A 144,179-nucleotide genomic window follows, 5' to 3' on the forward strand; every position below is an offset into this window, starting at 1 on the left:
ACTATAAAGTGGCAAGCAAATTATGTTGACTTATTAACATAAAGAGGAAACAGGAGTATCATTCTGTCTCTCACTAGGATGTAGTGTTCTGCAGGCCTCTGTCTGCCAACCAAGAGGCATGTTCTGAGTGCCTACAGATGAGGAGTCACTGCTACTAAAAGTCACGTGTACCTTTTCCACCAGGTCAATTGATTTACTTATTCAAGTGACTCAAGAGCAGCAGTAACTTCATCTAATGTGGCATTAGAGGTGTGAAAACTGAGGCTCACTACAAAATCCTTTTTCTCCCCAACTCTCTAAAATCTTTTTTCTTTGTGCATCTAAAATAATTAGTTACTTGTAAACAGAGTGCCCATAGCAACAATGCTCATTCACATATTTTTCCCAGATCTGATATCTTATTTAAGAGCAAGGGGTTTGGAATCAAGTTAAAATTGAGTTGACATTGTGACTATTACTGTAAGTAAATGTGATGTTGGGGAAGCCACATAAACTCTCTGGGTCTGTTTTCTCATCTCTAAAATGGGACTAAAAATAGACATTACCTCACTGGCTATTAAGAATTAAGTGAAATAATATTTGCAAATTTCTTAGACTGGGAGTATACATTCAATAAGGCTGGATTTAATTATTATTCTTTAATAACTGGCCCAGGTTTTGTAATTCTGCCAGGCAGTTTCCATGGATGAGTCAAGTGACTTATCCAGGGTTAAACAATTTGCTAGTGACAGCACAAGGTCTTCTGACTCCAGGCCCCAGGATCCCCGCCTCACCCCATTACCCCCAGTCAGCTTTATAGACTTTTACAGAATGAGATGCAGTGTCCAGCACAAGAAGAGAATTCTCCTTGGTGAAGGTCAGTGCCACAGGATGGGAAAGGCCCTGAGTGACCATGGGCTTCAATCCTGGGAACTCTTCAGGTTTCCCTAGGCACAGGATAGCTGGACCGGAGGTGTCTGTCACCACCACATTCCCCTGGTGATCAAAGGTCACAGCCGAAGCAGTAACTCTGGAGGGAAAGAAGAGGCTCAGCCCAAAGGTATCCACCTGGCCGATCAGTTGCATACTTGAGCTAAACACCTTCACTCTGGTACTGCAGGCCCCGGGTCCCAGGGCCGACGGATGCTCTAGGACCGCGACAGCCCCAGTGAGCCAAGACACTGCCACCCCTCGGGGACTGCTCAGATGAGCTTGCAACCTTTCTGTTCTCTGAAGGGCTCCTTCCAGGAAGTCGACTTCCAGCAGGTGCAGAGACCCTCCTTCCGCATCGGTTACCAGGACCCCATTCTGAGGGGTGGTCTCCACACCCCAAGGTAAGGAGAACTGGCCTCCGATGACGAGCTTGATCTGGCCAAAAAAATCAAACACTTTGATGGACCGGTCGCCAGCGTCGGTGACAACCACGTGGCAGTCATTGGTGACGGTGACGTCCAGTGGGTACCTAATGTCTCGGGCGGCGTCACCTTTCTCTCCAAATTGATGCACACATCCTCCCCCTGAGTCAAAGATCTTGACCCGCCTCTTGCCGTCGTGCACCACCACGACCCGTCCTGTCTTGGGACAAAGTGCCAGACCCGTGGGGTTGACCAGGGTCCCCCACCCGCCAAAGGCATGGTGGCAGCTAAGGGCCCCGGGGATGCAGGGGGCGGCGCAGGGGGCGGCTGGGGACCGGTGAAGGGTGGAGCCCAGGAGCTCCAGCAGGTGCAGCACGGGCAGGCAGTCGCTGGTGTCGCAGGCGCGGCAGGCTCGCCGGCAGAAGGGGCACTCGAGGGCCAGGGTCCGCGGGTGTGCCAGGGCGGCCACGCAGGCCAGGCAGACCACGTGGCCGCAGGCCAGGTTGCGCGGGCGCCGCTGCTGGCTGTGGCCGAACCTCTCAAAGCACACCTTGCACTCGAGCAAGCTGATCTCGGCCTCGCGCACCAGCCCCGGCGGCGTCTCCCCGCCGCCCGAGGCCTCCTCCCCCATGGCGCGCTGTCCCGGGCTGGACGCTGCCCCCGCGCAGCCCGCGGTCACGGTCACTGGGCGGGGCGTCCGCCCTGACGTCGAGCGCCGCGGGTGGCTGACCGCGACCTACCGCCCCCTGGTGGGCGCGCGGCGTTTCTGCCTGTGTGGACGTTTCCGGGACGAATTCACGTGGGCATTTTTTTGTGCAGACCGGTAACCCTCAGCCGTGGGTGGATCCCCTGCATTTAACAGGGGAGGAAGCACAGCCATGGAGGACAGGGTGTCCCTGTTCTTCAGCCCATAAAGGACAAAGCAGGAAGTAGAACCCAGTATTCCAGCGCTGGAGTCCCATGGTTCCTTCATATTAGGTGTGACCCGGCTGGGAGAACACAGACACGTCAAGGTTAAAACTCTAAGAAAGTGAGATGGTGTGCGCACTTCTTTGGTGTGTTTTAAGACGTTTGTAGTAAAGCAGATGTTTCCTGAATACTTATAAAATGAATTTGCATGCGGAAGAAGGAAGGTTATAGGACAATCAATACTCCAACACACTAGGCTTGTGGCTTTCAGGTGGAGAGCCACGGCTGAGAATGCCTTCCAGAGGAAGAAATATAAAATGATAAAGCTGTTAACAATTACTATAGAAATTTGCTCCATGCCTGCCTTTTTTATAAAAAGGGTTTACATAGGTTATCTCTTTTAAACCTCATGACAATCCTATATGGTATATTATTTTCATCACCCATTTTCTACAATAGCGTTCATAGAGGTTCAATATCATGTCTAGGGTCACATGGCTAGCAAGTGGCTGAGCTTCATCCCCAGAGATTTAGCTGCTCTGGGGTGTGGTCTGGGCTGCTGGGATTTGTAAAGGCCCCCCAGCTGATTATAACATACAGTCACGTCTGAGAACCAATGCACTATGGTGAGTCCATCAAATACCAACAGGTTCCAGTATTCCAATCTCAGGTAGGACTGAAAGCAAAAAGAATCGATTACAGTCTTCCATTTGCAGGATGTTTTTACCCAAATGTCTTACTCGAGTGAGGCCCTTGACATTCTGTTCAGTTAGAGATCCCAGTCATAACCAGTGACCCTTTTATTTCCTAGACTTCTGAGAACACAGGGTTCTATCACCTGTTAAAACCCCGGGAGAGAAATTTAATGTAAGACAAGAAAGAACATTTCCTTATTACTTGTTACATGATTCAAAGATTGTATATTAGAATACCACAACCAACTCAGTTCCGTAATTTCAGAATACATTTCCATTCCAACTAAATTATCCACTTAAAACACACCCAATAGAGAGTTCTTCTAGAAGTAATTTCTTAGTCAAGAAGTACCATTCAGAACATCAAAAAATGGAATATTTTTAGAACCAGTGTTGCCTCAAAGAAATATGAGCGCTACATTATATCATGCTAATTTTTTTGTCGCCACACTTTATAAAATAAAAGAAACTAGTGATATTAATTTAAGTGTATATTTTATTTAACCCCAAATATACAAATATTGTCACTTTGATTTTTTAATCATTACAAAAAATATCAACGAGATGTTATACTCTTTCTTTTGTGTGTCATAAGTAAAATCCAGTGTGTATTGTTCACTTACAGCACATTCCAGTTCAGATTAGCTCCCTTTCAAGTGCTCATTAGTCACATGTGGCCGGTGGCAGTCACATAAGGCTGGCTGCTACCCTCAGAGCAGCACAAATGCAGGCCAGGTATGTGCTGAGATGTTACCTTCTCAAGATGCTTCCCAGACTGACTCTGTGGATCCTTGACTTGCTCTAACATGTCTCTGCTCCAACATTCTTTTAAAAATATTCAAAGATCTCAATTCTTTGTTGACTATAGCTGAGCTTTGACCCTTCAGCCTTGTCCTGCCAGACTTCTAAGAGGGAGGAGCCGGAGGGCTCAACTCCTCTGCACACTACCTGCTAATCCTACCACCTTCTTGATCCTTTGTTGCCCCCGTGAGGCAACTAATAGTACTGCACCACCAGCTTTGTCAGCCCTTGGGGCTGCAGCCTAATCAAGGCCTCAGGGAAATACAAAGAGGCAGATGTTCAGAAGACAAATCACAGCAAGCTGCAATAATGTCCACAGAGCTGGGCTCCGGGGTGCATGCCTGTAACCCCAGCGACTGGGGAGGCTGAGGCAAGAGGATCCCAAGTTCAAAGCCAGCCTCAGCAACTTTTCAAGCCCCTAAGCAACTTAGTGAGACCCTGTTTCAAAATAAAAATTCACAAGGGCTGGGGATGTGGCTCAGTGTTTAAGTGCACCCTGGGGTTCAATCTCTGATTCCAAATAAATAAATATAATAAATAAATAAACAAATATGTCCATAGTAATTGCTCTACTGCATTAGTTGGACAGCATAGTCGTGATGGAAAGCTTTGTGACACCCAATTTACCCTCATAATTTACTGTCGAGGATCCAGTGGTAAATTTGACATGTAGGAATATAACTTGTGGCATTTGATTGGGGATTAAGGTTTTCTCAATTAAGTCCTTTGGTGATTTAGGGTCACCATATCCTGGCTGGCACTCTTGGCTACTGTTATCTTTGGCCTTTGCTGATGCCCCATGGAGTAGCTGCGGTTTCTAGACTGGGGTTCCTGTCAACAGAAGCCAGCATTCCCTCCTTTTACACTGTCTCTGTTCCTACTTAACTGAAGATATGGAGTCCAGAAGGCTTTTTTGTAATACACTCTTAAAACTGCACCTTATCTTCATTCCCGATTTCTTTCACGCCTATCTCTGAAGAGATGAGAGTCCCACACCTGGTTTTACTCAGCACTGTATCCAAGTGCCTGTATCTACATTTGCTGAATGAATGCTGACTACAGTGACAGGGGAAATACAGCTGTCAAAAAATGTTGGGCTGGGGCAGAACACATGCTCAGCACGCCTGAGGCCCCGGATTCAATCTCCAGCACCATCAAAACCAAATTTTGTTCTTGGTAAAATATTTAGTGACTGGGCTATTCAGTAGGCTGAGGCAGGAAGACCTCAAGTTGGAGTCTAGCCTGGGCAACTTAGTCTGTCTCAAAGAGGCTGGGGGTATTGTTAAGTGCCCCGGGGTTCAATTCCCAATATCCCAAAAACAAAACAACAAACCTGTATCCAGGTTGATTGAAACTTTTTGTCAAAGCACACATATGTAAGTGGACAAAAAAGTAAGAAAGCACATCTCCATCTTTTCAGTATCATCTCAAGCAATAAGATTTGGTTGTTTTTGTTTGTCCTTCTTAGACTTTCCTATACCTTCCAAATTTCCAGGGTATCATTTTTATTATTTATGTATAAATAATTGCTAGTATCTGATTTCTAAATACCACTTCCCTTGACCATTCTCCTCTACCTTCTGTTGACAGGTCTCACCACTAGTGAAACCAATTTCTATCAACATCCATTGGTTACTCACGCCTGTAATCCCAGCAGCTCGGAAGGCTGAGGCAAGAGGATCTCGAGTTCTAAGTCAGCCTCAGCAACTTAGTGAAGCCCTAAGCAACTCAGTGAGACCTGTCTCTAAATAAAATACAAATAGAACTGGTTATTGTGGCTTAGTTGAGCACCCCTGTGTTCAATACCCAGTGCCCAAAATAAAACAAACAAGAAAACACACTCCACTGGTTAACAGATTTTCAGGCATATTTTCAATTTGAACATTAAAGTTATATATAATTAAGAAATCTGGAACATGACTATTTGTCACACACAGCAGAGTGACTGTGCTTAAGGTACCTGTATGGAATCCTATCTTATCTACATTAACTCTGCCACTCTGGTGAATTTTTTTTAAATATTTTTTTAGTTGTAGATGGACATTTTATTTATTTATGTGGTGCTAAGGATCAAATTCATGTGCCTCACACTTGCTAGGCGAGTGCTCTACCCCTAAGGCACAACTTCAGCCCTACTCTGGTGAATCTGTAATACAATGTTTGGCAAAAAATAAAGCACATCAGATAAGAAGTGCTAAAAAGTCAGAGCTATAAGGATTAAAGACTATTATTATTATTTATTTTGCAGTATTTGGGGAATCAAACCCAGGGTCTAGCACATGCTAGGCAAATAAATACTCTACTATGAAGCAACATTGCCAATACTTTTTATTTTGAGACAGGGTCTCTCTAAATTGCCCAGGCTGGCCTTGAACTTGTGATCCTCGTGCCTCAGCCTTCCAAATAGCTGGGATTATAGCATGTGTCACCATGTTCAGCAAGACAATTTTGAGTTTTAAAAAGCATTTAGTAGAAATCTTTCTTTGAAAGATCTTTGAGTGTGTGCCATGCACTTATATATATATGTATATAAATGAGCATACATCTAGATTGTTCCTATTATGAGGATAAAATAGTGATAGGCGTAGCTACAGTTGTGAACAGGTAAATTACTTGGACTAACATCTCTGTGGGTTAGGTTTCTATTTGCACAGGAGTCCCTTTATTTGGGAACTCTCTCACAGGTACATCTTTCAGGCTACCTTCTGTGGTCCTCTGACCATTAACTGTTCATGATGCCAAATCCCTGGCTTGACCTAGGTCAGCATGAAAGCTTTGGTCCTATCTCTTTGTGCTTCTACTTCCCCACTCACCCACACAGACTATTACATTCTTTTCTTGTTTCCTCCAGACTGCTAATGATAACTTTGAATACCTACGTTGGACATCATAACCCTGTGTAGGCAAGGGCAAGGCAGTTAATGAATCATGGTTCAGATCCTCTGTTATTTAAAGTACAAAATGAAATAAAAGGCATTTTTAGAAAAGTCTGAGAATAATTCAATTGCTGTAAAACAATGTATACCTTCTATCTTTTTTTTTTTTTGAGAGAGAGAGAGAGAGAGAATTTTTTAATATTTATTTTTTAGTTTTCGGCGGACACAACATCTTGTTTGTATGTGGTGCTGAGGATCGAACCCAGCGCCCCACGCATGCCAGGCGAGCGCGCTACCGCTTGAGCCACATCCCCAGCCCTATATCTTCTATCTTGAGACTTTTAAAAAAGTTCTTCCAATGAGGACACACATTACATGAAAGATTGACTATATAAGATTATCTCATTTAAGATTCTTTGGGTACAAGTTACAGAAACCAACTCCAGCTCCTGCAGGAGAAGCGGGCGTTATCACATGGCAGGACACTCTTGCGCCTGGCTCTGGGAACGTGAAAACAGAGACAAGGACACCTGTGGTCTCTCTCCTATTTGCATCTCTGCTTTTTTTTTTTTTTTCCTTTCTGCGGATCAGTATTCTGTTTCTCAGATGTCTAGGTGAGATGTGGCTGCCCCAGAGCTCCTGGTCCATGTTACAGTTTCACCCTCTCTGCATTCAGCTTACTGTTTTACTGTTTCAGCCCCAAGTCCAAAAATCTCAAAAGAGAATCAGATTGGCCCAGCCTGGGTCAGTGGTCCACTCTTGTTTCACTCAACTGGCTGTGGTATGTGTGGGTATGTGTGGCTCTGAGCCCACACTGTGGCCTGGGGGCAGGGCTCGGGGAAATGAGAATTTTTTTTTTTTTTTGATACTGGGGATTGAATCCAGGGACACTTAACTTGTGATCCACATCCCCAGCCCTTTTTGTATTTTACTTAGAGACTGGGTCTCACTGAGTTGCTTAGGGCCTTGGTAAGTTGCTGAGGCTGGCTTTGAACTTGCAATCCTCCTATCTCAGCCTCTGGAGCCACTGGATTATAGGCATGTGTCACTGTGCCAGCTCTTCTTAGTTTGGGGAAAGAAAACATTTGTCCCATATAGGTTGGTTTAATTAAGTTTTAAAAAATCTGTTTCTTGATTTTGTTACGTGTAGAGAAAATGTTACAGTGAATTCTAGGATTTCAGGATAAGATGGTTGCTTATAGTAAAAGCTCATCTTTTGCATAAGCTTTGTACTACTTTGAACCCTATTAAATCGTTACATTTCTTCCATGATTCTAAATTTCATAAAAATGCGAATTTTTCCAGTCAGTAGGTTATATGCATTATTTATTTTATCTTTTAATTATACAAGGAATACATGCTGACTACAAAAAAATATTCTTAAAAATCTTTAAGACTCACAGGTTAACATTTTGCCCCCAGTTATATACTCCTCTGTAAAGGAGCTACCTTAACATTTAAGTACGAGTTTTCCCCTAAAAATTTATATGCACTTTTTGAGCAATGATCTATGATTTGACTTATGAGAAATTTAAAAAATTTTAAAACACCTATTTTTAAGGCTTAGCATGATTTTCAAAACCACATGACTTATTTTAGTTATATTTCATTTACTTTTCGGTAAGTAGATACAATTTTTCAAAGATGTAGTCAATTCCCCAAGTTTTATGTCTTTCTTCAAAAGTGTCGACCTTCTCAAGGCAAAGAATATTGCATTTTGTACCTAAAACGAGAAAGGGTCACACGTCAAAATTCTGTGAAGCAATAGTTAAACTATAGAACCAGCCCAGGTGTCCATCAATGGACAGATGAATAAAGAAACTGTGGTACATATACACATGGAGCTTATCCAGCCACAATGAAAAGAGAAATCATGTCATTTGCAGGGAAATGGATGGAACTTGAGAATATTATATTAAGTGATATCAACCAAACTCAGAAGGTCAAGGGTCGCATTTTTCTCTCATATGTGGAAGCTGGGGAGGAAAAAGGAGAAGAAAGGTGGTGGTGGTGGGGGGTCTCATGAAAATCAAAGGGAGATCAGTAGAGGAAAGGGACCGAGGGGAAGGAGGAGGAGAGGAAAGGGGGAGTGCCAGGGAGTGACGCTGGACAAATTATACTGACACATTGTGTGCACACGTGTGAATATGTTACAGCAGGCCCTGCTCTTACATACAACTATATAACGCACCAATAAAAAATGTGGGGAAAAACTGAAGAATGTCATGAGGGTGCTTCTAAAAACACTTCACATGATTTTAAAGGGAGTGTGCACTGAGGCTCTTTCTCTTCTGTTTAATGCAAAATAGGAAATGCTAAGGACAAACTCTGGGCTCTGAATTGTTATCAATTAAAACTCCCAAGAGCAACAGTTAACATACCACCTCTGTAGAAGAGTTCAAATGTTTTAACACCAAGCGTATAGCCAAAAAGCCATGTTATAGAGATTGGTTCCTTTTCTAGGAGACAACGGTTTTCAATAAAATGGTCTTTGTCTTTTAAATTTCATAGGCTTTAATCACATACTAATAGTTTACTAACAGCTCAAAACAGTTAACCGTGGACTTAAAAAGTTAGAGCCTAACTTACCAAACAACCTTTGAATTTCAGTATCTGGCACATAAAATGGTGGGCCTAGGAAAAAGAGAAACAGGATGAAGAATGATTCCTATAAACCCGACTCTGAAGAGCAATGAGCGCCCCAGGCCTACCTCCACCTGTTCCCCGTGGCCCAGTTGTACCTGCTCTATACACAACTCCGTCATCCAAATAGGTGAGGATGTGCATGTTCTGTTTTTTTTTTTGTTTTGTTTTTTGTATTTTTTTTTTTTTTTTTTGCATATCTCATACAAAGAAGAAAACTGGGATATTGAGGGAATGACCTTGTTACATATCCATTCGAGTGTAGATAAAATAGAGGCTGAGCCAGCATGGATCTTGAGAACATGGAAATCAGGGTGGAGTCCATTAGTAAATTCCTTTGGGGTTTCTTGTCTTCTGGGCACTGATTTTCTACCTCCTGCACCCACTCACTTTCTGTATGCTCCTCCTCCTCCGCTGTGGGGCACAGAGTTTACTAGGAACCTTCCCTTTGCCTTTTAAGAGAGACTCCACCCCTAGACAGAGCCCGCTGCGTCTCCTTCCCACGGGCCCTTCTGAGGCCTCTGTTCATGAATGGAATTCAGATCAGGTTAGCAGAACTAACTTCTGCCTGCAATAGCTTCTATTTCCATCCAACTGTCTCAGACTTAATTAGGGGCACTGGATCTCATCTCTTAATGAGTTTTTTTAGACCTAATTTATTCAGACAGAAAAAAAAGACTAACATATGCAAATATTTATATAACAAGGCTCTTTTTAAAAAACTCGACTAAAAATCCAAAAGGGGATTCTTAAAAATTAAAAGCCTATGTATTTGGTTTTCACTTCTCCCTGAAAATTAAAGTCCGGACATGACAAATGTTAAGTTTCAGTGTCCAGACAAAATGAGTCTAGGAGAAAACACCCCGTTCATAGATTCAAAACAAGGGAGCCATAATGGGATGCAATAGATAAATTGTAAAGTTTAGGTTTAGAGATTTTCTGCCCACCCTATCACTTCTTCCCCAGCTGGTCCTGTGAGGGGGCACCTGTGTGTGTGCATAAGCACCTGACTGGCGCACTGCCACACCACGATGGTATGGCTATGCAGTATCCATGGCAGGGTGACCAGATCTCCCCTTCCTTCCACTCCAGCACTTACGAGGTTTCTCTTGTATATTAGGATCGTCCATTTTCCTTTTCAGCTATAGTTTGAGTATAAATAATATATAAAATGTGAAAGGAATATATGAAAAACATGTATAATATGGGAATACAAAAAAAAATGATCATTCCCATTAGCCCAAAGTAGAATTATCTTCATGCATACAAGTAATATGTTTCTCTTGAAATAAATTAGACCCAAAAATTCTTATTCATGTCAGAGAATTAAACAGAATATTAGGGGGAAAAAATAAAACCAGCTTTACCTGCATGTTTTGTTGGATCATAAGAAAGAACAGCCAGGAGGTACTGAAACCTTTCTCTCAGTAGGGACAACATGATATCCACATAGCTAAAGAGGACACAGAAAGGTTTAGGATACATTCCTCTGGGGACCTGAGGCAGGGCAGGAAGCCCGCGCTCATTTTCATCAACACACCCAAGTTAGTTCTCATTCTAAATGCAGGAAATGGGTCCAGCAAATTATGGCCCTGTCTAAAGTGGGCGAGGAAAAAGAGCCAAGTTGCAGGCTGCTCCAAAGGACTGCGTTGCCACAGTGCTCAAGGAGGTGGCTCCCAGGCCAGGTCAGGGCTCAGTGTCACCCGGGCACACACTCACTGAAAGGACAGATGCTGAGCTCTGTCCACAGGTTGACTCAGCAGGTTTGCTGTGAGGCCGAGGATGCTGCAGTTTAACAAGTGTCCTAGGTGCCTGGCCCCTCCTCCAGGGCATGTGTAGGAGATTCAAACTCAACCCTTTTCCTCTAATCTGCTGGGAGAGACAAGACCTCCATGCAGGTAAAAACTCAAGGTGGGGCTGGGAAGAGCACATGCCTGAGGCCCTTGGTTTGATTCCCCAGCACTGCCAACACAAAAGAAAAAAGAAGAAAAAAAAACATTAAAGTGGGCACGGTGGCACACACCAGAAATCCCAGGGGCTTGGGAGGCTGCGGCAGGAGGATTGCAAGTGCAAAGCCAGCCTCAGCAATGGAGAGGCCCTGAGCAACTCAGTGAGACCCTATCTCTGAAACACAAAATAGGGCTGGGGATAGGGCTCAGTGGCTGAGTAGCCCCGAGTTCAGTCCCGAGTACCCGCCACTCCCGGCCCCCAAAAAGCATTCAAGGTGGCATGAGATTAAAGTCCTCCAACTGTGACCCAAGCCATGAGTGCTGCTGGAATGGTCCTTGCAGGGAGCAGGTGACACCACTTTCCAGCTATGTCTTGGTCCAGAGGGGGGACAGGACCCCAATTGGCCCATCAGTAGATGAACCAGGAGCCGGGGCTGGGCCTGGGGCAGGATGGTGAGGGGAACAACCAGGTGGCTCCACTTGGGAACGGAATTAGGAGAGGAGGAAAGCTAGGCGGTGGTGCTTGGCAAGCGTGCATTGTGCTGCTGTGCACAGTGTGCTGCTTTATCAGAGAATCTTACTCACGGTAAGAATCACACCATGCCACGCCCTGGGGAAAGAGCCGGACATGCCACACCTGGTCTGCCCTTGCCTGCCCTTGACATCCAGTTTGCTCCTCATTGCCTTGTGGGTTTCGCCAGGCAAACCAATGCCTCAAAGAAGAGGAGGCACATCCTGCCAGAATGGGAAGTTTTGACATTTATCAGAATTGAGTTTAGTACCTGAGAGTGGTGTTTTATGGAGAAAAAAGCGTCTCAGGTGATGCTCTGAGTTGATAAAGGACACTTGAGTCCCATGTGAAAGGCAAAGCAGACATTGGAACTGTGGTGTAGATATTTGGGGGAAAGAACAGGGCTGGAAATATAAAAATCATAAGGGCAAAGGCCAGGTACAATTTATTCAGTCATTTCCCCCAACACTGGACATAGTATAAATTTAGAACATAGTAGGAACTGAAGAATTAAATAAGGCACTTTCCACATATTTAATTTCCGTTAACACCCACGCTTTGAGGTGGTCAGATGTAGGGTGTGGATTTTAAAGCCACAACAATGAGGGTTAGAGCTCAGCTCCGTCTGTACTAACTGATGAGTAATTTAGTCTCCTTGAGCTTGGTCTCCTCATCACTGTAATGGAGTAAAGACAACGCATCCCTCCCAGACCTTCAGATGGACTTACGGTTTGATCTGGAGTGTCCCCCAAAGCTCACGTGCTGGAGTCTTGGTCTCGAATGTGGCAATGTTGGGAGGAGGGGCCTTTGGAGGTGACTGGATCACAAGGGCTCTGACCTCGGTGGGTTTATCATGTATGAATTCATTGCTTAATGGGCTACTGCTGGTGGAGGGAGCTTCAGGAAGCTGGGCCGGTGTGGAGGAAGTAGGTTGTTGTGGGTGTGCCCTTGAGCTGACCTCAGCCCCTTCTCTGTCCTCTGTGCTTCCTGACTAAGATGAGGTGAGCAGTTTTCCTCCGCCACATGCTTTGTCATGATGTTTGCCTTACCACAGGTGTGCGGGCAATCTGGCCAAGTGACCATGAACTGAGACCTTTGTGAGCCTCAGTAAATCCTTCTTCCTTTGAATTGATTTATCTCAGGCATTTTGTCCCAGCAAAAGAAACCTGGCTAATACAGGTGAATTAAATATGTCAAACAACACCTGACAGAGGGCAAGTATCCAAGAGGTGTTACTGGGCCATATTAGTGAGGCAATGAGGATGGTGTGCAGCGATATTCCATGTTTGCAGAGGAGTAAACACAGAGGCCAAGAGAAGTTGAGTACTTTGACCAGGGCAACACAGCATAAAAGTGACAGAGCCACAGCCTTATACCTAGGTTCCTAGAGTGAAATCCTACAGTTTCCTGAAACTCAGTGGGTTTGTAAAAAAAAAAAAAAGAAAGAAAGAAAGAAACAAAAAACAAAATCCAAATCACTTACCATTTGCGATCACCTGGATTAATGGCCACTAATGCTCCTCTATCCCAAATCCTGTCAAATTTGCCAATATTTGCTCTACCAGAAAGACAGAGGGAGAAATTGCAACATTTTATGTATGAAAAGTCAAATCCTGAACAAGATGTACCAGTTCCCCATGGCACACGCTGGTGCCTCACCCAGCATCAAGGGATTAGGATCTCAGGTCTGCTTTTCTTCACGGACTCCAGGGGTATGCTGATCCGGGTGTGGGGGGGCTGTCCATTTCCTTATAGTTTAAGAGCCTGTGGCAGCGGTTTCCCTATTATTTTATGACTCAGAAACACAAGGAGAAATGAAGGACAATGTCTGACAACTCTGCTCCCAGCCTCTGGCTCAGCTATCAGAAATTTCAGATGGGATCTTGTTTGCTGGTGAACCTAGCCGTTCACTTCTGCGCAGGCCAGGAGCAGGGTAGAAGACACTATCTCACTCCCCCTACCTTTTCCTATTTGCCTGGGTTTGGGAGCTATCTCCTAGTTTGGGAGCTCTCCGAGAATATTAATGGACAGATAAGGAGTCTATAAGAAAAATAACTGCAGAACAGAGATTCAAATCAGTGCCTCATGGAGTTTACACCAACAGGCAGAAGTGACGAGAAGACCCCCAGCCCCTGGCCAGCACCCACTGTTTTGAAAGCATAGATGTAGAATTCAGTCTTACCTGGGAAGGTCAAAAATGCTGCAACAGTACAATGAAATATTCCCGGAAGAACTCTGTAATGAAACAATGAAAAAATTTTTTCTACTTAGTTAAGGTGTATTTGAATGCCAAAGAAGAAAAAGAAGTTCCAAAAAAGCAAAGGTGGCAGAGAGAGAATGAAATACATAGTAAACACAGCAATTTTAATGTAGTTTAATTTACAATTAATTAATTTACAATTAATTAATTTAATGTACCTTATTTACTCTTTTAAAACCTGTGTTGGGTTCTTTAGGACCAACTCAAAGAGGAAAATCATAGAGTACAACCCTAAAGATCAGTGAGGTATTATATTTATATATATATTTAGTTGTAGATGGACACAATACCTTTATTTAATTTATTTATTTTTATGTTGTGCTGAGGATCAAACCCAGTGCCTCACACATGCCAGGCGAGCGCTCTACCACTGAGCCACAACCCCAGCCCTGACATATTATATGTTTTGAGGTAAAATTCTAGTAATGCTTACTTGAGTAGGGTCCTGACATTTTTGCCCTGCTATAGATAAATTTGCAGCTCAATCAGGCCTGCTGATATAGACAGATTTTTTTATTTATTTATTTTTTAAAATTTATTTTTCAGTTTTCGGCGGACACAACATCTTTGTTTGTATGTGGTGCTGAGGATCGAACCCGGGCCGCACACATGCCAGGCGAGTGCACTACCGCTTGAGCCACATCCCCAGCCCAAGACAGATTTTTTAATTGGTGCATTATGGTTGTACACAGTGATGGGATTTGACTTACCTGTTTGTACTTGCACCTAATATAACAGTACAATTTGGCCAATATCACTCCACAGCAGTTCCCCCTTCCCTTCCCTTCTCCCACCCCCTGCTCTGATCTCCCTCCATTTTTCATAAGATCCACCCCCCACCACAACCTTCTTTCTCTTTTTCCTCTCTAGCTTCCATATATGAAAGAAAACACAACCATTGACCTTCTGAGTTTGGCTTATTTCGCTTAACCTAATGGCCTCAAGTTCCATTCACTTTCCTGCTAGTGATGTACTCTCATTTTTCTTATGGCTGAATAAATACCACATTTTCTTTATCTATTCATCTATTGACAAATACGTAGGTTGGTTCTATAGTTTGGCTATTGTGAATTGTGCTGCTATAAACATGGTGTGCATATACCTCAATAGTATGATGATTTTGATTCTTCAGGATAAATACCAAAGAGGGGGATAGCTGGTCATATGGTAGTTCCATGCCTAACCTTTTGAGAAACCTCCATACTCTTCTCCACAGTGGTTATATTAATGTACAGTCCTACCAACAGTGTGAAAGTGCATTTATTATTGTTTGTTCTCTTGATGACTCCACTCATACATATTTAAAATGTTATTCAGGAAAAGTGTGTTTGTGCTGCCTCCCCCATTTCTCAATCACTCCACCATGAGCACTTGTTGACTGAGCACTTGGGTGATAGGAGGGGACCTATCCTGAACTCTAGGTAATGCATGTGAGTTTGACTCAGTCTCTGACTGCAGAGAAACAGGATGACAGAGAAACAGATGGCCAGTTTGGTCATGGTGTGTGCCCGAGGACATTGTGAACACAGAAGACAGAGCAAGGGGCTTTCCGGGATCCTTGGGGCAGGTTGAACAAGAGGGAGCCTCAGATGGCGTCTTGATGTATCTGCTGACATCAAAGTGGGGGGCTGGGGGTGCACTCCAGGGAGAGCAACACGATGCAGACCTGAGAAGTCTGGGAGCTGGGAGTGCGGGGGAGGGCCGTGTAAGAAAGGTGCATCAGGATGCACCAGATTCGACCGGAACCAAGGCACCAGTACAGGTTCCCAAGTAGAGGAGAGAAGGTCTTGAACACCAGCTTGGAAGCTCTGTGGGGGTCGTCCAGAGGGTAGGGGATGCTGGAGGCTGGAAAAACAGCCAGTGGATCTCTACTTTGGTTGCAGACTGGAATCCCTGGGCAGCTTTAACCAGTATTGACGCTCCTGCCCCAGAAGACTCCAATTTAATTGACTTGGGTGAGACTTGGGAATTTTTAAAAGACTCATGGATGATTTTAAATGTGCAGCCAGGGCTGGAAAGCACTGCCCTAAGAGGGAGTCTGGAAGCAGGCCTAGCTTCTTTGGACTAAGCAAACTCCCAGAATTCCTACATGATTGAGAACGGGTTGGAGGTGGGGTAACTTTAAAGCAAAGTGTTATCAAGTCTTGTACTGAACTGAGCAATAAATTTCAATATTTAGAAGAGAATTTGTGAGAGACTGGGTATACAAATGGACAACAGCCAGGCCATTTATGACAACATGACTCTGAACCACAACCTGGGTCTACCTGGTTAATGACTGCCAGCTTCCCTGACACCTACCACCAGCCCCTCCAACTCTGACCTACCACAGCAAATCAAATACACTCCCCAACCAGCCACACAGGATGGCCATCCTAGATGCCCACCTCGCACATCCCCAGGCCAACAGCCTCCGGTCAGTACACACCAGGAGGCCTTTCCCCCACTATCATGTTTTCCTGCTCTTCTGCAGCCTTTGAGTCTCTGCTAAACACAAGTGGCTGACTCCCTCTTAAAATCAGCCTCTGCTGTCATCTGGGTGGGTTTGTTTATTTCTCTATTATTACTGCAAACTAGAGGCATTGTTCCACTGGATCAGGGTGATGACAACCCCCAAAGCCATCGTCTCCAGCCCTAACACCACCCCTTTCGTATCCTTCAACTCATCATCCCCAGAATAGAACTCATTTTCTCTGCTCTTCAACTTGCTGCTTTATTCTCTACCACCTGACTAGTTAGTTACCCGAGCTAGAAATGGAACCCATCACCCCCTTTATCCCCGCTCAGTCTCCAAACCCTGCCAGTGACACTGCAAATGTTGCTTTAATTCATCCTGTATGCTCTCCATGCCTCATTCTCCTCCCCCAGGCCTTTGAGATCTCCTTCCTGGGCCACTGCCACACCCTCCTATTGAGAGGCTACCTCCCTTCAAGTAAATTCCCATGAAGGCGTAAAGGTGATCTATCTCTAATGGAAATCTGGCCCTGTCCTGATGCTACTTAAACCCCACTGTGCAGAAGCAGTGCTGACTTCCGGGGGCATCTGAGATCAGGGACTCAAGCCTTGCCTTTTCCCAGGCTTGTCACCATGAGTCAGTGTGTACCCCAAGCTGGGCTGGGTCACTCCCTGTCATTCCCTTAATCCCCTAGGTCTTTAAGTTTGTTCCATGCATTATGTAGTTTCGTTTCTGTTTCTTTTTTCTCTTAAGCTAAGAGATTTTTTAGGGCAGAGACTATATCATCTTTTATTTCTTCAATGTCTGATACACAGGTTTTGCCACCTAATAGATTCTCAGAAAAGGACTATTAATTTAAAAAGAAGGAGGAGAAGGAGAAATAGAAAAATAAAAGGTTAGGGGTATAGTTCAGTGGTAGAGCATTTGCCTAGCATACATGAGGCCCTGTGTTCCAGTCCAACACCTAGTGTGTATGCGTGCATGCGTACACGTACACACACACACACACACACACACACACACAGACCAAACCAAACTGTGCGGCTCAGTGCAGTGGAGTACAGAGAGACTTTGACCTCAGCTTTTGTATTTCTCTACGCCAATATATATATATATATATATATATATATATATATATTTATATTTATATATTTATATTTATATATATATATTTATATATATATATTTATAAATATATATATATATATATATTTATTTATTTATTTTGCTAGCTACCATCTATATTTTGAGGCCCTAGCTCCTTACTGTATATAATTACTTACCAAGATCAAAACAAACCTTAAATACTTTGGTGCCAGGAATTTCAGCAATTGGTTCTTCTGAGTAAGAGAGGTTTTGCTCCATAAAAAATTCCCGTATCCCAAGTTCACTGATTTCCACACCAACTACACTGTGTCCCCGGTCAGCAAACCTACAAAAAACAACATATTTATACTTACAATCCAAATAAAATACTAAATAAAGGCATATACCTCAATAAACATGTTTTCTTTACTTTTAAGGGATTCATATATATTTAGGTTCATGAGGTTCCACAAGACTTGAAAGGGGGATCTATGTACTTTCAAACCTCCTGTTAAGTAGATTTCTGCAAAGTTGATTTATATGACTTTAGTAAAAAATAAAATTTGGAATGTTGAGTATTGATTTAAACCTATGTATCTGACTTGAGGAAATGCTTTCAATGTCCCTAAATCCATGCTTTCCATTAAACCAATGCGTGTGGAGGACAGGTCTATATCTGTGCGGCTCAGTGCAGTGGCCATTAACTCGTTGGCTACCAAATAGCGGTCTCACAGAGGAACTGAAAATTTTTTTTTGGGGGAACTGATTTTTAAATTTTATTTAGTTTAAACATATAAAGCCACTGTGATGAGTAGCTACTATATTGGAGCACACAGCTCTAGAACATTAGCTTCCATTTCTATAATTATCTCATTTCCATTTATTTATAACAAATATCCTAAATTTTTTTATCAGCATATGCAACTAACATTTTCCTGGCAAGCTAATTATAGAAATCACAGTTTTGGGATCTTGGACACTGGAGAAAATAGTATCAACTGCTGGGTTTCTGATCTCGCGACTTAAAGGCTCAAGGGTCACTCCAGGTAAACTGGGCTGACTGGGCTGCGCAAAATAACCACACGAGAGACACAAATACTGTGACGGCTCCTTTGACCTTAAGGGTCCTCAGGAAGAGAGAGGGCGAGAGCATGCGCTGACCCCTTTTATTGAGGCAAAGTATTCAAATGAGGCAAGGAGTCAGGTTTCAGGGGGCTGAGTCTATATCTTCATGGTGTCCACTGTCAGCAGGTTGATTGACACCTGGGTAGGCCGCACCCAAGGGTACAGTAAGAGAAGGGGACACACACAAGGCACTTCCATGGAAGATTCTATCCTAAACAGGGCAAGGGATTATATTACAAAGGAACAGGTGAGCATAGCTTCACCCATGGGGCTGTAGCAAGATACACCCATGCACGAGACACCGACCCTCGGACCTAAGAAGGGTGGGAAAGCTCTGCCACATTTATGTGACTGAGCGCCTCAGCACCCAGCCAGGGAGTGTGACTCAGTCATGGGTGAGGTTGGTTTCCCACAATCAACAGCATAAATACCTTGGCACAGTAATAAGGTTAGGTCCAATTACATAAGAATAGTCAGTTCTGCTGCAGTGTGACACATGCTTTCCTAAAAATTGCTACAGTATGCAAAATTGTGCAGGCCATGTAGTCACATGGCTGATGGAAATGTGGGGGTTAGGGAACGACATTTAAAAACTGTATAGTGCCACAGTAAACAGAAACAAGGCAGGAACCTGACAATAATGGGTTCACACATGTGAAATGGTTAAGAATAGATAAATACTGCCACATGGCACTTCCCCTTGAAAAAGACCTAAAGTTTTCTTGTAGAGGTGGGCACTGGCAGGGCTGCGATTGGTGAATTATTGTGAAGTGATGGAGGAGTGTTACTGGAAACCAAATGGAAAGTTGCAGTACCTGGCGAGCACAACATAGGCTCATAGCACCTGGGGTAAACTGAGGCTGCAGGTGGTGCTGGGGTGTGTGCGCAGGCACGTGCTGTCTGCTCAGCACACATTGGAGCACTCTTCTGCTTTTGCCTAATGTTTCTTGCAGACGAAATCACCAGAAAGCAAATGGAAAAATCATACAGTCCTCTAATTGTTCCCCAGAATATCAGTTGAGTTAGAACAAAATTCACATTTTCAAAACAAGAACAAGACTGACTGTTACCTATTATCTACACAAGAGTACATCCTTTCAACCAGGGCAGAGCATGAACTGTTTGCAGTTCCAAAATGAAACATACTAACTGCTTCTCTTGTATTTCCTAGGAAATTTGTGAACTAATACACAGGGGATATTTTTTAATTTTCATTTTCAAAAAATGCATTTTTTGAAATTATACAATATAAACAAAGAAAGTATCCAAATTGACTACATTTTTCCCCTCATTCAACACGTGGAAAAATGAAGCATGTTCTACAACAGAGTGGCATTAAAACAAAACAAAATAAAAACAAAAGCCTAAATAGCTTAAACATTTCATTTTGATGCTTATGGTCAAGTTGATCTATTCACTCTGATGTCTATATAGATTTCGAACATGGACCTAGTTAAATAAATGAAAATTTCTCTAATATAATAACTTACATGCCACCACAGTAGCTCAGTTCTGATATGTCATTGTTATTATATTTTGCAGTGCTGGGGATTGGACCCAGGGTTCTGTGCATGCTAGCAAGTGCTCTACCACTGAGCTACAGTCCCAGCTCCAAATGGCTTTAGACCAAAAAATATTCAACAACCACACTTAACTGGTTTATTCCTCATATTGTTAATAGAGTTAATATAAACTATTTGCAAATAGTTTCCAAAGTAACTCTGTCTTCTGGTTCAGTGAGGTGGTCAACCCCTATGTCTAACGATAGAGAGAAATGTTCTCAAGTTCATGGCCACATTGGATCTTAAGCCACAGCACCCATTTAACATATTCTCTCTCTCTCTCTCCCCCTCCCTTTGTGGTGCTGGGAATTGAACCCAGGGCCTTGTGCATGTGAGGCAAGCACTCTACCAACTGAGGTATATCCTCAGCCCTTAACATACACTCTTATCTATAAGTTGAAAGAGCGAGAGCTGTCAAAATTTTGCCATCTTTATTGAAAAACCAACTATAAATACACCTTTCCTCCATGGATAGTCACTGATGATAGAGGGAACAGAACATTTTTACTCTATTTTGCCTTTACTATATTTTGCATTTAGTAGTCTTTTTTCTTTCCTACTTAATGATCAAATTTCTCAACATTTAAGCTTAAAAATGAAGATGTCTTGGCAGGTAAGCTTGTGTTGTGTGTGTGTGTGTGTGTGTGTGTGTGTGTGTGTGTGTGTGTATTATTAAAACAGAGTTCTGTATAGAAAACAAATTCCAGGTTCCTGACTTTAGGGTAACCCACAGTAACAGTGGCTTATTAATTAATGTGAATTATTTTTGTAGGAATTACTTGCAAGGAATATTTTATGCATCACTGATTTTATAACAATGATTCATGATTAAAAAAACTCTCTTGTTTTTGGACAGTGTGAGGATTGGACCCCAGGACTTCCTACATGGCTAAGCAAGTGCTCTACCCTTAAGCTACATCCCCAGTATCTTTTCCTTTTTTTTTTTTTTTTTCTTGGTGGTGGGGTGGTGCCAGGGATTGAACTCAGGGGCACTCGGCCACTAAGGCACATCCCCAGCCCTATTTTGTGTTTTATTTAGAGACAGTGTCTCACTGAGTTGCTTAGCGCCTCACTATTGCTGAGGCTGGCTTTGAACTTGCGATCCTCCTGTCTCAGCCTCTGGAGCCACTGAGATTACAGGCATGTAATCAGACACTCAGCCCCTCTCCCTTTTTATTCCTTAAAGACAGGGTCTCATTAAGCAGTTACCCTGGGTAGCCTTGAACTTTCAATCTTCTTGCCTCACCCTTCTGAGTAGCTGGATTGTAGGTGTATGCCACCACGCCTTGTCATTACAAAAATTTTTATTTGCTCATAGTGAGAGAGTGAGCTGAGCTGCACAGTGGACCATAAACACTGTCCTGCCAAAAACTTATAAGACATTTTAAAATTTTCTGTTTATCTCTATTTCAAATACCTAAAGTTAATTTAGGTTAATTCCTCAACTACCTACAATAATGAAACCATGCTCAAAGATACTGGGTTTTCTCCCCTGCTGGTTCCAAACTAATTTTTTTCCTTTGAAATGTAATGCAAAAAACCTGTGTCTGCTTCCTTTATTACTGTTTGAAGATTTTTTTTTTTTTTTTTTTTTTTTTTTTTGGTACTGGGGATTGAACCCATGGGTGCTCTCCCACTGAGCTACATCTCCAGCCCTTTTATTTTTTGAGACAGGGTTTCACTAAATTGCCCAGGCTGGCCTTGACCATCCTCCTGCCTCAGTCTCCCAAGTAGCTGGGATTACAGACATGTGCCACTTTTCAACCTATATCCTGTTAAATATTCACTCAAAGAATTTATCGTGAAAGACCAGTATGTTGATGGAAATCTCTTCCTACCATTTCATCTCAACAGCTTTTCCACAAAGAGGGAAAAATACTCTTAGTCCACTCTCCCTTTTAAGAAAAGTATCCAAATGTTTCTTTAACAGCCTGCGGAGAGAGAAAAAAATGTGATGTACACACAGATGACTTTTTATGCATCACCTCATTTAAAATTCTCTGAAATCTTAATGAGTAGGTAATGTTATTATAACATTCACTTTACATATGAATGAACAGGACAGTTAAGTAACTGGTTTAGTCATCCTTCTAGTAATAAATGACTTACACACTGGGTTTTCCTGATCCGTAATTAAAATTAAAAAAATTTTATTTTTCTTGGTCAATGTGTTTTGAAAATTCTGTATTAATTTTCACATGTATACTTAACAAAGAAAGTGTTGTGGAGAGGGAGCCTCTGAACCTGTGGAGTTTTCAACAACTGTTTTATGGAAATTTCTCTAAATAACTTTAACTCTTACAGTTTAATTTCCTCTACAGACACGTGGCTCTTCTAAGGCCACCCCTAAGGCAGAGGTGATCTATAACAATGTTCTGGGATGATGCCTCAATTTCTATTCACTGAAAAAGTGATAATAATAATGATAATGAAAACAACATCTTTTGGATAGTGGGGTGTTGGCCTAGAACAAAGATTGTCTATAATGATCACTTAACTCAAATGGGTTCCGTAATTTGTCATTGCTTCTACAAAGACAAATACTGCTGCTAAGAAGTTGCTTGATATTCTAGCTCCCATATTTTCTCTTCCTCTCTCTTCTTCACCATACAGAAGAACAATAGAATACATGTGATTGGAAATCTGTCAAAACACCCCCACTTTGGAGTATAGAGAGATGGTACTTCAGCATCTGCTTTATATAGGCCTGCATGACCATAGATAGAGGCTACCAGCAATTTGGTTTTATATGTAGTTTTTAATTGTAGGTGGATACAATACCTTAATTTTACTTTTATGTGATGCTGAGGATCAAACTCAGTGCCTCACACGGGCCAGGTGAGTGCTCTACCACTGAGCCACAGCCCCCCAGCCTTGCTACCAGCAATTTTATAAAGAAAGACATATCATAAATCTAAGATGCCTTCAGTTGTAAGTCGCATCATTGTTTGTACTCTATTGGAAGAAAACAGATTGCCAATTCAATTATGACATGCCACAGATGCATTCTGATTTCAGAATTGATACGTATGACAAACTAAAAATGTGCCTCTTAAAAATCAGTCTAACAACTGATATTATTATTTCTGTTTCAAAATCAGTGTGTGATACAGAATTTCTTTTTCATAGAACAAACATATCTTACTGATGTCCTTGTTCTTGATGAAATCCAATTTTGTGGGTCACCCACTTGTCCTGCCATTCTTCCAGGGTTAGTATTCGGTTTTTCTGTACCTCCCAATCGGGGTACTCTTCAATATCAAGTGAAGTTCTTGTATCACTCATTGTGTATAATAGACACCTTTGTCTACAGGCAGATATCTCCAATTCCTAAATGGAAAATATGTGCAATGTTGTTATTTAAGGACCCTGCAATTCTACTACTAAACTCAATGAAAACCTAGTATCCTTGGGAGTATGGCTTCTAACAAATATTTCACAATTCAACAGAAAGTCATGCAAAAAATTACTTTTCAGTGAGTCTGATGATAGAGGCATAACTCATGTTACACATTAGGAAAGATCTTTAAATAAATTGAATTATACCTTAACACTACAGTAAAAGAGAAGGATTTAAGCTTCAAAAAGGTAGAAAAAAAATCAGACATCACACAGTAACATTCATAAACTTAGAATTTTTTCTAGCATCTTAATTTTAAAAATTTTCATATTTATGTTTTAGTTTTCATCAATATTATAGTATACACAATTTGAAGAGTTTAACAGATTTGCTATGAAATAAGCAGTCCTTTTTCCCCATGAGAGGCAACCATCTTTAACTCTTTTAGCTGGGTCATGCTATCTTAAATTTGCATGTTTATTTTGTATCTTCTTAATTTGTTCATTTCTAGGTAGCATCTAGAGAAGATGAGCATTTACCTCTCTTACAAATTCCAGGCACACATTCATTCATTCACACACACACACACACACACACACACACACACACCATCCTTCTCATCTTTCCTATTTTTCAAATATACTCGCAACATACTTTTGTTGAAATATTTGGTGTGTACATTATAACTAGGTAGGTTCAAAGTTTAACAATATAGTATTCTATGATTACTTTTCCTTTTCTTCACAACTTTTGATTCTGTACCGGTTTCTCTCATTTATAAAATTTTCATGAACTCACTAATTCAACTCCAAGCTCTGCCAATTGTCCTGGTTTCCCATCAATATACTCTCAACTCTTAATCATCAGATATGAGGATTAAATTCTGTTATTGGTGGGGTTTCAAGAAGGAGGCAAAATACATGCAGGAGTTCAGTATCTCATTTGTTCATCATAATCTGTATTTTAAAATAATTTTCTCCTAGCTTATTTTTTGCATGGGAAAATGCACACAAAGGGAACTGAGAAAAAGAACATATAAACATACCTGTAGGTCTATCAGAATGTAGAGGAAAATGTCCTTTCAATTTTGCAATATTAAGGACAAACACCACAATTCCAAAATTCCCTTTAAATCATTAGCGAAGCTAATTTGGTTTGGATTGAACTAGCATGTTATTATTGGCAGCTCAAACTTAATGATTTATTCATGAATAGCAAATTTGCATAAAAGCAAGAATTTCAGGAAAAAGTTCCCCTTTTGTTGCACAATTTGGCATCAGTGTGCTTAGGATTAAAGGAAAAGGCATATTTCAGGATTCACTTTTCAACAAATACTTGTTAACAAGTGGCTTTTGCAAGGCCTTGAAGATATCAGAAGGGGACAGTTTTCTGAGAGGCCCTGGGAAGTGTTCGATTATATTGGGTACACAAAAGCAAGAGAGTTGCAGGAACTGGACCCCTGAGTCCAGAGATCCCTCCTACAGAAGTTCTTTACTGAAACTAAATGGGAAGCACAGTCTATATCATTCACTAGAGCAATCCGGAATTACAAGACTCCATTCCTTTTTCACAGACTTGATCTATATTAATATCATAAATATCATCACTTCTTAATTCTAACAGCTTCTTAACGTGTACTCCACTTGTCTAGGTCATTTCTTAAGAAATAATGTTTCTCAACACGATATAAACGCAAAGTACCAGAATCAGAAAAGGCAAATTTCACAATGATCCCTTCTCATAAAAGTTAATTTCAAATGTGCTCATCGGTCGCCCAGGTCCTCCTTCACCTTAAAAAAATAAACCCTATTTCTACTTTAGTTACATTTTAATATTTTGTTGGATTGAGTGACTTCCCTAAGTCACACAAATTTTGAGTAAGGGCTTGGTGAAGCTTTTTACAAATGCACACGCTAGTTAACACACCACTGAGCAGGCCTTAGAATATTCACGACTCCCAGCTTTCCCTGCCCCAAGGGCACAAGTCACTATTTTGGCAGTTTTCTCTTTTCTTAAAACTCACCAATATAAACAGTGCTTCGTGCGTTCTCTTGAAATCTTGGATTCAAGGACCGTGCGCTACCTGACCTCTTTAGTACTACTTCTCGCTTAGGTTCCTTGACCCCATTTCAGGGCGCGGATGGCATCCGCGCTCCCGGTTCGCGAATTCGGGAAGGCTTCCAGGGGCGCAGGCACTCCAGGCACCACTCTCCTCCCGGCTCACTCAGGGCGCCCCAGGACTCACCTCTCGGGTCCCCGGCTGCCTGTCTTTGCCCGCGTCCCTCCTCCCGCGGAGCTCCCGCCAAAGGGCCCCTCCTACTCCCCCGAGGCCCCGCCCCGCCGGATAGCCCCTCCTCCTTCCGCGCCTCCTGCCCCGCCCCTCCCCGGAGTGCCCCACCCTAGAGGCCACGCCCCCGGAGGGCCCCTGTCCTCCCTCGCCCCGCCCCCGAGCGCCCCTCCTGCCGGCGCCCCGCCCACTCCTCGCCCCTCAGGGGCGCTCCTCCTTCCCCCGAACCTCGCCCCGCCTGTCCCTGAGCCCGGGCCTGCGCAGCCGCGGAAATGGCGGGGGCGGGGCGCGCGGCTGCGGCGGCGGGGGCGGGGCCTCGTGCGTTGTTTCTCCGGCTCCTCCCACCCCGGGTCACGCCGCGGTAGGGGCGGAAGCGGCGCGGCCGCGCGGGTGCTGGGTCCTGCGCGCGGCTCAAAGGGGTGCCGGCAGCCGGGCAGCGCGCACCGCGGCTTCCGCTGCGAGGTGGGGCTCGCGGTAGGGGGCGGGCGCGGGGGCGGCGGGATGACAGCTCGGGTCGGCGGCCGGGCGGGTCGCGAGCCCTCCCTTCCCCTCCCCTCCGCGGCGCGGCGCCTGCCGCCCGGGAGCGAGGCGAGGGGGCGTCCCGGGAGCTGAATGCGACGCCGCCGAGGGCAAGGTTTGTGGGGCGGGGGTCTCCTCAGAGCGGGGGCATTTCCGGGCCGCGGTGTCGGGACCACGGGGTTCGCGGCGGGGCGCGGGGCGGCGAGCCTCCGGGCCTGACCGCGTCTCCTTTCCCCGGCGGTGCCCCTCCCCGCCTCGCCGCGCCTCCGTGCGCAGAGGTGAGCCCGGGGCGGCTTCTCTGACGAGGGAGGGGACGGGGCTCCCCTCCGGGGCGGCCGCGGGACCCGGTGTGGTGGGAGCGCCCTCGCTCGCCCAGGGCCGCGCAGGTGTAGCGGGGCCGCGGCGCGGCGCCGGCGGAGCCCCGAGGAGCCGCGGCGGCTGCGCTCGCGCCCGGGGCCCCGCCGCGGAGAGCCCGGGGCTCGGCGCGGCTGGCATGACTCCACCGGCTCCCCGCTACGCTCGCGGCGCACGGGTCGGCCAGTTTTATTTTTGTTTTTAAAAATATTTCAGTGGAAGAAAGGCGAGTGGGAGGGAGGTTTCTTCAGGAGGCGCGCACAGGAGAAAATGACCATCAATAATTAATTGTCTCCCCGGCGGAGAAAGTGGTCAACAAAAGACGTCCAGGCGGGTGGGGATTCCGTGTTGCATTACTGAGTCGTTCAATGTTGAATATAGTTCTGGGTCCGTATTCCTGAGAATTTGATTAGTGTAGGAGTAGTAAGGTCTTGCCTTATTTTAAGTGGCCCAAAGGGAAATTATTCTTTCTTTGGTCTATGAAGAAGTTTCTAGTATTAGTTTGTTCTAATTTTAGAAATTATGCTGACTCTACTGTAGATTTGGAATCCTCTTGATTCACATTTTTGTGAATTCTGTGAGTATGTTTTAAGAAACAGTTCCTGAATAAGGTGGTTCAGAAACACCTGGGAATTATTTAAGTAGAAGTCTGGGTATTGATATAGCCACTTGTATGTTTATAGAAAACACCTGCTTTTTTTCTTTTATCACATTAAAAGCAAACCAAAGCTGTGCATTTCAAATTAGGAAGAAATGTGCTCCTAAAGTATTGAATATGAAACATTATATTTACTTAGGTGTCTTTAAAGAATCAGATGTGAAAACTTTGAGTATCCCAGTTTATTTTAATGACACTTTGGTTAGTATTTCTAAGACGGTGTTTAAAAACTTCCTTACAACTTCGCTTATTTTTTCTCTTTTAAGACCCAGCAACAGTGAAAATAGGGATTATGTCAAGTGCTAAAAAAAGAATGGAGGTACATAATTGTGTAATTAAAGGTGAAATGTACTATTTTAAAAACCTTTGATCAAATTTAATAATGGCCTTTATAGTGTTTCCATTTCGTATTTAACTACTTCTTGAATTATATTTTTTTATTGCATTAAGAACATTTTCAGTGTACAATTTGATTAAAATGTTTGAAATTTCTGGAAACTATGCTTTTAGGAAACATTCCTAGGTGACAGAGTCAAATGTTGCACGAACCTTGGCTGATTTCATTTTTGTTCCTGAACCCCCCTTCAGATATTTTGCTACAATACCATATGTACTGCTGGAGATGTAGCTCAGTGGTAGGATTCAGGAGGCTCTAAGTTCAGTCCCTGTACAAAAAAAATTGTATTGTGCATAATACTATATATTTTCACATTCTTTTTTTTGTTTTTTATGAATAATGTATAGATTTTAAAAATAAATATGTGAAGATTTATGTGTAAGAATTCATATTTATATATTCATATTTTTATGTACAGAGAGTTTTGTCAGACTTTTTGAAAACGCAAATGAGACCCAGAAAGCCTTAGAGTATAACAACGATTAGGTAGGTACTATTATTAAATTACCAGCACCTTCTCTAGCAGTACAAGGATGTTATAGAACTAAATGTCAACTTATTTATTTTGGTGCTGGGGATTGAACCCAGCTTCTCATATCATGAAAAACATTCGTTTTACCACTGAGCTACACCCTCAGGCCCCTAAGCGATTATTTAATGCTTAAAGAAGTATAGTGCACTTCAGAATATGTATGGTTCATAGGTAAAATTATATTGTTTCTAAGAAAATGAAGACTAAGTCAAAGGAAAATTGTTGATAGGAAGGCTTCTCAGAATAAGGGTAGATGGCAAAGTTTTTCCACATGATGTTAATAATCCATGAAAAGTACTCTTAAAGATGTTATTATAATGCATAAATATGAAACAGTAGGATTACAAAATCTTCAAAGCTTTTCTCCAAGATTAAGTTTGTGTATATGGGATTTGTATTTTATGGTAATACTTTTCTACTTTGAAATTCCTATCCACAGGTATGTCCTATTTATTTTTCATTTTATTATTTCATATATGTGTGCACACATAGTAAAAAAAATGGATCAGGGAAGGGAATGAATGATAATTACAGAATCCATATATTATTAATTATGGTAAGTATTTTTCTATCCTTAATTGAAAAAATTCGAATAGCTTTCAGTTTTTCATGTTACTATTCATTATTTATCTTGTAGTCTTTAGTTCTTATTGTTTGTTTAATCATGTTGTTGTTATAATAGTTTGAGAATGCTTAAAATTGATCTAGTAGAAGATACCAGTGCTTCTATCTAATCCAGATTCCTGTGTTCAGTAGTGACCACACATTGTGCCTGATACTCATCTATTGAGTTTACTAAGAAGGAATGAGTAAGTTTTTAAAGTATACTAAGGCATCAGAATTCAGGAACTGCTAAGAAGACAGAGTGAGATGGAAAAAGGGGAACAACAAAAACTAGGTATATTTTCCTACTGAATGTTACAAACAGTTGTGTAATTTGAATATTGATCATTCATGTGATATGTTTCTCATTTTAAAAGTGTACATAGTACTAATGGGTAGTATTTATTGAGTACTTCTGCCAGTACTGGTGCTCTAAATTATCTTGTTTAATTTTCATGCCACTGATGTGGTACACCTTTACCATGCCCATTTTACCTGAGGACACTTGGGGAGATTAAGTAATTCCGAAGTGATGGCTTTACACCCAAGCAGTCTAGTATGCCTTCATACCTACTAAACTACATACTTTGCTCCACACAGTTGAAAATAATAGCAGATGCTAATATTGAGTGGCTTAATTTCTTTTTTTTTTTTGGCAGATTTTTTTAATATAATGGCAACCCCTCGGGGAAGGTCAAAGAAAAGAACAGCTTATGATGGTTCAGATAGCCTTCCTTTGAGGAGCTCCGGCAGGCAGGTATGTTCATTTGTTCACTCAATGAACCTCTTTTGAGCATACAGGAATATTATGGTTGGGACTGGAAAATTAGAGGTGGGAAGACACCTCTAGTCCTCTAGTCCTACTGTGGAGAAAATCACAGTAGTCGTGGTATAGCATGATAAAGGGAGAGGACGTAGAAATGCTGCATCTCTGGTTGGGGGAACTGCAAGGATAAAGGCATGGCGTGCAGATGGGCATCAGAGAATTGCACTAGGTGATGGGGCTCTGGCCCCATTATGCACGGCTTGGATATCATTCAGAGGAATTTGGACTTCTGCTTATAGTCAGTTAGGTATTGCTTTTTTTGGTAGTGTTTTTCTTTTTCATGAAAAAAATGATAGAATTATCTCTCTAGAATTTTCCTGACTTTTTTAAAAAAATAAAAGTCTGTAATACTGTAAGGGTTTAAGTCTTCTAAGAAAAAAAAGTCTTAATTTTGAGAATGATGTGTGTTTATTCTGAGCGGTGTCACTTTTTCCTGAGAAAGGCTCAGGTGAATTTGAGTTCCTAGGTGCCTGCTATTAAAGTGCTGGTTCTGTATCTCTAGCCAGCCAGTGAACTGTGTGTGCAGTGAGTCATGAGGCAGTGGTTCCTGTGGGTCAGCCTCTGGGCCACTGCCAGGATGTTGTTGACCTTCACACTTGGAACTCGTAATGCATGTGGTTTCGGTAGTAACACACCTTCCACCCCATCACCCTGGTCAGCCCAGTGATCCTCACCTCAGCTGACTCTCCCACAGGCAAAGAAGAAGGCAACAGAGACAGCAGATGAGGACGAGGATGGCGTGTCAGAGAAGAAGTACAGGAAGTGCGAAAAGGCGGGCTGTACGGCTACCTGTCCTGTGTGCTTTGCAAGTGCCTCTGAAAGGTCTGTTTGGAAGGCGCATCCGGCCTTGAGTTGCTGCCCATGAGAGCAGTGTGCTTTGTGGGGACATCTTCCTAGAAGGTAGTTTTCCCAAAGACAGATGCCAGTACTGAAAGTCACCTAAGAGAGAGAGACATTGCTTATTCTCTACATTCCACATCTCCACAGAGCTCCTTGGCACTCCTGGACTAATGGGAGAGAGCACACCCATGCCAACTCTGCAGTACAATGCCCTCATATGCCACCAATCATAGCGGCTGGCGACACAGTGGGGAAGATCCTTGACCTTCCAGAGGAGACCAGCGAGTGATCACTGGTCACTGATTTTTCTCCCTTGTGTAATATGCCACATCTTCCCACATATATGTAAAAGTCTCACAGAAACTATGTAGTTAACTGCAGTCGTGACATTTCCAGAGGAAAATCTTTAGTTAAGGCTTAAGATTCAATAAACTCTGGAAAACACATCCTGCTTATTTTGAAACATGCAGAGGTGGTGGGGGACGTGCTCCCAGTGGCAGGATTCCTCGTTCTGTTGCTGTATTATCTCTTCGGCAAGTTATGTGGCCAGATAGCCTGCTTGATATTCAGATTACAGCTGGCCAGATCCGTCCCTGTTCAGGATTGGGCCAAATGGGCTCCTGGAGTCCTCTGCACTAGCAACTCAAGTGCAGTGGCATGGATGCGTCATGGCATAAGCATCCATGCTCCGGGTTGGCCCTGGCTGCCAGCTAGGCAAGAGACCACTGGTCTAAGGCCTTGTGTCCCTACTGTGTACTGCAGATAGAGCATCTCTAATCTGAAAGCCAAAATGCTTTAAAATCTGAAACTTTCTGAGTGCCAACATGATTCTACACCTGACCTCATGTGATGGCCTCAGTCAAAATGCAAATGCTAATAAAATTTTGTATGAAATTACCTTCAAGATATGTGTATAAAGTACATATGAAACAAACAAATTTATACTTAAGTTTGAGTTCCATCCTCAAAATGTTTTATATGTATGCCAAGATTCTAAAATCAAAAAATTTCTGAAATTCTTCAACTTCTGGTCTGAAGCATTTCAGATAAGGAATACTTGACTTGGTTCACTTTATATACTCCTGCATTCCAGTTTCCCCAGTTGTTGGCTCATGGCCATTAGGAGTCTTATGTGGAAATAATGTCAATAGGATACCCTTGTTGAATGTTTTTTTTTAAAGGGAAAAGAAATGTTTATTTTTTACCAAAGTTACATGTTTTTGCTGTTTTCAGATGTGCCAAAAATGGCTACACATCCCGATGGTATCACCTTTCCTGTGGGGAGCATTTCTGTAATGAATGCTTTGACCATTATTACAGAAGGTTTGTTTGCTAATTGAACTGTCCATGGTGGGTGAGACGGTGGCAAGGGCAAGGGAGGGGATCAGGGTTAAGGCTTAGTCCCTGGGCTCACTGAATTGTTGGACTGTTTTGGTCACATCTGTGACCACTTTTACTTTGACCAGGACTTTGATGTGCCAGTTTGTATGTGTGTTTCTTATATGTGCACACACTTAGGGCTCAAAAAATATCTGCCACGGATTTACACATTCTGAAAGCTCTCAGAGCCGCTCTGCTATTCTGTCATAATATGCAGAGGGTGGGGTGCAGAAGTAGGGGAGAGGGCTGCTGATGGACAGAGTGCACTGGACAGCCAGCCATTCCTTTTACTAATTTTATTGTGGTTTTTTTTTTTTTTTTCCCCTCTTCTTCTCTGTTAATGTGGTTGGTGGCATAGGAGTTTTACTTAAAGAACTGATTCTTTGTTTATATTTTCAATTTTTTTGTGCTCTCATTTTTTTTATTCTAGTTGATTTAGGTTTAATTTTTTTCTTTATCTAGTTTCTTAAGTTGGAAGCTTTAAGGTTATTAATTTTAGATCTCTCTTCTAAGAAGTGCATTTAATGCCATAAATTTCCCTCCAAATGATTTTCTTCCACAAATCTCAATAATTTTCATTCATTTAGTTCAAAGTATTTTTAAATTTCCCTTGAGTATTTTTCTTTGATCCAAGATTATTTACGTACAAGGCTCCAGCACCAAAATAAGTAACTGATTTAATTTTCAACTGCCTTTAATTTATGTGTATGTATTATTCACATTTTAAGAAATTATTGACATAGTTGAATTGAAATATATTAATTGCTGGTTGTTTATCTTGGTTCTCTCTTTTGCCTTCTCTGATTTTAATTGCACATTTTTTGATTATGTTTCTTAATATAGTGATGTAATTTTTAAGTGGCCACCCTAAGATTTACTGTGTACATTTGAAAATATTCTTTTTTTTTTTTTGGTGGTTCTGGGTATAGAACTCGGGGTCTCGGCCATACAAGTACTCAACCACTGAGCTGTACCCCCAGTTCTTATATTTTAAAATATCCTAATTTCTCCTTTAGAAAATACTTTTCCCTTATTAGATTAACTTTTTTTTTTAATTGGTTCTTTTTGGTTACATACGTCCGCAGAATTTGTTATGCTATCGTCATGGTACAAACGTGGAATAGAGAACACCCCTTCTGACCACCTGCTGTATGGGTGCCATAGTAACTTCCCTCTGTGTGAAAGACTGGGTTAGTCCTTCATGTAAAATTTACTGAACTGACTTGTGTTTTGACATGTAGCTTGGTATATTTATTGTTTGCAGCCATAAAGATGGATATGATAAGTATACCTCCTGGAAAAAAATATGGACCAGCAATGGCAAAACTGAACCTAGCCCCAAAGCATTCATGGCAGACCAGCAGCTCCCCTACTGGGTAAGAAATAGCATTTATTGAGCTAAAAGGAAGAGCAATGGATGAAAAACCTGACTTTTAAAAAATCTTTCTTTTATTACTTCTGTTCTGATTTATTTTGGGGGGTGGGTACTGGGGAGCTTAACCACTGAGCCAAATCCCCAGCCCTTTTTAATTTTTGAGATGGGGTCTCGCTAAGTTGCTTAGGGACTTACTAGTTGCTCAGGCTGATTATAGAGAACTTAGTGATCCTCCTGCCTCAGCCTCCCAAGTGGTTGGGATTACAGATGCACACCACCATGACTCTCAGTTCTTTCTGATTATTATTATTTTTTATAGAAAGATAATATAGGAAGAAACTAACGCCTCACACCTGCTGGTGATAGTTATTGCTAAGTTTGGTATATATCCTTCTAGTCTTTAATTTATTCATATTTTTGAGTTTGTTTAAACATAATTTTGTGCTTTATATACAAATCTTAATTAGGTTAAAAAATTTGGATTTTTTTTTTTTTACAACTTGTTTTAAATTTTTGGTACGAGGGATTGAACTCATGGATGCTTAACCACTAAGCCACATTCCAGCCCCCTTCCCACCCCGGCTTTTGTTTGTTTTGAGACAGGGTCTCACTAAGATGCCTAGAGCCTCAGCCTCCTGAGTTGCTGGGATTATAGGTGTACACCACTGCACCTGGCTCTAACTGGTTTTTTTAAATCTTACTTTTTATGATCCTTTTTCCATTTAGCCGTTCTTTGAAAATATATTTTAGTGATTATATATATCATAAATCACCACTTAATAAATGATTTGCTTTTTTTTTAATACAAGTAATTCTGAGCTGCCTTGTACACACTTAAACTTTTTATTGAAGTAGAAAGTCAAACAACAGAATTAACTATTTTAATGTTGTCTAATGAGTTTTTTTTGGAGGGGGTGGTGGGGGATTCAATTTTTTAAAAAATATTTTTAGTTGTAGATGGAACAACACCTTTATTTTGTTTATTTAGTTTTATGTGACGCTGGGGATTGAACCCAACCAGGGTCTTACACATGCTAGGCAAGCGCTCTACCACTGAGCTACAACCCCATCCTGGGGATTCAGTCTTGATCTCAACATGCTAAATACATGTTCTTCCCCTAAGCCAAACCCTGAGACCTAACATTAACTATTTAAGGCATACAATTCAGTGGCATTTAGCATATTAACAGTGTTGTGCAACTGCCACCTCTGTATTATTCCAACTTGCTTTCATCACCCACAAAGGAAACCTTGTACATTAGGCAGTCACCATCTAGTTCTCCCACCTTTCAGTCCCTGGAAACTGCTAATCTGCTTTCCATCTTTATGGATTTATCCAGCTAGGGTGTTTCCTATAAATGGAATCCTACTGCATGGTAGCCTAATTATCCTTTCATCTTTTGATGGACACTTAGGTTGTTTTAAACCTTTAGCTATTGTGAATAGTGTGGCTATAAACATTCTTTTATAAATATTTGTTTGAATATCTGTTTATAGTTACTTTAGGGCTATTCCTAAGGAATGGAATTGGAGGGCCATATGGTAATTCTGTATTTGATTTTTTGAGAACCTTCACACTCTTTTCCATAGCTGCCCCACCATTTTTCATTTCTGTGTGTGTGGGCTCAGATTCTCAATGCCCTCCCCAACTTTCATTTTGTTTTATATTTTATATACTGGCAATTGTAAGTGGGTGTGAAGTGGTATCTCATTGTGGGTTTTTTTTTTTTTTTAATCACCTATAACAGTAGTTTGTAAGTGGACCTTTATTTATTTAAATGCAGTGCTGAGAATTGAACCCAGTATCTCATACATACTAGGCAAGTGCTCTACCACTGAGCCACAGCCCAGCCCCTCGCTGTGGTTTTGATTTTCGTTTCTTTAACTAATGGCAATTTGCATATCTTCTTTGGAGAAGTGTCTATTCAAATGGTTTACCTGTTTTTAAGTTGAGTTGTCTTTTTATTTTTGAGTTGTAGGAATTCTTTATACATTATGTAAACTAAGCCCTTATCAGATCTTGGATTTGCAGATATTTTTTCACTGTAGTTGTCTTTTCACTTTGCTAGTGTCCTTTGATGCATGAAAGTTTTCAGTTTTATAAAGTTTAGTTTGTCCACTTTTTTCTTGTTTGTGGTTTTGGTATCACACCTAAGAATTCACTGCCATATTTGAGGCCATAAAGATTAATCCCTGTTTTTTTTTTTCTTTTTGGCTTGTACTTTTTGTTTTTTGATAAACATGACCCTAGACTATATTTTGACATACATACATGGAGTAAAACCCCTTCCAGTTAGGATTCCATTCAGTGTGTATACATAATGCCCTGTTTTCTTCTAAGTATTTTATTGAATTAGCAATTACATTTAGTTGTTTAATCCATTTTGAGTTAATTTTTATGTGTGAAGTTGAATCTGACTTCATTCTTCTGCATGTGGATATCTCCACACTTTTTTTAAAAAAATATTTATTTTAGTTGTAGTTGGACACAATACCTTTATTTTTATGTGGTGCTGAGGATTGAACCCAGGGCCTCTCACGTGCTAGGCGAGCACTCTACCACTGAGCCACAAACCAGCCCTCTCCACACTTTTTAAAAATAACTTATTTTGGAATAATTTAAAATGTACAGAAGGTTGCAGAGATAGCATAGAGAGTTCTCATATATCCTTCACCCAGTTTGCTTAATGTAATCATCTTATGTACCATGATTGTTTGTCAGACTGAGAAATTAACATTGGCAAGTGTGAATAATGACATTACAGATTTTGTTTAGATTTTATCTGTTTTTTCATCGAGTCCTTTTACTGTTCTGGGATCCAGCCCAGGGTATCACATTATTTGCATTGAGTGTACTGACTTTTTTGACCTGTGATAACAAAATTCATCTCTGATTATTTCCTTAGTCTGAGCTGGAAAATCTTTCTGACAACAGTTCTTAGCTCCTCTGTGCTCTTTGTTGTTGCCTGAGCTAGTACTGAATCAGAAATTAGCCTAATGGGGTAGAAGTGGATTATGTGGGGAATGGTGACACAGGATAAGTGGTGGAGGGTGGAAAAGTAGCTCAAGATTAGCCAACCTGTTGATCTTGACCTCTCTTCTTTCCCTAGGTTCAGTGTACCAAACCAGAGTGTGGTAAGTGGCGGCAGCTTACCAAGGAAATCCAGCTCACTCCACAGGTAGCAAAGACGTATCGGTGTGGTATGAAACCAAATACTGCTGTTAAGGTATGATTTCTGTTGGTGTTCCTTTTGAAGTAATGGATAACATTAATTTAGTTGTCAGTAAATAGTAAGGGTATGTATTTTTCGTTTTATCTGGGTTGTGTGAATGCATGTGACAACCCCAGCTGCAGGTGGTGTACTAATTAAGAATTTCACTTTTCTCTTGTTACAAGTGGTTTGGAAATAGGCTGTCCAGAGTTGGTCGTCTTCTTTCCAGTGCGTCTAGTCTATCCTTAGTTTGTCCTCTATCCTCAAGTTCATCAGGTGGTTGCCGTACCGCCAGCCACTGTGTCTAAATTGTACCAGAGAAAGGGCAAAGGGTGTGAGAGGTACAACAGTTGACTCTATCCTGTTATTGGGAAATAGGGTAGATATCTGTTTGTATCTTATTGGCTGGAACAGAATCATGCAGCTACTCTGGATTGCACTGAAGACAAAGGAAGAAGATATTTTTACAACTGAGCATGTTGCAACACCAGACGAAAGCAGGATCTCACCAGTAAGGAGGGACAGATGTGTGGCTGTTAGGAATTAGCCATCATTGGTATAATGTGCCTTCTTTGAAATTTGGCAATTAAGGTTTAAAAATGTGTAATTCTTTAACGTGTTAAAGGAATTAATCCATACAAATGTCACTAATGCTTTAAATAAGTTAAATAATATTAAAAGTCATTCTGTCATGGTGGTTCACCCCTGTAACCCCAGTGACTCAGGAGGCTGAGGCAGAAGGATCACAAGCTCCAGGCACCTCAGTAACTCAGGCCCCGTCTCAAAATAGAGCTGGGATGTAGCTCAGTAATAAAGTCCCTCAGGGTTCAGTTCCTGTACTTAAAACAATGTTAGGAATCAAATTCCAGATTGAAAATACTTTTTCAAAAAATTCAGAAATGATTTGCATATTATTTAAAATTTACTTTTTAAATAATATAATACAGTAGTTTGTAGTATATTCACAAAAAATATGCAATTATTTCCAGCAAAACACTTAAATATTCTTCTTTTAAAGAATGGATGGAAAGTTTTTATAAAGTTTATAGTCAAGTTTTAAAAACCTTGGATTTAACATAAAAATATTGCTAAAGCAACACATAATTATTTCAAAATATCAATTTGGTGTCTGGAGCCATAGGTCAGTGGTAGAGGCCTTGCCTAACATGATTGAAGCCCTGATTTAGTCCTCCACACCACCAAAAAACATTGGAAGATTTTTGCAAGTGACAAAATGAGAAAAAGAGTATGAACATTTAGGAGTTAGAGTTTTTATTTTTTCATAAATAAGTTTTACGTAAGAATTTACTCTTGGGGCTGGGGCTCAGCAGTAGAGCACTCGCCTAGCATGTGCTAAGGTGCTGGGTTTTATCCTCAGCACCACATAAAAATAAATAAAGGTATTGTGCCCAACTACAACTAAAAAAAATTTAAAAAAAAAGAATTTACTCTTAGGATAAAGTTAATTGAAAATATGCATGTACATATATCGTATACAACTAAAAAATGAAAGTTTTTCTTATCTCTTTCCTGTTTTGATGAGTAAGCTGTTAGTTAAGCTGTTAATGATTCATTTATCCTACTAGACTTTTTTTTTTTTTTTTTTTTTGGTAATGCTGGGAATTAAAGTCTGGTTGGTATGTGCTTGGCAAGCACTCTAAGACTGAGTCACATTTTCAGTCCTGTGTGGTGTGTGTGTGTGAGTGTGCCGCCCCCCCCCCCCCCCCCTTTTTTAGAAATGCATTTGAATGTATTTATGAGGGGCACATTACTTAAGACTATTGATATGAATATGCAAATTGCATTTTAAAGATCCAAAGACCCCAACTCAGAGTCATCATTATATCAAAACCTTATCTGCATCAACTGGTGGTATTTTTAATTGATATAAAGTTGCATCTTATTTTTGTTTTTGAGCTGTGATTACATACTATAGTTATAGGAATAGCTCCTAAGTGAATTTCATTGAGTTTCAGAAGATGTCTACAGATTGAATTCATTATGCCAATGAAGATATACAATATTTCCATCACTCTAAAAAATTCTGGTTATTTCTTCTCTCCCCCAGAGGAATTTCTGGTGTCTATCATCATAGCTTAGTTTTCCTTGTTCTTGAACTTTGTAAAAAATGAAATCAGGGGCTGGGACTGTGTCTCAGTGAAACTATGAGAGGAGGGACAGATGTGTGGCTGTTAGGAATTAGCCATCATTGGTATAATGTGCGTTCTATGTGTGAGGCACTGGGTTCAATCATCAGCACCATGTAAAAATATAAAATAAAAAAAAAAATGAGGGCTGGGGATATAGCTCAGTTGGTACAGTGCTTGCCTCACATGCACAAGGCCCTGAGTTCAATCCCCAGTACCACCAAAAAAAAAAAAAAAGAAGAAAAGAAATCAGCCATATGTATTGTGTAGTGTAGTGTTCGCTTTTTTTTCACTAAGTAGGATTTGAGAGTCACCTCGTCACTGTCGTGATCAGTAGTTTCTTTTAATTGTCAAGTAAAATTGCATTGTAGGTATGCCCTGCAGTTTGTTTAACCATTGTCCCTGTGTTTTTGCTGTGTGAGAAAAGCTACAGTGAGCATTCTGTGCAAGTGTTCTGTGGGCCTTTTCATTTCTTACAGGCAAATACACAAGAGTGACACTACTGAGTCATGTAGTAGTTGTTTAATGTTAAGAAACTGCCAAATGGTTTTCCATGATTCTTGTGCTATGTTCCAACATTTGGTGGTGTTTTCTTTTGTGGTTTTGTTGGTATAGTGGGTATGTTTTGGCATCTCATGGGGGCATTGGTTTGCATTCCCCTGTTAACTGGTGATGCTGAGCATCTTTTTTTTTCCTAATTTTTAGTTGTACATGGATACAATATCTTTTATCAAGTTAAAGGCTTTTGATATGAGGAATAGGACAAAATTCAATTTTTTCCATATAGGTACTTAGTTTTTCAGTACTATTTGTTGAAAAGATTATTCTTTTTTTCATTGAACTAACTTGATATCATTTTTTAAAAATCAATTGACCATACATGCAGTGTGTACCACATTCCATAGTTCCCATTGTTTATCCTTGACCAAAATGGTCTTGTCTTGATTATTGTATCTTTTTTAAGTCTTAAAATTAGTTAGTGGTAAGTTCTTCCAACCTTTTTTTTTTTTTTAAGATTACGTATTCTAGGACCGTTATGTTTCCATGTATGTTTTCCATAAGCTTGTCCATATCTACCCTCCAGGATTTTGATTGGAATGTGTTGAATCTGTGTATCTTTTGGAGGATAATGGACATTTTTCAGTTTTCTAACCCAGTTACTGCAAGTAATGGCTTGTGAGTCAAATCTGGCCCTTTGCCTGTTTTCATAAATAATGTTTTTTTTGTTGTTGATGGTGGTTCGTTTTAGTTATATATAACATTAGGATTAATTTTGACATAGTTATAAAAGCATGGAATATGATTTGCTCTAATTCAGACCCCAGGAGGTCCTTTTCCTACCTTTCTCCCTCCCTCTGTTCCCTTCCCTCTCCTCTACTAATCTTTCAGCTATAAAGAAAGTTTTATTGGTGCACAGCGTGCTCTTTAATTATGTGGTGTCGACGGCTGCTTTCATGCTCCATGACAGGAGTCATGATGGAGACTGCATGGTCCACAGAGCCTAAAATATTTACTATCTAGTCTTTACAGAAATCATTTCCCAGGATTCCTTAATTTCTCCCAGCAGTGTTTTCTAGTTTACACTGAGGATGAATTTTTATTTTCAAGTTGTTTGTGGCATTTGTATAGGTATATAGTTGACTTACATGTGCTGACTTTATACCCAGAGACTTTTTTGGCTTTCCTTATTAACTTTTATAAATCCTTTTGTAGATTCCTTTAGGTTGTCTACAAACTAATATCAACTGATATTCTTTTCTCTTTTTTTAATATTTATTTTATTTTTTTTTTTTTTTTAGTTTTTGGCGGACACAACATCTTTGTATGTGGTGCTGGGGATTGAACCCAGGTTGCACGCACGCCAGGCGAGCGCGCTGCCGCTTGAGCCACATCCCCAGCCCCTGATATTCTTTCTTTTTCTCTTTTTCTTGCCTTATTGATTTCCTTATTGATTTGGGCAGGACCACCACTGACATACCATACAGAGGTGGTGAAAGCCAAGCCTCCTTGTCTTACTCCTGGCCTCAATCTGACTGGAGTACTCTGCTTATTGATATAGCTTCTTGTAGATGCTCCTTTGTTAGGTTGAGGGAGAAGGTCCTTTCTTCTCCTGCTTTGCTAAGAACTTTTATTCGAAATTTTGGTTGACTTTTGCCAAATATATTTTCTTCATCTATTACGGTGATCATGTGGGTTTTTGGTCCTTTAATCTGCTAATGGGGTGAATCACACTGATTTTGAAATGTTGAAACAATCTTATATTTCTGGAAAAATTTCTCCCTTTTTTTCTAGTGTACTATGCTTTTAATATATTGCTGGGTTTTATTATGTTTTGTTAAGGATTCTGGCATCTGTGTTCATAGTGATGCTGTCACAACTCTTACAGCATCGTCGTCAGGTTCTGTCAGAGCTATGCTAGCTCCCCAAGAAGCAAACGGAGAATATGCCATGCTTTGTATTTTGTTAAACAGGGTGCATAAAGTCAGTATTAGTCCTTTTTTTAGTGTTTGGTTGACTCTTCTAGTCCAGGAGTTTGGGCCAGTATGTTTTAATTCGATTTCTTTAACAGATGTGTTATGATTCGGGTGGTTTGTGACTTGGAGATGGTTTGGAGATGCTTCAGGGCCCAGGTGCTTTTCATCTACGCTGTCAAATTTGTTGAAGTTGTTAATATTGTTCACTCTTCTTCTGTTAATGTCGGTGGCCTCTGTGGTATTCTCTCTTCTGTTCTTGTTGGTAATTTGGGAGTGAGGAATGGAAAGATCAGATCTGAGCCTAGTACCAGGTTCCTGGAATCGATGACTTGTTCTAAAATCTTTTAATTTAGCCCTTAATTATTCTTTTCAAAAAGTCATTTAATTTTAATTGACAAATGAAAAATATATGTTTGTTGTATGTAAGATGTTATTTTGAAATGCATATGCATTGTGGAGTGGCTAAATCAAGCTAATTAATTTATATATTACCTTATATATTGATTTTTTTATGGGGAGAACATTTAGAATATACTGTCTTTCATCTTCAAGATCCTCAACCTCTGCTTTAGAATAGAAGAGAAAAAAGTGGGAGGGGGCTGAGGAATGCAGTGCTGAGATTGTGGGGCACGGGAAGCTCGTCTGGCCCAGGGGGACAGTGCCTTGGTTGCACTGAATTAACCAGCACCATGCCCCAGGTGACTTCTCAAGTGAACAAGAGGCAGGCATTTCATTGTAACATTGAGAGGGGACTGCAGCCGCAGACCAGCAGTCAACAATAGAAGACTGCTTCATTAGAGTCTGGTCTTTGAACCATTTTCGCATGATTTATGTAGGTAGTGTTTTAAGGTTGAACAGTTCATTTAAAAAGATTTTGGATGATTCATTTAATAGTAGGTTACTAAATACGAGGTGTAATTTTTACATTTCTTTCTATGCTTTGACTAAAGAATAATTTGGAGCCATCCATAATTGCTCCTCTATTGCTCTCTCATAATTGAATGTACGACTTCAAAATCATCTCTGCTAATTGTTCACAGTGTTTGGGTGCGTCAGTATTTTTTCCCCCTTGGGTGGCAGTTTTCATTTTCAGCTTCTCTAACATACTTAGTTTTTGAAAACTATAGGGTTTTCTTTGGAATGACTCTTTTGTAGACAAATGATATGTGTCCATCATTGAAAACTTCAAAAGAAATACAGAAAAGAACAGAGATGCTAGCCAAGAAAATGTATGCTGTTAGTCATCATGAAATAGCCACCACTTTTTGAGAGTTTTGAGTGTTCCTGTATGAATGAAGGAGGAGTGGTTGACGGACAACTTCCTGTTAAGGAATAGTGCCAACAAGATTTTTCTTTCTTTCTTTCTTTTTTTTTTGGCGGGGAGTGGGGAGTACTGGGGATTGAACCCAGAGGTGCTTGACCTCTGAACCACATCCCCAGCCCACCAACATGATTTTTGTAACATGCATTTGAAATAAGAAAAAGAAGCCAGGCTGAAATAAGAAATTGCTGAGTATGGAGTAATTATTTCCCCACCCAAAGAAATAGTGGTTTCTAAAAACTCCCTAAAAATTGAAAAATACATTATGTAACTATTGAGTTAAAATCACTCTAACCTTAAAAAAAAAAATCATAGTTCTATTAGAAGATACTAATCAACACTATGCTCTGAAATCAGTAAAAGTAATTCAGATCATATCACACTTCAGTCGACCTCCTTTTTCCCTTTCTTCCAAGTGTTTTAAATGTCATTCTCCCCCATAACCTCGTGCCCTCTGCCTTTTTCTCTCACTGCCGTAGTTCTGTGGATCCCCCGCTCCCTATGGTTTCTTCTACTGTAGTGCCTTCCCTTCCAGGTTCTGCACTGTGGTTTGTTACCTGGTTGGATGTATCTTAACATCGAGGACTTTTTTCCAGGAGGGTCTCAGAGGTGTTGGATCCCTTATGTTTTGGAAAACTTGCTTGCTTTTACTCTTAACCTTGCCCTACAATGGAAGCCTTTTTCGTCTCCTTAGGGTCCCTTACCTCCTCAGTCACTCTCCTTTGATACCTGCCATCCTGTTGTTCCTGTCTACTTGATTGCCATCCATAACCTGAACCATGGAAATATTTATTTAAACAGTGTTTACTGAGTCATCTTGGTGTTTAGCCTGGTAACACTGTCAGGGACCAAGTTGAGAGTTTATTTGTGGAACAGCAGTAAGAAGAAAGGCAGCAAATTCCACGTGTTTTTGTCATTTCTTTTTTCAGGAGGCTTCCATCTCGGTACATAAAGAACTTTCTTAGGTGACTCTTATGTTTAGTCCACAGAACAAATGTACCATGCTTAATTCTGCACTTAAGGGGCAGTTAGGTTATTTGTAGATGTTATTGTTTATGACAGTACTGTAGCAAATAGCCTTCTATTAATGCCATTTTTGAGTATTTTTGTAGCATCAGTTCTTTTAAATGAAATTTTGGTATCAAAGTGTATGTTCAGTTTCAATATGATATAATTTATAAGTGCAGAAGAGGATTTATAATTGTATGTAAAGCATTAAACGGTCCTCGCCCAGTTTACGAAGCAGAGCAATGGCTTCCCAGGTCCTGGGTGCTCCTGCAGCGCGTCTCCTTTTCCCTTCTCTGTAAGGGCAAATGCTCTTTTGAATTTCATTGCTTTTTGTTTTATTAACTAACCTGTTGCAGAACATTTCAGTAACAGTGTTTTGCATATTTTTATCTCATCTTGCTCGTGTTCTGCTGCAACTTGCTCTTTCCACTCGACATTGAGGTTTCTGATGTGCATCTATGTTGATACCTAAACTCTGGTGTACTCGTTTTGTCTCCTGGGCAGTATTACCTTATATGAGTCTGTCCCAGCATATCTGTGTTCCTGTTAGTGGATATGAGGGTTATTTCTATTTGGCTGGTACATGCAGTGCTTTGTGGCGCGTTCTTGCCTGGTCTTGCTAGGTGTATTTGAACACACACGTGCAAGTTTCTTTGGAATATATCCCAAAGACTAGGCTTGCCAGGCCATGTGATATGTTAGTCTTTAGTTAGGCAACTCTTTTTAAAAAATTGAAACATAATATGCACTAATCAAGATGCATAGCTCAATGAATTCTCAAAGTGCCCATTTATCTGGCTCTTAGTATAGAAATTGAATAGCCCCTCAGAAGCCATCTGGTACTCCCTGTCTGTCACGGCCTCCAACCTTTCTCCCCTGTGTACTTATTATTCTAATTTGCAATATTGTAGATTTTTTTCCTTGTTTGAGCTTTGTATAAGTGGAATCATATGGTCTGATGGGTGCGGCTCCTTCTGCTCAACATTATGTTGTGTGTACAACATGAATACATCTCACAGACGTGTAGTAGCCTGTGGTTGTAGTTCACGCCCATTGTTGTGTAGCTTGTCATTGTTTGAATATAATATGGTCTATTTGTCCATTCCACTATTGAGAAATTTTGGGTTGTCTTTATCATTTTTCCTATTACAAACCATGCTCCTTTTTACTTTTTTTTTTTTTTTGGTGGTGCTGGGGATTGAACCCAGGAACTTGTGCACGCCAGGGAAGCACTCCACTAACTGAACTATATCCCCAGCGCGCTCCTTTGTATATTTTTTAATCTATCTGTTAGTGCACATGTTACAAGATTCTCTCAAGAAAATTCATATAGGTTAGAATTGCTGGGTGTATCCTCTTTATGCTCTAATGAATTGCTGGTGGTGTCCTCAGTTATGAAGTCAAGTTACTATGCATTTAAAATCTCCATATTTTGTCAAATTGCTCTCCACAGTGGTATTCCTGCATGTTTTTACTAGGACATCCTCGCTCATGCAGGGTCTTAGCAAACTTTTTTGTCCGTTTAATAGGTGAAAAAGAGGTATTGAAGATAAATAGACAAGGCTATGTTTTATAAGTAAACTTAATTAAAACTTGGGTTTCTTTTGCAGCCTGAGACCTCAGATCATTGTTCCCTCCCTGAAGATCTAGTGAGTATTTCTGAGTATCCTGGATCAGAGTTAATGTGCTTTTGATGATAAGTAAATGACGGCAACGTTTCATGAGTTTCTCGTCTTCATTTGCTTGCTGATCAAAGCCTTTCTGATGTAGCTTGGTAACTGTGTTATGAAAATGTCATCAGTGGTGTTATATGTGACCCACTCCCAACTTAAAAATGTATACTGCTTTATATTAAAAGGAAGTAAAGGCTTCCTTGCCTTGCCTTAGGGCTCAGAATTACTGAACTTGTGTTTCAGGGATGACTTTATGACCCTTTCTCCACTTGAATCCTTCCCAGAAAAGAACAAGAGGGCCATAATTTGATTTTCTTGGCCTGGATTCAGCAGCAGGAGTGTCCCATGCATTCTGACCTCAATGTGACAGCTTTGTCCTTTTCATGACTAGATGTGGAAAGGGGAGTAGTATGTCTAGCTGGCAAGGACTGGCCACATTTCTGGTGTCTTCTTGAAGCTTAGCTCCCTGAGTTGGCAAGATCCGTGCAACCAGATCCAGTTTAAAATGATGTTTCAAAATTCTGGGCTTCTGAGTTCTCAAATTCTGAGAATTCTGAGTCATTCTGATTTTTAGTGATTCAGGATTAATTTGGGTTGTTCCAGGTATCTGAAATACAGGGACCAGAATGGAATTTTTAGCAAAGGGAGAAACTGACATCTAGCTAATCTACTTTAAATCCATTCTGTTACTTGAGGAGTGGGGTGTATATGTGTGTGTGTAGACATACACATATATACATACATATTTTTATATGCTGGACCCTCATATATTCCCTTGGTATGGCAGTGGACCATATGATTTCTGGATTTGAGGTATAGACAGTATGAGATGATAGAAAGAAAGGAAAAATAACTTTAAATATTATATAATTGTTTATCCATCTGTCCCATAACATTGAGACTATTTTGCAACCAGAAAAATCTGAACTCTTAAGATAGAAGTTGTTTATGAGATATAAGTATGTAAAAAAAGGAAGAGTTCTTGGAAATTGATCTGCTGGTTTTTGTGTTCAGCTGAGAGAGTCAGGTCCAGGTTGGTAGTGGTGGTCATCTGCCTTACATTTTTAATGTTCCTGGGATTCTAGGGTCACAGCAGTTTCTAAGTTTTCAGTAAGTATCTTAGGTACCTGGAGCTTCTGTAGCAAGTTACCAGGATTCGCTGGAAGGCTTAGACAGTCGAGTGTGTTCTTCCACAGTTCTAGAGCTAGAAGTCCGAATCTGGGTGTCGGCCAAGCCGTGCTCCCTTTGCAGGCTCAAGGGGGAGGGTCCTCTTGGAGGTTGCCAGAAGTTGTTAGCATTCCTTGGCATGTGGCACACTGCTTTCATCCCTGCTTGCATCATCACCACCCCTTCCCCCGGCTCTTTCTTCTCTCTCTGGCTTCCGCTAAGGACTCTAGTCATGGTGAATTTGGGGCTCCCACTATGCCAGTATGAACTCATCATAACTAAGTACATCTGTAAAGACCCTGTTTCCAAATAAGGTCACGTTGTAAGGTTCCGGGTGGACATAAAATTTTGGGGAACACTAACCTAGCACAGTGGGTATTTGATGATTGAATATGCTAATAGATTGTATATCAAGTACGGGTTCTTCAGTGGTATGTGTATTAAAGTGAGGGAGGGATGTTTGTTGGTCTGTTTACAAAATTATAGGGATCCAGGGTTGGCGACTAGCCGGAGCATGTACTAAGTACGAGTCCCATTGCTCCTACACCAGCAGAGTTCGGGTTGGTATGTCTTCAGATGGGTTTCTAGGGAAATAATAGCTGGGGGATTAGAGCAAGATGCCAAGGCCTCTAGTGGTCCTGACTTATTTTGCCCACTGAGCTGCATGACCCAGGGAACAGAAGAGAATTGGAGCAGCCTGGGTTCATTTTTTCCAAGGCACTGCATTCCACCCTCTGCATAGTCCAGCCTGAGTGCCAAGAGCTGAATCTCCATTTGCTCTTGCTTCGGGATCCGGCCAGGAAGGTGGCTGCTAGAGACAGGCTGGTGTGCTGGGAAAGGAGCTGGAGTGCCCCTGGTTTTGGTACAGTGTGGGCCTGTCAAGGATAGGTTTAACCTAAAGCAGGTGCTGAGAGCAGAGGTTGCAGGTGCATGTGGCTTTAGGGGCTGGGCATAGAAGGTGACTGAAGCAGTGGGGTATACTGTTGGGAATGTTGGGGCTCGTAGACAGTGAAAAATGTTCCAGATAGCCTCTTGTTCAGGTCTACGTTTGGCATCTTATTTGATGGTACTAGTGTACTTTTACCTTCCAAAAGTTTTTTTTTTTTTTTTTTTTAAGTAGTTTTTGGCTAAAAGCAGTAATGATAGACTAGTACTTGGAGAATTATGTTTTTATGTCCAATTTTAACTCTTTAAAAATCTTAAGTAAAAGGGAGCTGGATGATAGATAACTATGGAGCAGAAATAAATTTCCCTTTTGAAACTTAAAGCCAGGCTTGCAGGGTAGTAAGTGGGTGGAGCTCTAAAGATTTACCTGGCATTGGTGGGACTTTGGAGGGGGGAGACTGTCACTGTACATTAAGGCTATATTTTGCCTTAAGAAACATTGTGTGTATCATAATCCATTTGTTTTTAAATTTGTGTGTGCAGAACTCTGGTATAGAATTGTTAAGTCTGGTGGGGGTGTAGAATAAAGGGCTAAGGATGAATGAAATGAAGATGGCCCTCTGTCCTTGGCACTAGCCGCATGTCCGTTTCTCTCTGCTGTTTTCTCTTTCTCCTGCTGGTACATTTCAGAGAGTGTCAGAAGTTTCCAACCACTGGTGGTACTCCATGCTCATCCTACCTCCTTTGCTGAAAGACAGCGTGGCAGCACCCCTGCTGTCTGCCTACTACCCTGACTGCGTTGGCATGAGCCCTTCCTGTACCAGCACGAATCGTGCTGCCACTGCTGGGGATACCAGCCCTGGGAAGCTGGAGGCCTCCAAGGTGGCTCCCTCTGCGCTTGGTAAGAGCTGGTCCTGCTACTCCGTCGTTTCCAACCCTTACCCCTGCCCCCGAAGAAATGTAGGGGTGAGCAAAATGCAAAAGAATTCTTAGAAAACATAAGGAGGCATGATACAGGGCACATAATTATTCATGCATCTGGTTATATAGTCAGCTCTCCACATCCACAGTTCTGGATCCACAAATCCAACTAACCATGGTTAGAAAACATTTTGGGGAAAAAAAATTGTGTTGAGTATGTATAGACCTTTAATTCTTGTCATTATTCCCTAAATAATATAGAACAGCTATTTACATAGCATTTGCATTTTGCGGGGGGAGTGTAAGTCACCTAGAGGTGATTTAGAGCACACATGTATGTGGATTATATGTAAATATTACACCATCTTGGCGAAGGGACTTAAGTGTGCATAGATTTAGGTGTCCTGGGGTGGGGTGCGGCTTGGAACTAATTCCCTGAGGATGTTGAGGGATAACTGTACTGTGGACCTGTCACACCATTAGTTTACAGTGTACAGTTAACTTTTCCCTCAGTAATTTGGGAACCCTTCACATTAATCTGAACATTGGATAGTGTGTAGAGGATATGCACTCTGAACTACCAGAAGAAAGCTCTGAACTCTGTGAGCAGTACCTTTTTCTCATTTCCATCTTTCTCCTCTAATGATGCCATGGGTGATCCACTCTCAGAAAGGTGTAGAGCCTCAGGGTAGGCATGTTGCTGACTACCGACTGGAAAGAGAATCTTCAAGATTCTCCATCTTTTACTGTCTGTGCACAAAGACAAACTGCATATTTTATGGTGCAAATAGATGTTTACATTGTTTTTATTTTTCCATAAGTTTTTAATTAATAACACTGATCCCTCTTAAAATGTAGATATGACGGAGATCAAACCGAAAGTGGTAATTCCCAGTGTTAATGAAGGTGTCATGAAATAGGTGCTCAAATCCTGTTGGAGGGTACATTTGTGAAGGACATGTTGGCAGTGTGCATCAAAAATCTTAGACAGGTACCCTTAAACCCAGCAGTGCCATTTCTAGGACTTTTTTCTGAATACCTATTGTATGAGTAAGTCCAAAGATATATACAGAAAGGAATTTGTTTTGGAATTGTGTACAACAGTGAAAAATTGAATGAAATTTAAATGCCCAGAATAGGGGAATGGCTAAGTAATAGGAAAATATATAACCATTGAAGTCATGTGTAATGACATGAAAAAGTGTTCATAATATTCTAAATTCTAAAAAGCAAATTAGAAAATAGCACCTCTAGCATTTTCCCCAGCTTTATAAAAGAAGTATCTGTTATATTAATATTCCTCATTTGTCAAAGCAGAATAATAGAGCATGCCCCTCAATGTAACCCCACCACTAGGACACCAGCAAGGGTTAGTGATTATTCTATTTTTTTGTGTGCCAAAAAAGTTACTATTAAAACATATCTTGAGGCTGAGGCTGTGGCTCAGTGGTAGAGCGCTTGCCTAGCACGTGCGAGGCCCTGGGTTCAATCCTCAGCACCACATAAAAATAAATAAAATTAAGATATTGTGTCTAGTTACAACTAAAAAATATATATATATCTTTATGAGGAGTTGTTTTATGGGTATAGAGCTTCAGTCTTGCAAGATGAGAAAGTCTCGTAGCTCTGTTGCACAACAGTGTTTTTTAAAGAATCAAAATTTTCATGCCACAGACACTAGGGTTGTGAATAACTTGTGAAGTAAGAGTGGGAAACTGTTTAGTTCATGGACATTTTATCCACTAGGTGCAAGAAGCAGAAGTTGTGCTGGATATACTGTGGGGCTCGCCCAGGTTGTGCTTTTGGGTTTGTTTTTGCTCTTTAATTCTTCTGGATTTGGAAGTGACAGCCTGCAGGAGTTTCCTGTTTGTGTCACCTGTCAGTTCCAGGCATGAACCGGTACTTCCAGCCTTTCTACCAGCCCAATGAATGTGGCAAAGCCCTTTGTGTGAGGCCTGATGTGATGGAGCTGGACGAGCTTTATGAGTTTCCAGAGTACTCCCGGGACCCCACAATGTACCTGGCTTTGAGAAACCTCATCCTTGCCCTGTGGTATACGAATTGCAAAGTAAGTAAGCTTGGCCAGCTAGCAGCAAGGGGACAGAGGACCTCCTTGCGGGAGAGTGCTGCCCTCTGTGGGGATGGAAGCCTCAGACCAGGGCTTCTCAGCCTCAGCACTGTGGCATCTTGGGCATGCCGCCATTTGGGTGCCAGGGGGGCCATCCTATGTGCTGCAGGATGCTGAACAACAGCCCTGGCCTCTGCCCACTCTGTCAGCAACACTTCCCAGTCATGACAGCCAGATACACAATACACACTGAGGATCCCTTATCCAAAATGCTTGGGACCAGATATGTTTCCAGTTTGGGTTTTTTTCAGATATTAGAATATTTACTTGAAACTTTATCGGTCAAACTCTCTGATCCAAAAGTTAGGAATGCTCCAAAATTCTTTGAGCACTGTATTGGCACTCAGATTTTGAAGCATTTCAGATTCTTGAATTAGAGATGCTCAGCCTGTATGTTTCTGGACATTTCCAAAAGGGAATAGAACCACCACTCAGACCATATGTACATTAGAGTGCTCAGTCTAGGAATGGGAATGAGGTGCAAGACTTGGTCCAAAGAGTTCCGGCAGCACTGCCAGGAGGGAGATAAAAACAAATCAAAGATTGGATTTAAGAGAGCAGGTCTCCTTACCTCAGTGTTTTCAACCAACCAAGATGGTGATTTTCACTCTGTTGGAACTGAATAAACGTTGGGAGCACCAAACAGCACCACCTTGAAAGGCGTGAACATAAGCTGGGGGTGGGGGGAGTAAGAATGCCAGTAGTTTTGTTTTTGTTTTTAACAAAGACAAACTCTCTTGGCCCTAGTATTTTTCTGATTTATTATTTCTTCAGCAATTATTTGAGTCACTGTTAGATACAGAATGTTGTGGGAGACTGCCACAGTGGTCTTGATTAAAGAAAGATATTCTGACTTCACTCTGATCTTTCACTGGATTAGAATCCAGTGTGAAATGAGTTGACCCAGTTAAATTCTGGATTAATACAGTTTATATGAATTATACCCAGGTGAGTATGCTGGGCAAGGTAGACATATTCATTTTGTGCCCAGCTGGTTTGAGATAAGGGCTCACTAAACATTCACTAAATTATACAAAGTTGTGGTCAGAATTTTCTGTAAATAAGTAATATACATTTCAGAAACAACCTTGGATTTATTGTTTGTTATATTTCTTTTTGATTTTGAAATTTGATGGGGCTGGGCACGGTGGTGCACATCTGTAATCCCAGTGGATCCAGAGGCTGGGGCAGGAAGATCACAAGTTCAAGGCCAGCCTCAGCAACTTGGCAAAGCACTAAGCAACTTAGCGAGACATTTCTCAAAAAAAAAAAAAAAAGGGCTAGGAATGTATCTTAGTAGTTAAGTGCCCCTGGGTTCTATCCCTGGTAACAAAAAACCGGAAAATTTGGTAGAGGGGAAGAATTTAATAAAGTCCTTGGTATTTGTATGTAGTTTATGGGTTTTTATTAGGAAGGGATACTGGGGATTGAACCCAGGGGCATTTAACCACTGAGCTACATCTGAGCCATTTTTATATTTTATTTAGAGACAGGGTCTTGTTAGGTTGCTTAGGCCTTTGCTAAGTTGCTGAGGCTGGATTTGAACTCTAGATCCTCCTGCCTCTGCCTCCTGAACCACTGGGATTACAGGTGTGTGCTGCTGTATCTGGTTCTGTAGTTTAGGTTCTAATAAGAGTATTTATTATTTACATATGAAATAATTTGGTTAAAACAAATTTAAAAGAATTGAAGACTTTGCAGTGCTTTTTCTAAACTTTACGAGCACAAATGTCTCTCTTCAGCAGCCCCAGCAGCGTGCTGCATGTTGTTTGAGTCTGCCAGCCACATCGTCAACTCCCAGTCTGATTGATAGTGGAGCCAGATGTTGGTGACAAGTAAAGGATCCTGTCCTCAGCTTCCTGTCCTGGGCTCGGGAAGTGGACCAAGGAAAGCTAGTGTCTTTTTTTTTTTTTTTCCTTATAAGTTCATGACATCACTCACGAGCCAGCTTTTGCTGCTGGTACCAGCAGCAGCCCGGGTTTCTGTAAGGTCCTCTTGAGTCAGAAGGGTAATGTGTCATGCTGCCACATTCCCTCGTAGCAGTCCTTCTCAGTGAGAAGAAACGGGATGCTCAAGTATAAACTGCTGAGTCCTCTCTCCCTTCCTCCTCTTATTCCCTCCAGCACACCCCTTCTGTCCTTCCTGTCTTGCTGATAAATGGTGGATGCAAATTATCCCTAGAGGCTTTTCTTCATTATGATAAAATAAACATAATTTACCATGTTTACCATTTTAGTCATTGTGGAATGTATAGTTCATCACCACTGTCGAGTTCCAGAACTTTCTCAGTATCCCAAGAAGAAACCCCATACCTGGTCACTCTTTCCTGTCCTTCACCAGCCCTTAGTAATTGCTAATCTACTTTCTGTCTTTGTGGATTTGCCTGTTCTAGATGTTGCTTATAAATGGAATCATATAATATGTGGCCTTTTGTGACTGGCTCTTTCACTTAGCATGGTTATTTTCAAGGTTCACCAATATTGTTGCATGTATCAGAACTTCATTCCATTTTATAGTGGAAGAATAGTTCATTGTTTGGGGATATACATATGTGTGTATCTATAGATGTAGATATGTAGACAAATATGAATGGTTATGTTTATTTATCCATTGATGGACATTGGTTTTCACTGCTTGGCTGTTTGAATACTTCTATGAACATTGTATCTAAACATGTTTTTAATTCTAGGTCATGTAATGCTGGGTCATATGATGATTTTCTGCTTACCTCTTTGAGAAATCAAAAGATTTAAAACTTATTTTTAAATTGACAAAAATTGTATCTGCTTATGATATATAATACAATGTTTTGAAAAATGTGTACTTAAGGGGCTGGGGTGGTAGAGCACTTGCCTAGTATGTGTGAGACACTGGGTTTGATTCTCAGCACTGCATTTAAATAAATAAAAATCCATTAGCAACTAAAAAGTAGTTTAAAAAAAAGAAGTATGTGTACTTTTGGAATGGCTAAATCAAGCTAATTAATATATGCAAATTTTTTTGTGGTGAGAACACTTAAATCTACTCATTAATTTTTCAAGTGTACGGTTCCTGTTACTACCTGTAGTCCCAAGTCATGTAATAGATTTCTTGCACTCCTCTTGTCTAACAGAAACTTCGTACCTTTTGGCCAGTGTCTCCCCACCCCACCCCACCAGTCCCTGGTCCCTTCTACACACTCTCTTGAGTTCAGCTCTTTCAGATTTCACATTTATGTAGGTGAGATTGTGCCGCTTTGCTGTCTATTCATCTGTTGACACATTTCTCAGCTCTTGTGAAAGGTGCTACACTGAACGTGGGAGCATAGACCTTGACACTGATTTCATTCCTTTTGGAAACTGACCCAGTGGTGGGATTGCTAGATGGCATGGTAGTCTGTTTTTAATTCTTAAGGAAGCACTATATCATTTTGCAGGATGGCTGTGTTGATTTCCATTCCCACCCACAGTGTGCAGAGCTCCCTGTCCTCCGCCTCTCGCCCCTTTTACTTTTACCCATTGGTAAAGGCTGTTAGCTGGATGAGGTGATGTACAGCATTATAGTTTGAATTTGCGTCTCCCTGGTGATTAATGAGCTTGAGCATTTTATCATGTAGCCATTGGCCACTGGTACATCTTTTGAGAAATGTCCCGTTAGGTCATTTTCCCATTTTTCTGGTGCCGAGAAAGGAACAGGGCCGTGCACATATCAGCCAAAGTGCTCTACCACTGAGCCACATCCCCAGCTGCTATTTTGTCCATTTTTAAATTGGATTGTTTCTTGCTATTCATTCATTTTGAGTTCCTTGAGGTTTTTCTTAACACTTGGTCTCATTTCCAAACACAGGAAGCTCTTACTCCTCAGAAATGCATTCCTCACATCATCGTCCGGGGTCTCGTCCGCATCCGGTGCGTTCAGGAAGTGGAGAGGATACTTTATTTCATGACGAGGAAAGGTCTCATCAACACAGGCGTTCTCACCGTGGCAGCTGACCAGTACCTGCTTCCTAAAGACTACCACAACGTAGGTGCCGCTCTGCCCTGTGCTGTGGAGCCCGTGTGTCGCTGTGGGGGTACCCAGCAGACCATGGCATCACCATAGAACTCGCTTGAGGACTGTGTGGAGTGTTCCCCCCACGAGGAGGGTGCCCAGCTGTCTCCACACTGAGGAAGAGGGGAGGGATTGCTTCAGACAAGTAGCACCATGTGCTTGAGGAAAATAATTTTCTAAGAGAATTAAAAAACAGTAGGTGAACGTCAGAAAAGTGGAACAGTGCATTGTTGCCGTTGCTCTAATTTGAGTTTTGTTTCTTTTCTTTTTTTAAAGAAATCCGTCGCCATTGTTGGGGCTGGTCCAGCAGGATTAGCAGCTGCTAGGCAATTGCATAACTTTGGAATTAAGGTAAGATTTCTGGGATATGTAGGTGGAAACAGATGGTTATCTGCTTCTTTGGTCTTAATTTTCTAAGACATAGAAACCAGTTCTAATTTTAGTAGAGAATCTAAATGTGTTACCTCTTTACACTAGATCCTAGAATAGTCATAGCATTTGACATTGATTCAATAAAAGAAGGGTGGAGAAAGGTAGAAATCCTCCCAGCTTTGGAGGGAGTTTCAGACCCCATTGAGCAAATCAGGAGAAACTCTAACTTGGAGTTAAAATATAAGCTCTTGATAGATTTCCTTTGCACAGAGGCCAAGGGGAAGCCCTTGCTTCTGTTGATAGTTTGAAAAGACAAAGGACAGCCCTGCAATTCGTTTCTTGGAAATTCCTGAAATACTCATGTAGATTTTCTTAGGCAAATAAATCAAAGGCATTCTTTGGATCTTATTCAAAAACAAAAACCTTTGCTTTTGGAAGGAAGACTGAATTGATTGATTGCTTGAGGTAGAACTGTGTGATTTCCATAGTCCTGCAGGTATGTAAGGGGGCTTGCTCCCCTGAGGAGGGGTGGGCCACATGCTGTTGCCAGACTCTTGCCTTAAACCAGTTCATATTGAGCCATAATAGAGACTGACAAAAACATCTATGTGATTCCATTAAATTAATTCACATTAACCATCCCTCGAGTTCACTGATTGGCTAGGTCTGATACATCCCTTCTTTCTCAAATTTACTTTGGAAGAACATTGGTTTTAGTGAAAAATGAAGAATTTGTAGAATTAAATTAGCCTTTTTACTCTTCTCTACTTGGCTAAAAGAAGTGACCTTTTTTTTTTGGCAATATCTTCTCTGGGATGATTTTTAGAAGTTCCAGAGTTTCAGGGAAAATTTTTCAAAAGCTGTGCCTAAAAGATTTTCTTCCTGGTGGATGGAAGACCCATGTCATGGATCATTATATAGTTGGCAAAACAGAAGATTCTGAGATGGATTTATAGGACATGTGCTTGCATTTTGAAATATTTTCTGTGTGGTAGTAAACTAGAAAGTATTTTAATTGATTATTTCAGCATTGGATATTAGAGCCAGCTTTTTTGTTTGTGTTTTACTTGGGAAACCTACAGATTATATTTCAGAGAAGGTTATTAATATCCAAAGTCTAGGGAGGGGCTGTCTTTAATATTCAGCCTTCCTCTTACTCTAAAAAGAAACTAAAGTGTTAAAGTTGGAGAAAGATGGTGAGGAGCATGGAACCACACAGTGTAGCCTTCCTGGTTAGAGGAACTGAGGAATTTAGGTCTGGGGTCCCCTGCCACTTTCCTCTCATTCTTCCCAAGTGATGAAGGACAGCCAGGAGACCATCCATTCCCCTTGAGGTTAGGAAATTGATTCTTGTCTTGGGGAAAAGTTAAGGCCTATTTGTAGTGCTAAAGGGATTTTGCTACACATATAGACATTTCATAGGAAAATCAATTTTTTATCCTAATTTTAAATATAGTTTATGGAACTACTTAGTGATAGCTTTCAAAGTACATCTCACGTACTAACTTATCAAATCTGATTATCTGATTTGAGAGGAAACAGTGAGATCACTTTAGCAGATCACTCAAATCGCTCCTCTCGGATATCTGGGTTGTTTGAACATCTGCTTTGCCTTCTGTTCACCCTCAACTGAAGTTGTTTCTTTAAAAGTATATAATAAATGAAATATGGAGATTCTTTATCAGTATCATTCTGTATTTTTAAAATATTGTCTGGTATGACTATTCTGTCCTGTTTAGATTCCCTGGTTGTCTTTTTAGGTGACTGTTCTGGAAGCCAAAGACAGAATTGGAGGCCGGGTATGGGATGATAAATCTTTTAAAGGTGTCACAGTGGGAAGAGGACCTCAGATTGTCAATGGCTGTATTAATAACCCAGTAGCACTAATGTGTGAGCAAGTGAGTTTCTTTGAGATCTGTATTGTGAACAAAGTAAAGAAAAATGTTTCATTTCCTTATTGATAGTATTAATGTGGCTGGGGTGTAGCTCAGTGGTAGAGGACTTGTCTAGCATGTTTGAGGTCCTGGGTTTGATTCCCAAACTGCAAAAAAAAATAGTGTTAATATGCTTCTAAAGTAAGTAATATTCAACAGTCTCCTCATCCCTTTTGCAAGGTAAATAAAACAGTTACCCTTCTGTCTTCCCAAGAAGGTATTTAAAAGGTTGTCTTTTTTTTTTTTTTTTTCTTTTTCCCAGATCTTTAATTTTGTATGTTATTTACAGGCTACTTGTTCATAATCTTAGGGCAGCTGATCAGCAGTTAAGAATACAGGATTCTTAGTTAAAATTTTTTTTTTAAAGAATGACTTTTTTAAGTTGTTGATATATCTTTATTTTATTTACTTATTTATATGTGGTGCTGAGATTTGAACCCAGGGCTTCACATATGCCAGGCAAGTGCTCTACTGCTGAGCCACAACCCAAGCCCCTCTTATTTGACTTTCAGATAAGCAGTCATTTTTTAGTGTAGATGTGTCTCATATTACATGGAATATTTTGTCATGTTTGAGCATACTTAATTCTTTAAAAAGTGTGTTATTTATTTACTGGGGCATTCTATTTATTATCCGGCAACTTGCGAGGCCCAAGAATTTTTCTGAAAACTTTTTTTGGGGGGTGGGGGGGTGCTGGGGATAGAACCCAGGGCCTCACGCATGCTAGGCAAGTGCTCTGCCACTGAGTTAGAGGAATTGAGGAATTTAGGTCCTCCAGCATTGATTGACAGTACACTCAGTTTCAGCTTCTATGAGTGTTTGTGTGTGTTGTGTTCATTTACATGAGGGTCCAAAGGGGGGCAGAAGGGTCTATGAGGACAGGCAGTCCACAGCATCTCAAAGAGTGGCAGGGGTTAGAGTTCACGGCGCAGAAACTATTGCTGTCCCCCTCACATTCTCCTAAAATTAAGGCATTTTCCAGATCACGCTGTTTTCTCGCTGCCTCACTTTGCTGCCATTGTGTGTTAAGCACGCCCAGCTTTATTTTTGCCTTTAGACCCTCTTCTCCATGAGAGGTCTGTCTGATTTCAGCTTAGAACCTGTAAATATTTTTTCCAGGGAAGATTTTCACCTTCTTATTCTTATTATTTTGAAGCTTGGCATCAGCATGCATAAGTTTGGAGAAAGATGTGACTTAATTCAGGAAGGTGGAAGAATAACTGACCCCACTATTGACAAGCGCATGGATTTTCATTTTAATGCTCTCTTGGATGTTGTCTCTGAGTGGAGGAAGGATAAGACTCAGCTCCAAGATGTCCCTTTAGGAGGTATGGGGAGAATGGCATTCTGATTGTTCCATCTTCTGTCACTCTGACCTTAGCAGGAGCAGCGTTCACTCGGCAGGCTCCACGTCCATGGTAGGAGCAGAGCTTATGCATGTTCCCTGGGGATTAGTGGACTCTGCAGACTGGTCCTCGGAGGGGGCAGAGTTTCCTTGGGGGTCCTGTCCATGCTTGTGTGCATATGTGCACAGGGACCTTATTTTTCATGATAGCTGGTGTTTTACGAAGTTACCTAAATGTTCAATTTTTAATTTCCCAGGGGAGCTTTCTTTTAAGGAAACCTCTGGTAAGCCCTGTGTTGTTAAATCCTCAGCCCGTAATGTCTAGATGAATGTTTCCGTACACCAGGATTTCTTTAGGCAGTATATTTAGTTTTTTTTTTTTCAGTGTATTTTGCTTAGGAATGTTATAATTTAAGAATTTTAACTCAGAATCCTTCAGCTTTGGTACTTAAATGAGCAGTTTAACCACAACTCTGTAGCATGCCTGACTGCCTGTAGTGACTCATTTCCATGAGGGGGCTGGCCGAGATTTCCTGCACTGCTTCTTAAATTGATATTTATGTATCCTACAATCTTATGACCTTGGAGGCATGTCTGTATTTCTTGAAGTGTGAATGTTTGTACTCAGTTTGTAAGACGTTAATTTTCTCCAGCTGTGCGTGTCTGTGCATGGGTTCTCAGTTCTTCAGGTGGGATAGCGCTTCACCTGCTTGGGCTGGTTGGGCAGAAACAGTCTTTTTCTCCTCCACTACCTCTAAGAGATGGACCCACTCTGATCACCCTTGGAAAGGGTTGACTGACAGACCATAGCAGAACATGTTACAGAGATAGACTCCAGTGAGCAGGGACCATTTCATCCCGTCTTGTGTGTAGAGCAGGTGGTGGGTTATTAAATTTTCTGGGGCTGAAAACTATTAGTCTCACTTGCAGGGTAGTCTCAGGATTTGGTTAGTGTTCTGCATCTGTGGGGTAGTTGCTGGCTGAGGTTTTCTTTACACTTCTTTCAGAGTTACAAAAAAAAAAAAAAAAAAGATTGCTTTGTCTTGGCCTTATTTTTAAAAAGTCATTGAAGGCTGGGGTGTGACTGACTCAATGGTAGGGCAGTTGCCTAGCACATGCCTAACCCTGGGTTTCATCCCAGCACTGCAAAAAAAAGAAGAAGAAGAAACAAAAAGGCCTAGTGATACTGTATAAGTCATTTTTCATCTTTATATTTAATTTAAAAATTCCTTAATAGTACACACACCTCTGTATAAGGTTATAGATACTTTCTGCGTTTCAGGATCTCAGCTGAGATCTCACCTTAGTGTAGCGCATAGCTGGAAAAAACAAATATACATACTGAGAAACTGGAATTCATTTCACAAAGCATGTAGACTGAAGCTTTTAAATATCACATACAAGAAAATTGCAGTAAGGCCTTTCCTAGTCTGTTCATTCTTAATTTTATATTCCAAAAACCATGATTCTTTCTCCACAAAACAGGAAAGTAGAACTGGTATCAGCAAGGGCCTGGGACTACCAGGAGGGCACTGGCAATGGCAGAAAGCCAAGGGTTGAAAACCTAGCATAAATCCAGAGGTCCTTTGGACATCCCCATGTTACAGTCTTGTGTGAGAATAAATTCTAATGAGAACCTTGATTGGAAGTTAACTGCTCCTTAGTTGATTCTAGCAAGGCAAGGACACGGTGTTTACCGGATGCTTGGGGTCTGTGATGTACCTGTTGGGCAGCTGTACTCACAGTGGGTGCTTGAAATTAGACATGTGACCACATGCCTCCCTGTGGGTCCTCCAGGGATTGTTTCATAGGGCTGTGTCTGCAGGGTTAGACTCCAGGTGAACGGGGTAGATGAGTGCTGGGGCCGAGAACAGGGAGAGCTGCGGGGCCTTGGAGTGGCTGGGTGATGCTGGGCTGTTAAGTCATGGGTGGGGAGGACAGTCCCATGAGGGAGAGTGGGTGTGGGCCCTGCAGGGCTGGACTTCACCAGGAAAAGTGTCAGAAGCAGCAAGGCCACACCTGTAAATGGATAGGCAGCAGTTGCTACCTTAGAAAAGGCTAACATGCTAGCTGTGGCTTTTGGAATTTATTTTCCAACAGGAGCCAGTAATTAAAGATACTGATACAGAAGGGTGATGTGACAAAAGGACTTAGTGGACTGTTCTTGTTTGGGAGAGAATGTTGCCAGTGGTTAGTCTACTGTGGTGTCTTACTTGAAGTGAGATGTTAAGAGAACTTGACTTTAAGACATTGGCAGTAGGACCAGAGAAGTACTCTTCTTTTTGTGTGTACTTACGTGTGTGTGTGTTTGTGTGTGTGTGTATTGGAGGGAGGGGTATTTTTTTTCCTGCATCTTGGGCATAGGAAGAAATGGTTTCTTAACTCAGCATTAATGAAACATTTTGAAGGTATCAACCCCCATATCTTTGTTTCCATTAAGATAAGCTTTTGCCTCCTAAGAAAAATCAACCTTACTGAGAGATCCCTCCCCAAGATTACTTAGGGAGAGACTTGAGAAGTTTTGGGTTTTGCCAGGTGAAGAAGATTGAGAGCAAAGGATAAGGAACTAGACAGAATCATGTAAATGCTGTTTTTTTCTGCTTTGATCCATTATCACAGAGAAGATAGATGAGATCTACAAAGCTTTTGTTAAGGAGTCCGGGATCCAGTTCAGCGAGCTGGAAGGGCAGGTGCTGCAGTTCCACCTGGGCAACCTGGAGTACGCATGTGGTAGCACCCTCCACCAGGTGCGCCTGGCCTTGGGAACGGGCTTGGAAATGCTGTCATGGGGGGCGGGGGGCGGGGGGCGTCTTAGGTTTAAACACCCACTCAGGCTGGTTTGGATGAGCAGGGAAGAATGGCTGAGTTACCCAGAAGATTGACAACCAGATTTCAGACCATGTGAACCCTACAGTGATTTAGAAAAGCAAGAGAAGTCCCGATTCAGATAATGCCCATGAGGCCAATCTATAAAACCCCAGAAAGGAGCGTGGCCAGGCTGAATTCTGATTCAGGGGGCCAGGAGCCTTGCCCTCTGCAGAAACTCGTGAGTCACCTTTGGGCAGTGTGGAGTCTCAAAGGGCCTTTCTCAAGAAACCAAAATATAGCATCCTTGCAATTTTGGCCCATTTATCTTGTAAAAATAAATTTAAGATTTCCTTCCTCATTGAACCAGCTGTGAACCTAACACTCCAGTGTTGCGCATTTTGAAAGGAAACCCATGGATGGTTTGATCTGCTCTCCTGGGGGCTCCTTTCCCGTTTAGTGCTGCAGTACAATTGAATTGCATGCTGAGTTCAGTCTCTGTAGAGTTTTATGTTGAGGAAACTTGCCAACATATATGTAGAGCTCATCAGAAGCAGTTTCACGCCCAGGGAATTCTTCTTTGCCAGAGTTGTCTATATATAAAATCAACTTTTATTATCTTAAGAATGGTCCCCATGCCCACGTTGTGTAGGCCTTTTGTTCTGTGGAAGGCTTTCCTCTGCACTCTGGAGGAAGATCTTCTCTGGTGGTGGCATCTCCCTGGCTGGTCAGATTGTCCTCTTCCTTGATGTTTGCCATGGGCTGGTAGCCTGCCCTCCCACCTCGCTTTGCGTAGGTGTAGGCTTAAGGATTTACATTGCCAGGTTCCCAGCATCCCCTTATATTTCCCAGGTGTCTGCTCGCTCCTGGGACCACAATGAGTTCTTTGCCCAATTTGCTGGTGACCACACTCTCCTGAGTCCTGGGTACTCTGCAATCATTGACAAGCTGGCTGAAGGGCTAGACATCCGGCTCAACTCTCCAGTGAGTATGGGCCAGGGTGGGGACTCTAGTTCTGCCTTGTTTTATGAGAGTGTGAAGTTTGGGGCATGGGCCCTCAGGGGACAGGTGTGGTTGCTGTCTCCCAACTCTGTGGGGTGGTGGCGGCCTGTGATCAGTAGTAGCATTACCACGTTGGGCGCTTGCTGTTGCAAACGGTAGCAGCCGTGTGTGTTAATCAAAGTGGTCAGGCTGCTTGCCCCTCCAGCTCAGTGCAGTTATTTTCACCTTAAGTTTCCCTTCAATCTTTATCCCAAAGGATTTATATTGTACATTGTAAAAACAGAGATGATTATATATGTTTCACTTTATGCTTCATTATGACAATTTTCCGTATTCTAACAAGTTTATAAAGTTCAGTTCTGAGTTCAGCTGTAGCTATTTAGCTCTGAATGCCAGGAAATGGTTTCCCCTGGCCTTAGAGAAGTGAGCTCACCTGGTAGGAGAATTGGAAAAGACTGAGGTTCCAGGTCTCATTTTCTTTCCGTGATTGCTTGTCCTGAGCCAGGTGCAAAGCATTGATTACACTGGTGATGACGTGCAGATCAGGACGACAGACGGCACTGGGTTCTCTGCACAGAAGGTAAGTGTCAAGCCTGCGCCAGGCCTGAGGGAAGAAGTCAAGGGCTTTTTCTATCATATTGTTTGCCTTTGGCAGTCTGCCCAGGGCCTCGTTGGACTTCTCATGAATTAGGTCTGTCCACTTGGTTGCCTGTAGATGTGCGAATCTGTTCTGCTTGGTGGATGCCCATCTAGATGCAGGGCGGATGCAGTTCTGACCAGTGTTCCTCAGGTGGGTTCTGTGGCACCGTGGTCCTGCGAGCAGGAAGTGTGCACGTGTGTGTTTACGTTCCCAGATTGTGCTGGGGTTGAACCGAGAGCCTTGCACATGCTAGGCAAGAGCTCTACCTTTGAGGTAGGCCCCGGTCCTTGGGACACTCTTGGGCTGAGAGGAGCATAGTAGAGGTTCTGGAAAGTCCTGCATTGAAGAAATCCGTTTTACTTTAATTTTGTGCTTTTTACCATGGAACCTTTTTCAGATAAAATTCTGTTTTTATCCTGAAGCTACTTTTCTATAACTTAAGTACTTGTACGTAACTCAAAGACAACCTGGAGTCACACTGAGATGTCCCTAGTCCTGGAAAACAAGGGCCCATGCCTGGGGCAGAGGGGATTATAAATAATGGAAATTCAGTTATGCCTCAAGTGATACCAAAAAATATCATGGAGGAATGGCCACTGGTTCCCAGACTAGCTGTGCTTTCTACTCTGCAGTGATCTCACATCAGTTCCAGTCTTTGGTAGTCATACAGATATAAAGGGTTGTGTGTCACATGGGAAGAAAGGGCCCAGAGATGAGGTGGGGTAATACTGCTGTTGCCACAACTGTGGACTAGCAGTGCTTCTCAATCTAGGCTGCAGGTTAGAATCACCTGGGAAATGCTTGCGAAGAAAGGTACAAAACCTCCCTCCCAAGAGAGTCATGGTTTCAAAGCCTCCCAGTTGATTCTAGGGTTGTAGCCTGGCTGGGAACCACTGGGCTGCAGTGTCTTAAGTTTAATGTCTAAGGCTTTGTCTAGTGATTTTTTTTTTTTTTTAAACAAAAATCATTTTCTAAAATTTCAAGTCAGCTGATGGTTCAGGCTTTGGCTCTGCGCTCTGCCTCTTTTTGTCCAGGACCACACCCTAGCTGTGCTGCCCCTGCCTAGTCACCCTCCCCTGACCTGACTGGGCACATGCACCATCCTGTCTTCATCTTCTGGCCTTCCAAAGAAGTTAGGGCAGAGCTGTAGGCTGCGTTTTGAAATGTTTAAAGCAAATATTTCATTTTTCTGTAGCTAGCACTCACTGCAGTTTGAAGTCTTCCTGGATGCGTGAGGGAAAGCTTTCCAGCCCAACACCGTAGGTAGACCCGCAGCCTTTAACCAACTAACTCAATCCAGGCCACTTCCACTGTGACTGAGTGGCAGTTCCCAGCCAGGGTGTGTCTGTGTCATTTGTTTACCCAAGTTCTTATGCTTTGGGAAACTTTTCTCAGTAAGAAGACATCTAGACTTTATTTCCTTTCAGTTCTTATTCATAGCTCAGTGGCTAATTTCTGCTTGATGGTTTTGGTCACATGGTAGCTGTTATTTATAAACAGACTGAACTTCTTAAGGATGAGAAGGACATGTTTTATAAAGTTTTCATGCAGAAAAAAAAAAAATCACAGGAAGAACTGTGAGATTTGTGATCCTGAGTTGAGGGTTCAGCTGTGTTAGCACAGGAGCTCTGGGGTGGGTGGGTGGGTGGGGTGCTTGCTGCTCAGCTCCACCAGCTTTCCTTCGTGTGGTGCTGGCTGCGGGGTTGGGAACACACACCCTCTTCCCGGGCCCCCTGTGGCTGAGGTCAGCCTGGCCAGCCATGTGCCCTGCATGGGGTCTGGAGGCTGTGGCTTCCTTGGCACCTCCTCTGCTGACAAGTGGTCAGCATTTTGTTTCTGGAGCACAGAGCAGAGGTCCCGGGGCTGCGTGTGGTGGTGGGGCGGTTCTGGATCCAGCTGCAGCAGCGGCAGCTTCCTCATGGCAACGTGGTTCTGGAGCCAGAACTGCCTGAGGTATGGCAAGGCATCACCTTTGATGGCTGGATTTTGTGATGTGGCCTTGAGAATCATTCTTGGAGGCTCAGCTTAGCATCTGTTTCACCAGCATTTCTAAATGATTTTTTAAGAACCATATGAGACTTTGTAATAAATTACTTTCAGCTTAAAAAAAATTTCATTGTGACTGGGTAGGGTGGTGCATTCGTGGAATCCCAGCAACTTGGAAGGCTGAGGCAGGAGGATCATGAGTCCAAAGCCAGCCACAGCAATTTAGCAAGGCCCCAAGCAACTCAGGGAGACCCTGTCCCATATTTTATATAAAGAAGCGCTGGGGATGTGGCTCAGAGGTTAAGCGCCCCTGGGTTCAATTCCTAGTACCAAAACTAACAAAAACATGGCTTTACACAATACTATCACTCTAATCCCTGACATTTGTAATGTGCTCCATCATTTATGAAGCATATTAACATATCTTATTTTTAATCTTGAGCATCACGTGGTCCTGACATTAATAGGGCAGGTATTTTCTTCATCTTATAGATGCCTGGTCGAGATAGTGACAGAGCTTGACCACACATTAGAATTTATCAGAAACAATAGAAAAAGTTCTGCCGGCCCCATATTTTGGACAATGTTCTTTCATAGTACTATTTTTCAGGGCTGGGATCTGCTATCTCTTCTGACCCAGGATTATTGTAAATTTTCAGGACCTTTATGCAAATTCCTCCATGTGGATGTCCCTTCTCGGCCAAGGACCCTTGTAGTGAACAAACTGCACAATCACACATGGCGGCCCTTGTTTTCATAACAAGATGGGATACTGATGATCTTTTGATTGGAAATGGGGAGAATGTTCAAGTGTTGATCTTCTAGGAAATAAACCCACTGAGTAGTTGTGTTAGTTCAGTTGCTGTGTGTTTACCATTAATTATTTCCCACAGGTATTAGTCACTGTACCACTGGCCATACTGCAGAAAGGTGCCATTCAGTTTAATCCACCGTTGTCAGAGAAGAAGATGAAGGCTATCAATAGCTTGGGGGCAGGCATCATTGAAAAGGTGACGAGACCTAACTTATTTATCCTCAGAGCTCAAGCAGTTTGTCAAATGATATGGAGCAGTAGGGGGTCATGTTTTAATCCAAATACAACTCAGAGATTTCCTTTTTATTTGAATAATTGTTCATGAAGAATACAAAGGAACATTAACAAAACAAAAGGCTATCTGAAGCCTCAGTTTTGACTTTTAGGAGAATGAATCTTGTTATTCAAAATTTGGATTTGCTATGAGCAATTCTTATATTTTCTGCTTTCATGTTCCACCCCCCACTCATTTGTCCCAAGGAGGACTGTGGTCTACTTCCTCTCCCTTAGAATCCCCTGTAGAAGGCTGCCAGGGCTGCAGTGGATCTCTGCACACAGGAGGAGTGGGTGCTCGTGACATGCTGCTTTAAGACCCCCCATCAGGAGGGCTGTGCATCTTTAGATTAGCCTGTGGATTAGCAGGCAGGCGACTTTATCCAGGGGAGTGTAGAACCGGGTGGCAGAAGGCAGGAAGCTCACAGGTGAGAGGAGTGGAGAGGGTGTTGACCAGGGTGTGTTTTGGCATGAGCTGCAGGTGGCTTGGAGGCTGCATGTGATTTGGTTGCAGGAAGCACTTCATCTCTCCTCTGCTTGCTTTCCAGATCGCCTTGCAATTTCCATATAGATTTTGGGACAGTAAAGTTCAAGGGGCTGACTTTTTTGGTCATGTTCCTCCCAGTGCCAGCCAGCGAGGGCTCTTTGCTGTATACTATGACATGGATCCCCAGGTAAAAATCATGTGTGAAGTGTGGTTCAAATTCACATCTCCAGGTTTAGAATGTAATTAATTATTCACGTGTCAGACTCAGGAATGAATGAACATTGCGGAGATTCTTGATAGTTCCTTTCTGGGAGGTCACCTGGCCTGGGACATTTTCCAGTGGAAAGGAACCCCGATATTTGCTGTTTTCTGAAGGACTAATGTTGCTTTTTTGGGCATGAATTGTTGCTTGTGGAAACAAGCACTGCAGGCTGAGGGAGACATCCTCTAGGTAAAGTTGGTGGCAGCATAGTCAAGAGTGAGCTTGACCCTTCCTAAGGGTCTTGTGGTGGGTACGGAGGGCAGGAGGTGGTTGGTCTGTTGGGGGTGGGGGGGGCACACCTGGAGTGAGCAGTTGCTGGATTCCCTTGCAGCTGCCACACACTGGTCACAGCTGTCATACACTGGTCACAGCTGTCATTTCCTGCTCTCTCAGTTCCAAGAGACTTTCTCTTAAGGTTTCACGTAGGAGCCAAGGGCAAGCTTCTATTACCACTTGTTTTCTTCTCATTGTTTTGTAATTTCCCCTCAATCACTTCCTACTCCTTCTGAAGCAAGGTTTTGTATGTGAACAGCAAAAGGAACCCTAAATTTTATTTTTACAGTATTTCCTGTCCCACCAGGGAACAGTGGAACAGGTGGGTGAGTAGCATATATTTGAGGAGAATGGATAGGAGATTGGAGGGAGGATAAGGGACAGTTGAAGTTATAAGAGCCTTAAATGTTTGTACCAGAAGCAAAACACTTCAACTGCTGTTCCTTCCTGCCTCCAGAAGCAGCAAAGCGTGCTGATGTCAGTGATCGCAGGAGAGGCAGTAGCATCCGTGAGGACCCTGGATGACAAGCAGGTGCTGCAGCAGTGCATGGCCACCCTCCGGGAGCTGTTCAAGGAGCAGGTCAGAGAAGCCTTCTTGAAAGAAGGACCTAGTGGGAGGGACCCAGTGCTGTTGAATGGCTAAGGATGCAGGGGGCCCCATTCTTTCTCTACTTAAGTGCCTGGATGAGTTTGCCAGGACTGACCTAACAGGAAATCACAGGACCGTGGCTTAGCAACAGAAAGTTACTTGTACGGTTCTGCAGACTGGAAATCCAAGATCAAGGTGACAGCAGACTTGGGCTTTAGATGCCTTTCTCCATGGCTTGCTGATGGCCCTCCGCTCTCTGGGTCCTGTTATGCTCTTCCCTCTGTAGTATGTGTTGTCATCTCCCTTTTTTATAAGGACATACACCAGTTACACTGGATTAGGCCCACAACAACAACCTCATTTTAACTTCTCATTAAAGACCCAGTTTCCAAATAGAGTCACACTGTCCAAATAATCACACAAGAGACAGAAATACCTTTTTCCCTGGGTCCTGTGACACCTCCTCTGACCTCAGGGGTCCCTGGACAGAGAGGGCGAGCACGTGCTGAACCCTTTTACTGGAGAGAAGCCATTCAAATGAGGCAAGGGGTCAGGTTTCATGAGGTTGAATCTAGGGTCATGTCTGCTGTCAGCAGATTGACTGATATCTAAGAAGGCCACACCCAAAGGCAGAGCAAGAAGAAGGGAGTTTCCATGGAACATTCTATCCCAAACAGGGGGAAGGGGTAGGATTATAAGAGAATAGGTGAGTGTAGCTCAACCCCAGAGTATGCCGACTCAGAAGACTGGCCTTGCTATCCAAGCGGGGGTAAGGATCTTTCAGATCCCCATGCGTCTTGACTGGAAGGCGTGGTAACTCATTGTGGCTCCCCACATGTGCCAAGCATTGGCCCAGGGTGACTTGAACTCTTGACCACTGGTGATAGCACCCAGAAGGTAGGCAGATGTCGTCTCTGGCAGGGTGAAGTGTGGAAGCAAGGGAGTTGTGTGTGGCTGGGCAGGGAACACATTTATGGGGTAAGAGGAACATGGATGTTCATAGTGCTAGAGGATGAAGGCAGGCCACACCCTGAGGGAGAAATGTGCATTTATAATTGGGGGTACACTGTGCCCAAGTTCTTCCTTGATCCTGTTTTATGATTCCTTTCTGTTGGACATAGGAGGTCCCAGAGCCCACAAAGTATTTTGTCACTCGGTGGAGCACAGAGCCATGGATCCAGATGGCATACAGTTTTGTGAAGACCTTTGGAAGTGGTGAGGCCTATGATATCATCGCTGAAGATATACAAGGAACTGTCTTTTTTGCGGGTGAGGTGTGTGTCTCAATTCAAAATTCAGTTATATTTTGATTTTTATTATAATTAAAACAATTGCCATCCAGAGTTTAAAGACCATTATGTCAAATACTGTTCAGCATCTTAAGACAACAAATGGAAGCCTTCTCACACTCCCAGAGGCAGTCATTTTAAACTCTTCTAGCCATTTTTCCAGGACTTTCCTTCCTATCTTAAGAATTATGTTTATATCGCTGTCTTCTGACTTAACATTAGACAGAAGTGTTTATTGACTAGCTGTCTAGATTAAAGATTCAACACATTTAGTCTGCAGCACTTCAGTTAGATTGGTGGGTGTTTCTATGCAAATGTGTGCTGCTGAGCCAGGGTGTCTGTGGATTCCATCTTGGCCAACATCAATTGCTTCTTTGGTCATTATCCTGTTTTGGTCCCTGTCCCCTTCACACATCTGATTTCAGTCCAGTCTGAGCTGGCCCATTACTTCAGCCTCTGACCTCCCCCTCCCCCTCCTGCAGTCCTTCCTGGTTCCAGTCTGGGGGCTTGCTGTAGGGCCTGCTGAGTCTTTAAACCACTCTCAGTGTTGGGCCTTTGCTCCAAGATCTGCTTTTCTCTGATTTATTTGTTGAAAATGCTGTTGTTCTGATTCTGGTCCTGTCTTTTTTCATTTCTTGTAATCTAGAAACTCTTGTCTTTCAATCCTAGTTTTATTTCTGATGATTCTCTCTCCAGTTTTTACTTTCACTATTAGATCTGCTGTCCTGGAACTCAGATCAACTGATATTTCTCTTTATTGTTCTTCGTTTCTTTTCTGCTTTGGGGGATTTTGGAGGGGAGTGTGGGTGTGATGGTATCTCCCAGCTGTTAAATTGGCTCTTATATTTCAGAGTGCTTTCTTGTTCTCAGTGCCTTCTTCTTACTCCATAGCTTGTTTCTTAACTAAGGTTATTAAAACTTGGTTTTTGACTTCTTCCTGGAGTTTCCTCAGACTTTCTATTCTGTGTGCTGTAGTCTACCTGCTGTGTGTCCAAGTGCCCCACCCTTGACTTTAAGATTTGACAGCTTCAGCAAGTTCATCAACTGGTGGTTGGACTCCACATCAGTGCCTTGGGACATTTAGTTTGTGTGGTGGAAGCAGGAACCTCTTGTTACTCCAGTTTCCAAGTGACATAAGGGGTCTCTTGAAGAGTGGTCTTGTGAGGGGCTTTTGCCAGTCTTTATACCAATCCTGTTTTCCTCTGAAACTACTCTCTGCCTCCATAGTTCCTCATGCCCCTAACAGCTGAGGTTTTCTAGGGTTTCTTTGAGGAACCATTTTGCAGTCATTACATTTATTATATTACAGTTTAGGGTTACATGTCTCCCTGTTTATTTTAGAAAACAGTTGATGATGTTTTTTTTCTGTGATTTTTGGGTAATTATAAAAGAATAAAAGAATGTCATCTTAAACCCAGATGGATTGACTACTCTTGGGCCTCTGAGGAGCCCACTGCAGGAAGGGCACATGGCTGCACACAGACAACGGTCAGCCATTTGCAAGACATGGCTATTTTAGGGTAAGGTATTTAAGGGTCACAAGCAGGATTTAGGCTGTTCTAGCTTTCCTTTGATGATTATCATAATTCACCCACTAAAAACCCATTTCCCTAAGGCCTGTGTTGCTACCCACCACCAGTATTCATTGTTTTCAATCCAGTACCTCACACAGATACCTAATATTTTAATGAATGTCTCACAGGCAGGACAGAATATTGTAGAATTAGCAAGTTGGGCAAAGCATGGCAAGATAACCAAAGAAGTTCAAATGCTGTGATGGGTGAGAAGTGTTATTGTGAGCACACAGATTGGGACAGGAGTCTTACTTTAGGAAGATCAGAGAAAGTATAAGCTTATATTGAACTCTTCGTGCATGAGTTCAAATTATGTAATTTTTTTTTTTTTTTAATAGGCGACGAACAGGCATTTTCCACAAACTGTTACAGGGGCATATTTGAGTGGTGTTCGAGAAGCAAGCAAGATTGCAGCCTTTTGAAGAGAATTTGGACCCTGCTTTTCTTTCTGTATCCCAAGTGGGAAAGTTTGAAACACATGTTCAACCTCAATTTTATAAGGGGGAACTCTTGATAGGTGCAAACCCATGCCACCACTCTGAAAGCATGAGCTCCCCCCAAATCCTTATGAGCACTTACATTTAATTGCATCTTCTATAGGTCCAAATATGCTGTCTTCTGGGTTTCAGAGTAAGGCAGAATATAACCTTAAGTTGAGACCTTGAGTGTGGTTCTTCCATGATTGGAGGTTCCCTTCAGATTTGACAGTTTTTTTTGGCTGATCAGTTTTCATACATTGTGAAACCAAGTTAAACAAGCAGGAAAAACAACATACTAGATAAAACCATGTCTGTCTTCTGTGAAAATTTATCAGTATCTTTACCAATGAGCCTTAATATTTTTATATGGATCCAATATTGAACTTAAAATCAGACTTTTTTTGATATATTAATTTCCAGTTAAATGAAGCTTCTATTTTATAACATTTCTCCCCATTGAAAATTCAAAAGAAAAATTCAGTTTATCTTTGGAGATATTTTAGAGATTTGCATAATCATTGGCAAAACAAAAATCTTAATCCCTTAGAATAGCCCCCCCCCCCCATTTAGAATGGGGTGCAGTGTGTTATCTTCACACCATGACACAGGATATAGCTATTTTTCTTAAAGTGCTACACATTCAAATCTGGAGTATCCTTAATTTTGGCAATCACTATTATTCAGTATTATGATTCGGGAATCATAAAACAGATTCATAATTTTTGTATAATTATGTTTAGTTTTCCATAGGCAGGTCCATTGGAAAACTGCAAAAAATGTGAGTTATCTTGGTAAATATTACATTTATAAAAGCCTACAACACGGTAAGTATTTACTTTTTCCACTTAAATTGATAAACATGGGTTTTAAGGTCTTCAAGATACCTATTTTGTCAAGAAACTTTAGTTTACAGGTTGAAAATAAGCTTATTTAAAAGTTTTTGAACAATTCTTTGAATTATATTGGTCTGCTTTTAAAGCCACTTTTAAAAATAGGAACTTTTCAAAAAAATCACTTTGTAAGAACAAAGAATATCATTCAAACAGTGTACAGTGAACTTCAGACAGACACATACACGCCACCCCCTCCCCAAAGTATGATACAAACAAAGCCAAGAGCTATATGTTTCAAAAATTAGGAAACATTGATGTTTAAGTTGAGACTCATTGGTACTGATTAGGAGGTATTCTGCTTTAAAGTATTGTTTTAAATGTTTAAACAGCATGCATTATGTTAAGTGATGATAAATGCAAAATGTTTGAAATGGTTCACAGTAAATTATTACTTTACTTTCTGAGCACTTAAGGCTACTGTGCTACAAGTAGGAAAAACCCTACTTAAAAGATGGTAAATGTGTATTTAAAATAACTGTCTTAAATGACCTATATTTTGACATTTTGTTCTTTAAGGAGATATGGTACGTTTCTTTAATTGAGTTACTTTGAATGTTTTTCAGTGTTGTCCCAAGATTTTGTAATTGAGTAGCAGCGAATACACACTTTTACAGTAATTTAACTTGCTGATCACAAATAGCTGGTTGTGTAAAACTGCTTAATAAAAACTAGACTTTTTCAAATATGCTCTGTGTCTGTGCTGCAGTGGTAAATGCTCTAACTGGGCATTTCATCACCAAGAACTCACGCCCACCTCAGTCCCCTCACCTGCACACACACATTCTTATCCCCTTTATAGTAATGGGTTATGAAATAGTTAACTGTAGTGCTCATCAAATTATCTTATGGGGCTAAAGCCATTTAAAAACTTTTACTATAAGGGGGAAATGATACGTAAACACATAATAAGTTAAAACATCAAATTCAAGAGACTTAAAACATCACTATTTTTATTGACAAGGTTTGTAAGAACAGATATTTAAAATCAAAGGTCAATTTTTAGGTCTTTGTTGCTTATTCCATTCACTTGTATTAAGTATGCTTTCCCCTAATGTCCTAACTTTATCAAGAAACTAACCTGTGAAAATACCTGTTAAATCACTTATATATACATTTCTATGATGCAAAGTTTTTTAAACACTTCAATTGGTACATCAAATATCTGTCATAGGCAGCATGTTTAAACTGATTAAGACCATTAATTTAAAAGACAAAATTTAGTCTTATAATTCAGGAGTGGGCTGGGTACAGTGATGAAAGCCTATAATCCCAGCTACTAGGAGGCTGAGGCAGGAGGATCACAAGTTTGAGACCAGTCTAGGCAACTTGGTAACATCCTGTCTCAAAAAAGGGCTGAGGATATAACTCCGTGTTGGAACACCCCTGGGTTCCATCCCCAGTACAGGGTGGGGGTGGTGGTGGTGGTGGTGGTGGGGGAACATGGATATGACCATGAGTGGTCCACATGTTGATCACTTTGAATCTTGATTGGCCAAAATTTATTTAAAATGCAAGAGCTCTGATTCCACATTAAATTTCTTCAAGGTTAAAAATATTACTTTTGAGAAACTGTCAGGTATCTGCTATTACCTACACATTATCTTCTGGCATTACACCTCGTACTTTTATCATAATTATGAAGGTGGCCAGATTTCCTGTAAATATCAGCATTTTATATGGTCAAAATCAGTTAATAAAATCAGTTCATTTACTATAAGCCAAATGTGCTTGTACTCAAGCCCACCCTTTCCCAAAGTTTTTGAAGCTTTGATGTGTTGATTTTGGTCTGTCCTTAATATAAAATGCGTCCACAGACACTTTTGCAGAGTTAACACAAACTATAGATGGATGACACTTTTGAGGCATAGCAGAACTAGCCAGTTCCTTCAGTGTTCCCATCACTGAATTCTGACTTCCCCTGCTCTGTCACTCCATCTCGGCAAACACTGACATTTCATAGTTTACAAGTGTAAATAAAGGTCCCTACCTATGTTGAATTTAAAAACTGATCTGCACAAAAGAAATAAAAAAAACTTTATATACAACAAATTGGTTTTTTAAAAATACAAAAATAACATCTGTCATTTCTGTCATGCTGACAATTTGACATATATACACATGCAGAAGAAAGTTCCAATTTAGTCACTTGGCTAGCTGTAACTTGTTAAAGATGAGCACACCGCCATTGAGTTTTAACATTGACAGAAGAAAATGTGTATTCAAAATATATAGTAAATACTGCAAGTCTCTGCATGTATAAATGCTGGCTATAATAGTTTTGTTCTACTTGATTAAAATATGTCTTAAGCAGTCTAATGTTAAGTGCACTAAAACCCACAACACTTCAGGAATCTATGACCTTATATAAAGAAATCCAAAATGTACAAAGTACAACTATAAAAGCAAGGAACAATTACTGCCATGCAAGATTTTAAACTAAAAACTGCATAGAAATGCAATTTAAAGCGGCAAACTGATTTATGTAACACTCAAGATAAAAAAAGGTCAGCAGTAATCCTTAACGAGAATTTAGAAAAGGAAATACATTCTCTTTGCTGGTATAATGGTATAAATCAGATCTTCAAATCTATGGGAACAAGTCATCTGTCTCTGTCCTGTATCTCAAGAAATTAGCTGTAATGAAAGAAAAACATTATTTTACCTTGCCCAACACAGAATATTAAGTATACATAAATCATAAAACTTGACCCCATTTTTGTTTTTAACATGTTTTATTACTGTGACCTTGGAAAATCAGGTGGGTCAACATAAAACTGCAACTACTATGGATCTCCCCTACCTTGTACTAGAAGAATTTGCCCTGACATTTTTTGAGCAACTCTTGAGATGCCTCACTACTAGGTACACTGTGAATTCACATCTAATCTGAGTTCAGATTCTATCACTAATTGTTCAAACTTTATTAAATATATATTCCCATCATTTTGAATAAATGAGGATCAAATGTGATATTTAATGATAAAAATACGCTAGAAAAATATACAAAATAATATTTATTTTGTCTTCTATGTCCCAAATGATCAAACTATGAAAAGACTAAAATATTTACCTCTTTTACAGTTGTTTTTATGAAGTCTTTTCTCTCAGTTAAATCATAAGCAGGATAATTTTCATATACCTATAGAAAAAAAACATTTAAAGAATTTAAAATCCAAGATTCTGTCTCTGAATATGCACAAACAGCTGCATGTATATTTGAAGAGTACTCATTTGTATTGCAAATAAGCACTTTTGGAACACGGTACACAAAGAAAATGAACATGCAGACATTCTCAGTGCTTTATAAACTGGCAGTATGGGCAATAAATATGGGTTAAGAAAACATTTCTGTTAACTTCTTTAACTAATCATCTGTAATATTGCTTTTTTCTTTTTTCTGTACAGGGGACTGAACCTAGGGGTGGTTTACCATTGGTTTACCTCCTTGGATCTTCATCTTTTTAAAATTTTTTTGAGACAGGGCTTCATAAGCTGCTAAAGCTGGCCTTGAACTTGTGATTTTCCTGCCTTAGCCTCCCAAGTAACTGGGATTACAGGTGTGTATCACAGTGCCTGGCTCTGTGAACCATCTTTTGATATATCCTTTCTTCTCTGTTAACATCAGCCAACATTTTATCTATAATTCCACAATTTGAGCTTCAGCCTCTCTAATCCAGTGAATCCTCTCCCCGGTAAATTCACTAACATTTAAGAGGTCTCAGCAGTCCTCAACTCCTAAAAATGACTAAATTTCAATCTCATTTGTCAAGTTTCTTTCTCAGTCCCATTATACCTGCTACTTGACTTCTAAGCCCAACACCAATTTCTCACAATCTTATAAGCATCCTTCTGCTTAATTTCTATCACAGTTCAGGGCCAGAAACTTTTTTTTGGTAAAGTATTATAATGTAAATAGTTTCAGCTCTCTCCAACTATTAAGAAAACCAAGTGGTATGATGGATTTAGTTCATAGGCTGTAGCTGACCAACCTTTGCAAATATAGTCTATTATTTAAGTTACCCTCATGTCCCTTGTTCTTCCCCTGTAAGCCACAACTCTGAATTGGTCTAACTATCCATTTCTCTATGGTTAGGCTGAGGCCAGAGGTTACTTTGGAAAATTATTAACAACTTTGAAGTGACTGGCTGCTTTAGCCTTCTAGCAACTGCTAGTCTCAGGTCAGGTTCTCCCTTTATTCTCCGCACTGGCAGTTTCATCTCCTTACTGCTTTTACTCAAGAAGCTATTATCGTGTCAACTTTCTGACATACCCATTTCCCCTCCATTTTACCTGCATTCTTAATGATTCCCATTTCCTTTACCTCCACAGGGATCTATCCCTCAGCTCCCCTGTGGCTCCACCTTCTCTTTTCCCAGCATTTGCCCCCTGGCTCTTCTCTGGTCCCTTTAGAAATATTTTCTCACCAACTTGAAGCTGCTTGAAACAACATTTAATTTATTCATGTTCCTCCCAATTAATTCTTGATTCCTAATTAATTCTTGAGATGATGAAATTCGTTTTATTAACCCTCAAATTTACTATTATATGATCATTTCCTAATTACTGTCTGAAAAAAAATACCAAGTCTTTCTTTCCCAACCTCTCCTTGTTATTAATGCCTTTTAAAAAATGCACAAATTGACAGAAATCCTTCAAATGGCCTATATAATCTCTCTTCAAATTCTTCTGCACTCTGCCCTCATTTAGTTTGGGACACTCAAACACACATAAATAGCAATATGGTTTTTCTGTATGGTATTCTATATTTTAAAAAATTTAACATTACTTGGAATATTCTTCCATGTTATTATGAACTGCTACACAGTAGTCCAAACAATATGGATGTACCAGTTTAAACATTTCTCTACTGATGGCCATTTCTGATTTTTCAGTATTATAGGCATTAATAAATATAATTAACATTATTGTAAACATTTTTGTACAGATGTAACTATGTCTTTAGGACACAGACCTAGGAATGAAATTGCTGGGTTAAAGGGTATTTGCAATTTAAATTTTAAGATGCTACCTAAGTGTCTTCTAAAAAAGTTGTTAACAGTGAAAACTATTTTTCTTCAATCTAATAAGTAAAAATATTTCCTTCCAATTTTTATTTCCCTGAGTAGAAGGATAAGTGCTTTTGTATATTTGCAAATCTATTCTGTTTTTTTCCTTGGTGCTACCTCTTTCTTGAAACTCTCGTCTCTTGACTTTCCTAGCCCCGCTCCCCTGACCTTTCTTCTTCTACTCTATTTTCTTATATTTTATAGAAATTACTTCTCAACTCTATGTTGGTGGTTGTTAGGACTGTTTTACTTTTCTTACCCTTTATCTTCCCTTGGCTACCTTATTTATATTCCTGGTTAACTCTTTAGCAATATCCTGGTCTAGATTTCTTTCCTAAAATGGAGAATCACAACGTTCCTAATTTTGTTCACTTAGTTATGCTAAGCACTCCAACTCAAAATATCTAAAAACAAAACAAAAACCCCCACATATTCTTCTAGAATATTCTTCCTGTTCTATTTTCTATTCTGAGAATGCTATCTAAGCTCTTATACCCCAATGAAGCAACCTCTGATGAGGCTTTCTTCTGACCTGGATTATAGCAACCCTGTTGATTTGTTGTGGCACTACAGATCAAATCCAAGGCCTTGAGCATGCTAGGCAAGCTACCAGTGAGCAACACCTCTGTTGTTCTGGTTGTGATATAAAACTGGGTTTCCTGACTGTCTCATCCTTTGTCAGGCTTCCTTCATGATTTCCTTGGGATAACTTTAAAAAATAAAATGATTTCTTTATGCCCTTGACAAATATTTCTCAGTAATCTATCCAGCATCCTGATTCCCCACTAGTTTCAAGTGGTGGCACAACCCTGTAATCCTAGCGGCTCAGAAAACTGAGGCAGGAGGATTGCCAAGTTCAATCCCAGCAATACATTGAGGCATTAAGCAAGTTAGTGAGACCCTGTCTAAAATTTTTTTTTTAAAATTTAAATAACGGGGGGAGTTGGGGATGTGTCTTAGCACCCCTGGGTTTAATCCCTGGGGTAAGAAGGAAAAAAAAAAAAAAAAAAAACCCCAGACCAAAAACACAACACTCCCCCCACCACCAAAAACCCCCTAATTTAGTAATAAGGCATATATAAGATCTGCCAGAGTGTTTTAATAATTGTTTTTCAGTGAGCAGTGTTCCTCAACTGTATGGAAAAGCTGATACTCTACAAAGAACTTAGTTAAAAATTTTTCCAGATGCTTTTTTAGACTCTTCCAAACTCCTTCCCTCAATCCTAAGTAGTAAGTTGGTTCTGTGGTGCTGCAGCTTCTTCAGTACTGTTTTAACATGGCCCTCACATACAGCACTCTTACTGGAATACTTGTCTATCCCACCGAACCACAAGCACTATTCAAAGGCAAATAATGGCTTCTCTGCTCCATCTGTAACATCTAGCCTTGTGCCTGATATGTTGAATGGTTCAATAGGAATACACCAATAATCTGTTTTCTTAAAAAGTATGGGATATTTTACCTTTGGTACATTTCAAAGTTTGGATTTCATATTGCCATAAAAACATAAACTATAAACTCTCCCAATTTAGATCTAGGATATGGAATCCCTATGAAATCACACTCAAGGCTACAATGTTTATTTTCTGAGAAATCTTAGAAGAACTTCACAGAAGTGTAAGAACGTAATCTTTAACAGCTCATTTACCATACTATCAAGAGAATAAGGTGCCCAGTAGATTGTTTTTTAAAACTAACACAATCTAAGAATATACTGGCAATTTCCAAATCTGGAAAGTTTCCTATGCAGTTTGAAACATATCATCCAAATTTCATTTACTGACTTTAAATACTTATCCAAAGAATAAATGCACAAAGGAACGTAGCTTCAGATTAAGGAATAGGTGAAAGAAAATTTTAAGGCAAAAAAAAAAAAAAAAAAAAAGGATTAAAACATTTGTCTAATTACCTCTTTGCAAATCTGCTTCATTGTGACTTCCTCCAAGTTGGCATTGGCCAATAATTTCTTCACTGTTTCTTTTATCTCTTCATCTGTAGGTGGTTTCTTCAACTTTTTAATTAAAGGTTCATCATCTGAACTATCCTCAGATTCACTTTCTAAATGTAAGATAATTAAATATGAATTGAAAAGTAATTTAATATTTAAGGCAAGGCTGGAAGAATTTTATAAGCTTTCAGAATTTGCAAGGGAGTACTGGACCCCCAAATTATAAATCACCAACTTAAAATTTTAATTCTTAATAAAAATTACAATTTACCACAATAAGCTACTTATAAAACATGCATTAAAATTTCATGTTGATTTTGAATTTTTTTTAAGTTTTAAAAAACCTCTTTGCAGTTTACTTGTTTTCCACACACATTTAAATATTATGCACAAAATATATTTTGTACCTTTAAAATTGCTAATAATGTCATTTCTAACTTACCTTTTTTAGAACTGTTTTGATTCTTCTTGGTGGTACTACTATCTGCCTTCTTAACATTTGCACTCTTTACAGACTTTTTATTTTTAGGAGTACCTTTCTGTTTCGCTTTTTCCTTTTTAGAGGTCTTTTTTGGTGGCTGTTGGAAAGGAAAGCAAAGTATATATACTGATGTGATTCACTACTATTCCTCTATACCTCTCAATATTAGAAAACATCAACATTAGGTTACAACAAATTATTAATTATCAATTTTTGAGAGATGACTAATACATTGAACACAATTATATCCCAATATAAGTCTAAGTACAAATCAAAAAACAGTTACAAAAAATAAAAGATGCCCACATTTATTCTGCTAGATGGGTAGGAAACCCCTATTTAATCCTGGGGAAAAAAATTTAAATCCTAAAATATATAGTATCATCTCTTATTTACTTTCTCTCTCTTCCAACTATAAGTTCCATGAAAAGGCCCCCCTCCCTTTGTCTACCAATATATTTCTAATTCCTAAAATAGTGCCTGCTATATAGTAGTAACTGTTCAATAAATATTTACGACTGTATGAGAAAACTACAGGCTCAGTGTGAGGTTATCTTGTCTACTGTCACATTAATAAAGAGCCAAGATTCAAATATAGATCTGATTCCAAAGTGTTTTCAAATATCCATATCTGATTAAACAGAAGCAAAATGCATATCTAAAGAGATTAAAATGACAAAATTATAGTTTATCGTTATTTTGCCTCAACCAGCTTCTCTGAAATTAGAAAACATTAATTCTTCATTTAGTTAACATTCTCAAAGGCAGAGCATTCCTATAAACTAATGCCCTAAGATAAATTAAAATCACCTCTACATACTACAATTGTCAATAACTTGAAGAATGTTCCTCGAATATTTATTTAAGTTAAATTACACATCATCTTTTCCTTTAAAAAATAGAAACACTGTGCATCCTTCAGATTTAAGTGTACAGAACAATTTATTCCAGAAAAATTAGTCTGAGCTCAGACTATTTCTAAGTGCAGTCCATTGGATTTTAGTGTCTATTTCTTGTAACAAAGTTTACAAGGAATATTAAAAGAAAAGTTTACATGTTTACAAGTAACAGTGTCTATTGTAACAAATTACAATACTATCATTATACATATCTATATAAGCCTAATATTACCTGCACTACTACTTAAGTGATGTACCCTTGGCTAGGAACTAGCTAACACATCTAGTTTGGTTGCTACTAAAAAATCCACTCAAGATATCAAGGTGCTGACATCCTTCTCCAAGTACATGAGCTTTACCATGAATTTTTGCTCTTCAGAAGCCATTGTTACTTCCTAATTCTGATGTTCCAAATAGTAGGGACTGTGGGACAAGAATTAATCATTTTATCTTTCCTATAATTATCTTAAAGTTTTATTAGGTGTCCACCTAGTTCACACAAGCTACATCAGGCTCCTAAGGAAATACTAAAAGTCCATAAATTCTGTTGACACACTTAATACACAGAATAAAATAATCAGTATATCACTATTTAGTCAAGGGCTAATAAAATCTGGACGGTAGGTAAAATAAACTAAGTTATTATTCAAAGACTTCGGGAAGGTGAGCAACAAATGATACTTGAGCCCCATTCAAATTATGTAATTAGATAATTAAAATACATCCAGAGGCTGGGCACAATGATGCATGCCTGTAATCCCAGCTGAGGCAGGAGGATCGTGAGTTCAGAGACAGCCTCAGCAATTTATTGAGACCCCATCTCTAAATATAATATAAAAAGGGCTGGGGACGTGGCTCGGTGGTTAAGCATCCCTGGGTTCAATCCCTGGCACCAAAAAACAAGACCAACGAACCAACCAAACAAAAACATCCAGAGCCTTTTATCATTTAAATTTTAGCAGTCACAAATAATATGGTGCCATTTTTAAACCTATAAATTCAGAGTGGTTAATAATTTGACAAAGCAATAAACATTTGCAGTGATCTCCATAACATTTTACTGACAAACACATAAACCTTTACATCTTTCTATATTTAACACCATCTTTTAGAAAGAATAATGTTCTATAGTCTAAGTGGACAACTAGCCTATTATCTAGTAACAAAATTTCTAAAAAACATATTATACAGTTACCATAGAAAAAAGATACAAAACACAGTTCAGAGTGTGGGCTCTTGAGGCAAGCTGGCCTGCTTTCAAATTGCAAGCCCCAGTGTATCTCTGGGCCCTATTTTCCTTATATACTCAGAGAGCAAGATTACCTATGATCTTATGGGTGATAAATGCATTAATGCAGGAAAGTATTCTTAATTGTGCCCGGCACACAGGAAACACTCAAATTAGCTATTATTACTTTTAAGAGTGGTTTTTTTTGGTAGTGAAAAATTCTTTCATTATGCAAATGAATTTTTTTCTAATAACTTCAAGTTTTTAGGTGTTCTTTAAAAGCAGGGCAGATTACAGAATAAAAATTTAAAAAGCACCCAGACATTCTCAAGAACAGTTGTATTAACTAACCACATCATATCATACTCTTTTCATATATTAACCTGACCCCAAAATACCAGAATCTCATTGTTATTCATACTGGATTTCATTTATCTTCAATAACCATTCACCCAATTTTCTGTGACAAACTTCAAGTAGGAATTCAGTATATTTTTAGGTTAATTTGTGTTAACTTGAGAAAGAGCGAAACAACTAAACCTTGGATGTAGTATCTTAGGCAGAGTAGTAGGACAGCTGATGAATTCTTATTGTGGCCGAAGTCCTGTGGGTGTTTAGAATCCCTTCTCCTACCCTGAAGATAAGCTATTAGGTATGGATAACTTGGAAAATGGAGACATTTCAAAGAACATACCTCAGTATTGGGACACAGTGGACAGGTTTTTGCAGTTAAGGCAAACATGGATCTCATTATTTAGATGTTAAAAAAAAAAAAAACTGGGAAAATTGAGAAGGCAAGTTAAACCATGTCCACTTTAATTTTACATAAACTTTCCTCTACTTAGTAAAATCTTGCTCATACTTCTAAATCCAGCTGAGAAATTATCTCTTTAAATCTTGTGGAAAGTATCCTCAAGCAGTGAATAAGAATATGGTTTTACAATCAAATCATTTGGTCCAAACCCTGACTCCACCACTAATTTTGTATTCCCAGGCAAATCACCCTTTATCTGCATGTTTCCTTATCTGTGAACATGGAGATAATAATGGCACCACCTCTTATCATTTTCATCTCTCTGACATTGGGGTACACTTTACAATCTACATAACAATGTCTTACAGGCATCATGGATTTGATTAACTATGGTCATATCTAAGAAATTCTGAGGATGAGTTAATACACATGGCAGCAAAGAAAATAGGTATTTAATATTTGTTTAACAATAGTTATTTTCCTATTTCTCCACTACACTTCAAGCTTAAAGGGAGATCTGAGTATCTCCACAAGAATAGACACGGATTACCTTTATTCAGCACTATCATTCCCTAAGCACCTAAAAAAGTGTTGTTTACAATCAAACTTGTAGTACAGCACTCACACATAATGTCATCAGCTTAAAAAAACAAAATAACAACAAAAAAAAGACAAAAAACCCCAAAAGCAACAAAAAGCCAAAGCAAAACCCAAATTGCTTAGCTAATTAAAAATCAGAAATGTACTTAGCAGTTAAGTGAGCCAAAAATTTACAGCTGTTAAGAAGTGAAGACCCTTGGTTAGTTCCAGTGTGCTTCATACTCAATAATAAGACTTAAGAGGAATGACTACTTACCTAATGCACTTCTTTTAGGCCAGAGTTGAATTTATAGAACTAAGTTAAAATAAGCCAACTGATACTACAACATATTTATCATGTGCTAATTTAATTTCCCCCCTATTGCATACAAATATTACAGATAACCCCAAATTTAAAATGTTGGCTAAAAATACAGAATGGCAACAAAGGAAAACAAATTCTGCATAAGGGCCAACTCTGGCCCTTACAGTCCAAACTTTGTACTGGCTCCAGGATTCTTTCTCTCTGTTTTACAGCTCTTATGTTCTATTGCAATTCCCCCCCACCCCCACCCCCGAATCTTTGACCTCTCTCCTCCCATCTACTCAACTGAAATGCATAAGGATAAAGATCTTGTTCATTATTTATTCATATGTAGCACTAATGATTATTTGGAAAACTGAAATGGAAAAAATACCTGGGGACAAGATAACGTTTAAAGATCTCTTTCAACCCTGAAGTTCTACTTTATTAAAATTACCCCGACGCCTAGACAAGGATATATCCCATTCAACAGCAACCAAACCTCTTGATTTTTAATAACGCCACTCTTGACACAATTTACCTATATAGGTTGTACATTTGAAAGTGGGGGGGGGGAAGACCATTAGATCAGACCATCAAGATTAAGGGCACCTACACACACACACACACACACACACACACACACACACACACACAATTTTGGTCACCAGGGATTGAACCCAGGGGCACTTAACTACTGAGCCACAACCCCAGCCCCTTATATTTTATTTAGAGACAGGGTCTCATCAAGTTGCTTAAGGCCTTACTAAGTCGCTGAGGCTTGCTTTGAACTTGTAATCCCCCTGCTTCAGCTTCCTGAGCCTCTGGGATTACAGGTGGGTGCCACAATGCCTAGCATAACTATATATTATTTTTAAGTCCCACAGCTGACTTATCTAGCTATACCATATAAAATGAAAAATACATTTATAGTATAGCCATGTCACCAAGTTTTCTCCATAAAGTGCCAAATAGTAAATATTTCAGACTTTGCCAACTACATACAATCTCTGTTGCATAATCTTAATTTTTTAAATAATCATTTTAAAATGGAAAAAAACACATTCAGCTTATGGGCTATATAAAACAAGCACGGGCTCGATTTGGTGTACAGGTCAGAGTTTTTTGATTCCAAAACTAGATTTCGAATTATTAGAGATTTATACATATAAGGAAGGAACCAGATAAGACATTCAAAAGGATAATTTCTTAAGTTACAACATTTATGTTAACAGCCTTTAGAGTTTTAAGTTTTGAGAATTAGATTCTGTTCTCTTACTCAATACAAAAATAAATAAATTAGAAACTCTAGAAAAATACAAAATAGCACTTAAAAAGGTCATTATATATTTATCATAGCTTTAAGTACAAAAGTGAGGCGCTCTCTCTCATGAGTAAAAAATAAATGAGATATAAGATGCATACAGAACATAGTAGGTTCCATTTCTGTATCAACAAATGCATATTGAATGAGTACTATTTCTAGCTAGGTAGACTGTCAGTTCCTGGAAGATGTAAGTCTCCCCCACCCCCAACACTTAGCAAAATGCTTAGGTATAAAGACAATCATTTTCAATAAATGAAAATGATAAATCTATCTCAAGATTGTATTAGTCTCAATGGTGCCCAAGTTCACCTTCACCACTCCAGCTTTGCCTCACTGCCCTACTTCTGTGGCACAAAAAAGCACTCCTGCTCTGTTCCCTACTTTTGTTCACACATCCAACTTTCCCCTATATTACCAATGTCAACTTGAATTGGTTGCTTCTTCCGTATCTCCCTTAAGCCTTCTCTCAAATAAAGTATTAAGTATCAAATGGCATTTGGGTAGAAAGTATCTTCTGTAATTCCAATGGCACTTAGTATATCCCCAATTTATTGAATCAATCAAAATGTGGTTATATTAGAAATCAAGTATTGGCCCTTCAAGTCTCTCTTAAAATATTCTAAAAACTATTAATTATAGTAAAAACATTATTTATGGGGGAAAATATTAGGTAACAAGTTTGGATAAAAAAGAATAAAGAAAAAACTAGTTTCCAAATTGTCAGCAGGATTTATTTTCAAAGATTTTGGTTTGTTCTCTCTGAATATATGCTTGTGGTTCAATCAGGACCATCTAGGGGAACAGATAAAATTGATGACCACCATTAATTTCAGATAGTACAATGTACCATAGTTTAAATTTTTAAAGATTAGTTGTATACAAAAATTTAAAGATTTTCCATGTCTGATTACCATGAAGGTTCAGAATCAGAGGAACAAGACACTTTTTGAAGGCAAAAAAAACCCACAAAATTTGGGAGATTTAGGCTTACCTATCTTTTATAGGCAGCAGGGCTCTTGAAGGAGGGTCACCAAAAAAGAAGCCTGTCAGAGCCAGAATTCTGTCCTCACAGCGAAAGGTTGGACTGGGTAAATAGATGAACAAAATAAACATTAGCTTAAAATACACTATTCTTTTAATAACTTGGCTGAGAAAATGCAGAATGCCAAGAGAAAAGAATGTGCCAGTATAGTTGTATTTCACAAAAGATAATAAAAGCAAGTTTAAGTCAAGATGGATTTTATTATGGTGATCAATGAACTTTGCCTTCCAACAAAAGGGTTAGATGGTTTATTCGATGTTGTTATTCCTCCGAACAAATGATGAGATTTCTTAGTTTTAAAAAAATATAACGAAGCCAGGCACAATTGCACATGCCTGTAATCCCTCGGGAGGCCGAGGCAAGAGGATTGAGAGTTCAAAGCCAGCCTCAGCAATTTTAGTGAGGCCCAAAGCAACTCAGGGCCTCACTAAGTAAAATATAGAAAAGGGCTGGGGTTGTGGCTCATGATTAAGCACCCCTTGGTTCAATCCCCTGTACCAAAAGCAAAAAACGAAACAAAAAAACCCATAATTAAGAACAAAATGTTCATATTCACCCTCCTATTACTACCAAAAAAATTCCTTCAATAGCCCAAATAGATAAGCCTTCCAATAACTGAGTTTCTATGATTTGTAGGATGGCTCACTCAACAACCTGCTTTTGATCTGCATTCCTCCTATGAAGTCAAGAAAGCTAATATCTGGATCTCACAGCTTCCTTGCAGCTAAGCAGCCACGTGACATAATTCTGGCCAAAGTCATGTACATGGAGATATCTGATAAAAGGCATCATGGGGGAGTCGGGGGGAGATGACATCAATGGGAAAATGTCCTTTGCTCTTTGTCTGGAATATGAATACAATGTCTAAAGCTAAAACAACCCTGTGGATCATAATGTTAAATGCTATATACTAGCTCAGGAAGACAGGGCATCCAAATCCTTTCCTGAGTTGCCCTACTGGCCCAGAACTACCTATCTGTGCACTTTTTTATCATGAAAGGTAAATGAAGTCCTGTTTTGGACATTGGTAAGGTTGTGAATTATCTCAGCTGAAAATATTCCTGACACATAGGGAAGAGTCAGATAAATACTAGGAAACAAAAAGTAAAGAAAAAGTTACTAGGATAAGTTGAAAAAGAAACAAAGTATATTTTTAAGGTGTAAAGACTACTCCCCCCCATGGGCAATGTTTCCCCATTTTTCTTTATAACAACAATGTCTCTGATCCTGTTAATACATGCAAGTAGCAGAAAAGAGTATGATTTAATCTTACTTGCTCATTTAAGCAATCTTCCCCTAAAGATACCAATCCAATATGGGAATCAGATGTTTTTCAAAATCAGTTTATAGAAAATAACAACTTGTTGATATTCACATTTTCTCATTTTGAAGAAACTTCACCTACTAGTTTCTTCATTGTTTCTAATTGTTCATCTTGTTGTCCTAAAAAGTCAATGTCAAGAAAGAAATTAAAGGGATACGAATAGGCAAAGAAGGACTCAAACTATCATCATTTGCTGATGACAGGATTCTATATTTAGAAGATCCCAAAAAATTCCACCAGAAAACTTCTAGAACTAAAAAATGAATTCAGCAAAGTAGCAGTATACAAAATCAGCACTCATAAATCAAATGTATTTCTATACATAAGTGATCAAGCCACTGAAAGAGAAATTAGAAAAATTACCCTATTCAAAATAGCCTTAAAAAAAAAAAAAGGCTTGGTAATCAATCTAAGAGGTGAAAGACCTCTACAATGAAAACTACAGAACATTAAAGAAAGAAACTGAAGAAGACCTTAGAAGAAGAAAAGATCTCCCATGCTCTTGGATAGGAAGAATTAATACTGTCAAAATTGCCATACTAACAAAACTGTTATATAGATTTAATGCAATTCCTATTAAAAATCCCAATGTCATTCTTCATAGAAATAGAAAAAGCAATGATAAAATTGCTTTTAACCCAAAATAGCCAAAGCAATTCTTAGCAAGAAGAGTGAAGGAGGGGGCATCACAATATCAGACCTTAAACTACACTACAGAGCAACAGTAACAAAAACAGCATGGTACTGGCACCAAAACAGAAATGTAGACCAATGATACAAAACAGAAGACACAGGGACAAACCCACATAAATACAGTTATTTCATACTAGAAAAGGCGCTGAAAACATACACTGGGGAAATGACAGCCTATTCAACAAACGGTGCTGGGAAAACTAGAAATCCATATGTATCAAAGTGAAACTGAACCCCTATCTCTCACCCTGCACAAAAATCAAAGTGGAGCAAAGACTTAGGACTAGAATAGAGACCCTGCACTTAATAAAGGAAAAACTAGGCCCAAATCTTCACAACATGCTAGCTTAGGACCTGACTTCCTTAACAAGACTCCTAAAGCAAAAGAAGTAAAATTAAGAATCAATAAATGAAATGGAGTCAAACTAAAAAGCTGCTTCTCAGCAAAGGAAACAATCAACAATGTGAAGAGAGAGTCTACAGAATGGGAAAAAGTTTTTATACCACACATACCTCAGATAGTCTCAAGGATATATAAAGAACTAAAAAAACTGAACACCAAAAAACACAAATAAACCAATCAATAAGTGAGCAACAGAACTGAACAGACACTTCACAGAAGAAATATAATCAATCAAGAAACATGAAAAAATGCTCACCATCTCTAGCAATTAGAGAAATGCAAATCAAAACTAAGATTTCTTCCCACTCTAGTCAGAATGGCAATTATCAAGAGTACAAGTAATAATAAGAAGGATGTGGGGGAAAATGTTCATTCATACATTGCTGGTGGGACTGCAAATTGGTGCTACTACTATGGAAAGCAGTATGGAGATTTCTCAGAAAACTTGAAATGGAACCACCCTTTGACCCAGCAATCCCACTCCTTTTTTTTTTAAACTATTTTTTTTTTTTAGAGAGAGAATTTTTTAAATATTTATTTAATTATTTTTAGTTTTCGGCATATACAACGTGTTTTTTTGTATGTGATGCTGAGGATCGAACCCGGGCTGCACGCATGCCAGGCGAGCGCGTTACGGCTTGAGCCACATCCCCAGCCCCCACTCCTTGATTTATACTCAATGGACTTAAAATCAGCATACTATAGTGATGCAGCGACATCAATGTTTATAGAAGCTCAATTCACAAAAGCTAAACTATGGAACCAACCTAGATGCCCTTCAACAGATGAATGGATAAAGAAAATGTATATATACAATGGAATCTTACTCAGCCTTAAAGAATAAAATGATGGCATTTGCCCGTAAATGGATAGAACTAGAGAATATATGCAAAGTAAAATAAGCTAATTCCAAAAAAACCCAAAGGCTGAACATTTTCTGATAAGTGGATGTGCTGATCCATAGTGGGGGGGGGGGGGGGAGGTAAGTAGGGAAGAATGAAGGAACTCTGGATTGTGCAGAAGAGAGTGATGGGAGGGGTTGGGCGGTAGGGATGGGAAGGACAGTAGAATAAGACAGACATTATTACCCTGAATACATAAATGATTACACTACTGTGACTCAGCACCATGTACAGTCAGAGCAATGAGAAATTGGGCTCCATTTATGTACAATGTGTCAAAATGCATTATACTGTCATGTATAACTAGAATAAATTAAAAAAAAAATAATTGCACCCAAAACCAAAGTAGAAACCGTGATGACAGAGGTCTATAATAAATATACGACACTCATTAAAAAAAAAAAAAAAGTCAATGTCAAGAGCCAAACTAATAGGGAAATCCAGTGAAGTTCTTTTATAAAGGCATTAATTACCAAAGCTACTCTTAATAAGCATCCTCTTGTCCAAGGAAAATGAGGATTATAAAAACTTTTGTGAATTATTCATTGTATATCATAGAAACAGGTACAGAATAGAAAACTTCAAACGCTTTAGCGAGTATCAGTCAATATGCTAAAGCTTACATCTGTTTTTTTTTTTAAAAGAAGACTTTATAAGCTGTCAATTGTTAGCTGTTTAGATTTCAGTGGCTTCCTAATTCTCCTGCACAGATAAATATGAAAATCAGCAAGTGAATAATATTCAACCTCACATAATCTGCTGGAGAACTATAATTTGAATTGGACTTCTATCTAAAACTTCTAATATTATCATACAGATTAAATTTTGATTGTAGTCAAATTACCAAATTTACAGAGGAAACTGGTTAAGATAAAATTAATCTACCTAAGTTCACAGTTTATTCTAAGATATTAAAATAGAAATTTTAAATTAGCTTCTTGGCTAATTTAAATGAAGTTAATACTAATGAAAAGAAACATTTCAGGAAATAATCCAAACTATTAATTTAGTAATTTTCTATTTTAAAAAATGAATAGGCAAAATTGGCGCAGTAGCACATGCCTATCATCCCAACAATTTAGGAGGCTGAGGTGGGAGGATTGAAGCTCAAAGCCAGCCTCAGTGATTTACAGGGAGGGGTGAGGGAGTGGGATTACTTAGGGAGGCTCTATGCAACTTAGCAAGACTGTGTTTCAAAATAAAATACAAAAAGGCTGGGAATGTGGTCCAGCGGTTAAGCCCCTCTGGGTCCAATCCCTGGTACAAAAAAGAAAACATAGGCAATCCATAACTTTCCTGATTAACCTGCAACTTTTTTCTTAATGGCCTTTTAGAAAAGAGGTCCTTTAGCAGTAATGACCCAAAATACTTTCATTGATGAAGTACCTAACACAGTTTCTACTTAACCAAGACGTCGTGAAATAAAGAAAACAAAGTGGCCAAATAAATATCATTCCTCCCACTAGAACTTACTTTCAAAGGCCATCAGACCCTTTCACATAAACTCAAATCAGCAATAGTTTTTGAGACCAGTCCTAAATTTTTACCCAGCCTTGTTGGAGCAAAGTTTGCAGGGGGTTGAGGAGTGTTGTTAATCTAGACTTTATTGGAATCGTATCTTATGAAATCTGTCAGGACCAATCCAAGCAGGAAAAGTCCCTCTAATAAAATGTAATATAGATTTTATCTTGTGGTTCTTATACAGCTTATGTTTGTAAAAGCATTATCTCCCATCCTTGTGGATATCCACCATTTGACCAGGGTTTCTAGCAACAGATCTTAGTTCATGTCACTGTAAAGCTTTGATTTGTAGTGGGACATTTCCACACGTGATCATTATCCAAGAATAAATATAATTACAAATATAGAGTTCAACTACTTAGAACAATCTGGAAAACAAATAAACCCAGTTTCTAAAGCCCATGGTTTGTCTCTATGAAAAAATGAAATGTTAATATTCTATGGCAAGAGTTTAGGGGCACTGGGGTTGTGGCTCAGTGATACAGCACTTGCCTACCATATGTGAGGCACTGAATTCTATCCTCAGCACCATATAAAAATAGATAAAATAGGGGCTGGGGCTGTAGCTCAGTGGTAATGCACTTGCCTGGCTTGTGAGGCACTGGGTTCGATTCTCAGCACTGCATATAAATAAATAAAGGCCTATCAACAACTAAAAATAAATAAATAAAAGTATTGTATCCAACTACAATTAAAAATAAATATTTATTAAAAAATACAACAGCTTAGGATACAGTAAACAGAACATGGTAGATGACCAGAAATCTGAATGCAGAATAAAATTTAAGAGTCACAATTAGCCAGATGCAGTGGCATACACCTGTCATAGCAACAACTTAGGAGGCTGAGGCAGGAGGATCCCAAGTCCAAGGTTAGCCTCAGCAACTTAGGAAGACCTTGTCTTTGCAGGGGGTGAGGACCAAGATATGGCTCAGTTGTTAAGCACCCTTGGGTTCAATCCCCAGTATCAAAACAAAAACCAATAAAGGAACAAGAAAACCTGTCACATGTTTTCCTCTCAGATGTCCAATCCATAGAAATGTTAAAGCTCAGATTATTCATCTTCCTTTTTGTCAAAACAAAACAAAAACCCTTAAGATATTTATGAAGCACCTGCTAGAGGGATGTAACCAACCACCTTTTAAAATTATAAAGCAGTTCATACTTCGTTTGACATTAAACCAAGGATGAATTTTAAATACCTCAAGACTAATAAACACTAAACACACAAAAAAAATAGTTTACTACTTTTTAATCCCTCTAATTCTGTGATGCTCAATCTTCTCTCCCCAGGGAACACCTGGCAATGTCTGAAGATATTTCCAGTTATCACAACTAGGGACTAGAAGTGCACCACAAAAAGAATTATTTAGCCCAAAACATCAACCCAGCATTAACTAAGTCCCTAAGACAGGGGAATTTACACACAATTTATAAAGCAAGTTCTGACTGCTAAAGGAAAACACCAAAACAAAATTAAATACTCTCTACCTGAACATCATTAACAACAGAAATGTACAGATACATCTTCTGTACCTGTTCTCCCTTACCTACCTGACGGAGGATGTATATCAAAAGTTTAATCTTTTAACTTCATCAGTTTACCTCCTTCCTGAAGCCTCACGTTGGAAGATAAGTATTCTCAATGTTTTACAAATACTCCCAAGTAAAAAATGACAGACATTTCTAAGTCCTATAAAACTTACCCACCAAACTTCAAACAATGTCATCCTCATTAAATAACGCCCAACACACACACACAAATGATGACCCTTAAACACCTTACTTTTTGCACAAATTGGCTCAAGTTAATGATATACCATGAAACAAAATCTCGGAGAATCTGCTCCAATGTGTTCCAGGATAAGCATCCTTCCAGCTTCTCTGACCATTTACCTATTCTAGACTCAAGTAAACATTTCAAATTCAGGACATTCAGACTATTATATTTCAACTTTTATACTCTGGGTTGGCAATAAAACTAGATGCTCTATAAGGGAAAGAAATGGGTTTATACTTAATTTAAAAAACAAAGCACTTTACCTCCTCTTCACTTTCTTTATCTTCTTCATCCGAAGACTCTTCCTTGTTTTTCTTTTCATCTTCATCACTACTAGATTCATCTGACAGAATTTCAGGACATTTGGTTCGCTTTGCCTTTCTTGCCATTCCAGAACTATTCCGTTCTTTTTTACTGCCTTTGCTAGAAGTTTTTTTAGATTTTGGCAATGGCTGTATAAAAAATTCATAATAATAACACCAATAAGGAATTAGATTTCCAAGTCAACCAACTGTACCTGATAACTACTTCTCAATTTCATCTCTCAAAAAATACAAGCTTTTAGGCTTTTTTTTTTTTTTTTCAATTGAGTCAGGTCAACCTAAAATTGTATTACCAATACTCTATTCATATTCTAAACACCTAAAAAGACTTCCCAAAAGTTGAGAGAGATGTATTCTAGGTTATGACATGGAACCAGAAATGCAGTGCATGCAGACAGTTCTTTATACTTTATCATAATTGTTTTAAGACAATTTATTTCATTTTTATAAGCATTAAAATTGTTGCTGCTAGGAGTCCTTGCTTTTAGAGGGTTCATGAATCAAAAGGAATGGGAGGCACTATTAAAAAAGAACATAAAACCTTATCATCAATTATACATCTTGAATTTTTGAATGAACTTTCATATTGCCTTTAGGCTCTATTTTCAATAATGCCAGGATCATATTTTGGCTGATGCTTCTGAATATGCAATAAACACTGGGTATGTTAATTACAAAACTAATTAAGAACCACAAAATAGGTGCACTACAATCACTCTAATATTCAATTAAACCCACAATTATCTTTTATATTCTTTTATTTTTGCCTGTGTTACATTATATTCGGCAATAAGCAAAAACACTAGGGTAAAATACAATAATGCAAAGTATGGGTTGAGCATCCCTATTCTTCAAAATCTAGAGCTGACATTTACTACAAATGGAAAAATCCACATGTGGACTCATGTGATACATGGCACAGTAAAAATGCAGGCACACACTTGAGCTGGGCATGGTGGTACATGACTGTATTGCAATTCAGAAGGCTAAGGCAAGATGATCACAATTTTGAGGACAGCCTTAGCAACTTAGAGACTCTGCCTCAAAATAAAAACAACTGGGTACGCAGCTCAGTGGTAAAGTGCTACAGAGTACAACCCCCAGTACAAAAAAAAAAAAAAAAAGTAAGAAACAAAAGCAGGCACATGAAAATAGTATACAAAATTACCTTCAGGGGGTGGTGTATATATAAGGTGCATATGAAACCTAAATGAATTTTGTATTTAGACTTTTGAGTCCCATTCCCAAGACATCTCATTATGAAAATCTTCCAAAATTGGGGGGTGGAAATCCAAAATCAATCACTTCTGGTCTCAGCATTTCAGATAAGGGATATTCAACATATTTTAAATTGTATAAATGTTTGTGGCAACTTTACATAATATTTTTCATAAAACTAACAGAACCACAGGTCTTTCCAGGAATATCCAATTTCTCAGGAGTCACAGGCACCTACACAAAAATTAAGAAAAAGTACCTACTAGAAGATAGTGTTCTCAAGTTATCTACAAATAAAACAAATAACAGGACAGCCTCTAGCTTGCCCAAACAATGGTGATTCTAAAGGCAGACTGGGAAACACAACTTAGATCACTCCAGAAAGTTAGTGGCTCGATCAAAAACATTTCTCAGAGATGATTCTCTATTAAAAAAGCAAAAAACAAACTAACAAAAAACCTTCCTTGAGGTTGAACGTGGTGGCACACACCTGAAATCCCACCTGGGAAGCTGAGGCAAGAGGATCCCAAATTGGAGGCCAGCCAGGGCATCTCAGGGAGACTATCTCAAAAAGGACTGGGACTGTAGCTCAGAGCCGGAGTATGTACAAAGCCCCAGGTTTAATCCCTAGTACTCAAAAAAAAAAAAATCCTTTAACGTATACAGGTATCCTTGATCCTTGTTATGTGAACTACTACCAAGACCCAATTCCCATTTACATTAATTCTTTGATAGCACTATTTAGAGAAAAAGTGACACTCATTGTCCAGACTTCTACTGTTCACTATATGAATGCCAAGTCTCAAATGTATTAGAATAATGTGACATCCTCTACTATCTCAGCTCAGGAACCAGATGCAGGTAGTATTCTCTACACAGAATTAATAGCAATGGGAAAAGAATGGGTGCTGGATAAAGCTATAAAGTGAAAGAGGGGCTGGGGATGTGGCTCAAGTGGTAGAGCGCTTGCCTAGCATGCGTGAGGCACTGGGTTCGATTCTCAGCACCACGTAAAAATAAAGATATTGTTCGATTCTCAGCACCACGTAAAAATAAAGATATTGTGTCCACCTAAAACTAAAAAGTAAAAAATATTTTTAAAAAAAGTGAAAGAATCAACTACCAAAAATAAATGAGAATCTGTTAAAAAAATAATAATAAAGTAGTATACAAATGCTTTAGAGCCTTTCCTATACTGGTTCTAAGTTAAATCTACTGAACAGAGTTCAATGTCAGTAACATTATCTCTTTTTGGAAGCTAAATCTACCCCCCCCCCCGCCAAAAAACAAAACAAAAAAACCCACAAAAACAGTACAGTAAGACAGACAATGATGAATGCTGTGTCCTTTCAATACCTTTAAAATTATTATTGAAAAAAATTAATAGATCTTATAGCATTTTCCTTTTTTTAAAAAAAAATTCATTTATTTTTTGGTACTGGGGATTGAACTAAGGGGCACTCAAATCACTGAGCCACATCCCCAAGCCCTACTTTTTAAATTTTATTTAGAGACAGAGTCTCATGAATTGCTTAGTGCCTCACCATTGCCGAGGCTGGATCTGAACTCGTGATTCTTCTGTCTCAGTCTCCCAAGCCACTGGGATTACAGGCATGAGCGACTATGCCCGGCCTTAAAGTATTTTTCTTAAATGATTGTAGCCTACAGTAGCACAGAAAATAGCTTCAATTTACCATTATCAGATTAAGAAGTAATCACCACAGGGTCACATGTGAAAAACAGATGTAAGAAATTCTAGAGGAAGTCCAGGCACAGTAGTACTTTGTAATCCCAGGGACTCAGGAGGCTAAGCCAAGATGATCCCAAGTTCAAGTCCAGCCTTAGCAACTTAGCAAAGCCTTAAACAACTTAGTAAGATCCTTCTCAAAATTTTTTAAAAAGTACTTAAGCAAAAAGGACTGTGGACTCAGCTCAGTGTTAGTAAAGCCACCCCTGAGTTAAATCTCTAGTACCAAAATTCTCTCAAAATGTGGCTCATGGATTCTGGGGTTCCCTGAGACCATTTTAAGACTCTATACAGTCAACTATTTTCACAGTAATATCAACATATTACTTATTTGTTCTTTTTATGGTGTTGACATTTGCACTGAGGGCTGGGGTTATGGCTCAGTGGTAGAATGCTTGCCTAGCACATGTGAGGCTCTAGGTTCAATCCTCAACACCATAAATAAATAAATAAATAAATAAATAAATAAATAAAGGTGTTGTGTCCACTACAAAAATATTTAAAAAAGAAAGAAATTTCCACTGATTATTCAAAAGCATAGGTGGGTATTAACCAAGATACCTTCATATCAATCAATGCAACAAAATATACTAGCAGTCACTGCATCCCTCACAACTACATATCAGTAGAAAAAAAAAAAAGGAAAAATTGCTCTACTAAGAATGTCCTTGATGAAACCATAATATTACTTGCATTGTCCTTTTAACATCTGTGACAAAATGGGAAATACACCACATAAAATACTCTGGCTTCACATTGACATTCAATGGTTTTCTCCAGGAAAGTATTTGTGCAATTCTTTGAGATGTGAGCTAAACTAGCTGGTTTTTTCATGGAACATCATTTTTATTTTTGGCAATGCTGGGAATCAAATCCTGGGCCTTGCACATGCTAGGCAAGCACTCTATTCACAATGACACCCCAAGCTCTGGAACATGATTTTTAAAAGAACTGACAAACAGACATTCAGAATTTAGGTATTTGATAGACACGTTTTCAAAAGCAAGCAGGTAAAACTGTTACTTCAAGGAAAACAACTGACAGTATTTACTGCCAATAAATTTTACAAAACTAAGCAGAAATTGCAATTTGGAAACAACACTTCTACTACTGTGAATGTGGTAATTTCCTAGTATCTAAAGATTTTTCTGACAAAATAGTGTATATATTGACAAATGTGACTTTTGACATGCTTCATGAAATGTGTCAGTATTTGGAAGATCTGCATTATGTAAGCCAGGGAAGTATTATTTCCCAAATGGTAAAGGCATGATGTTACAAAAACATACATGGGTAAAAGACCCATGCTCATTCACATGTCTCCAGATCTACATTAAAACATCACAACTAATCTCTAAGAAACTACCAACTGTGGATTTTTTTTGTTGTTATCAAAACAAAATACCCACCATCATCTGAGAGGATTTAAAAAAATATTTCTTGTCCTAACTACATACATGTGTGAGGCTGAATTTTCTTTGTATATTTCGAGCAAAACAGTAAATTGTAAGAGACTGAATGAGAAGCAAAAGAGAATTGAGCTGTTTTCTCTTAAGCCAATATTAACTAGATGTACAAAAACAAAATAATGCCACTCTTCTAATTCTTTTGAATATGTTTTGCACAAAATATTTGTTAATATTACTTGAAAATTAAACTGTTCATAAACCAAAGCTCTTGAGTTGTCTCATTAATTTTCAAAGGATGGGCTGGGGTTGTGGCTCAGTGGTAGAGTACTTGCCATGCACATGGGAGGCACTGGGTTCAACCCTCAGCACCACATAAAAGTTAGTTAGTAATTGCTTCTGAGATCAACCTGCCACACAAAATCCTTAAAAAACACAAGTATAGGTATAAAATTAGAAAATAAAAAGATAATCTGTCTTCAAGTAAGCCAATCTAATGTAACAAAAAAACATCATACCCCTTGGGTTAGTAGCTGCTTAATTAAAGTAGCAGCTTGACTATCCTTTATCTGTCCCTGTACAGCTAATGGAGAGTGGGATCAAGAGCAGGCAAACCAAAGCTCCAGAGCTGTTTTCTTATTTTGATTCTTCATGCTCTGCACACCCCCCACCCCCTGTGAACTCCTTTACAGGCCTGCTAGACCTCTTTACACTTCTTTTCCTATGGAAATGAGAAAGGAATATGGAACACTGGCCAACAGACCTAAAACAAGCTGAAAATGCAAGATCATATAAGTAACGTTTCAACAGACATTTTGAGTCACCAATGTCATTGATTACTGTTGAATAATTAAGGTGAACTTAAAATTTAGGAAGTATGGGAAAATTACATGGTTGTTTTACTTCCCTGCCCAGCTCCTAGAGCTCTGATGATTCTAGAAACTCAATCCAGGAAACTTGTTTTTCAGCTTTTTTGTCACTTTCTCATAACTTTATTTCAGGATCTAGAAAACAACCAGTTCATCTCATCCTTTCTATCCTTAGTACAAGATTATATTCCCATCCCCGGCCCGGCGCAACACCTCATACTCAACCTGTTTCTGTTCTTCAAGGACCTTCTAGACACACAATCCTAGTTTTGTATTTTTTGTACCATCTAACATATACTTTTCTTAATCTTACACCCCTCATAATTGATACCAGTGAACATATTCCTATTCCTCCCATATTAGTTCTATCTTGAAGTGTTGCAGTTTTATCAATGGAAGGTATACTCTTTATAAAAGCAACTATTACTGAATGCCAAGTGCAAAACTACTCTTCAATTATACTGTTTCACAGAAAAGAGAAAGTAAGGCAAGACCATTAATAAGTGGTTTGCTATTAAAATAGTAAAAACTGATCCTCACTTTGCCAGAAGGCTTTGGATGCATTAGGAAATTCAAGATCCTCTTCACTAGTTCACTATTTACACCAGATCTCTCCAAATCAAGAACTTCACAGATACTCTTTAACATGGCATTTCTAAATCTGAAACAGAAAATGGGAAAAACCAAGGTGATTATATAGGAGTTTATGAACATTCCCCACAATATAATGGCAACAGCCAACAGAACTGGTTGTCAGATACATTGAAAAACAAACAGCCAATGTTTCTCTGAATCTTACTCTTAATACTTTTAGCTAGTGTAGAACCACATGAGCATTAGAACACTGAAACTGCCATTTACCAGCTAAGTTTAAAGGCATAAAAGAATAAATTAAGTAAACTTACTGGAAAATTATGTAAAAGATTCTCACCTACAAAATTAAAGAATTTGATAATTCTTCTGGCTAGTAATTAAATTTATACTTTTCCTTCAGCATTTAGACTATGACAATGTTTCAAAGAAGAACTCAGTAATCATTTTTATTAATTATTTAAACTACAGGCATTTAAAAAAACAAAAACTCTGAAAGCACATCAACTTATTTCATTATGAAGAACACTGTTTCTATGAAGTGATCATCTTCAAAATAGTTTAAATGGTTTAAAAGAAACAAAGTAGCTGACAAGGATAGGAACTGGAAAGATTTTTTTCACTACATTTCCTTTAGAGTTTTGGACCCTCTGAATAATCAATCTGTATCATTTCTTCTAGAAATAAAAATTTCTTTAAGGCTTTTCAATAATCTTGATAATTCCTATACACTAGAAAGTAATAAACATCCCAAATTAGCACTATGAAAATAAGTTAAATCATAGCACCTAAACAGTCAATGTACAAAAAAAAGGGTGTTCATGTTTAAGTATATTTACATAAGTATTATAATTAAATACTAAGACAAGAAAGTACAGTGATTAAAACATGATTATTTACAAAAATGACTTACTTTTTCAACATTTCTTCTTTCTTTTTGTATTGGATACTCCCTTTTTCAAATGGAAATCCACTGAACTGCCCCACATTCTTCTTTAATGAGGACACCTGAAAATGTTCTTATTATTGATATTTATTATCTAGCAATGTACAAAAAAATTTCAAAGCCAACATCTTAATTTTCCAGTCTTCAAGTTACAATATATTGTTCAAAATTGAAAAATATTACTAATGTTACCATTATAACAATTATTTTTCATTTGGGAACTTTTAACAAAACTGTTATCTAATAGTCCCAGGAAACTTGGAAATTTACTGATTAAAAAGACATCTGTTGCTGGGCATGGTGGTACATGCCTGTAATACCAGTGTCTCAGGAGGCTCAGACAAGAGGATCACAAGTTCAAAGCCAGCCTCAGCAACAATGAGGCTCAGTGGTTGAATGCCCCTGGGTTCAATCCCAGGTACCAATAAAGAAAGCAAGCAAGCCCTGGAGTTCAATCCCAGGTACCAATAAATAAATAAATGGGCATCTGTTCTGTCAGGTGTGGTTGTACACACCTATAACCCCAGCTACTCAGGAGGTTGAGGCAGGAAGACTGTATTTTCAAGGCCAAGTTGGACAATTTATAGAGATACTGTCTCAAAATGATTTTTTTTTTTTTAAAAGGGCTAGGAAAGAAGACCAGTGGTAAGAGTGCTTGCTTGCCTAATACACACAAGCCCCTGGGTTAACCTCAGTAACACACACACAGATGTCCTTTCCATAAGCAATACAAGTTACTACTCATAATTCTTATTTTCCAAATCAGAAGTCAAGGACTTTACTCTTTGAAAAGTAAAGCTACTCTTTGGTATTCCAAAGTTAATACCATTTACTAGTTATGAGATTTGTGTAAATTAATATTGTTGTGATGATTAAAAGAGATTAATACATGAGGAAATAAATTATGTAAGGCTTCAGACATTCTATTCTAATAACACCAAACTTTTACTTTCCCTATGTACAACACATAATGAAGTTTCCTTAATTGTATGGAACACTAAGTTGTATATAGTATTAAGTTTCTTTGGCAAAGAAGTACCACCCACATTGCTATCAAGTATTTGTACAAAATGAGATACAATTATACTGAATTATTTATTCTCAATGGCCAGAATATCCAAAAAATAAAATTTCTGACCAGGCATGGTGGCACACACCTGTAATCCTAGCCACTCAGAGTGAGGCAGGAGGATCCCAAGTTTGAGGCCACCCTTTGCAACTTAGTGAGACCCTATATCAAAATAACAAGGGATAATAATGTAGCTCAGTGATTGAGCACCCCTAGATTCAATCCCTAGTACTTTAAAAAACAAAAACCAACCCTAATGTAATATATTTAAAGATTACTAAAATAATCATACTTTCAAATTTCAGTTAGGAATAAGAAACAACCACAAAGAACCCTGAATATTATAGTCCTAATTGTTAGTATCCAACTACGTGACCTGTGAAAAGTAATAGCAAGTATGTGTGTCAGTGTGCTCAACTGTACAGAAATGAAATTATCAACCAGTTTTGCAAAACTAAAATTATGGTCCTATCATTAAAGTATTTTAATACACAAAAGAGAAAACAGATTAAAGGTTATTTTTAAAAAGGTCTTACAGTGCCTGGTCTGTTGTAAAGCAGTTTGTGTAGATTTCTAAGTTCATCCGTTTTTTTCTTGCTCAGAAAGAAATGTATCCTTTCAATTTCACAAAGTTTCTGCCCCTTTCCTTAAAACAAAATAAAACAAACAAACCAACAAAAAACACATAAATACCCCTTAATTAATACATTTATAAAATTGTTTTATTGACAATTATTTTACAGTATAATTTACATATAACTTTGCTTTAATGAGGCAAATAAAATTAAGTCAAGAATATATTACTATTTACTTAAGGCTAAATACCCTAAATATCCAAGCAAGGCTAACCATATTTTTGCATATTTGGGCATTTTCACCATAAAATGAAAAAAATAATTAACTCACCTTGTGCAATTGTAAATGGCTCTCTTTGTAAGGAAGATACTTGCATTGTCAACCTCTCTACTTTTTTCTTTTCCCTCTTGCCTTCAACAATGAGACTCTTTTCTAGATAGGAAATTAATTTTGAGAAGTAAATGACATAAAAGATAAAACATCACAGAAATTTTTTACTTCGCTTTAGCCAAGGCTGGCTTTGAACTCGCGATCCTCTTGCCTCAGCCTTCCAAGCTGCTGGGATTACAGGCATGCGCCCAGCAATTTTAAGCTTATTTTAAATTTTTATTTTCATAATTGTACTTATTTCCAAGGTGTACTGTGATAATTCAATATGTACATACAATGTGTAATGATCTAATTATAATTATTACTATTTTCATTTCATCATTTCTTTGCATTTGGGGCCATTGAACTTTTCTTATTCTTCATAAAATATACAATACCTTGTTACAAACTGCTGTAAACTTAACTATATTTTGGTGCCTGTTACCTGTTGTCAGATAATGTAAGTTTAAATATACAATCGACTGGCCAACCCTTAACGTGATGTAATAAACAAGGTTCATAATGATGGCCCATAAATCACTCTGAAAAAAATGAGTTCTATTTAGTCCAGACTGTCTTTAAAAAGATGAAGAAAAATTTGGCTGGGCACAGTAGTGTACACCTATAATCTCAGCTACTCCAGAGGATAAGGCAGGAGAATCACAAGTTGGACTCCACCTGGGCAACTTGGTAAGACTCTGCACATGATACTGAGGGAATGAACAGATGATGAAGACACTGAACATTTTTTGAAAGAGATCATGTCTACCATATCATGCTGTAATGCAGAAGATGATAAAACACCTTTAAAAAGATACAAATAAGTTCTTTGAGTAAAGAAGGAATTATTTTTTGACTAAGAAAACAGGATCGAACATCAGTGCTGGCTCTGAAGGATAAATAAAATTTGGGGATGTAAAAATTTGCACATAAAGCATCAGAAAGGGATGCTAGCAGGTATTCTGGAACCAGGGCTATGAAGCCACCCTATTATCAACAGACTGTCTCGTAACTAGTGATTTAAACCATTTGCTTCTGATTATCATCTATATAGTATTAACTACCCAGTCTAACTTTAGGCAGAGTGTTCTTCTGAGATTCAGATCAACTAATGCACACCTAGCTGCCACCATACATAGCTCTACTTCATGTCCTACGGGTACTTGGACTCAATACATCCAAAATGTAAGTCATAATCATCTCCAAACTTGTTGACCTCTGCAAATTTTTTCAGAAAATACCTACTTGCCAAAGAAAGCAAACTACAAGTCATCTTTCTACCAGTCAACTCACCCATTTTTCTCCCCAAGTCACTGACATTTTGAGTTAGTCTAACCCTTATTTGACACACACTTCATCAATTTCAATGCCTTGCTTCCAAGATGCCTCTGAACTAAAGTATTCAGAGGTACATACAGGTGTTCCACAAACATTACAAATGAGTAAAAAGGGTACTACTCAGAATATTATAAAATTGTTAGGAAATAAACTTTATACTAAACCATGTTCTTTAAAAAAAAAAAAAAGGCACAAGAGCTCAGTGATAGATGCTTGTTTAGCATGAGCAGGGCCCTGGGTTTAAGCCCCAGCACCATAAACATAAACTATATTAAGCCTTGCTCCATGGGGCATGCTTGTAATCCCAGCAGCTGGGACTGAGGCAGGAGTATCAAAGCCAGCCTCAGAAACTTATTGAGGAGCTAAGCAGTTCACTGAGACCCTGTCTCTAAGTAAAATACAAAAAAGGGCTGGGGATGTGGCTCAGTGGTTGAGTGCCCCCCCCCCACTTCAAAGCCCAGTACCAAAAACAATAAAACAAACAAAAAACCCCAAACAACATTAAAACCCAACTATTTCTTTAGAACAAAATCTGGGATTTTTCTGAACTTCCAAGCACCACTATTTTGGCCATTCACAGTATATTTATATAAGTTCTGTAATTCTTTTTCCTTGACCAAAACAAATGACCATTTCTGTGGTATGTCAACCCAGCCACTCTAGAAAGACTGAAAAATAAACAAAAGATCAGAGGAAAAAATGCCAATAAAGTTTTGGTTAACAGATGTATCACAGCCCAGTGTCGCTTATCACAAATAACAAAACTATTCAGCAATAACTCATGTTAAAACTCATAATCAAATGCAGACTGTGGTTAAATACAAACATACCCCTACCCTGGGGCATAAAAAAGGCTCATAATCCTCAACCACCAGGCATTATAAAGAGCTGGCCGTGGCGGATTCAGACTTAAAGAAACGGTCAAACACGGGTTTGTTTGCAAAGCTTCAAACTTGGGTCCCCTCCCAGGCGGGTGCGTGTCAGCCAGGTAGAGAGGAAGCTGGACAAGGCTCCCGGCAAAGGCTGCGGGGCCGGGCCTCGGAGTCCCGCCGGAGCGTCCCCGGGAGCGGGCCACCTCCCCGGGCTGCGGCTGGCAGCGGCCCGAGGTGCACCGCCCGCCCGCCCACCTGTCAACGCGGCCAGCGGCAGGGCCCAAGCGCGGGCTCGGGTCCCCCCCGGCGGCCGCGGCCCCGCTGCACGGAACTTTCGCGGCGCCTTTCGCTGGAGCCACTTTCTCCGGCAGCGACAGCTCTCGGGGGCCAGACGCCGCTCGGCGGGGGAGGGCCTCCGCTCGCGCTCAGCCAATGCACGGCCGGTCTGCGGGCGCGACGGCACCTCGGGACTGTCGCCGACGACGCGAGCCGCGACCACAACTTCACGCCGCAGAAATGCGCCCGGAGACCCGCGGGGCGCCGACGGCGGGGCCGCCGCTCCCCAGCCCCGGGGCCGCCGCACCGCAGCTCGCCCGGTCCCGCCCGCAGCGCCGCGGGGCGCCGGCTGGAGGCTGCGGGCGGGAAGCGCCGGCTGGTCCGCGCGGCTCCCACCTTTCTCCTCCTCGTCCTCGTCGTCCTCGTCGTCGTCGTCCTCCTCCTCCTCCTCGCTCTCCGCTCTGGGGTCGGGCAGGTCGGGCTCCTTCTCGGACTCGGGCTGGGCGGGGGCGCCGTCTCCGTCCGCGGCAGAGGCCGAGGCGGACATGCTGGACCTGCGGGCAGGGAGAAAGCCGGGCGCCTCGGACGCTCGCTCCAGGACGGGGCGGCCGCGCGCTCCCCGCCGCCGCCGCCGCCCTCCCGGCCCCGGGCGCCCGCGTCCCCTCCCCCCGCGCAGGCCGCCGTCCAAATGGCCGCGTCCCTCCCCCTCTGGCCGCAGCGCCCCGGCCCGGCCTCCCGCGGCCCGCCGCAGCCCTCACCGCGGGTCGCGGCCGCCGCGGGCCTGGAGCGCGAGAGCACGAGGCGGCTGCAGAAGGCGGCGGGGCCGACGCCGACGGGAAGGCGCGCGGGTCGCTGTCTGGCGTGACGCTCGCGCCGCGCGCGCCGCTCCACAGAATCAACAAGATTTTCAAAATGGCGGTTCGGGAAGGAGAGCGGGAAGGCGGCGGCCAATCAGGGCCGCGGGCTGCGAGTTGGCGGGCGCGGGGCGGGGCGGCGGGCTTCCGCTGGCCGCGGGGCGCGCGGGCGGGGCGCGAGGGGTCTCCCGGCCGCGGGCGGAGGGCGCGGCGCAGGGGGCGCGGGCGGGGCGCGCCCCGAGCGGCGGGCGGAGCGGGCGGCGAGCCGGCCCGGCGCGCAGAGCGGACGGAAGGACGCTAGGGGGCCTGCGTGCTTGTCCTCGCCACGGTTGGTTCCCGGAAAAGAGGATGAGCGGTCCCGGGCCGGGGCGGGGGAGGCGGGGGGGGGCGGCGGCAGAGAAGTTCGCGAATCCCCGAAGTCGCCCTCGGCAGCCCTTCCCCGAGGCGGGTCACTCAAGGGCGACTTCCGGACCTGATCGGGGAATGACTCCCGGGTCTGCCTCCGAGGGTCCCGTCCCTTGTAGTGCACTGTAAGGAAAAAGGTCCCGCGCCCTTAGGGGTTCCCTGCACCCGCCACTCGAGTGGATTGCAGCCGGTCCATGTGGCGGGCCCTCCCTCCCTCCGGTCACCGAGGAAGCCCCGAGTTCCTGCAGCCGCACCCCGCCCGAGCCCCGGCGCACCTCCGCAGGCACCTAAACGCCGTGCTCCGAAAGCAATGCAGTGTTTCCCCTTCCAGTGGCCCCCTTCCGTTGGTGATGGCCACCGTTTTCTCCCCGCTCCTCAGCCAATAGCTGCCCAAGGATTCCTTTACTCGATGGGTTTAATCAGGGCAGAAATTAGACATCTTCCTTGGCTCCTTTCTTGTCCTTTTGTGCAGCTATCCCGGACACAAGCAAATCCTGTCCTTCCTCTCGCGAATTTCATTTCCCTCTCTACTGTCTTGGCTCGAATCCTGTGCACTCTCTTCTGCTTGGAAGCCTGTGTCACTAAGTCGCACCTTCCTATTGCTGATGCCTAATCCCCCCTAGTCACGCAACAGCCAAAGTGAGCTTTTTAAAAAAATTTCAAATTAGTTACTCTCTTGCTGGAAAACTCTCCAGTGGATCCACATCATACTTGGAATAAAAATGCAAATTCTTGTCCTGGTTTATAAAACTATGTAATTCGGTTGCCAACGACCTCTCTCCTCTCGTCTCTGACAAAGTTGGATGTTGCAGCCACATAAGCCTTTTTTTTTTTTTTTGATGCTCCATGAGGCCAAGTTCATTTTCACTTTGGGGCCTTACACTTACTAGTTTTTTTGTTTTGTTTTTTTGTGTTTGCTAGGACTGCTTTGTTCTTTGAGTTCTCAGATGACTGCCTCCTTCACATTTACTCAAGTCATTTTCCATCCAAAACCCATCAATAGTTCCTTACCATTTCTTCTCATTCATTCAAGAATATTAATTGAGCCAGGCAAGGTGGCTCATGCCTGTAATCCCAGCTGCTTGGGAGGCTGAGGCAGGACAATTCTAAATTTGAGGCCAGCCTGAGCAACTTAGCCAAGATCCTGTCTCAAAATAAAACACAAAGGATGCAGCTCATTGGTAGAGCGCCCCCTGGTTAGAGCGATACGAAGTACCTGCCGTCTAGAAGCTTACATTATCGTGCAGACAGTGAACAACTCAGCCAATATATTTTGTGATAAACAGTTAAAAATCAGATTAAAGGAGATAAGAGGTAACATTAAGGTGGATTATATTTTATTTTATATATTTGATGATTAATGAAGATCTTAATCCTTGCATTAAGGAAGATGACATTTGAAAAGAGAACTTAAGACAATGAGAGTAGTGGAGAGAGACTAGATACAGTCTAGAGAATTCTCTAACATATTGTATGTGGGGGTTAGAATCAGGGTGAAGTCAGCCATGCAGGGCTTTTTTTTTTTTTCTTCTTCAGGGGAGGGACCTGTGGGAACATGTTTTAAGCATGTTAGGTTTGAGATTTTGTTGAGCATATAAATGGAAATTCTGAATAGGCAGTTGGATATAAGAGCCTGGCATTCAAGGACACGGCTCTAGCTCAAGATGTAAACGTAGTAGCTCTGAGACTAGATGAGATCATGGACAGTGAATACAGGTGCCCGGGGAGGAAAGAGGTTCAAGATTGTACCCTGAGTCCTGCAGTGTTCACAGCTTCTGGAGAGAGAGGAGCCAACAAAGAAGATGAGAAGATCAACTAAACCAGTGAAGTGGGGGGAGGCTCAAATAGAAGCTGTGTCCCAGAAGCCAAGTGACAAAGGAGTGTCTTCTGAGGAGAGGGTGATTGACTGGGTCAGATGCTGCTGCTAGGTCAGATGAGATGTGAACTGGGAGTGAGCATTGGATACAACAGTGTTGTGTTGTCAGCGATGCGGATGAGCTGTCTCTGTGGGGTGGTCAGTGTGAGGTGCCAGGTATGAGATGCAAGGAATGCATGCGGACACTCTGTCCAGGAATTTGGCTAACAGGAAAGAGACAAACTGTAGGGCAAAGCAAGTTTAGTTCTTTTTTTTAGGAAGGGAGATGTTACTGTGAATTTGTATGATGATGGAAATGAATCAGGAGAAAGGGGAAAGTTCAGAACTGGGCACCGTGGTGCAGCCTATGATCCCAGCCACTCAGGAGGCTAGGGCGGGAAGATTGCAAGTTGCAGGCAAACCTGGCCAACTTTGTGAGATGCTGTCTCAAAACAATACATAAAAAGTGGGGAGGACGTAGCTAAGTGGTAGAGCATGCCTGGGTTCAGTCCATAGTACCACAGACACACACACAAAAAGGGTATCTTACAGAAGCCAGGTGTGCTGGTTCACACCTGTCATCCCAGCAACTTGGAGGCAATTTAGTAAGCTTCAGAATTTTATTTTATTTTATTTGGCATCAGAGATTGAATCAAGGGGTGCTTAACTACTGAGCCATAATCCCTAACCTTTTTATTTTTTTTATTTTGAGACAGGGTCTCACTAAGTTTCTGAGGGCCTCACTAAATTGCTAAGGCTGGCTTTGAACTCATGGTCCTCCTGTCTCAGCCTACCTAGCCACTGGGATTACAGGCATGAACCACTGTGCCCAGCTCAGTCTCAGAATTTTAAAAATAAAAAGGGCTGAAGATGTACCTCATGGTAAATCACCCCAGGTTCAATTCCAAGTATTGCAAAAGAGAAAATTCGGTGATGGGAGAGAAGCAGGGGACATAAGCAGGAGCCAACTTAAAGCAGGTATGTCAGGTTGGGTTTTCTGTAAGCAGATGCTGAAGAAGAATTTGGGGTACCAAGTGTTTTCTGTATTGTTGCTGAATGAACAATGCTCTGCACTGAAAGGAAAGGAGAGGAAATGAGACGGGGCAGAGGAATAGGTCAGACTGCAAAGCTGACCTGACAGCACTCAGCCAACCCCTGGGGAGCTGTGCAGCGGGCACTACTCTTCTGCGTGTCCTGAATGACTGGGCTTTTATTCCCCACACTGTGCAGGCACTGCATGTAGGCTGCCCAGGAACAGTGTGACCTCCTTGAAGGGACCTGAAGGGACCGCAGCTTTGGCAGATCCTGAAGGAGCTGACAGTGGGGGCTGTCTGCCTACTGCAGGCTGTGGAGGAAGGATCTGGGGGACAGGAGATGGGATCTAGTGCACAAGGGGAATTGTCCTTCATTGGGCAGTGAACAGTTTCTTCATATCTCTTAATCTATTTTCTCTTGTTATAACAAAAATACCAGAGACGTGGTAATTTATAAGGAATAGAGGAGAGTTATAGAGTTTGCATAGCTGTTCTGGAGGCTGGGAAGTCCAAGGGCATGGTGCCAACATCTGCTAAGTCCCTGGTGAGGGCCTTCCTGCTGCATGCTAATAGAGGGGCTCAGGTGCTAAGACAGAGCAAACTTGGGCCAGCTCAGGCCTGGCCTCCTCTACTTAGCTACCAATTCCATCCTGGGAGCCTCATGCCTATGATATTACTGAACGCTAATTACATCCTTAAAGGCCTCATCCCCAAATACCAACAGCATATGAATTTGGGGGTTAAGTTTCCAACGTGAAGTTTGGGGACATATTCAAATATAGCAACAGATTAATGGGAGGGAAGACAACATATGTATGCATATATGGGGTGGAGGTTGGCAGAGATAGTGGGAATTTTACAAGTTCTTATTCCTTTAAATTTCTCATTGGAATCAGGAGCAAAACCATTGACTGTAAGTATGGAAGAAGACTATTAGAGGTTTCAAGAAAGAGGAAATGTGAGCTGAATGAGGGAGATACAGGAGTAGTGTTGCCAGGCAGCTGGGAGTAAATGGGAGACAGAGGAGTAGGGCTGCCAGGCAGCTGGGAGAACCCGTTGAGGTTTGTGCCTCAAAGTGAGACGAGTTAGCATTAGTGTTTTCTCCAGCCACGTTCAGCTGCCTGGTAGTAGGTGCAAAATGGAAAAGGCTGGCAAGCAGGCAGGGGTTTAAAGGAGAAGGTAACAGTGAATATAGTGACCACGGAGTCCGCTGAGTAAGGAGGGAAGAAAGGACGTGAGAAGGACAAGCTTAGTCAGAGGGGCAGGATTACCAAGTAAGGTCTTTTCTTTTTCCCCTTTGCTGCATTTACCACTACCTGAAGCTCCCCACTAAAACAAGCTCCAGAGGCAGCAGGCTTCCTTTTTCTTGGTCATCACTCTATCCTCAGCGCCAAAGGCAGTGCCTAATTCACAGTAGGGGTCAGTAATTGTTTGCCTAATGAATGAATGCAAGCCAAATAAATTCTTATTATGAAGATCCAGCATTTTCTTATTAATGTGGTCAGAAAGTGTATTAGGATAGATAGCCTATTTCAGTGGCTTAAAAGTCAGTTATATATTTTTGCTCTATGAAGCTCTCTGGTCAGTTGAGGCAGCTCTTCCCCAGCTTCCTTCCATTCACGTGGTTTACTCATTGCTCCAGGCCACTTTGATCCTGAGAACCTATCACCTCAACACAGTCCTTCATGTTCACGGTGGTGAGGAAGAGAGCAGGAGAACTCACACCCAAGGCCCTTCTATAAGTCTTCCCAGTGGTCAATGGCCAGATCAGGCAGAGGATTCCCCCTGAGGGCGCAGAGGGAATCGGTGGTGAGTACTGCTGCCCCTGCGGTGGAAGGAGCCAGTAATTGCAACCTTGTCTGGACCAATTGGGATGAACAAAGGATGTGCCTGAAAATACCTGTTGGCTTTATTTTGGTAATCATTAAAACACCAGTTCTTAAAATTTCTCTCATTTTGCCTTTGAAAAGTTTTTACATTCATTGCATGCACCTGCCAATCTTTCTCACACACATATCTAGCTCTTGTATGAACATATCTATCTATTCCAGGCTGTGAGCTTCATGAAGGGTTTCATTATGCTCTCCCAGTGCTTGGCACAGTGCCTGACATATAGTAAATGCTCTAAAAATATTGGTCTAATTGAAATGCACCCTGTTTTGGTTCTTAGACAGTGGTATGCATCTGTTGTCTACATGCTATTTAGAGACTATCTAGCAATATCCACTCAGTAAATTAATGTGGCTTGAATAAGCTGATGGCCAGATCTTTTTTAAACCAGGTCATAATTATAAATACAGTGACACTTATAAATACAGTGACATTTGGTTCTTCTAAAAACAAGATATCATACTCTATTTTGGTAGAAAGAGTTAGCTCAAGTACATAGTTTAGTAATTTGAGATTAGGCTTGAGAATATCTGAATGCAACAGTGACCAGTTGGTTGATGATAAACTGGATACACTTGCCTGAAAATGGCCAAGTAAGCAGCTAGAGAAGAGGAGGGAAATGGTAGTGAGACTAGAAAACTTGGAGAGCAAAGGATGAGTGGTTACCAAGCTTCTGCCCTAGTGACTAATTTCAGTCTAAACTTTATAGGTATCATTTGCAACACATTTCATTAATATATCTTATCAGCTGTTCCATGTAATGAAACCAAACAGAGAAGCTTTGGTAGGTGTTTATTTGCTGTAAAATAAAGAGATCATCTCAGCAGGAGGGGCTTTTCTGCATATGGTGTATTTAATGTCATCATGGTGGCTAGATCATCCCATCAGAATAGGAAGGATGCTCTTCACTAAAGTGGGCTAGATGTCCTCAACAGTTACAGGACTCAAAATGAAGTATTATCTTAGAAAATGGATATGTCTAACTCTAAGATAGTCTTATAAGTTTATTTTGAATCTAGACTTTATAAATAAAATATTGTAATTTATTCTTTAAGGGAACTATAGAGGGTTTGAGTATGTACATGTCCCACAGGCAACTTGGGTTTAAGAAATTAAATTTAGAGTAAGGAGATATTTTCAAATTACAAAAAGAAAAAAAAAAGATGATGCCACCTCCTAAAATATTTTTTGAAAAATATACGTATTGTATCTCTCTTCTATGCATGTCTGTGTTAGTGAACTGTCACTGTAACAAATACCTGAGATAATCAACTCAGGACAGTTTCATTTTGGATCACACTTTTGGAGGTTTCTGTTCATGGTGGATCGTCCCTGTTGCTTTGGGGTCTGTGGTGAGGCATGGCATTATGGCACAGCCGAACCACTTACCTCATAGCAGAGAAAGAAAAAGGGAGATCAGTGTCCCACAGTCTCCTTTAAGGGCACACCTGCAATGAAGGCCTCCTGCTAGGCCCCACCCCTAGAAGTTCTCATCCCCAAGCTGGGGACCAATCCTCGAACCTGTGGGCCTGTGTGAGACACCCAGGATCCAGTATAGTACAGTGGTTCTGAGGTGTTAGGGGCACCCTTTCCCCATAGTAAACTATGTCACTACAGCTCAGTGACAGAGTGCTTGCCTAGTGCTACGGGTGCGAGGCTGTGGTAGTGTCCCCAGCACCACAAAAGAAAACAAAACTGGGGAGAGGTGTTACTGACATTAGTGAGTAGAGGCCATGGGTGCTGTTAACAAGCCCAGGGCAGCCCCACACAGCAAGGAATCACCTGGTACCAAACTCAGTAGTGCTTAGAGTGAGAAGCTTTCATCTGAAGTGATGCATTGTCTTTGCCCACCATTCCAGTAAAAATGCTCTCCGAGATGAACAAAGACCTCCAATAGTCAAAGTGAAAGGCTTTTTTCTTTTTCTTTTTGAACTAGGGATTGAACCTGGGGTATTTTTGCACTGAGGTACATCCCTGGTCCATTTTTTTTTTTTTTTGTACTGGGGTGCTTAACTACTGAGCCACATCATCCCTAGTCATTTTTATTTTTTATTTTGAGAAAGGGTTTCACTAAGTTCCCGAGGGCCTCACTTTATATTTTGAGACAGGGTATCACTGAGTTGCTTAGGGCCTGGCTAAGTTGCTGAGCCTGGCTTTGATTTTGCAGTCCTCCTACCTCAGCCTCCCGAGTTGCTGGGATTACAGGTGTGCCCTACTGCACCCTGCTTTGAAGACCTCTTGAATTCTCCTCTGATATCAGGTCCACACAGCATTTCACACTGTCTTCCCTCTCCTTCTTGTAAACAGTCACTGTCTCTTGACTTCCGGGACATTGCTTTCTCTTGCTTCTCTCCTTTGCCGGCTCTCCTGTCTGGCATGCTCTCATCATGAAGAGCCCTTAGCTCTTTCCTTATACCTGATTTCCACGGCTGATCTCATCCAGACCCATTTCAATGGGCCTGGATTTATAAAAAACAAATCAATACATTCAATAAAATACTCTTTCTCTGAGCATCACACTAATAACAAGCTCCTATTGTATACCTTCACTCAATATCTCATCAATATTTGAAAGTCTACATTATAAAAAAAACTTAATTTATTCTATAGTAAATATCTTCCCTTTTTACTGGTTTTATTTAATCTCGTTATTGTCTACCTTGTAGTTTGAGCTTAACAATTTGAAGTCATCTCTGGCATCTCCTTGTTTTCAACTCCTCACATCAAGAAATCTGGAATCTACACCCCTCAATATCTCCCATATCCACCCCATTTTATTTCAGGCCATATCAGCTCTCGATTGAACTGAATAGTCTCCTACTGCTCTTTCCCTGAAGTCTCTGCTTTCCCTTTTCCACCAAACAAGGAATAAAATCCTATAGACTAGCTAGTATGACTGGCAAGCAGATTAATCTAGTAAGATTCAAAACATTGTCTTCTATTTTCTTTTTTTCCTTCTCAAACACTGTTTTGAATGGAGCCTTCCTCGTGTCTCTGAAGCCAAGACACTGGTCCCTCCCCTTCACTGTGCCCCTTAGTGCTCTGCTCATGTCTTTACTGTGATGCTAATTGCATGTCTGCCCTTAGAGCAAACAGATACTGAGTTGTCTTGCTGAAGTGCACTTTCTGAAGAGCTGTCCTTCCCCTTGGCCTCCTGAAATACCCTTCCGTCCCCATTCCCAATCCAGTATCCACCCTCCATACAGGTAGATGAAGAATTCTTGTAGGCATGTTATTTTTTTTTTAATTTTTTTTTAGTTTAGTTGTTGATGGACCTTTATTTTACTTATTTTATTGTATATGTGGTGCTGAGAGTCAACCCAGTGCCTCACACATGCTAGGCAAGTGCTCTACCATTGAGCCATAACCCCAGCCCCTTGTAGGCATGTTTTTACATCATGATTCTTATCTCAGTAAGGCCAGCTAGCCCCCTCTCTGGGAATTAGGATCTGAGAGAGAAAAATATTGATTCTATTTGGTAGTTGGATTTACAACACATAAAGTTAGGGACTGTTGGGAAATTTTTCTGCTGTGTGAACAGGGGGGAGAGAAGAATGAAGATCAAAGAGCATTGAGGTCAGGCAATGAGATGGTTAACTCTATACATCAACTCCACAGGCCACAGAATGCCTGGGCAGCTGTGAAACAACATTTCTGTGTCTGTGAAGAGGGTGTTTCTAAAAGAGATCAAGAGGTCAGTGTTTGAGTTGGGGGACTGTGTTAGACATGGTTCTCTAGAGGATCAGAATCATTTATATATATTCATATATATATATATATATATATATATATATATATACACACACACATATATAATGTAATATATGTAATAATATAGAATTAGAAGAGATTTATTAGGTTGGCTTACATGGTCAGAGGCTGTAGAGTTCCACAAGGGTCATCTGCAGGCTGAAGAGACACAGAAACCAGTAGATGGACAGTCCAAGAAGCTGGAGCCTCAGAACAAGATGGATCAGTGATGTGGTGCAGTCCAAGGCTGAAGGCGGGAAGCCCCTGGAGAGTGAAGCTCAGGCCCACAGGTAGCTGCAGCGGCATCCTGAAGAATGGAGCTAGCCCACGCTGGCAGGCTCCTCCTTCTGCTTTTTGTTTTCTTTTTATCCATTGGGCCCTCAGCCTATTGGACAGTGCCCCCCACATTCAGGGTGGGTTTCTCTGGGCAGTTTGCTGTCCACATGCTTCTTATCTCTGGAAACACCCTCACAGAAACACCCAGAAATGTGCTTTACCAGTTTTCTAATTGTCTTTTAATCCGATCGAGTTGACAATCAAGATTAACCATCATAGAGGCTTCCCGGATGTGGGTGGCATCGTACAATTGGTTGAGGGCCTGAGTAGCGTAAAAAGGCAGAGGAAGGTTGAACTGGCTCTTTGTGACTGAGCTGGGGTACTGGTCTTCTCCTGCTTCAGTGTTTCTGATTTTCAGGTCTTCAGACTGGTGGTCAGACATGTGTCAAAGCTGCATGTGTACTGAGCATGTATGGTATTTTTGTTTTGTAATTATCCCCTAAATAATATGGTACAGCAACTATTTACATAGCTTTTCCATTGCATTAGGTATTTCAAGTCACAGAGATGATGTAAAGCGTAGGGGAGGGGGTGTGCTGATTATAGGCAACTGCTGTGCCATTTTACATGAGGTATTGAGCACCTCAGATTTTGGTGTCTTTGTGGGGTCCCGGAACCAATCTCACATGGACACTAAGGGATGACTGCATATCGTATATACCAACGAGGCTCCCATGTGTCAAATTTCCCTTTATTCTACTACTCTGTTACAAATCAATGTTCTTTTTATCCTTGGGCTATATGAGATAGTCACTATATAAATAAAATGTCTAGTTTAAAAAGCCATTTTATCTATTTCTACTTTCAGTTTACCTCTTGTTTCTCAGTTGTTTATTATTACTGGCCCTCCCTGCATCACACCTTCCTTCCCAGAAGGCTTGCTCGCTGGGGACTTGTCCTAGGACTGAACTTAGATTCCACACAGGCGTGAGGATATATATGTTGACACTCACTGATTCAAATGTTTCTCTTAGAGTCCTCCTCCCTATGTGTCCTCTTTACTTTCATCCTACCTCCTATTGTCATTTATTCCCAGCCTGTAGCCAATAGTCTTTCTCAAATAACAATTGATCTCTCGTATTACTTCACCAGTAACATTTCAGTGCTTCTCTCTTGTCTGTGGAATAAAGTGCAGTTTTTAAAATGTGGCCTAGAAAACACTACCTGGTCTGGCCTCTACTGAACTCGCTAGCCTTGCACCTCTACTCTTCTTCCCAATCACTCCCCCACAGGTCCCCTCCCCCACCCCACCCACAGATGGTCCTCCAGCCATAATGAATTTCCTTAAATTCTTTGAATTGCCAGATTCTTTGGTATTCTCTTCATGTTTTTCTCTCTACAAAACTCTTTCTCCTCCCACTCCTGTACTCCAGGCCAAATTACACTCACCCATGAGTTCTCCTGGATAGTGCCTTCTGTGCATGCACCCTCCACCAAAGCATCTGCTTTTGGCACCTAAATTTATGTGTCTGTTCTCTGGCTCAGTTTCATGAGGGCAGGGGGCAGGGATGTCATCCTGTTATCTTTTATATCCCCAACACCTAGTTATAGTAACTTTAGTGAGTTTATTTTCCAACATTCAGTTCTTGCTCAGTAGAGAAATCTGAAGTGCCTCCACCCCACATTTAGAGCCCTGAGGTTAGAAAGTTATTTGATAAATTCAGAAAAGGTGATTAAATGGAGGTTCTGTTATAAACTAAGAAGTTAATTCCTATCAGCCTATAAGTTATAACATGACTGAATAATGTTATACTGCTTTTAATCTCTCCCATAGTATTTATTATATTGATAGGTGAATGAATGAATAAGTAGATTGCCATTTGACAATGCACCTTCCACATTCCCCATGGGGCTCATGTCACTCCCAGCTCCTGCACGTTAGTGATAGGTGATGTTCTTGGCTCTCTTTCCATCCTTTCCACTCTTCTCTATTATTCAGTAAGCTCTGTCCGTTGCTGGTTCGCTGTTCATTAGGTCCCCTCTTCTTTGGACACATCCTCCTGCTCCTTCCTGGAACTGAGCCTCAGAAGTGGGTCTCTCCTAAGTGAGAGGAGGTTGGGGAAGGCTCAGTAATCCAAACCAAAGTGTAATCCAGGGCTCCTCCCTGGACTCCGGGTGGGGACACGAGTCAAGCATCAACAGGGCTGCAAAGGAAACCTGCCCTGAATTGAGCAGTTGAACAATCCTTCCCGGGGCCAATATAAGGTCCTGGCAATCCAAATTTAAATAGTGGGGAAGCTGAGGATGTTTACATCTTTAAAATAATAAAATCAAATGTTTATTTTGGAAAAATTTAAATGACTGGTAGGAGAATCTCAACGTGATCTTTACAGGAATCCCTAGCATTGAGAGAGAGAGAGGGCGGGGGATGAATGTGAGTGCTGCCTTGAACTTCAGCGAACAGATCAAAGGTTTCAAACGGGTTTTCTGAAGTTGCCCAGCGTCCGAATTTCAAGGCGTACTTGCGCTGCCTCTTTCCTAAAGTGCGTGCGTTTCTGGGGGAGGTGCGCGCCGCGGAGCGAAGGCCGGAGAGGGGCAGCGACTTGCGCCAGAAAGCGCAGGGGAGGCTCGGCCGGCGCCCGCGGGAGGAGCGAGCGGGCGGTGGGCCGACGGGCTGGGGAGGCCCGCAGGAGGAGCCGCGACGCTGGAGACCGACCGCCAGCGCCGCCCGGAGCCGCGGCCAGAGCCAGCAGCCGGCGAGCCGGCGGGCGCACGCACGCCTGGGAGCCCCGCGCCTCCGCCTTCCCTGCTGGCGAGCGGACCTCGGGCTGCAGGTAAGGAGCTCGGGTGCCGCCCTGCGCGGCCGGGACGCGCCGTGCCAGGTGCACATTCCGACTCCCTGGGCTGTCACCTCGCCGGCTCCCGCGACCCCTCGGCTCCCGGCGTTGCCCACGGGACCTCCGCCGCCTCTCCACGCAGCACCGGTCGCTTTCTCCCCTTCCCGGGTGGCTCCAGAAACGGCGCGCCCCCGGGCTCCGGGGTCGGGGAGGCGGGAGGTCCTCCGCCTTGCCCAGGTGTGGGGTCAACACCGACACGCCGATTTCCCCCCTTCCTCCAGAACACACCCGTCTTCCGACGCTGCCCTAACTTTGGGAAGCATATGGACTCTTGAATAAGGCGAATACACCGCCTTATCTGCACCTAACAGTGGATTGGGGTCCCCCCACCCTAAAATACTATGATACATTTACAAATTCACAAGGTTTACTGAATGACAGCAGCGCTTGAACTTCATCTCGGTCTGCAGCTCTTACTTGGCCTGGGAGACCCGTGACCCCACCCTGAGGTCCTGATTCCAATCTGAGGGTTGTGTGTGCCCGTCTGCGTCATATTTAAAAAGCACCTCAAATGATGGCAACAACGCCCCCCCCCCCATATCCACTTGAAAGAGTCTGTGAGGCCCGCATCGGGGAGAGAAGGGGAACCCAGTGTGGCCAAGCCTCACCTGGAAATGTTAGTGTGAGCAGGAATGGGAAGGGGCAAGCCAGAACCTCAGGTTGAGGAATTTGGTGCAGTATCCATCGTTCAGAGAGGTCAATTTTGGGAAAGGAGGGTTAATAGTCATTTGAAACTCAGATACAGGGTAGGGAGAAATGCCATACCTCTAAGAGACCTGTTTATAGAATAAACTTTTACTTTTTACTTCAAAGATATTTTTATTGATGCATATAATTATACATAATAGAAGAGTTAACTTTAAAATATTGATTTAAAAATATTGGTAGGCAAGCACTCTGCCACTGAGCTACACTCTCCTGGCTGAGGCCTGGCAGGGTATGGTGGCACATGCCTGTAATTTCAGCTACTCCAGAGGCTGAGGCAGGAGGATGGCAAATCTGAGGCCAGCCTGGGCAATGGAGTGAAACACTGAATGAGAGAGAGAGAGAGAGAGAGAGATCAGGATGTAGCTCAGTGAAAAGGCTTGAGCATGTATGTATGAGGCACAGGTTCCATCCCCAGTACTCCCCCCACCCCACCCCACCCCACACCCCACACACACAGAGAAGGAAAAAAAAAGTCTTCATGTCATCATTCACCACTCCCTTGCCTTCTTGTCAGTTTCAGAATACAGGCCATTGGTGGTTTTTACCTGTTGCTTACTTTAAGGCAAAAGACTCAAATGGACTTATTATTTCTAGGCACCAGGGGGAGGAATGATTATTTGCAACAAACTCTTCTAACTTGAATTGATTAAGAGAGTCTTCAAATTACATTATATTTACACAAGTGCTGATGTTTCTCCATCTTTCGCTTTGCATGTATATGTATCTGCTGCTTTTTGTTGTGTCTATGTATGTACTTGAGCCATTTTAAGTACCTATCAAACCACCAGAAGGTGGCTCCTAGGGGAAATAAGTATTGCTATTTGTCTTTTGGTAAACTGAGGAGAAAGAATGGTATTTTAAAATCCTGTGAGATAGGTGCAATAGTTATAATATTAAATCATGTATTTCTTTTTATGAAATGAAATGTCCATTATGAAGTCAGGATGATGATATTCAGTCCTTGCTTTCAAGAATGTTAAGGACAAGTTGGAGACTATGAAGCCTTTTGAACTTTTAAGAAAAGACTCGATGTCTAGTTATTGAGCCAATGTGATTGTTTTCCTGGCAAACTTTTTCTCCTTTCTAAAATTAACTTTCCCCCAGGAAAAATAGTGCAGATGTACATGATTCAGCCCAACCAAAGCTAGAAAACACTGCGTTTGAATTTCTAAAAGTGACCTTAATTCATCCCTATAGATCTGGTATTTGCAGCCTCTGCCACAAAACATGCAGAAATACTCATTGCTTGCTGACTTTTGCAAAATGTTGGTTTAATGAGAGTAGTTATGGACAGAGCACAATATTATGTTATAAATTTTATTGGTTTAGGCAAAACTATTATTATTTTCCTAAGGTTTTTGTGTATATGTGTGTACACTGGATCTGGGGCTTAGCATAATTATATATATGTAACACATGTTTTTAATAGGAACAAAAACCCACAATATTTTTCTCTGTGGTGAAACATTGTAAGCATTAGGTTTTGATTACTTTTTTCATGGAAATTTTAATGTGACAGAACTAAGAGCTTCAAGGAAACGATTCCACAAACATCTATTTGGAAAAAGAGGTTTTTTTTTTTTTTAAGCCCTTGGTCTGCTGAATGCTTAGCCTATGTGGAATACTCTCCTTTGTGAGTAAGGGTGGTGGATCCAGTTCTGGCAGCCTCAGAGGGCAGATGATTAGACCCTGCCACTCTTGTGCAGACCTTTAATTTAGTCTGTAACTTGATGCTTCACTGACCCCACCACACTCTCCCTGCCATACTAGCTCACAGAGGAATTACTGGCACTTTGGACTGAATTTTTCCCCTCCCATCAATTAGGACATGTATGCATAGGCTGCAGAATGCAGTTACATTTTTAGCTTAGTAGTCAAAGAAATATCCTTGGCCCCAAAGAGACAAGACTTCGCGTAGCCTGCATCATGAATTGTCTTATTTTATTGTGCTGTGTTAATTTCCCAGTGATTCAATGGTGCAGAAATAAGATTGTCATTGAGCATTAAAATTGGAAGGCATTTTACAAGTCATCTAGATTTTAATCATTTCTTTCTACACATGAATATTGAAGTGCTCATTGCCATAATCCAAACTCTGAGAATGGACATTAAATTTTATATCTTTCCAGTTCTTGTAGTAATGAGTATTTTGTTCACTTGAAATGAATTTATATATGAGTTCAATAACGTGGTGATGGCAGCAAAGTATGTTGCAAATCTCAGATTTCCACCGAAACTCGAAATGTAGCATTACAGGCAATGTAGGTCATTTACAAAGGTGGTGAACTCTAACATTCTGAATTTTTCATTATACTGGATGCAGACCACTTCAATCGGCTGACAGAAGAATAAGGGTGCACTAAGACATATGAGTGTAAAAAGAAGGAAGGAGTGTGGGTACCAGTATGTGGAGAGCACGGCACGGCTTACTGAATGAGCAACATTCAGGAATGGTTAGCTTTTAGACCTGCCCCAAATTTTAAGCTGAAATAATAAGAATAATCATTGGAAATTTTTGCTCTTAAAACTGTACCTTCCCCTTTTGTAAGTCCAACTTCTTGATGCTTCTCTCTTTCAAGATCTTCTGTCTTCCTAAGAAGATCTATCTTCCTAAGAACGTAAAAATACTCCTAAGAACATTTTTTCCTAGGAATATTTTCTTTACCATTATGAAAACTTTATGCTCATATATAGGCACAAGGCAGATTGAATTCAACCTCTAGGCATCATACATGATATAGAGAAGTATTCTTGCTTCTACCACAGTTTGCTACCATGTACTGAGGTACTTTACATACATTAAGAAAATGTCTTCATCGGCCTAAGAGACAGCCATTATCACCATCTCTGTGTAGATCTGTGATTCAGTGTGACCTTAGCCAAAGGCAATTTCAGTAGAGATACAGGTAAAAAGAAGACCAGTGGGATGATTAATGAGTGTAGGATTGGAGAGCATTGTTGAGGGCGGAATGACGCCTGGCATTTTGCCAGAGGGAATGGTTGAAAGGTGACGCCAGCGAGCCATTGAGATGATGATGGTTAGTTAAGCTGTGTATTCAGTTGTGTATTAGACCTTTGCTGTGTGGCTATAGGGCGGCTCTTTTTGAGTTCTCCTGGGTCGAGGGAGGCACACAGAGCCGGTGGAGGGTGAGGGAGTTCCTGGGGAGTGTGCATGGAGTGCTGGTGGAGTTGGGGCAATAAAGTTTCCTGTTTGAACATACAAGTGCTTTGTGGCGGCTCGGTGATTTGTGCCCAGCCAGACTGAGGCAGAGCATGAGCAGCCGATAAAAAATTTTAAAAAGTGTTTATCCTTCAGGAATGAGGGGAAAGGTGGAGAAAGGAGAGAGAGGTCAGCAGCTAAGAGATACTCAGATCAGGGTATTCAGATTTGGGTGGGCAGGGATTCAAAGTTTCAAAAACAAGTTGGAGACCTAAAGAGAGCCAGTTTCAATGTTTTTTTTTCATTTAAGGGTATTAAAAGCAATCAACTAATATCATCTTAGAAAAGACAATATTAATATTGAAAAGTTGAATAAATTAAGTTTATGAAAAAAATAGTATCTCAGATTGTAAAGTTTTTCTTAAGAATCATCTTTTTCCCTGGTTTCCAAGTTCCATCTCTCCTTCTTTTTTTAAGGTTCTGGCTTCATCAGTTGTCTTTTCTCTCAAATATTTTCCATGCCTTCTCTATCATTAGTTTGTGAGCACAGTCCAGTTCCCTATCTTAGAAAATCCTGGGTCAAAATGAGTGAGAACTTGAATGAAAGCAGCATCTGTGGGCATGGGACAATATCCCTAACCCATTGACATTACTCTTCCTCAGAGTTGACACTTAGACTTATTTTCTGTAGTTGCAGGTTCATTGTTGCTTAACAAATTGCTTAAGGCCAGAACTGTTTCAAATTTTGATTCTAAAATATTTTGATATGTGTAATGAGGTAACTTGGGGATGGGATCCAAGTCTAAACACAAGAGTTGCTTATGTTTCGTGTACACTTTATACACACATAATGTAAAAGTAATTTTATGTAACAGTTTAGTGCACTGGTGTTTGACTACAACCCATGAGGTCAGGTGTAGAATTCTCCACTTGTGGTGTCCTACCAGTACTCAAAAACTTCTCATTTTGAAGCTTTTTGGATTAGGGATGCTCAGCCTGTATAACTATTGGAAGTTGCTTCTAGGAGTTTGCAAGTCAAGAGAATCTGTGTGGGGGGGTCTATATATATAGATACTTACATATGTACATACATATACCTATGCACATACACATGTATGGATGGATATATATGTGTGTAAATATATAAATATTTACTGAAAAAAATGAACCAGTTAATAGAAATATGAATATACATGTAATAGGATGTTAGAATGGAACTTTTTCAGTTTCCGTGTTAGCTGTGGCTGAAGACAATAGAGGCCACATTCCAAAGTCAAGAGAAAAAGTCAGCTTTAAGTGCCCACCATGCCAGCCTTCCTTAGATCGTCATGTCTGTCTTGGTCAAGGGAGAATTTTCCCACTCCCTCTTCCTCCCTCACCTTATCCCAGAATGGGGGGCTGGTATCAGAAATTGGGGTCACCTAAATTAACAATATGGAGAGAGCAGTTCTTTCCATGTCCATCTTTCCTGTACAGGTGGCCAGTGTTCAACAGGCTACAGCTGAAAGAGGAAGAAGTTTAACTTCACATGAAATGGGAATAGTTTGAGGGCTGCATTAGGTTGGACACATTGATAACAGAACTGTGATTGATATTTTAGACTGTGAGTGACTTGAAGGTCTAGTTGGTGACTAGAAAGGTCATGACAAGTGTCCTGAATTTAAATCAAAGACAAGGAAATATCCAGCCCCACCAAATAAACTTAAAGAGTGCAATAGGTTCTTCAGAGAAACAGAACAAATACAATATATCTTGCTCTACATGAGGGGATTTATTATGGATGCTGAAAAGTCCCCTGATCTGACTACAAGTTAGAGAACCAGAAAAACCAATGGTTTAATTTTGTTCAAGTTTCAAGACCCAACAACTCCAATATCTGAGGGCAGGAGAGAGTGGGTGTCTTAGCTTAAGAAGAAGAATTCGCCCATCTACTGCTTTTTTCTTCTCTAGAGCCCTCTAACAGTTTAGATGATGCCCCTTTGCTTTGGTGAGGGTGGACCTTCTTTACTCAGAGTACTGAGTCAAATGCTCATCTCTTCTAGAGACACCCTCATAGACATGCCCAGAGATAATGTTTTACAGCAGTCTGGGTCTTCTTTAGTCCAGGCAAGTCGACACATAGAAGTGATCATCACAAAGAGGCAAAGGAGAAAGCAGATGAAGTAATTTTTTGATGATGCCCCACGAGTCCTGCTTGTTCATTATTATGGTCATGGATATCAAATCATCTATGGTTTTCAATGATATGTAACTGAGGAAAGGAGAGAAGGGAAGGACAGAGGTGATTATTGTAAGAATTAAATTTATTTCACCGAAATGTCACAGTAGCTATTTGTGTTTCATAAAATGATGCTAGGAGCATATTAATTAATCAATTTAAATACACATTAGGTAATTTTAAAATGAGGTTTACAATCTGTTCCACAGCTGGGGAAATGATCTGAGATATTGCCTGTGTGTAATAAGCACACGAGACATTTTACTCCTTCTGCTTTCAGAGAAGCACAGAAGCAATAAATGGCTAAGATTAATTGTTCACATTTATATTCTGTCACTGATCAATTAAAAAAAAGTGCTCCTGTAAAAAAATAAAGATGATGACCATATGCCAATAAACTCTAGAACAAACAGGAATGCTGATGGATTTGTCTTTTCAGCATTTGGGAATTTTAAAAGGGCTTTAAACTATTAGCTTCTGGATTATCTTCCAAGAATCTGTAATGTTATTCAATCAAAGTCTTTTAATGGTAAAAAAGTGACAAGGGGACAATCTAATTAATATTTCTTAAAAAAAAAAAATATATATATATATATATATATATATATGGTGTGTGTGTGTGTGTGTGTGTGTGTGTCTTTGTATGTGTCATTATAGGCAAAAACAAAACAAATAATATTTCTATTACTGTGTTCCTAAAAGTTGAAAAGACTACTTGAAAAGTACATGTGAGTCACACATGAAACGTTTACAATGACAGAGAACAAGAACAACTTATTCCATAGAAGTAGAATTTTGGACCCAGAGGTAGGACATGGGATTGGCCTGAAAGAATGGAGACAGGGGATGAGTTGGCATGGAGACTGGCCCAGTCCTCTGTGGTCCTTGAGGAAGCCCTTGCTGTGCCCGAGGATCCCCGGGGTGATGCTGTGTTGCTGTGTTGCTCTTTTAAATGCTGTGTGCAGTTCCATGGTGTAGGTACAAGCAAGAGTGCTAGAAGTGGGCTACCAGTAAGGCTTGTGACCTTGGAGTTGTCATTTACTATTGTTTTTTTCCCTGTGGCTCAATTCTGTGGTCTCCCAAACACTCCCCCTGCTGGTGTGCTGTAACAGTGGGTCCCCTGGAGTGAGGGTAACACTGGTGACGATGGTGGAATGTCTATTCTGGTGTTGTGTTTCATCAGCTCTATTAAAGCCAATTGGAAAGAGATTCTCCTGCTGATTTGGAGAAAGCAAGATGTCGTGGGAGAACCCAGAGACTAGGACTTTAGGGCAGCCACTAAATTTGTGGTGAGTTGTTTCATGATATAGAAACTATCCATCCCATTTTGTCCAGTCCATATTTTCAGAGTTATCATTAGCACATCCTGGAAATCCTCATTCTGTCCTTGTGTCTCTTAACTTCTTGTATTTTCCATAAATTTTATTCCTCTATATTGTGCCCTGGGTTTCTTTAGGTTTATCATTAATTTTGTGAATTCTCTCTTCAGCTGATGGTATCAATCAGCTTTGATAAAAAAATGTTCTAAATAATCTTGAAACAGTGGCTTATAACAAAACTTATTTCTCACTCCAGATCGCACTCTCAGTGACTGCAGGTTGAGTGCAGTGTATCTGCTCAAATGTGGATCAAGTCCAGTTGATCCTGTGCACCTTCTCATGACAGGGCCCCTGTTAGGATGAGAGGTTCTTGTGGTACACAGAGGCTGCAAAGCTTCCTATGGCCTCTGCTTATGATGGCCAACCCAAGACAGTAGCCAAGCCAGCATCAGTGAGATGGAGAACTACGTCCTTCCCAAGAGAAGGGGAGAGAGATACATTTGAACAACAGTACCATCTATCATGATGGCTATTTCTTTTTCATTAGTGATATTTTAAATTCTAGGTCTCTATTTGGTTGTTTTTGAAATCTCCTTGTTCTTTTATTTCATAATGGCTTATTCCTATAGATTCTATTCCATCCCTTATCTTGTCAAACATTTAAAAAACACTAGAGCTAAAGTACAGGGGTTTCTGTGGAGTCATTTCTCATTTGTTTCATCTGCTTATATATCTTTCTCGGGGTGGTTCATTGGCCGGTGGGCCTTACTATCTGGGCTAGTTCATCAACATGGGAACTCCGCGCATCCCCGTTTGTAGAGGTGTTCCTCTTTGACAGTTGCCCATCTTATTCATCAAGGCCTGCATGCTTAGTTTGGCTCTGGTTTCCAATCCTGTAGAGTTGGTGTTCACTTGCACGCCTTCGGGGTTCTTGAGCTTAAGTCTCCAATTTCTCCTGAGTGATTCTTTTTCCTTTTGTAGCCCAGGGCGAGGGGCATGCTTCTGCACACTTTCTCTTTTGAGAGGCAGGAGTTGTTCAGTGCTCCTCCCTCCTGACTTTACATGAGGTGCTTGCTTCCACCTGCACATGATAGGCAGGCCCTAGACCCAGAGGGGACCCCTCATCTTCCTATTTCTGCTATCTTCAATTCCAAATCAACATTGCAGGTTTTGGGTTTCTTTTTTGTTTGGGGGGGGGGATTTTCCTTTCTGGCTTTTTGCACAGCTATGCATTTAAAAATATTTAGAGATATTTCATTCAGAGCTTATATATAATAGCAGAAAAGGGTATCGAGTGGAGTAAGAATGTTCCCAGCTCAGCATACCTTACTGACTAGAAGTCCTTAAATTCATTTACCTCCCCCCCAATCCTATTTTAATTATTATTGGAATTCATTGGAATTATAGGTTAATTTGGAGGGAATTTACATATGTAAAATATTGAATTTTGTATCTATGAATCTGGTATATATTTCACCATCTTTTTAATATCCTACTGCAATTTTGTAGTTAAAAGATAGTATATACTTTATGCTAGATTTATTTCCCGGGTTTTATATCTTATTCTTTTTTATTTATTTATTTTGGTACAGGGGATTGAACTCAGGCAGGCTTAACCACTGAGCCACATCTCCATCCCTTTTTAATATTTTATTTAGAGACAGGGTCTCATCAAGTTGCTTAGGCTCTTGCTAAGTTGCTAAGGTTGGCTTTGAAGTCATGATCCTCCTGCCTCAGCCTCCCAAGCTGTAGGGACTATGGGTGTGCACCACCTTACCTAGCCCTCATTCCTAAATATTATTCCTGGCTTATTGAATAGCCATGAGCAAATTAAAATAGTTTTAATTTGCTGTTTAATTACTATTATTTAACTTAATTGCCTGGAAAATATAAAGTGACAAACTTACTGGATAATTTATTATTTGTTTCATTTATTAATTTATTTTTATTATTACTTTAAATTTATTTTTTATTTTTTGGTACTGGGGATTGAACCCAGGGGTGCTTTACTACTGAACTGCATCTTCATCCCTTTTCATTTTTTATTCTTTGAGACATGGTCTTGTTAAGTTGGTTAAGGCTTCAGCTAAGGCTGACCTCAAATTTGCTATCCTTCTGCCTCGGCCTTCCATGTATAGGGATTGCTTACCACTACACCTGGCTTCATTTATTATTTATTTCACTTATTAGTCTCAGTATATTGCTCATGAATTTATAATATATGTTTATTAAAGTTACCAAATATGTACATAAAGTAAAATTTTTTTGAAACAAGTCAAATAGAAAAGAGTAACAGGTCAGTAAACTAAATTAATACATAGGTTTTCATTACTTGATGCATGCTGGAATCAGAATTTGTCAAATGAGAATTTGAAGGAAAGACATGGTGGAACTCAGCAGACCTGGGTCTGTCACTAGACTGGGGAGCTCAGCTTTAGGCAATGGACACCAGGGGACCCAGGCGATCCTCGTCATTGGGTGTGGTAAGAGTCAACTCAGACACAACAGAAATATAAATTCCCAAAGAGCATTCAGAGGACAGGGGTGGATGCTCTGGCCAGAGCCCACTCCCCTTCTCTCCGAGACTCTCTGTGAAATGCAAATCTAATATGAAAACCTGATCAGCAGCTGCACAGACGGAGACCACGTGTACTGCTTCTTTCACCACAGTGCCGCTAGCGAATCAGTAAATTACTCTTGCTTGCAGAGTCTTATTGATTTAAAGGCATAGATCTCTCTGCTCATTGGCTCCATTTATTAATGTAGAACACTAGCTGGAAAGGACTTTAGAGATTTAGAAGTCACAAACTAAAGGTGTGTGTGAAATCCTTTTGTGGAACATTTTCAAAATACTCATGAAACCTTCTAATTTAGTAGGTCTGGGATGCGGACGGGTATGTATGTTTGGCAAAATTCTCTGGGTAATCTGATGTACTCTTCTGGTTAGGAATCATTTCTTTAGTCTAACCCTTTAATTGTATAGATGAGAGAGTTTTCTTGGAAGAAAGAAAACTGCTTCTAATTTAAGATTGCCTTGGTTAGCATAGGTAGTTAGCAAATTGAAGTCTTAATGATTCCATTTCCCCAGTTCTTTCTGAGCTCATATTTCACCACCATCAAGTTGTAATTTAGTTTTTGACTTAAGGACTTGGGGCTTTAGGTAGACCTTTATTTTCAAAACAAATCTCTATTTTTCTTTAATGTTGATGAATGAACAATACTCTACACTGTGTTTTGGGTTCAGAAATTGTGAGAAGCTCTTTGATCATAATGATCCAGGCTGTTGTAAACATTTGCAGCCAGGAGGCAGCAACAGAGCTGCTGGGCCTAATGCCGAACACCACACTGAAGTTTGTACAGTGTCCATGGGACAAAGACTCAGCCCTAGCCAGGAAAACGATTTTTAAAGACCCACCAAGTTTGTTTTATGTAAAAAAAAAAATGTCGAAAAAAAAATGAACAGCATATATAATTCATGACCTGGCGTCATTTCCTGCCCCGGACATGTTTTTTTTTTAAAATATTTATTTTTTAGTTGTAGTTGGACACAATATCTTTATTTTATTTACTTTCATGTAGTGCTGAGGATCGAACACAGGGACTCACACGTTCTAGGCAAGTGCTCTACCGCTGAGCCACAACCCCAGCCCTGCCCTGGACATATTTAATGACGACAACGATGAGGACGACTCCTCCTCCTCCTCCTCCTCCTCCTCCTCCTCCTCCTCCTCCTCCTCGTCTTCTTCTTCTTTTGTATTTTTTAATTTATTTATATTTGTTCTAATTAGTTATACATGGCAGTAGAATGCATTTTGACACAACATACATAAACAAAGAATGACTTCTCATTCGTCTGGTTGTATATGATATAAGTTACACAGGTCATGTAATCATATATGCACATAGGGTAATAATGTCTGATTCATTTTACTGTCATTCCTGCCCTCACACCCTCTCCCCAGCTTTCACTCCCCTCTGTTTAGTCCAAAATACCACTATTTTCCATCCCCCACACTCCCACATTTTGAAGTAGCATCTGCATATCAAAGAAAACATTTGGCTTTTGGTTCTTTGGGATTGATTTATTTCGCATGGCATAATATTCTCTAGTTCCATCCATTTATTGGCAAATGCTTTAATTTCATTCTTCTTTAAGGCTGAGTAATTTTCCTGTGTGTGAGAGTGTGTGTGTATCACAGTTTCTTTATTCATTCATCTGTTGAAGGGCACCTAGGTTGGTTCCATAGTTTAGCTATTGTGAATTGAGCTGCTATAAACATTGATGTGGCTGTGTCACTGTAATATGCTGATTTTAAGTCCTTTGGGTATAAACCTAGGAGTGGAATGACTGGGTCAAATGGTGGTTCCATTCCAAGTTTTCTAAGGACTTTCCATACTGCTTTCCAGAGTGGTTGCACCAATTTGCAGTTCCACCAGCAATGTATGAGTGTACCTTTTCCCCACATCCTTGTCCACATTTATTCTTGCTTGTATTCTTGATGATTGCCATTCTGACTGGAGTTAGATAGAATCTCAATGTGGTTTTGTTGTGCATTTCTCTAATTGCTAGAGATGCTGAACATTGTTTCATATATTTGTTAATTAATATAAAGTTGACTTTTTCAGATGGGTAAAGCAGGCTTCTGTGGGCAACTGCAAAGCAAGAGTGTTCTTTCACAGAGAAGTCTGTCATTTGTGTAAGAGGAAGGAAAGTAGTTGATTTTAAACTTAGTTCCGACTATCTACCCTAGTTGAGTAGTAACTAACCAACACTCTTTATTTCCCCCTACTCATTAGGTCCCCAATTCAGCTTTGTTCACAGCATAGGTTAAGATATTTAGTAAAATAGGATCTGAATAAAGTATTTTAGGGTTAGGTGACTTGCTTCATAATCTTCCTTTTATTAGGAGGTAAAGGGAGACTTCATTTAAAGAGAGCCATATTTCTAATTTCACGTGTTCCTTTCTCAAAGAGGAATATATATACCATTCTATTTCCATATTACATAAAAACAAAACCATTTTTTCCTATAAAGATTAGTCTGGGGCTGGGTTGTTGCTGAGTGGTAGAGTGCTCGCTGAGCCCATGCGAGGCCCTGGGTTTGATCCTCAGCACCACATAAAATAAATAAATAAAAATAAAGGCATTGTGACCAACTACAACTAAAAAATAAAATATTAAAAAAAAAAATTAGGGCTGGGGATGTGGCTCAAGCGGTAGCGCGCTCACCTGGCATGCGAACGGCCCGGGTTCGATCCTCAGCACCACATACAAACAAAGATGTTGTGTCCGCCGAAAACTAAAAAATAAATATTAAAATTCTCTCTCTCTCTTTAAAAAAAAAAAGATTTAAAAAAAAAATTAATCTGAATTCCCAGTGTGGTAGGTCATGTCTGTAATCCCAGCTGCCCAGGAGGCTGAGGCAGGAGGATCATGAGTTCAAAGGCAGCTTCAGCAATTTAGCAAGGCCCTAGAGCCCTTAGTGGGACCCTGTCCTTAAATAAAATATAAAAAATGGTTGAGGATATGGCTCAGTGGTTAAGCCCCCCTGGGTTCAATTCCTAATACCAAAAAACAAAAAACAAAAAACCGTCTGAGTGATTAGGAGTGAATATGAGTGCGCCCATGTCTCAGCTGATTGAACAGAATGACCTCTGTTCAGGTGAGGTGGGTGTTATGCACTGATTTTTGTAAGGAAAAGGTACAAGGCTGCATTACTGTCTGGTAGAATGTAGTATTCTCTAGGTCCTGGAAGAAAGGGGACAAAGAAAAGCAGAGAGAGAAAAAAATAACCAAAAGGTTATGCACCCAAACATAGTAATACAGAGTCATGTCCAGAGTGAACACAGAACTTTTGCCTTGACTGGGGAAACTACTTCTAGATGTTGACTGAGAGTCTCTGGAGTAAGCTTTACACAAGCACCATGCTGTGCTTCCTTGAACTAATAGAGATGCTCCGCTTCTGTGACTCTTAAACAGTAGCAGCAACAAAAAAATAAAGGAACACAAAAGCAAAACCCCTGCAATCAATAGATCATCATTATCATTTTGGTGGGTAGGGTTTTTTGAAATTACTTTTTTTTTATATTTGAATGTTGCCTTTTTTGTTTTTTAACTGGGGGTTGAACCCAGAAGTGCTTTACCACTGAGCCGCATCCTCAACTCTTTTTATTTTTGATTTAGATACAAGGTCTCATTAAGTGGCTTAGGGCCTCCATAAGTTGCTGAGGGCTGGCCTTGAACTTGAGATCCTCCTGTTTCACCTCCCTAATCACTGGAACCACAGGTCTATGTCACTGTGCCAGGCTGAATATTTCATTTTTAAGAGAAAATATTTTTATTTTTAGTATTGATAATGCAACTAGTGAAATTTTTTTCTGTATATACTCTTAAATTTATGTCAGTTAGGGTTACAGCTCTTATAAAACTAGACAGGCTGGGTGTGGTGGCACATGCCCTAATCCCAGTGGCTAGGGAGGTTGAGGCAGGAGGATTGTGAGTTCAAAGCCAGCCTCAGCAAAAGCAAGGTGATAAGCAACTCAGTGAAACCCGTCTCTAAGTAAAAAACAAAATAGGGCTCAGTGGTGGAGTGTCCCTGAGTTTAATCCCTGGTACTCCTCCCACTGCACACCCACCCCCCCCCCCCCCCCCCCCCCCGCAAAAAAAGTAAAAGACTAGACAGAACCTTAGAAGCCATCTAGACTCATCCATGACTTTGCAAATGAGGAAACTATACAGGACTCCCTGGGGCCACCAGTTAGATGGTGGCTAAACAAAGCCTTTGCTGTAGGATTAAAGAAAATGGGTACTTAATTAACTGCTGTGTGTTCAGAGACCGTTGGTATTCAATTTTTCATGTTTCAGACATACATGGTGCAGTAGTCATGTCTGCTGTTTTTCAAGTATTCCTGGCTTTCTGACGGCACATTTCCTGACCCCCTGTGACTAGGGTGACCAACGATTTGCAAGGAGAATGGTGCCACTTCTGAGTAGGAGTCTTTTAGATTTTTAATTTGCAAAAATTGGATCTACTTATGGATTTACTTATGTACAATGTGATGTTTCTCTTTTTTGACAAATCTTGAGGTGTACACAAATATAAAGTACTTTCTCAGATGGTAAAGAAGCCTCTGCAGACAACTGGAAAGCAAGCGTGCCCTTCTCTTGTGTTGAACCGTAGGAGGAAATCCCACAGAGAAGTCCAACATCATTTGTGTAAGAAAAAAGAAGGTAGTTAATTTTAACCTCAGTTCAGTTGGCTGCCTTCCTTCCTTCCTTCCTTCCTTCCTTCCTCCCTCCCTCCCTCCCTCCCTCCTTCCATCTCATTACATTGCCCAGCTGGCTCTGAAGTCCCGTGCTCCAGCGATCTTCCTGCTGCAGCCTCCTGAGCTGCTGGGACGACAGGCGCACCCACCGCATCCAGCTTGATGTGATGTTTTGCTATCTGTGTACGCTGTGGAATGGCTGAGTCAGGCTTATTAACATGCCTGAGCAGGAATTTTTAATTCATGCTGTGAGACTCTCTGGGGGTTGTTTGTAACCCCTGATTACAAACCTGCCAAAGAGTGTTTTCTTGAAAGAATGAAAATGCTTCTAATTTAAGCTATAGTCTTAAAGGGAAATGAAGAGTCTAGGCCACACATTTGGCATTTTAGAGCAGAAGAGTAATTTTTTTTTCTTATTTTGGTGTTACATTTCTGTATTATTATCTTGATTCTTCACTCTTTGAAAATGATCACCTGTGTTAAAAAAAAAAAACTATGCAAGGAATGACTGTTATGACCAATCTCAAAAAAAATTTGAACTATTGTTATTTTAAGTTATAGCTACATTCAGTAAATAAATTGAAGAGTCAAGGAATCCGGGTCTTGGTTTTCTTCTTGTCACTGCATGACCTTCAACCTGGCTGGGTCTCAGGATACTCACTCGTCTATAAATAGGTGTTGAAACAGATCATCCTGTATATCTTTCTAGCTCTGTTAATCTGTAATTCCAGGAAATCAGAGCAATGTGCTTCTAGTTGTTTTGAAGCAGGGAATTCTTTCTTTTTTCTTATTTCTGGTCCTAGGCGTTGAACCCTGGGCCTCAGGCATGGTAAGTACACACTCTACAACTAAGCTGTACCCCGAGCCCCCGAGTCAGGGATCTTAAACACAATTTTAAAGTATAAGAACTAGACCTAAATATATCTTGGTGCGGCAACTCAAGGAATAGCTGATGATTAAATCATGCAAAACTTGAACTGTCCTGAGAAATGATATGTTGTACTTTTAGTACTATTTCTTTTGTAATTCTTAAAAATATATCTTTGAGGTTTTTCTGATATTTAGATGCATTTGCCTTGTATTTAAGAAATTTTTTCTTCTCTAACATTCAAGAAGTGTTTCCCAAGGGTGTAGTGGAACTGTGCCTCTGTTGTGTTTAGCTTGTTTTTTTTTTTTTTTGAGTCTAACCATGGGATGGCAAGATCTTCCTGGTTTTTCATGACATTTGTTGACTTCATCTCCCTGAATTCTAAGACCTTAGAAAACATTGGCAGCTCGGCACTAGCTTCTCTTTTTGATGGAAGTACAACCATGGTTGCATTCACAGTTCAGCTCTCAGATCTGTTAGAATGTTTTGTTTGCAGTCAACTTTGGAAGGAAGGCTCATGAGCAAAGCCCTAATGGTGGAAGTGGTGTCACTGGGTTTTTGCTTTGGCTTTTTTTTTTAAATTTTTATTATTTATTTTAATTAGTTAGACATGACAGTAGAATGCATTTATGCACTTTGATATATCATACATAGATGGGATATAATTTCTCATTTTTCTGAGTGCACATGTTGCACAATCACATTGGTCATGCGGTCACATTTATACATACAGTAATAATGTCTGTTTCATTCTACTATCTTCCCTATCCCCACATCCCCTCCCTTTCCCTCCCCTCCCTTCCTTCTACCTAATCTAAGGTAACACTATTCTTCTCTAGTGCCCACCACCTTATTATGAATTAGCATCTACATATTAGAGAAAACATTCAACCTTTGGTTTTGTGGGATTGGCTTATTTTGCTTAGCATGATATTTTCCAACTCCAACCATTTACTGGCAAATTCCATAATATTACTCTTCTTTAAAGCTGAGTAATATTCTATTGAGTATATATACCACAATTTCTTTTATCCATTCATCTATTGAGGGACACCTAGGTTGGTTCCATTGTCTAGCTATTGTGAATTGAGCTGCTATAAACATTGATGTGGCTGTGTCACTATAGTATGCTAATTTTATTTCTGTTTTCTCAGAGCCAAAAATAAACTGGCTATTGGAGTCTCAAAGCCAATAGCTCCTGCTCGGAGATATCTGTCTAAATGATATTAATTTTTCCAGGTACGATGGCCAACTCCTATAATCCCAATGATTTAGGAGGCTGAAGCAGAGGATTGCAAGTTTAAGGCCAACCTCAACAACTTAGCAAGATTTATATCTCAAAGTTAAAAAAAAAAGGGGTGGTGGTGCTGGGATGTGGCTCAGTGTAGGATGTCTTTGGGTTCAGTTCCCAGCAACCAAAAACAAACAAACAAACAAACAAATAAATAAAAATTTCACTTCTATCCCTAAATGGATTGGTAAATCTGCTAAATGATCTGTAAAAGCCAGTCCAGTGTTTGCTTTTTTGTCCAGTGGACACTGTGCTGAATTCTTTGTTTTTTTTCACACTTAACTCTTTGTACTAACATGGTCAGCATAATCCTCTATCTGATGGAGTTGTTAGCTGATAGAGAACGTTACTCATACTGATTGCCATTCTCCTTGGTTGTAAAATAAACTTTCATAGAATCAGAAACTGCCTTAAAATATAAATCTAATCAAGTATACTGAGCACTTTGTTTTAATTCAAGGCAAATAAAATGCTCTTTATGTAAAATGAATTTTTAAGAAAGTAGAGGTGTGACATTTTGACTGGTGTTACTTATTTTGCATTCCTAAAATATTTTCATTTTCTGCCTTCATCTGAATCTTATATATAAAGAGTTTCAGTGCAGTTATCCCAAGAAATAAAAATAACCTAGAATGAATACAAACATTATTTAGTCACTCTTCTTATTGAACTTCAAGACCCATGTACAAAAGTACCATTCAATGCCTTAAAAAGCTGGTAGTGGTGATCTTAGAGCTGAAAATCATAGCGTCTTTGGCTAGTCATCCTGCCTGACCTTGAACATTGGCTACTGTAGTGTGGAGCAATGTTGGAGAAGGTGATTCAGTGTCCCCAGGTTTCAGTTGACACTCAGGAATGCACTAGCTCCCGAGGCCAAGGTAATGCACTGTAAGTCTTCTGTCTATTTGGGAACCACATTCCTGGGGTCTCTGGATAGGGGTGAGAAATGTTACTGACTCCTTTTATGCCAGCAAGCTCACAGCACTCAGCCGTGCTAACCCAGAATCCACATGTTGCTACTTGGGTGGCTTAATTCCTAAGGAAGGTGAATGGGTGGGATGCAGTAACAGAGAGTGTTCTGAACATGCTCAGGTTTGATGGGATGAGAGATATGTGCATTTCACAGTATTATTTTTAGTGGAACACTTGCTATTCTAGATATTTTTTCTTAGCCTTCTAAAAACAAGTAGTGTTATTTGCTTGATTTGCTGTTGTAGCCATTTCTCAAAGTCCAACAGACAATAATATTAAGAAAATCCTAATAATTACAGTAAGCATTCCGTTGCTACAGCTATAAGTTTTCTCTTACCTCATCAACTATTCACAAAGAGAATGAACGTTGTTCTCACGGTACTTAGCGTTTGAGATAAGTGTAAACCTTTCTCCTTCACACTTTGGAGGTTTTACAGCACATTTAAGTAACTGTACCTAGCATGCCCCAGGGAAATGTTGACAATAATAGGTCTGATATTTGGGGAAAAAATTGTTTGAGCTCATCAAAGTAAAAGCAAATCAAAAAGCAAGGAAAATATTTTTCTTGCATAAGTGTCCTAGGAACTCATCTGTGTTGGGCTCCAAAGGCAAGAGTGAGCCATGTTTCCTGACTGAGTGTGGGGTGCCAGCCAGCATCAGCTGCTGCCACTAAGTGTCAGTTATGCAGGGTCCCTGACCCTTTTCCATTTTCAGAGCAAGAATAGAACTAATTGTAGCATCAGGATGCAATGCATTCCAAAATATATTTACTCTGAAGCAGTAATCTCTTTCACATCCTGAAAAATAACCAAAAAGGACATAATTTTTGTCACTTAGAATATTTTTGACATTGGGTTTGAAACTCTACACTTCAAATGTGCTGAAAAAAAATACAGTTCAAAAAATTAGATCTGTATATAATTCAAATAGTTTAATAGTGACCTCTGTGAGACCACCTACATTCTTTACTCCGGTGGAATTGTGCGATATTAACTTATATTCATAACAAGTCAACCAATTTTAGAAAGCATTTCCAATGATGGTGTTTGTCATAATGGCATTGTATCTGGAGCCACGTCTGGTCCTTGGTCAAATTATGAACTTGGTAAAGTTTCCATCTCTTTTCTTCATTTTCTTTCTTCTTTAAGTTTTCTCTACTGCTCCAAAGCTTTTGCCATCATTTTAATAAATTCCCTGGGTTGGACAAACTCCCTCTTTAACAATGTAAAAAACAACAACAGGGCTGGGGATGTGGCTCAAGCGGTAGCGTGCTCGTCTGGCAAGCGTGCGGCCTGGGTTCGATCCTCAGCACCACATACCAACAAAGATGTTGTGTCTGCCGATAACTAAAAAAATAAATAAATATTTTAAAAAAGCCAACCAACAACAACAACAAACAAACAAACAAAAAAACCCTGATCTTCAAAAAGATTCTAAAAGGATGCATGTTGGTCTAATTAATCAATAACTAATAAGAGGCAGTCATAGGAACCTCTAACTTTGTTCCTGGACTGATTTCATCTGACAAGAGGAAGTTTTCTAGTTTCGGCAGGACTTGGAGCCCCCGTGATCTGGCTCAGTTACATTCCCAGCATTCCATCTTTCCAAGTTTCACTTTGTGTCTATTGCTTGGGGGCAGCCGTGAGCCCATGAGATGGTGCACACAGAAGAGTTTTGTAAAGCACGAAGCTCCCTAACTTGGGTTTATAAGCATTGCTTTAAAATCACGCAGGGATGGCTGGGGTTGTAGCTCAGTGGTAGAGCGCTTGCCTTGCATGTGTGAAGCACTGGGTTCAACCCTCAGCACCACATAAAAATAAATAAATAAAATAGAGATATTGTGTTTATCTACAACTAAAAAATATTTTTAAAAAATCATGCAGGGAACTCTAAATAGGAAGTCAGAAGCCTGTGTTCAGTCTGTGTGGGTCAGCTCTCTATTACAATAATAAATACCCGAGAGAATCAACGTATGAAGAGAAAATGTTGATTTTGTCTCACAGATTTGGAGCTTTCAGTCCATTATCACTTGGCTCCACTGCCTTTGGGCCTGGGGCAGGGCTGCACATCACGGCAGGACATGGGGTGAACTGAGCCGTTCATCTCCTGGCCAGGAAACAAAAGAGAACAGGGAGTGCCCAGGACCCAGTCATACTCCTGAAGGCACCCCCAGTGCCTAGAGGCCTTCCCTAGGCCCCACCTCTTAAAGGTTCCACCCCCCCCACCACCAGCAGCACCCCGCTGAGGACCAAGCCTTTACCATGTGGGCCTTTGGGGGACAGCTATCCCTACCATAGCTGTCCTGTTTTGCTACTCCCTCCCCCTGAGACCTGAGGAAAACCTCTCACCATGCCAGACCTGTTTCCTCTCCATAAAAACCTGCAGGTGGAACCAGAACTTCTCCAAAGTCCCTTTCAATGCAAGGTACTTTACAGTTCCATGGATTAATATCATCGGCAAAGAAAATACCGTGACATCTAATACCAGGGGCAGAGAAAGTGCACGGGTTTGGACTAGAGGTAAGCCGAGGAGTGGAGGAGACAGTGATGGTGGGTTAGGAGGGGTTGGTGCTTCCAGAGAAGTGATGATAGAAGCTGTAGGACAAGAAGTGACGGGGGTCTGCCTGGCAGGACCCGTAGGAAGTGAGGCATTAGTGTATATGGGCCCACAGCTGTGGGGTGGAAGGTGCAGGATCCTGGGAACTAAGTGATGAGGGTTATTAGACCTTTTTCTCTCATGGGAGATGCTGTGTTGCAGGATCTAAGGCTGCAGAGATTTTAGCAGTCAGCAAACACAGGGGTGAAGGTGAAGGTGGAGGAGGAGGAGCGGATGATAAGGACATCAAGACAAGGACAACCTCTTTAATTTGTCTCTCCCTTGAGTCAGCAGCAGTGAGAGCGGTCAACTTAAAATGTTAATCAGATGACTTCTTTCTCCCCATTAAATTCTTTAATGGCTTTCCTTGTATTGAGATTACAAATTCCTTATCATTGGCTTTTATGTCCCGGAAGGAATTAGCACTTGCTTATCTCTCTAATCCCCCTACCCCTCTGTTCCACCACCTCTTCCTCTCCAGCCACGGTGGGCAGCTTGGGGCCACCAAGGGGCATGGCTGTCTCTCCACCATACTTCACAGATCCTCTCTGTTCTGTGGGATCTTAGCTTGGCTTCAGACAGGGTTTCTCCACACCCTGTCTACAGTACTGTCTGCTTAGTGACCTTCACCCCCACCGCGAGCTAGAATTGTCATGCCCTCCAGTGTCTGATCAGAGGATCCTTTGTCAAATGACCCAACATATGAAGAGTTGATGTTCCTTTTTCCCTTTTCTCTCCTTTTTCTATCTTTCCTGTACTTATTATTTTGTCTTTCTCTCATTTATTTAAAGTCATACCTTATATAAATTTCTGATTATAAAAGCAGCACCTACCTGTTCCCAAAAAGTAACACTTGAGAGTGTAAGGAAGAAAGTGAAGAGCTTTGAAATTCCATCACCCAGAGAAAAACTAGAACTCCCATTTTTCTTTTAAAAAACAGATACATAAAAGCATAAAAAAATTATATGTAGGGCTGGGGATGTGGCTCAAGCGGTAACGTGCTCACCTGACATGCGTGGGGCATTGGGTTCAATCCTCAGCACCACATAAAAATAAAAAAATAAAGATGTTGTGTCCACCGAAAACTAAAAAAATAAATATTAAAAACTTCTCTTTAAAAAATTATATGTAACAAGGTGTACATCGGATGTTTCAACGTATGCATACATTGTATAATGTTTAAGTCAGGTTAAATATATCTCCTTAGTCATTGTCATTTCTTCATGGTAAAAACCATTAAATGTCCTTTCTTCTAGCTTCTTGTGACAGATAGCACATAATTGTTACCTACAGTCACACTACTGTGGAGTAGCAATGGAGCATCTTACTGTAACTTAGCATACATTAATATTTTATTCCATATGCTTCTAAAGTTTTTCAGTGCAGATGAAAAATGCGAGGTGGGTTTTGACTCCTGTGCTCGTTTGAGCTTCTTTTTCCACTTAGTAACACACATGTACCATTATATTTTCCTTCTTTCGTCACACTCATTCCCCTTCAATAACAGCTCATAATGTGGGACTAAAACAAGTAATTACTCATTGTCTTCATTGGAGAGTTGTGAAATCTGGTTCTTAATTTCAAAAAGCAGTTGAAAGCAATATTTTTTTTCCAAAATTTAACAAAACCAAGTTGCTTTTCCTTAAAAAGGCCTTCAATCAATGGAGGCTGTGTAGCCTGCCCAGAGTTTTGCCTTCCATTGACATCAGAACTGTGCTTCTCTGCCTAGGGGTTAGGCCCACCCTGCCTTTCCCAGGCATAATCCAGCATTTATCTTTGGTATAAAAAGTAACTGTTATTCTTGTCTGTCACTGCCAGCACTGCAGAATGGGCGTCTAAATGCCTCCGATTGTGTATTTAGAGAGGCTAACAGCTGCATGTGCTATTTCCACGACTCTAAGATCCACCCAGGATGTGACCATGGGAATGCTTGCCATTTCTTTCTTTCTTTTTAAAATTGGTGAGTGATATGCAGAGGTGAGAACTAGGTGAGAAATTCTTCAACAGATGTGGGCTTGCCATTTGATATCTACAGAAAACTGCATTCCTTTGAGAAGCTCTTAGAATGCTAGTCTGCCTGAACTTGGGACAGCCCTACAAAGTGTCTGGGACACTCAAGTCATATCAGTGTGTTTCCAGAACAGATAAGCAAATTCCACACTTGTATATACATATGTACCCCCATGTGCTTATGTATACACGTGGGCCCCTCAATGCACCAAGGCGCGCCAATACTAACCAACCAGCAAACCACATCCAGATGAAAACCCCCAGCTTTTCCCTTAAAAAAAGAAAATGTGAGGCTGGGGCTGTGGCTCAGTGTAGAGCACCTGCCTCGCACGAGTGAGATGCTGGGTTCGATCCTCAGCACCACATAAAAATAAATAAAGATATTGTGTCCATCTACAACTGAAAAAAATATTAAAAAAAAGAGGAAGACAAAATGTGGATCAGTTAAGAGGAAATGGGCAAATCTCTCCCTTCCTTGAAGTGTTATAACTCACAGATTAACCTTCTTTCTGGTTGTTTCTGTGTACTGAGAGCCCACCAATAAACACTGGCACTGTTTGGTGATCCGACTAGGTCTAGAAATCCTTATTGCATTTTGATAGGCTCAATTTCATGGATTTTCTCAAAATAATTTTCAGTTCAAGTCAGGTACTGTGGTGTATGTCTGTACTCTCAGTGACTTGGGAGGCTGAGACAGGAGGATCACAAGTTTTGAGGCCAGCCTGGACAACTTAGCAGAAACCCTGTCTCAAAATAAAAAAAATATAAAGGGCTGGGAGGTAACTCAGTGGTAGAGCATCCCTAGGTTCAAATCCCAATATGAAAAATAATAATAATAAAAGACCAAAACAAACAACCAAACAAGGAAAAAATATTCAGTTCAAATCCTAATACAAAATGAGATATTAATATCTGTCCTTTTCATATAATAAATTATTTTATGTTCTAGGAATTTTGCGTTTGGGAAAGGATGTTTAAAATTAGAATGACTTTTCATGGCTATAAATACTTAAAACGACATCAACCACAAGACTGCGACATTGTCTGTTGGTTTTGATGTGTGGCGTTGGCCATGCAGTTAGCATGTTAGCATTTGCATAATTACACGATGTAAGAATATGTTTTAGGCTTGGAAGGATGTAGCAGATGCTGTCCGTGCCCTGCCTTCTTCTTTTAAGGCCTCATTGTGATTCACACTTCTAATGACTAGCATCTGGAAATGCGGGGGCATCAACCCGGCCCCCAGAAGCCCTCCACCAGTGGCTGATGGGAGCAGAAGTATGATTACGCTGGGTTCCCTCCCTTGGACGAAGTGATGGTGGGGCCTGTTTGTCCTCAGTGTCCTGCTGGAGTTAGGTTCAGTTAGGTTCAGGTCAATAGTTACCAATACAGTCTTTATCAACAGTCTTCCATTTCCTGCCCCCAGTCCCAGATTACAATCAAATTTTGATCTCAAATCAAGATTTGGTGGCTTTGGTGGCTCCCTAATCTAAAATAAATGTTTTACCTTCAGGCAACATTTTAATCTGTCATCCTAAGTAGATAAATTAATTTTTTGGCTTAATCACTATCTATCATGCCCTTTATATATTTTTCACTATCTGGTAGCGCGTATTGCTAATTGTCTACTAGATAATGTCTTTTTTATTTATCTTTTAAAGGGAAAGCTTTCATACATTTGAAACAAGATTGAAACAATTAAAATACAATGAAAGTATCAGAAGAATAAATACATAGGTTAAACCCAATCATATTGATTCCCAATCTTGATAGTGATGCTTACAGGCAGAGCCGAGCAGAATACGTAGGTACCAAATGCTAAATTTACTGACTGAACTTTTATGTTTATCATTGCTTTTCATAATATCTCCTATATTAGAGGATATCAGAGACTTATACAGAATTTGTAATTTTAGTGACACCAAGTAGTAAGTTGATAAAGTGATTCAAGCATAGTACCTGTTAAACAGTGTGCTCCTGGTAGATGGTGCTGTTGTTAGGGTCACTGATTGTCCAAACCAGTACACTTTAAAACATGAAGATTGGTGTGGCAATAATACATACAGGAGCTGGGAGTGAGCTCAGAGGTAGGACCTATGCTTAGTATGTGTGTGGCCCTGGGTTTAATCTCCAACAGTGCAAAAACCAAAAACAAAACAAAGAAAAAAATAGCTAGAGTTTATTTGTTTTAATATGATTTTTAAATTACATTTTGATGTACAAATTAGTTTTATTATATGGCTAGGCCTAAAAAATAGTTCCATTTAAAAACTTTTGAAAATGAAATTTTTTTCCTCAAAATAGAAATAAATATCAATTTTTTCCTCAAAATAGAAATAAATAGAAATATCCATGTACATTACAATAAAATTCAAACCCTCATATTGTCTTATCAGAACAATGAAAATCATACAGTAGAGTAATTATTTTTGTTGGTCACATGCTGAGTTTAGTCATATCTTGCTCAATTCATGCCCTTTTCATATAATAAAATTTTCTAACATGAACTGATTTTTAATTTATCATAATGCTTGGAATCTTTTTTGAAGTTGTACTCTGTGAATAAAATTTCACTATTCTGTATTATTTTTATACACCAAAAAATAAAAAAGGTTTTTCCCACCAGTAGATACATTCCAAAGAGCAATTATAGAATTTCCAATTTTAATCTTGGAGCCGGGTACGGCTGTAATTCCAGCAGCTGGGGAGGCTGAGGCAGGAGGATCTCGAGTTCAAAGCCAACCTCAGCAAAAGCAAGGTGCTAAGCAACTCAGTAAGATCCTGTCTCTAAATAAAGTACAAAATAGGGCCGGGGATGTGGCTCAGTGGTCAAATCAATCCCTGGTACCAAAAAAAAAAGAAGAAAAAAAAATTAATCTTGGACGCGATTTGAATGTTTGTTATTCAGTCTTTCACTTCTTCCTTTACCGTGGCTGGGAAGTTTCAGTGCCTTCTTCTTTGCAAGTTTTGTTTTCCAAAACTACAATTCTCCAGAAAGCCTCAAAAGCAGAAGTGTTTTTTCAGGCTCTGTGAATTCTTTGATTAAAATCTCTAATTTATATTGATCATAATGCATCTCAAATCTAGAGGACTCATTAATAGAAATGTTAAGTATCATCAATAGACAGGCTGATGTGCTAAATAGTTCCAGTTGATGATGGGCAATAGAGAAGTTTCTGAAGACTGAAGTTTACTTATTTTTTTAAGTTCAACATCAACTTTATCACATAAATTTTATAGTAATATCATCTAGTATATTCAGAATTTTTAAATGTTAACAAGTACAGCTTATAATGATTGCAGTTGGTACTCTATTTCAGTTTCCTTTAATTAAATTATGACTTGTTTATACTCTAATTCCAATTATACTTCTGCTTCATATCTTAATTTAAAAATTAGAAATCTAAGTTTATTTATTTATTTTTAAAAATATTTTTATTTTTGTTTATTTATTTTTTTATCTGGTGCTGAGGATCGAACCCAGGGCCTCACGCATGAGGGGCAAGCACTCTACCACTGAGCTGCAACTCCAGCCCCCAGAAATCTAAATTTAGTGAGATGTTATTTTTTGTGTGTGTGGACACCATGTTCCACCAAGTTCCCCCCGACCCCTGCCCAGGTGCTAGGGGTTGAACCTAGGCTCTTTTGCATTCCAGGCAAGCACTGTACCACCGAGTTAGACTGCAGCCCTTAAATGTTGAACTCTTACAAGATTCAGAGTAATGTCAGATGTTTCATCTCAAATGAACCAATTATCCAAAAAAACATTGCTTTAATTTCACAAATTAGATTGAAAACATCAGATCACTATTGGAATTAATTGATCTTTCTAGAAGCCTTGATAGCACTGCTACAAAATTAGCAACAGCAAACTGTTTATAAAATTCTTCTGCTTTTAGTACCAACACATTGTTAATGTTTGCTTCAGTTTTTGGTACAGGAACACAAAAACTTGAAATAAAAAATTGGCAGTCAATTTAGAATACCATTCTGAATGTTATGTAAGCACCTTCTGCAGCTGCATGTGATAAATCATAAACTACAAGGACAGGGTTCTCAAAATAGTGACTAATTTTTGATGTGGATTATAATGCTTCTTCAGCAAATTTGTGTTCTTGGGTTTTTCACTTGGTAATTGATATTACTTTGTCCCCAGTGGCTGTAGGGGTGAGATGGGTGACAAATGATGTCATTTTGTGCAACTTTTTAAAAACTTTTATTTGTCTTTTCATTTTTTATGTGGTGCTGAGGATCGAACCCAGGGCCTCATATGTGCTAGGCGAGTGCTCTACACCACAACCCCAGCCCCTCATTTTGTGCAATTTAACATTCATCATTAACTTGCTTGAGTCAGAAATTTAGTATTTAATATATTTTTACTAAGTATGCATTTTAATTTTTTTAGTTCATTGCTGTTGAAAGGATTTATTGCAAAATACAAAAGCATCACCAAACAAGAACTTAACATTTGTAGATGCACATAATAGAGAAAAATGGCCAAATTATCATGGCACAGATGTTGTTAGCCAGCTTTCCTTTACTGTTACAAGTATCCAAGATAAATCAACTTATGAAGAGGAAAGGTTTATTTTGTTCACAGATTCAGAGGTTTCTATGGTTACTTGACCCTGTTGACTTTGCAGAATATCATGGTGGGAGTGCAAGGTGGAGGACATTACTCACCTCATGGAAGTCTGAAAGGGGGGACGGAGGAGCTGGGGTCCAACTATCCCCTCCAAGGGCATCTCCCCCTAACTTCCTTTGGCCAGGCCCCACTCCCTCAAGGTTTCACCACCTGCCGATTGTGCACAAGCTTGCAACCAAGCCTTTAACACAAGGGCCCTTGGGGGATGTTAAAAATCCAAACTCAGCAGGCATCTAAACTGGTATCTCTCTTCTCTGCTATATATATCTCACATAACCCTAACCCATAATTGACCCATTTCCTACTGATCTCCCCTGCATTGGCAGTTTTGTCTCTTGTGGGCCTGAGCATGGGTCGTGGCACACCTAGCTGGTAAATCCGAAGGATGCAGGGTGGCCGCTGTCAGAGAGTTCTCTCACCACCAGCAGAGTTTTCCTTAGACGTAGAATTGGAAGCCCTTATTTGAGGTTTGTTTTGCAAGCAAGTGCCCTTGAAATGGAGATGTGTTAGTTCTACTGTGTGTGGGAAGGAGTGGAGAAAGCAGAGATGGGTAATTGTTACTCATCTATGAGATTTTATCCTCATGTTGAAGTGAAACCTTTGCTTACCAGTCACATGTCTTAATGCTAGAGAAGACCATGGTGGAGCCTGGAAATACTAAACCAATCCCAGCTTATTTTAGTGCTGCTATCAATGACAATTCCCCCATAAGGAGAAAAAGATCCAGGGAAATGTTAAAAACGGGATGAGAAGGAAGGACAACAGGTTTCCTAAGACTATTCAGGACAAAAAAAGACCCTAGTTACAAGGATAGTAATTATCTGAAAAGAAGTTATTGTGCAGGAACACTAGAGGGCGCTTTAGACTATAATTAATAATTCTGCTTTGATTTACATGAGCACACTGTAACGGAATGCTGTTACAAATTTCAATAGTGAATGTTATTTAAAAGCTTAGGTGAATCCACATCAAGTTGTTTTTATCTAGCATTCAAGCAAATTTCAAAACAAGTGTTCT

The 144,179-nt window shown here is 40.4% G+C and overlaps 4 protein-coding genes across 8 annotated transcripts; 1 reads left to right on the top strand and 3 right to left on the bottom strand.

Annotated features, from left to right (window-relative positions):
* Positions 1–657: 657 nt before the first annotated feature.
* Nhlrc1 (NHL repeat containing E3 ubiquitin protein ligase 1) lies at positions 658–1,965 on the bottom strand. Its single transcript, XM_027948264.2, has one exon. It carries the CDS (start codon positions 1,963–1,965, stop codon positions 778–780), a length of 1,188 nt encoding a protein of 395 aa, XP_027804065.1. The 3' UTR covers positions 658–777.
* A 5,959-nt stretch (positions 1,966–7,924) lies between these two features.
* On the bottom strand, positions 7,925–25,868 carry Tpmt (thiopurine S-methyltransferase). Of its 3 annotated transcripts, none has more exons than XM_027948326.2 (9): positions 25,792–25,868; positions 23,352–23,536; positions 22,045–22,137; positions 17,733–17,865; positions 13,901–13,953; positions 13,202–13,276; positions 10,626–10,711; positions 9,205–9,249; positions 7,925–8,338 (listed from the first exon to the last, which is right to left on the bottom strand). In XM_027948326.2, the coding sequence occupies exons 2-9, from the start codon at positions 23,489–23,491 to the stop codon at positions 8,226–8,228; spliced, it is 738 nt and encodes a 245-aa protein (XP_027804127.1). In that variant the 5' UTR covers positions 23,492–23,536; positions 25,792–25,868; the 3' UTR covers positions 7,925–8,225. The 3 variants fall into 3 exon arrangements, with proteins under 3 accessions (XP_027804127.1, XP_027804126.1, XP_027804128.1); XM_027948325.2 differs by lacking the exon at positions 25,792–25,868 and adding an exon at positions 25,570–25,784; XM_027948327.2 differs by lacking the exons at positions 22,045–22,137; positions 25,792–25,868 and adding an exon at positions 25,570–25,784.
* A 355-nt stretch (positions 25,869–26,223) lies between these two features.
* Kdm1b (lysine demethylase 1B) lies at positions 26,224–71,984 on the top strand. 2 transcript variants are annotated; one of them, XM_027948178.2, is made up of 21 exons: positions 26,224–26,295; positions 29,556–29,653; positions 30,417–30,544; positions 31,796–31,885; positions 33,207–33,318; positions 36,428–36,544; positions 45,090–45,128; positions 47,895–48,105; positions 50,009–50,193; positions 54,079–54,255; positions 54,559–54,633; positions 56,415–56,552; positions 57,745–57,916; positions 60,553–60,680; positions 61,591–61,722; positions 62,246–62,320; positions 65,260–65,376; positions 66,002–66,127; positions 66,933–67,055; positions 68,186–68,338; positions 70,266–71,984. In XM_027948178.2, the coding sequence occupies exons 2-21, from the start codon at positions 29,570–29,572 to the stop codon at positions 70,347–70,349; spliced, it is 2,466 nt and encodes an 821-aa protein (XP_027803979.1). In that variant the 5' UTR covers positions 26,224–26,295; positions 29,556–29,569; the 3' UTR covers positions 70,350–71,984. The 2 variants fall into 2 exon arrangements, with proteins under 2 accessions (XP_027803979.1, XP_071469817.1); XM_071613716.1 differs by lacking the exon at positions 26,224–26,295 and adding an exon at positions 26,397–26,467.
* Positions 71,985–72,222: 238 nt separating this feature from the next.
* On the bottom strand, positions 72,223–104,088 carry Dek (DEK proto-oncogene). 2 transcript variants are annotated; one of them, XM_027948210.2, is made up of 11 exons: positions 103,909–104,088; positions 103,547–103,704; positions 100,626–100,727; positions 100,256–100,365; positions 98,618–98,712; positions 97,654–97,774; positions 91,814–92,002; positions 78,756–78,891; positions 78,275–78,423; positions 74,370–74,438; positions 72,223–73,933 (listed from the first exon to the last, which is right to left on the bottom strand). In XM_027948210.2, exons 2-11 carry the CDS (start codon positions 103,695–103,697, stop codon positions 73,922–73,924), a joined length of 1,134 nt encoding a protein of 377 aa, XP_027804011.1. In that variant the 5' UTR covers positions 103,698–103,704; positions 103,909–104,088; the 3' UTR covers positions 72,223–73,921. The 2 variants fall into 2 exon arrangements, with proteins under 2 accessions (XP_027804011.1, XP_071469818.1); XM_071613717.1 differs by lacking the exon at positions 103,909–104,088 and having other exon boundaries at positions 103,547–103,787.
* Between the last annotated feature and the right edge of the window lie 40,091 nt (positions 104,089–144,179).

The sequence above is a fragment of the Marmota flaviventris genome, chromosome 6 (genome assembly GCF_047511675.1).
Source record: "Marmota flaviventris isolate mMarFla1 chromosome 6, mMarFla1.hap1, whole genome shotgun sequence".
Classification (NCBI taxonomy): Eukaryota; Metazoa; Chordata; class Mammalia; order Rodentia; family Sciuridae; genus Marmota; species Marmota flaviventris.

Bases quoted from the DNA above. Each gene is read 5' to 3' on its own strand.
- Nhlrc1 (XM_027948264.2), bottom strand. From the start codon at position 1,965: ATGGGGGAGGAGGCCTCGGGCGGCGGGGAGACGCCGCCGGGGCTGGTG.
- Tpmt (XM_027948326.2), bottom strand. From the start codon at position 23,491: ATGAGTGATACAAGAACTTCACTTGATATTGAAGAGTACCCCGATTGG. The intron at 13,954-17,732 runs GTTTGTTTTGAT...GTTTCATTACAG, and splicing joins CTGGCACCAAAGTATTTAAG to AGTTCTTCCGGGAATATTTC. The intron at 10,712-13,201 runs GTAAGTGATTTG...TGTCCTCTTTAG, and splicing joins AATCCAGGTGATCGCAAATG to CTATGTGGATATCATGTTGT.
- Kdm1b (XM_071613716.1), top strand. From the start codon at position 26,446: ATGCGACGCCGCCGAGGGCAAG. The intron at 31,886-33,206 runs GTTTGTTTGCTA...TATTGTTTGCAG, and splicing joins TTTGACCATTATTACAGAAG to CCATAAAGATGGATATGATA. The intron at 62,321-65,259 runs GTAAGTGTCAAG...TATTTCCCACAG, and splicing joins CTGGGTTCTCTGCACAGAAG to GTATTAGTCACTGTACCACT.
- Dek (XM_027948210.2), bottom strand. From the start codon at position 103,697: ATGTCCGCCTCGGCCTCTGCCGCGGACGGAGACGGCGCCCCCGCCCAG. The intron at 100,366-100,625 runs GTGAGTTAATTA...TTTTGTTTTAAG, and splicing joins GCCATTTACAATTGCACAAG to GAAAGGGGCAGAAACTTTGT. The intron at 78,892-91,813 runs GTAAAGTGCTTT...CCTTTCCAACAG, and splicing joins ATAAAGAAAGTGAAGAGGAG to CCACCAAAAAAGACCTCTAA.